At 31.9% G+C, this 134,515-nt stretch overlaps 11 protein-coding genes across 11 annotated transcripts; 5 read left to right on the top strand and 6 right to left on the bottom strand.

Annotated features, from left to right (window-relative positions):
• Window positions 1-1,629: 1,629 nt before the first annotated feature.
• On the bottom strand, window positions 1,630-8,763 carry LOTGIDRAFT_162527 (hypothetical protein; the record flags this gene model as incomplete). The annotated part of the gene is made up of 5 exons (XM_009058504.1): window positions 1,630-1,763; window positions 2,338-2,589; window positions 2,956-3,129; window positions 6,129-6,403; window positions 8,744-8,763. 5 exons carry the CDS (start codon window positions 8,761-8,763, stop codon window positions 1,630-1,632), a joined length of 855 nt encoding a protein of 284 aa, XP_009056752.1.
• A 20,882-nt stretch (window positions 8,764-29,645) lies between these two features.
• LOTGIDRAFT_178649 (hypothetical protein) lies at window positions 29,646-34,239 on the top strand (the record flags this gene model as incomplete). The annotated part of the gene is made up of 13 exons (XM_009058503.1): window positions 29,646-29,694; window positions 30,859-30,971; window positions 31,157-31,274; window positions 31,428-31,502; window positions 31,646-31,784; window positions 32,021-32,162; window positions 32,339-32,431; window positions 32,689-32,797; window positions 32,955-33,095; window positions 33,341-33,449; window positions 33,583-33,641; window positions 33,836-33,907; window positions 34,046-34,239. The coding sequence occupies 13 exons, from the start codon at window positions 29,646-29,648 to the stop codon at window positions 34,237-34,239; spliced, it is 1,413 nt and encodes a 470-aa protein (XP_009056751.1).
• A 1,832-nt stretch (window positions 34,240-36,071) lies between these two features.
• LOTGIDRAFT_120497 (hypothetical protein) lies at window positions 36,072-53,441 on the bottom strand (the record flags this gene model as incomplete). The annotated part of the gene is made up of 37 exons (XM_009058502.1): window positions 36,072-36,307; window positions 36,624-36,757; window positions 36,954-37,102; window positions 37,275-37,409; window positions 37,795-37,977; window positions 38,143-38,271; window positions 38,617-38,721; window positions 39,255-39,354; window positions 39,683-39,821; window positions 39,985-40,074; window positions 40,170-40,362; window positions 40,565-40,760; window positions 41,441-41,583; window positions 41,832-42,041; window positions 42,245-42,311; window positions 42,500-42,627; window positions 43,002-43,162; window positions 43,443-43,568; window positions 43,797-43,875; window positions 44,143-44,196; window positions 44,456-44,597; window positions 44,727-44,847; window positions 45,058-45,323; window positions 45,596-45,699; window positions 46,118-46,297; window positions 46,657-46,742; window positions 46,979-47,081; window positions 48,062-48,178; window positions 48,419-48,578; window positions 48,910-49,097; window positions 49,370-49,558; window positions 49,905-50,149; window positions 50,894-50,991; window positions 51,136-51,353; window positions 52,578-52,830; window positions 52,998-53,100; window positions 53,384-53,441. The coding sequence occupies 37 exons, from the start codon at window positions 53,439-53,441 to the stop codon at window positions 36,072-36,074; spliced, it is 5,388 nt and encodes a 1,795-aa protein (XP_009056750.1).
• A 385-nt stretch (window positions 53,442-53,826) lies between these two features.
• LOTGIDRAFT_233056 (hypothetical protein) lies at window positions 53,827-61,647 on the top strand. The gene is made up of 15 exons (XM_009058501.1): window positions 53,827-54,003; window positions 54,409-54,596; window positions 54,716-54,799; window positions 54,987-55,089; window positions 55,368-55,475; window positions 55,748-55,998; window positions 56,497-56,614; window positions 57,466-57,511; window positions 59,220-59,323; window positions 59,673-59,811; window positions 60,071-60,162; window positions 60,316-60,408; window positions 60,701-60,821; window positions 61,043-61,217; window positions 61,476-61,647. The coding sequence occupies exons 1-15, from the start codon at window positions 53,948-53,950 to the stop codon at window positions 61,547-61,549; spliced, it is 1,752 nt and encodes a 583-aa protein (XP_009056749.1). The 5' UTR covers window positions 53,827-53,947; the 3' UTR covers window positions 61,550-61,647.
• A 6,614-nt stretch (window positions 61,648-68,261) lies between these two features.
• LOTGIDRAFT_120716 (hypothetical protein) lies at window positions 68,262-69,013 on the top strand (the record flags this gene model as incomplete). Its single annotated transcript, XM_009058500.1, has 2 exons — window positions 68,262-68,469; window positions 68,802-69,013. 2 exons carry the CDS (start codon window positions 68,262-68,264, stop codon window positions 69,011-69,013), a joined length of 420 nt encoding a protein of 139 aa, XP_009056748.1.
• A 2,974-nt stretch (window positions 69,014-71,987) lies between these two features.
• Window positions 71,988-93,970, top strand: LOTGIDRAFT_233055 (hypothetical protein; the record flags this gene model as incomplete). Its single annotated transcript, XM_009058499.1, has 35 exons — window positions 71,988-72,473; window positions 74,052-74,307; window positions 74,495-74,674; window positions 75,025-75,186; window positions 75,420-75,599; window positions 75,718-75,897; window positions 76,167-76,364; window positions 76,529-76,777; window positions 76,978-77,214; window positions 77,522-77,713; window positions 78,063-78,187; window positions 78,464-78,536; window positions 78,661-78,759; window positions 78,928-79,152; window positions 79,328-79,489; window positions 79,574-79,735; window positions 80,021-80,182; window positions 80,411-80,569; window positions 80,788-80,901; window positions 81,131-81,244; window positions 81,709-81,910; window positions 82,178-82,335; window positions 82,590-82,788; window positions 82,994-83,166; window positions 83,540-83,779; window positions 84,762-84,929; window positions 85,095-85,268; window positions 85,487-90,919; window positions 91,072-91,266; window positions 91,640-91,819; window positions 92,002-92,181; window positions 92,532-92,627; window positions 92,888-92,983; window positions 93,099-93,192; window positions 93,451-93,970. 35 exons carry the CDS (start codon window positions 71,988-71,990, stop codon window positions 93,479-93,481), a joined length of 11,334 nt encoding a protein of 3,777 aa, XP_009056747.1. The 3' UTR covers window positions 93,482-93,970.
• Window positions 93,971-94,131: 161 nt separating this feature from the next.
• Window positions 94,132-96,265, bottom strand: LOTGIDRAFT_120484 (hypothetical protein; the record flags this gene model as incomplete). The annotated part of the gene is made up of 6 exons (XM_009058498.1): window positions 94,132-94,203; window positions 94,606-94,697; window positions 94,853-94,923; window positions 95,096-95,231; window positions 95,541-95,635; window positions 96,153-96,265. 6 exons carry the CDS (start codon window positions 96,263-96,265, stop codon window positions 94,132-94,134), a joined length of 579 nt encoding a protein of 192 aa, XP_009056746.1.
• A 388-nt stretch (window positions 96,266-96,653) lies between these two features.
• On the top strand, window positions 96,654-104,634 carry LOTGIDRAFT_233053 (hypothetical protein; the record flags this gene model as incomplete). Its single annotated transcript, XM_009058497.1, has 16 exons — window positions 96,654-96,744; window positions 98,468-98,609; window positions 98,965-99,058; window positions 99,582-99,726; window positions 99,861-99,948; window positions 100,128-100,197; window positions 100,412-100,460; window positions 100,788-100,893; window positions 101,205-101,310; window positions 101,594-101,711; window positions 101,882-101,946; window positions 102,218-102,260; window positions 102,427-102,519; window positions 102,808-102,878; window positions 103,530-103,595; window positions 103,962-104,634. The coding sequence occupies 16 exons, from the start codon at window positions 96,654-96,656 to the stop codon at window positions 104,175-104,177; spliced, it is 1,563 nt and encodes a 520-aa protein (XP_009056745.1). The 3' UTR covers window positions 104,178-104,634.
• A 131-nt stretch (window positions 104,635-104,765) lies between these two features.
• Window positions 104,766-112,775, bottom strand: LOTGIDRAFT_233052 (hypothetical protein). The gene is made up of 10 exons (XM_009058496.1): window positions 112,733-112,775; window positions 111,822-112,070; window positions 111,370-111,529; window positions 111,128-111,240; window positions 110,637-110,771; window positions 110,107-110,311; window positions 109,364-109,508; window positions 109,006-109,120; window positions 106,941-108,615; window positions 104,766-104,972 (listed from the first exon to the last, which is right to left on the bottom strand). The coding sequence occupies exons 2-9, from the start codon at window positions 111,996-111,998 to the stop codon at window positions 108,460-108,462; spliced, it is 1,206 nt and encodes a 401-aa protein (XP_009056744.1). The 5' UTR covers window positions 111,999-112,070; window positions 112,733-112,775; the 3' UTR covers window positions 104,766-104,972; window positions 106,941-108,459.
• Window positions 112,776-113,439: 664 nt separating this feature from the next.
• On the bottom strand, window positions 113,440-126,964 carry LOTGIDRAFT_216694 (hypothetical protein; the record flags this gene model as incomplete). The annotated part of the gene is made up of 24 exons (XM_009058495.1): window positions 113,440-114,783; window positions 115,059-115,139; window positions 115,318-115,382; window positions 115,547-115,654; window positions 115,795-115,890; window positions 116,111-116,364; window positions 116,518-116,630; window positions 116,865-116,934; window positions 117,193-117,398; window positions 117,668-117,743; window positions 118,006-118,148; window positions 118,329-118,488; window positions 118,717-118,814; window positions 119,007-119,087; window positions 119,289-119,428; window positions 119,816-119,921; window positions 120,147-120,243; window positions 120,425-120,621; window positions 120,854-121,001; window positions 121,227-121,304; window positions 121,479-121,643; window positions 122,053-122,188; window positions 123,647-123,725; window positions 126,743-126,964. 24 exons carry the CDS (start codon window positions 126,962-126,964, stop codon window positions 114,625-114,627), a joined length of 3,078 nt encoding a protein of 1,025 aa, XP_009056743.1. The 3' UTR covers window positions 113,440-114,624.
• A 1,577-nt stretch (window positions 126,965-128,541) lies between these two features.
• Window positions 128,542-129,592, bottom strand: LOTGIDRAFT_120571 (hypothetical protein; the record flags this gene model as incomplete). Its single annotated transcript, XM_009058494.1, has 3 exons — window positions 128,542-128,733; window positions 129,026-129,125; window positions 129,456-129,592. Coding segments are annotated over 3 exons (429 nt in total), but the record flags the coding sequence as incomplete, so codon positions are not given.
• Between the last annotated feature and the right edge of the window lie 4,923 nt (window positions 129,593-134,515).

Below are 134,515 nucleotides of genomic sequence, written 5' to 3'. Positions count from 1 at the left end.
GATAGAATTAAAAAGTCATCAAGAAATTTTAAACTTCTAGGACAATTTCAGGTTTCTGTGGCATATCACAACAATTGATAAATCAAATTGAATGGTTTCCATGACAATCTTTGAAGTTAAATGGAAATTCTCTAGTAACCAATATTAGTGAGTTCTTTTGTTGTAATATGCTATCTCTACATCAGACCTGGTATACTAGGAAATTCTTTCAGAGAGTCCACACAGCTAATCCTAATCTTACTTATTTGGAATAGATATATTCCGAATAGTTATCAATCAGTGCCAATTTAGATCTGCTAACAATAAGGGTTCCAAATTGTTAAAAGCTTTTTTTGCTTATACATTTTTCCAACAGAGCTCTAAACTGGCATATTAAACCGAATTAATATTCCTGAATTACCTTTCATAATAGGAGGTGAAGAATTTTAACATTTTTTAACACTTTTGAGGGTAGCCGTTCCAAAATGTATAAATATACTACTTATAGTGCATGTCAATAAGAAAACAGAAAGGATGGACTATTTTCTTGTTACACTTTATAACATCATCGATATCATGACAGCTATCTTGGTCCTGTTCAAGCCTTCTTCAAACCCTTGACATTATGTTTATATAAAAACAGTCACAAGAGTTTAGGACTCAAGATTGGAGGTGGACAGTCAATAGAGACCGTCTTGATGTTTGACATAACACAAGTAGCTGGTAAAATTTTAAGGCAACATAAGGAGTAGAAACCACAAGAACATGAAGTATTCTCATTGTCTGTGACACCTTTGGTATTCAAAATGGTTGAAATATAACACAAATATGATGGATTAATGAATCGAAATCGTATCGAAAAAGCGTTCTTCTGTCTTTGTGATCAGAGGATACCATTTATGACACCATTACTGCCAATTATCCTGTCAGCATACCTTTATAATGACACCTTCAGTATTCTAAATGATTGGCTAGATGGAAAAATAGCACAATTATATGATAAACAAGTGAATTGAGAGTGTTCTTTAAGACTTCATAATCAAATTGTACTAATAGGTATGACACTACTACTGTAAGGTTTCCTGTCAGAGAACCTTTATATTGATTATGACAAAATAAAATCTCTTATTCATAGGGATACCTTTCCTTAGTCTCAGAAACAGGAATTTTTTAGCAGAGCCAATCAGTAATAGAAAGTTCACCGTTGAAATTTAAGCCTTCAAATACATGTGTGTCCAGAATAATCTGTGTTTGGAAGTTAAAAAGATGAACCGTCTTTTCTTGATACTAATCCATATATAGAAAAAAAATCATGTATAGAAAAAGAAGTGAAATTTCAAGTATTGAAGAGATTATGCATTTTTCATGCAGTTCCAGATGCTCTGAAGACTGTTACAGATATTCGTGACCCAAGTCATCCCCTGAAAATGGCCAAACTTGGCATTTAAAGCTGAAGAAATTATCCTTTTCTAATAAGATACAAAATGTAACATCTATTGACCATGATTATGTTGTAAGGTAAGCTCCAGAGTAATTACAGTAGGGATGAAGACCATCATTTATTATAACAGTAATAAATATTGAGAGTAAATAACAGAGAAGAATCAGTATTGACATAAACTCTCTGTATTAATAACAGTTCAACTGTGTTTATATAATATTGGCCTCTGATAAATCAACAAGCAAACCAACTGATTTAGGTGAACAAGAACAGCTTTCTGTTTGTCTATTAGGTCCTGTGTGTAAGCGTGTCACAAAATAATCTGCAACTGAAAATAATATTTCTGAAAGAAAATTATACAATGCAACAAATTTGCTACAAATTTTTCCAAATTAGTCTACCATATATACAAAGGGTATATATGGTATTACAGGGTGCATATGGTATTACAGGGTGCATATGGTACAACAGGGTGTATATGGTATTACAGGGTGTATATGGTATAACAGGGTATATATGGTATTACAGGGGATATATGGTATTACAGGGAATATATGGTATTACGGGGTGTATATGGTATTACAGGGTGTATATGGTATTACAGGGTATATATGGTATTACAGGGTGTATATAGTATAACAGGGTATATATAGTATAACAGGGTGTATATGGTATTACAGGGTGTATATGGTATAACAGGGTGTATATGGTATTACATGGTATATATGGTATTACAAGGTGCATATGGTATTACAGGGTATATATGGTATAACAGGGTATATATGGTATTACAGGGTGTATATGGTATAACAGGGTATATATGGTATTACAGGGTATATATGGTATAACAGGGTGTATATGGTATAACAGGGTATATATGGTATAACAGGGTATATAGGGCATTACAGGGTACCTACCTTTATTTTCACACTTTGATCCTTCATAATTAGTACCAAAACAATCACATTTAGTAGTAGTATACATATTAATACACCGTCCACCATTTTGACAAGGATTACTGCCGGTACATAAATCACTACATCCTTGCGTTACCCCGGATATTTTTTGTATCGGTATTGCTATTAAAATCCCATCTTCACGTGAATATTTTAAATCTGCTAAACATCCAATAAAATAGAAAAATTCTTGTGACTCTGACTTATTTGTTGCTAGAATAAAGAAGAGAGAAAATTTTTATCATCTTTATGAAGATTATCTTGCTTTTGGTCAGATCATAAAAATAAGAAAGAATAAAACAATCATGTGACTGGTGTCAGCAGAGGGTAAGACTTTGAGTGTCAACTAAGCATCTCGTTCAGGGAGTCCACAAATTTTTTTTGCAAAATGATAATCCTAGCATGGAGCTAAGAAGCTCATAGAGCAGAACTGTTCATTAATTTTGATCATCATCATCAACTTTTTTAGAAACCATGTAAATGGTGTCTTAGATTTGGCATAAGTCATTCCAGATCAGTCATCCCACAGTCTCTTTTAACAGCAAAATGTAGATGGATAGATTTACAAGATTTACTCACCTCCAAATGAAATAATGGAAGGCAGCTGAGACCATTTTAATATTTCTTTGCCTGATCCCCAACCATATACTTCTAGAGATAAACTTTTAGTTTCATTATCTAGTTGAACAGACATCAACCCATCTGAGGAATCTAGATCCCAGGACAGGGAATGCCATTGGTCATCATTTAATCCTGAAATAATGTATTTTAACTTTAATGTGAACTCAACATGTTTTATTTGGAGAAGAAATATCTGAATTCATAGATATGAACCAAAAACCTGTTCATGGTAACCCATTAAGCCTTTACCACTGAGTCAATGTCAAATTTTATTGTTGTCAAACAATTTGAATGTCTGCACCCAGATAAGAATTGAACATAACACAGAAATGCTAACAGTAAATAGTTCATTCTAAATTTTCCACATGTAAGCTTACTTATTTAAAGATTTATCTTAAAGTCGCTAGCTGCTATTTTCCAGTGGCCAACCAAATATGGGACATACCAAGATCAGTCATTAGTAATATTTAAAATGAAAATTCAGTAGCTTTTTTGTGTAATATGTACAATGAAGGAGCATGTTTGCTACTCAAAATTAGTTAGTTATCCAAAAGACAGTTGTTAATATGTTGTATTTATATCAAGATATACAAATTCAAAATCAATTGTATTAACAAGGTCAAATCATAATTCTTGTATGACAAAGTCCACATAAAATCAGTGGGAGGGACAGGTAACATTAAACACCAAAAACTGTCTCTTATTCCATTAGACAACAATATAGAAGAAAGTGAAATCATACACCTTCCGTTCTATAGTGGTATTTTGACCACTCCTAATAGGGTTAATAAAGACACGACCTCCCTTGACATTCTCAAGATACTTTCCTCACCTTCGTTAAAACAACTCTCTTAGATGTGACAGGGATGATGAGAACAATGGAAAGGTGTCGACCTAAATCTCTCTTCAATTTGTCTGTTTACTCTACTGACTACTTTCACTTTTATCTGAATGTTGACATTAGAAACGGTACATCTTACACCCCCCTTACCAAATTAACACTAACAATATTTATTATGGCTTGTCTTTTCTTTCAAGGTGCGTTCACATACAGAATGTTGACTGTTTACCACAACTCAAGAATGCTTCAATGTTACAACGTTTCAAATGTTATTACAGAGTGATGGGCCACAATAGTTTGCTATTGGTAGATATATGAAAAATATCAGCGAAGCAGTATGGAATATCTGTCCAGATCTAGAAACTATAAATTGAAAGTTGAGTGCAATCAAACATATTACATACACCATGTAAATTATTTTTTGCATGTTTTCAAGGGCAAAGAGCAAAACTGTTTCATGACTGACTCACTGTTTGAAAGGCTGGCAAGTACAAGTTACATAACCTTCAGCCCTTACAGCAAGTAAAAATAACACTAATGGTAAACTGAATTCACCTTAACAACAAAGTCTCTGATTACACAGATGGTAAATGTATAGAGAGGAATAAAAGGCTGGATTCTTTCATGTTCTTGTGTAATTAAAAACCTCTTACAGGAATAAATATTGCATGCTTAATTTAGATTCAATCTAGCCAAACCACCAAATGTTACCTAGCGTTCTAGACTTCTAATTACAACCTGTTTTTATTGAATCAAACTTGTTTCAGGTACAAAATTGTAGGTTTTAACCATGACTTGAATAATTGAAGATAATATCATTCTATACTGTTCTGATGAGAATATACAAGATAAAGCGTTGTGCAATTAAGGAAGTTGACAATGAAGAGAGAAAGCTCAATATTGGTACTATTTTATGAGGTTTTGTACTCTGATTGCCCATTGCAATCCGTAAAGTTTTTGATTTCTTAAACATCAAACATGAAAACATCACGAGCAGGGGATTTGTTGCCAGCACTAGTAGAAACTAAAATGGTAGAAGTGATATTGATGGAAGAAGTATTTATTGTAGGTATTGAAGCGTTGCCCACAGTTATTGGTATCAATGTAATCTAAACCTAGTCTATTCAACCTCATCACATATAACTAATCAAATTAGTAACTAGAGAAACCTACACAATGAAATATTACTGAGATGTATTGAGCAGTAAGAAATTCAATTTCTGTTTATGATCAGCTTATTACCTTTCATTAGGAATAAAAACTATCATAAAATACAGATCAGATAGATGGTATGATTTAAATAAATCCTGACACTTTTCAATAATAAGGTGATAGATTTTTTCGGGTGAGTTAAAACACAGCAGTTGTGAATGATATGCAAAATCATAACTTAAACTCTAATATCAGTAGAACATTTGAAGACAATAACCCCACTGAATACATGACCTTACTCATCTCATAGATACTTATCATATTCCCAATCAATCATATGCTGATGGGACATTAATACAGCTCCACCAAGTATTGTTTAGTATAGACACAGCTTTAACAAACAACTGGTTAAAGTTTTATGCAAGCTTTTTACGATTGTGGCTGAGGACAACTGGATATATGATGAAATTTTGCATAAAATTTTAACCACGGTTTGTTGTTTGATAAAGCTGTATCTATATCAACCTTGCATCGCTATTTAACAACTACATCATTTAGAACGCTGTAGACAATTTGAAAATGATACTTTCTTTTTTCTTGTAACATGGCAACTTAACAAGAAAACTGTTAAGAATTTTCTAAGAATTTAAGATCACTGTGACCTGGTCCCCTGGAGATAATCAATAAAAACCTGCATAATCAGCAATATTCCATCCTTTTGATATAACAGACACATGGATTACATTAGGTCAGATTTAATCTAAGTTGTCTAGGGCTTCATGCTAACTGTATTCCCACTGCCTTCATCAAACTCACAGACAAATGTCAGATGTAAAGTGAGGACAATAAAATATATGAGTAGATTGTGAAGAACCACAGAACTAATTCATCAACAAACTCGTACAAAAATATGCCTCTGACCTTATTTGTAGATTTATTTAGATCATGCATTTGTATGCAACTCGCTCCAGGTAATATTTGAGTAAATCGTCCACAATTTCACTCTTATCAGCTTATGCAGCATGCTTAGACAGAACTATCCAAGGATTAAATCATAACAGGTTCCACAAGAAGCTGCCTTTCAAGAGTTTTTGGTAACCTTGTTTTGATAGACATAGAAAAATAAAATCTGACTCACCTTGACCTAGTGTTAATAATTGTGAATACTGATTAACTTGATGTCCAACACGTAAATATCCTTTTCGTATCTCAGCATATAATTCATAATGATATAACAATGGAAATTTATTTTTATCAAATGGTAATAAATAATGATGGAACAATAATCCGTTTGGCTGACGAGTTCGGAATTTTAACTCTATATGTTGACTTTGTCCACTGGTATACTGTGGTGAGAATCCGATATATGATATTCCTGGATTATTAAACGTCCAAGATTCTGAATGAACATAGCTGAAAGTTATGAACACTAATATTAAGTACACTCTATACACCGGGCTCACTAGGGTTAATAATTCCTTCATTTTGACTTCACATCATCATCTGAAATTATAAAGACAAAAATGGTTATTATACTGATTTGACATGGTTAAATAAAGCAGTATCAAATACTTAATCAATACTTTGCCAAATATAATAGAATGCAAAATCTGCTTTTTTTAATATTATTCCAGTATCACTAAAAACGAAGTGACATGACATTCCACATTTGCATAACTCTTAATGCTTCGAATACTACAAATGAAGATTACAATATCTAATATATATGTATACTCAATATTTACAAACGAAAGTAATATTTCCATGTTATAAATTCCTGCAACAGTATATCTATAGCCAGTATCAGTATAAATAGACACCGTACAAGAAAAAATCAATGTCAGGAACCTTAACAATATTGAAATGAAGAACAGTGTTTATTGTATCATTAAAGCTGACCTATATGTTTCTAGAGCATGAAATTCTATTTTAATTAAACTATTGACTGCTGACAATAAGTTCTAATAGATATGACACTATCAACTCAGCTAGAAGCGAAGCTATAAGTGCCACTTTTTCAGCATTTCTATCCCCTAATTATAAGTCCAATCAGGTGCAGAAAAGAAGAACGTAAAATTCCATTTTCAATTCATTGTTTCCATGAAAATGCATAAGTGTAAAAAATAGAATCAAATCTTTTTTAATGGTTCTTCCCATACACTTAATATAACATTTTAACTCCTGATCAATTTTGATTTAATCAAATCCTTCATAATACTAGTAAGTGATATATAATTCAATTGGAAACTGTCCATTAAACAAATTCACAGCCATTTGGAAGATCTGCCTAGTAATGTCATCATTAAAAACAGTTTGACAGTAAAAAAAAACTCAGATTTGTGTAGAGTTTTAACTGCTTTCTTTGGCATAAAAGGAATAATATTTTCCGATTCAAGAATTCCAATTGGAATTTCAAGTCTGGACAGAGTATTGTGGTGAAATAAACAGGCATTGATTAATGTATTCAGTCTGAGACTTCTAAATTATATACATTTTTTATCTATAAAATCAATGGTTAGAAAGACAAGGTATTCGAATAGTTCTGATGTTGTTAGGATTCTATAACAAATTACTCAACAGTTCTGATAACATTGACATTTTATCAATATAATTACACATAAATTTACACAATAATTTCAACATAAAATTCCTCATTAAACATCTGTTTCAGTGTGTAATTTTGTTAAACATACAGAACAACTACGAGGGTGGGCTTGAATGTTCATAGGCTGACTCTGGAGGAACTTTTCATACCACCATTGTAGATTTTTACAATAATAACTTGTTACTAATAAAGATTGTATCTTTCTGATATACATTAGCATACATGAATTTATTATCAAAACAGAAATCATTATTTTCTGTAGATAGAGTCAGAAAAACTGTTAAGAAAAAGAATAGAAACAAACAGGAAATCCCAGGTGGCTCACCAGTATATAATAAATTTACTGAATAAATTTTCCCTTATTTTCTACAATATGTAGTTTTCACAGTAAGAATTCCGTCTAGTTCAGTACAAAACACTTGCATAATTTCCAAGAAAATCCATTTTTTTCCGGAGACTTGGTAAACACAGTTGTTAATAGTGTGACAGAATAGTCTTAAAAATTCAATAATGGACAATTTCTAGTTGTCTCAGTAAAAACAGCATGCAAGCTAATCAAGCAATCTCTATTTTTAACATTTGACACGATGCTCGAAGGCAACCTGTTCTTATCCAAAGATTTCATGACTTAAAGAAAAAATGGTTTGTTTCATCAGAGCATTTACATTCCTGTCAAATATGCAGCTTAGCAGAGGCCACAAACACATTAAACTATCACTTTTGATCCCATTTCCCTTGTTAGTGATGTCAATGGGAAGGTCATAATTAAGAATTTGATCCTTTTAAATAGATGAAAATCAAAAAAGCCCTGTGAGAGACTCTGTCAAGACCAATTAGTACACAATTTTTCTGCTCAACTTCATAGAATTGTGAGTGACTCTTCATTATCTCAGTAAATCATGCAGTATACACCTTAAAAACCATTGATAACTAACACTTTATAAAAAGGCAACTGAGAATACTAAGGTTAAGCAATTTATGCCTTGAAAGTTCATCAATGCTCCAAGCAACCTGTCGCAATCACTCTTCTGACACGTTTCATTAATCTTTAATTCCTTTCCAATCTAACCACTTTCTGACAATCAGGTTTCACAACAGTATCAATCAATGCAGAAAAACTGAAGAAAGCTGGTAGCAATGCAACTTACCCTTGAAATCCAATGGTCATTTTGTACATCATCAACAATATAAGTAATGTCATGGTCAGCCTGTATATTAATGTCATTCCATTATCAATGTAAAGAGTAGACTGGAGGATGTCAGTAATGACTATACATGGAGAACTAGTGGACGTGGAATGGTTCTAGAGTGAATATTGCCTGATAATAGCAGACATACAGATCAATATTCTTAGTTCTTTTAAACTCTGGTTCTAACCTATCATACAATCATACTGTGTATAGTTGTAATTAATCTAGTTAAACTAAAACTTCACCATTTCTTTCTATGTACAAGTTTTCATGATATTTTCATGATTTGGATGAAGACATTTAGCATTAGGGGACTCTACAAGGGTTTACCTCCATACAAGTTTTAAACTTCAACAATTTCAGATCTTTGTACAAGAATCTTAATGTTCCCTGATAAGAACATTTAGCATTAGCTGACTCTATTCTAGGGTCTAACTCTACACTAGTTCTAAACTTAAACTTCAACAATTCTCTTTTAGATCTTTGTACAAGAATCTTAGTGTTCCATGATAAGAACATCATGCAATAGTTGACTTTACAAGGGTTTACCTCAATGCAAGTTATTTACACAGATTTTCCATAGATTGTAATCTCTATAATTTACCAAACCTCTTAATTTTCACATGGAAAAGTAAATTTCGAAGATAAGTCCTGTGTATTATCGTTATCATTATTTCTGTAGCTAGAATAATTCAGTGTATCTGATAAGTAAGTTTGAATTTAAAAGTTTATTATCTTCATGTATATTAGCCGTTATAGCAAAAAAGTTTTAGATTGTAAAAAAATTACTGACACTTTAAGGTTAAAATCAACAAGATTTCCTACTTGAAACTCCAAAGTTTAAAAGACACACTTATCTTGACTGTGTTAAATTGTAACTGGTGGTGCAACTTGTGTCACAAATGTTAAAACCTCGACTATCCTTTCATTAAAAATAATCCATGTCAGTTTCAGATAGTTTACTCTATTTATTTTACCAAAGTTTTTTTAGTTAAACAATTAACAGTTCAGGTTCGAAACATGCTTTTTCATGTGTATACATTCAACAGAATTAACTTCTGAAAAACATTAACTAGTTGTAACATGACCTTATCCTTTCTTATTTCATCTTCACAATGTCAAGCTTTATCTTATACCTTGACTTCATAAGCCACTTTTCTTGTATGACGGAAGTATGTTCATACACCAATCTAATTGGATTGTTTCATAGCGAAAAAAGCCAATCAGAACCCTGGGATGAAAGTTTGTAAATAATAAGCCCGATTTTTTTCAGTTTTATTCGCTAGCGAACATTCCAATCAAATCGCTGCATTCCATGATACATACAAGAGTGGCTAAGAAAATTAAGGCATTAGTTCGTAATAGCTTGTCATTGTAAAGATGTTCTCTTTTATGTTCTGTCAAACACATTAATTTAAACTATTACTAATTTACCTTGTATGAAATATCATGTATGGATATTCCAGTTTTCTTTTAGCACATTCAGCACAAAAAATAAAAAGAAAGACAGATATTCATGTTTCAAAACAGATTAAACATAACATGTAAAGCTATCAGACCAGTTTGTTATTAGATTAAAGTAGAATGTATATAATATCATTAGACATGTATATATTATATTATAGGGTTATAAAAAGTTCAATATCTATATACAACTATTATAATAATTCATTCAATCAAAAGAAACACTTTTTATATTATATACCTATACTGACAATTCAATACTTTAGACAAGAAAATAATAATATTATTTCTAGTTTAGCAGATCTAAATAAATGAAATTATTCAAGGACAGGAAATATTTTCATTTGGACAACATCAGGTGATAGAAATAAGGTTTTTTTTTTAAATAATTTTACATTTTTCTTTAGTATTTGGCAATAACTTTGAGTTTCATATTTTGGAATGTTTAGTATTTTACTGTTATTTCTACCTCCCAAACAATCATTAATACATACTTTAAGAACTTAAGGTTGTAACATATTGATTAAATTTAGGGTGACTTAGGGTAAAATCAAAGACAATTCATAGAACAGTGAAAAATGCATTGCCTACATATGCTAATGATAATATTTGTTAAACAAAGACTCCAGTAAGCTTTAATATTTCAGGTGTTGTAGAAGATAAAGGTGTTTTAATCTGTATTTAAAATAATCAATATTTTAACAGGCCAGTGTTAGAATGATAGAGTCAATAGAAAAATAATGGCTATTTCTAGCAACACATAAAACACACCTTGTCAATCTAACTATATAATTATAACATTATATTGTCAATATTATCCTCTAATCATCATTTCACAACTCAAAATATTCGATTCTTCTGCAAATCTGCAAACCTCTAATCTACACACTCATTGATTCTAACAGAATTTTAAAAAAACAATCACCATTAAACAAAAGAAGCAAAATTTTTCATTCCAAATGGTCAACCAAATCTAAAACTGTGTTCACTGAAAAAATTTTTTATAGTGCAACTAATTTTGACACTAAATGTTTCTAAATATTTAGACAGCTATAACACTTTAATGCAAATTTGGAGTGTACCTGGAACAGAGCTGTGATAGTAGACAGACAGATGGTGACTAAGATAGAAACAATAGACTAATATTAATACATCTTAATAAATACAATCTAATCAGTCTTCACTTCATTAATTTCTACAATAATAGTATTACTTTGATCTTTTTTAATACCCCTATTATCAATTTTTATTGCTACTGTGCTTAAATTGATCTGATCACACAGAATTCCGGTTTTCAAATAAGTGAAAAAAATTCTAATTTTGAAAGACGGATTTTTGTTTCTAAGGACACATAAAAAACAAAAATATCAATTGAATGATTTTGAAATTAAATCCAAATCCCTTAGTTGTCATGCCAATAAGTAATAAAATGTAACATTATATGATACTAAAGATATTATTACTGCACTACATGTTACAGGAATGAAATTTCCCATATTAAAATATCCATGTCTTACATAACAATATTAGCTACAAAAAATTATGACAACTACAAAATTGCAATGCTTTGGAAAATTTCAAATTTAGCGACAAAAATATGGTGACTGAAAAAATGCTTACGGACACATTCTTTTTATCTACATCTGTCAAAATCACAGTATAAAATAAATTATATATGGGGATAAAAATTCAATCAGACAATTTAAATTGGAAAGGTAAATGAAGTAATTAAATGTGAAGGAGCCAGACAGGTCGAAATAAAACACAAAATACCATCACATTTGACATTCAACTGAGCTGAGTTGTCAAGACCTTTAGGCTTAATACATAGATCATTATTTAACTTGTACATGTCATATTTGATCAGATTGCTAGTCTGGTCGTCCAGAACTGACCTAGACTGGTGTTTCCAGTATTACCACTTATTACACTTTTAAATAATCCAATCAAATATATCATACCTGGTTGCTCTAATTAAGGACTGTTTTGAATAATTATTATTTTTTTTTTCATTGAAAAATTGTAATATGCTTCTGAAAGTGACAGACTCACCATTTATAACTTTCAAATGCAGATAATTCTAGGCACATATAGATTTGAAGGCTCAAATTTGGACAGTGAGCTGCGAACACTATTACTGATTAGCTTAGCAATAAAAATGTCCTGTTTCTGAACTAAGGTGTGATCTGTCAAACAAATGGCAAACCTTTCCCTTTAAAAAAATATGTTAAACTGTTCTTTTATAATCTGCAGAGCAATATCATGTGTTATACTTTCATTATTGTCAAAATATTGTTTCACCATAATGGGCACTTCTCAGACAATGAAATCTCCACAGGAATATTACTCTTTCATATAAATTGTTATTTGTCTGGATATCAACATAAATTTCAGATTTTAATTCTCTACAGATCTAACTTGATCTTTCCACTTACCCTGGATACATGTAGACTCATTCACTTCTATTTTAGATTCAGAATCATATAAATGGTAAACAATAAGAAACCTGGAAATGAGAATCCTTCATAACAAAAATGATATCAGCATTAGATACCACTACCACCTAATTCTGGAAAGCTAAAACTACGTTCCCTTATCAGATATCAAACTGCATTTCACCTTATCCAAAATGGTAGTTACATGTTTTATGCATGTGTTCATATTCACAAAACAAAATGTAAATATGGCTTCCTCCAAGCGTGTTGATTGATTGTTGAAAATCATGTGACATACTAATATTTCTCATTACAAGATTTACCAGCTAAAGAGAAACAGGATAGAAATGTGTAAGAGTTAGGGAAGTGTAATATACTGATTTTTTTTTCAAAGCCTGTATAGAGAAGTCAGATCAAATCTATTTCTTCTAGATACTACATTAAAACAATAACATGATATACCATGTAGGATATCACATACAACATAACATTCTAAAATGACATATAATTTACATAAATTGTAATAATTAGTTTGAAGGTGTTAAATACCACTGCATATATTAACACATGTTACAGTTATCACAGTAGTAGGCAGATGTTCAATTCATAACACCAACTGAGGTACTGCATGATCATGAATATCATTAATTACATTCAATGTTTAGCATAACTCTCTAACAAGTTGTAAGAATTCTGAGTAAGAATTAATTTGAAAGTTAAAAAGATGATTTGTCTTTTATTGAGACCAAAATGTCATGTAATGCCCGAAACGAGAACTGAGTCACCTTTTTGAAATTTTGAATTTTTTTGATTTTTAACACATATAGGCTATATCCCCACAAAAGGCCTTAAGTACTTTTTTGCCCAATCTTGTCAACCTTTTCCACCTTATCATTGTCTGTAGGAAACAAGTTGGAAACCCTGAAGACTTCTGGAATAATAACTATCTAGTTAACACTATGTGTAATACAGCAACAGATGTTATGTGGTAAGAGATTATCAAAGATTTTGCAATATTCCCTAGTGACATTGACTAACAATAACTTACTATTAAACATTAATTAATCTGACGCCTATTATCATGTTATAAAATAAAATGTTGTTTTGACTTTAGAAAGTCATGTTAAGATTAGTTTTCAAGGATTAATGTAACAACATTAGTAGTAAATATTTCAGAAACAAAACTTGTGGGATTCCGCATTTCAGAAGAGTAAGCATAGCTATCATCAGAAATATTTAGATTCAAGGTCTAACACTGTTTTATTCTCAATATTAAGGTGGAATGAAGGGGAGTATTCTCAGTCAGATGGGCATTGGGTCAGAACCTGGGAAACCCACTGGTATAAGGGCCTAAGGATGCTCAGTCTGCTCCTGATAAAATATTTTTGCAGATGAAATATCAATGAATGTAAATAATTTAAATTATGGCTGCCAGTATATCAGCCCCTATGATATATCATATCAATAACACATTGGTATTAAAATAATTATCAAGTATCATTACCTTATATAAGTCTATAAATGTTCAAGAATGGCAGCTGTCTATTACCAATAGCTAGTTGTAGACCAGCCTTACTATCTATTAAAATATACTATTAACCAATTTAGTATACTATTAATTTTGATTTGGTGGAAATCTAATTTAGTAATAACTATAATTATTATATTATGTATGAAATTTGCTGGTCGAGATTTAACCCTTTGACCTATTTGTCAAATATTAATTGCAAATTTTAAAATCACAAACATTACTTTCATACAATTCACTATAAAAATTCCTATCAGAATTCAGACCCATCAGACAAACGATATGTAATGGTCAAAGATAAACCTGGATCTGCATATTACAAGCAAATTAGTCTGGAACCAATTACTCATATCATCATAATTTAATGGAAATCCAAGATAATAGTAAAATTTTGGGTCCATATATGATAGGATTTATGATTCCACTCATGTCTGAAATTGATAGTGTTGTCAGAAATTCAATCAGGACAGTGTTAGTGGTGACTCTTGTAATCAGAAGTAGCTATTATTAATAATTATATAACAATATTGGATATTAGGTGTATAATTCATAGCTGTCAGGCACAGTGCCAACTATAACAAATCTACCAGGAGACATATAGAGTTAATATCCTGTTGTCTATCAGACCAATATCAATATAACATGACATAACATTGTTCTAACATCAACACCAGGTCATTTGTGGTCAGCACTCATTGCATCAAGTATCAATATCAATTGTCCAGAAATGAAATAGTTGTTGACCACTGTGATTTGGTGTGTCACTTAAGGTGCTCTCACAATTTAGCGATAACCAGTTGCAGTTGCGTATGGTTACGAGTAATGAAAGTGGCCAAGAGTTCCGAATGCAACTCAATATTGTATGAGAGTTGCGTCCGAAACTTATGTCTGTTAATCTTATTTGCAACCATATGCTAGTGTTGATCGCTATGGTAAGGGTATGGTATGAGGGCACTTTTATTATTCTAATAAAATGGGATGGTTATTATTCTAAAATGTTTTCAACACCTTCTAATAATCTTTTCATCAGCCTTATCATGTAACAGGATATTGGATATAGAGTAAATATGACCAATTACACATCAAACTTAAAAAAAAAATTATTTCCTTTCGCTAATTTTTGCTAAAACATCCTGTCGACAAATGTAAAATCTGATCTACATCAATGGAATAGATTTAATTTATATGCACAGCAACAGTCCACTGTGAAATTTTCAAGCGAACTGCAACATTTTACAGTGTCATTATATCACATGATTCTGAAAGTTCAAACATCATATTCCACATGTTTTGAACTGTAAGCATTTATAGAGAAAGCCAACAAAATTAAAAACTTATTAAAATATGGATTCAATTGGATGGCAATTGGAAATATGTATGGAATATTGTTCCTTTCCATCTTCAACATTGATTCATATCTATCTAAAATAGACATATATTGACATACCATATTACTATACTCTTTTCGAAGTGCAATATATTTTTTACATCAAACCATCAATTATTTATCACAAATAGAAAAAAAAAGTTGAATAAAAAGGAAAATAACTTACCTTTCAACTATCTTTATATCAATATTGAAAACTTCTAAAATAACAGTGAATTAACATCAGATATAAAAATATTTCAAGTTGAATACATCACTAAACATGATACACCTACTACATTAATTGATGTTGTGAGAAAAATACCCTACCTAAATATACTATATAATACCATTTCAAATCACGGCCTATTATTTCATTTTAATTTAAAAATTCAGGACATGTGCGTTGAGTAACATCCAATTATTTTATTTCAAATTATTTTTCCTGGCCACCTGTTTAAATTATGATTGTAGTTACATTTGACACATTTTCTATGTTAGTTAACACAATAAACAGGACTGTATAATTTCACTGTTTATCAATGAAACTGTTAAATGCCAGCCAAATTGATTGAAATACATTACTTGCCTTCCCATCCTCTTAGGACAATTTTTGCAATAACTACAGGAATATCAAAGAATTTAAGCACAAAATTAACTACTCCCACTTTTTAAAAGCCATGTATATAAAGAAATAAAATTTAATATCTACAACTCTGAAATCATTAACTAGTTTTATGAGAAAATAATTCACATCATTAACTTAGTTAACCTAAAATTTAATTTTCAGTTCAGTGAACACACAGGAATAGATCTTAAAAAAAAATCTTTCAACATTCTTTTAAAATGTTACTTAAAAATTACCTCTAAAACCTTATTGACATTATGCCAGTTTTTTGAGATAAAGAAAAACAAAATCATAAAAGGTTTTGAATTTTCAAATTCAAGCACAATTTTTGATAAGCATGAGATTTTAAATAAAAAAGATTTTACAAGTACCTGTCAAAGTTTCAAGTATGCAATAAACCTGCACACACAATGTTACACTTATAATAAAATAATACACAAAGTTCAAAAGTATATTGATATTTCAAAAGTAAACAGTCACCTTCATGAAAGAATGTACAAATAAATAAATTGGTCATAGTATGAAATATTGAGGTTACCTACACACTAGTGGGGTTACCTTTGTGATGTTTTAATCCCTCTATTTCACACTATTATTCAAATCATTCACATCTCCACATAACTTGACTTCTTTTCTTCTCCTTATCTATCACTTGTATCACATCACTATAGAAAAACTTGTATAGAGATCAATTAGTTTAATGAGTGAAGAGAGAATTTCCACTTTCCATATCATACGCTTTGATTTTAAACTTGACATCTAAGCATTGGAGATGACAGACACAGTCTGATAACTCAAATAAAACTTTCAGACATCTGGGGATTCTTCCACATGTCAGCCTACTCTTTGTGAGAACGCCTCACTATGTCATCTTTTTCATCCTGAATGATCACTACAGTGTTTTCACTTATTTGAAAGTACAGATTGTTTGCTATGTACAGATCGTTTGCTATGTACAGATTGTTTGCTATGTACAGATTGTTTGCTATGTTCATAAAGTGAAAGCTGCACTTGAACATGAAAAGTTTGAAACCCTATGTCACATTATGTATACTGATGAGGTACAGTTTGGAACAGTATTGCAATCTAGCAAGCATTAATCTAGAGTCAGCCACCCATAAATGAACAATACCTGGGCTCACAATAAGTAATTTGACACTATATGACATTACATTTGAAATTGACTAACCAAACCACTAAAAAAACTAAATCTAATCATGCTGTGAAATACAATAAATTATATCAAATTTCATCAGACTACAGTAGCCTATTGAGGTGCCATGTTCCACAGTCCAGTTGAACAATCACTCGATGAACACTGAACACTTATGTCACAAAGTATTTCTGTAAAATTTCTTGTAAGCATAGTATTGAGCTGTCCAAAAGTTCATGCTGCATTATTTTGATTAACTGGAATTATCCTTAAGATTTAAAAATAGTGATGAAAATACTACACAAGTAATGCCATCAATTTTGACAAAGCTTAGGTAAGCCTGAGACAACAACTAAAATCTCAACAGTGTATATAAGCATACTGGTACCAAACTAAAATCTCAACAGTGCATATAAGCATACTGGTACCAAGTTTCAGCAAAATTTGATCAAAACTGTAGCCCCTACTTCAAGTCTGCTAGGGGGCTAATAATAACTTTTTAAAGGTACTTATTAGTATTGATAAAAAAAAACAGTGTTCCATTGAAAAACAGTCTGATAATCAGAAGATAAACTAACACCATATTTGAGCTAAATTGATCAACAAACAATTATGGTTGTGGTAATATGCAGTAATCAATAATCTATAAGATAGAAATTACCTCTCTTATTCTACATTATCTAATATTGACTCACTTTCTAATCAATCACAGCATATTATTGTTTCTGAGAGAGGTAGGCATATGCTTACTGACTAATGTATATATGCCTACTTTAAACCTACTTGTCACGTGTCAATGACACAGGTTCATTTGTGACTTTTTCCATTCTATTTCTGTTTCGCCATTGTAATAATGATGAATTTGCAGAAAATAGATCCTAAAAGCTCTGTTAGTACAAGACACCTTTAAAGGATATTTCAGTAAATCAGTTTTATCTGCAATGTTTCTCCAAATGTTTTTCTTAGCATCATGGACTCTGTTTTTTAATGCATGTTTAGAGGGATTGACCAATTAACTGAGTTAGCATATGATATACGATACAGCATCTTAAAATAAGGAACAGTCAGAAGCATTAATACAAATCGTCCTCTTTGAGCACAACCTACTAGATTACAGACCCTACCTGTACCATTCCGTGGATATTATTTAAGAGTAAGATAGTATTTGTTGAATAATCAAAATAATATAATCAATATCTAGGTTGTGTAGAAATATATCAACATACAGGTAGTAATTTATGTCATTACAGAATGTCAGTGCCATGGATACCTTGTCTAATGGGAATTAACTCATAATCATTACAACAACAATAATAGGTTAATGTGACTTTATATAGTTAGGCAAATTCAAATAACACGCTGAGAGTATGGGCCTTGAATATGTCACTTTTTACTTATGATGTACAGCTCTTATGATGATTTTGCTATGCACAAGGTTTAGGTGTATATTAAGAACTCTTCTTTGTTAAACGGTGTTATAATTCTTTGCACTTTGTCCTTGGAATCATATTGTAGTACTAATTTTCTATTGAATGAAGTAGGCATCATCACTATTGATAGAGGCTGTGCGCTCTCAAAAAGAGCTATTGATTTCCCTGTACCTGCTAGGCATGTCTACTGTCTAAAGGCCTAAATGACATTTCTGTGATCAAAACTACAGAAGAGGTGGAAAGAATCTTTCATAATGAAATTTAAAGGGATCATCAATGCATTTGGAATAAAACATAGAAATATCTACAACAGATGAACAACTCATAAATATCACTAGCTGTCAGTATGGTTTAGAATTTATAAACAAAAGAATAATTAATCAACAAAACAAACTGTAAAATATTTCTCTAATGACCAAAGTGATGGTCAAGGAAAATTAAATTTGGACATTAGAAATCTTTGATCAATGGACCATGGTGTTGAAGCATACAATGGCCATGAAGCAAGTCCAACTAGTACGATGTTGATGATATCTATTGAGATGATATTTACTATATTGTGATGAGAATGACCATTTGATCTGATGGTAATAATGACCAGCAATAAAACTAAAAATAACTGACCGGTGTCCAGTTGTTCAATAAATCAAATCAAATGATCATGTTAATTATTATATTACTATCAACAACTCAAACTTTTCTGCACATACTCGAAACTCAATAATAAATGAACCAGTCGAAGAGGGAAAATTGAAAAAGTTCTGGAAAGCAGTAAGCTCAATCGTCATAAAGAATATCTGATAATTGATATACATTTATATATAGTGCATAGATGGATCGATGGATATAGCAAACAACACACCAACACATGACAGGATCTTACAAATTTTCAAATAAATAGACATATATTTGAAATATGCATAGATATACACTCAGATTTGCAACAAGTTGTAGATCTCCTTTAGGTTAAGTCGAGTATATGATGGCAAATAACCTTTATTTTTCAGAGTGATGGTAGATGTCTTATAAATGATACTGAAGACTTACCATACCTTTTTAGCACTATGTACAAGTTTATAATAAGAGGAATCCTTACTTTATAATTGTCTCGCCTTTATTCCACAACAGAAATTTATTGACTAGATAATATCCCAGAAATTGTTACAATATCAACTCGTTTGATACAGAGAGAGATTGTGAGGGGAAAAGGATAAATAAATAAAGACAGTAGAATAAATATTTGTTATTGTATGGGGGTATAAAAACAACAATCCAGCCAGATAATACTGGTCACTCAGTGTCCAATAGTCTGGTCATTTTGAAAATCTTAAACAGGTGGTAGAATTTATTGATGTTACACAAATTTTGATATTGAAATATCAAGTATTGTTGCACTTGACTTTAATGAAATGAAATGGGAAGTTTTTTTTGCAATATATATCAGACTAGTACATATTACTTGTTTTGATGCAAACATGATTTACTTCAATAATATTTATCATACATTTCCTGCAACACAAGTTTTGTATCATGTTTCTGATGTACAGGGAATGTTTTCTATTAAAAGTATATTTAATATAATAAACATAAATCATAGGCTTTCTGTTTTCTGTCACTTTTAACATTCTATTTTCTCAACACATGTATTTATAATTAAACTGCACCTTCTGGACAATAAACTAACCATACTTATCTTAAAAATGTACTTAAAATAATTATAATATCTTATGACAAATCTCTGAACAGTTATTTTTGCCTGCTAGCAAGTTGTATGTTTTGAGTTAATAAAAACATTAAAATTCTTATAGTCTGTTCTTGATGTACATTATGATTATCTGTGGAAGAGAAACAACTTGCTATAATGCATGAAATTAAGCATAATTACTTGTCAAGTAGATTTTTTTCTTAAACTGATTAAAAAACCATTAATATTAAATAGGAAGAAAGGTTATGAAAAGTGTTATTCAGTATTTCTTCAAAACTGATTTGATAAGAGTTTTTTGTTTTAATAATGAATTTTCAGCTTTTAGTACTTGAAAGGAGTAAATTTATTCTGACCAAGTAAATAGACTATATTAAGGTGTTTATGATTGACAGTAACTATTTGTTTCAGTAAGTATATGATAAATATTGACCTAAGATTAGTCTGACCATTATTTACTAATCACAGTTAACCTGCTGACTATACTACCTGTAGTGTAAACAGATTCTTACTAAGACAACAATATCAATCATTTACCATTAGTTTATCTCATAAAATTTACCAGTTAATTTTGAAAGGCATTCCTTCTTTATGTGACCACATTTGCCTCCCTTTTTGATTTTCAAAGATAATTTTGTGATAATTATTGCTTTAGGAAGGTGGTGCCACATCTACATCTTGCGTTCTTTATAATATACACTGTACAGGTGACACAACGTCATATTTGTGTATAGTATGTGTCTTTTTAATTAATAACCGTACTACATCTAATTTTCATATAATCAATCTGTTGACCTAGGCCAGTGCTTTCATTGAGACTCGTCTCATACACCTAAATACCATATCTTTCATCATCTAATATATCATTGCTGTTAGAAGTTCTGATTGTCAGTTGTACTATCTGGTTATCCAATACATACCCCAAATAAACCTTCAACATTGACAACTTTATTTCTTGAATGACATTTAGTACGGGTAGTTTGATACAGATATTGATATTGATATTGATAAATTTAATAAATATCTTCAACCATGTCCGTAAAAGATTATGTTAGCACTTACATTGATTAAATGATGAAATTCAGTATCTATTTCACAAGTACAGATCATCAATGATGATAAGAAAACGAAAACTATTCAACCATGTCACTCAAAAATCTCTAACAGTTAAAAGAAAATGATGGCTAAAATCAACAAAATTTAAACTAAAGATGAAGTGAAGAAAAATGATACCTGGTTAATGGATAACTTCTTAAGAATGAAAATATAAAGATTGAATTTAATATTAGTTAAATACTTGAGATACAGACAGTTGTCTGGTTCACTTTCATCTTCATTACCAGTTATACTATACCTCAGGGTACTTTCTATCTATAACCAAAATACATCAACACTAATGAAAAACTATCAGAAATCCTTTTACAGGCAAATTCAATTAATCTTCAAGTAAAATACCGAAAGACTTTATGTACTAAAATGGCATAAGCAATATAACATAATGTCAGTAAAAAAAACGAGAAATAGGCCCCTGTATCATTATTTTGTGTCCAATAAACTTTAAATCTTTCAAACCCCCACCAGTGAACAATAGTATAATATAGAGAACAAATTCATTGTTTACTTTTTCTAGGGGGCCCATTCTGAATACTTATTTTCATATTAAAAACCTATTCTACAAAAAGCCTAGTTGTAACAATGCATGTTTAAAAATGGTGACACATTTATACTTGTTGGTGCATGAAATCTCCTAATAAAGGTGACAAGATAAAATCATCGAACAATATATTAAATGTCTGGAATACAATAGATTTTTTTCTGAAAATTCACCTGTTATACTTTTAAATGATTATCAAAGTATGCAGTGATGTGAATACACAAATACACCATAAGGTGAAGACCAGCAATTAGTTTGTATATTTTATTGTTAAAGTTAAATGTAGCAGAAAACTGAATTTTATATCAATAAGTTTTAATAAACCATTATAAGTATATGGGAGTCAATTATCAAAAGGAGTGGATAAATCTACCTTCACAATGAGGTTTAGAAACTCAAAGGATAAAATAAAAGTACTAACGCTGTTCACACCGCTAAATGAAACTCGAAATCCAAAATAACAGTCTGGCAATTCATTGGCTGCAGAAAATGAAGTATTCATATGAGGGCTACTATTAATTATAGATGAGGAAATATTTCATTATGAAAAGTAGTATCACACAAGAGTTTCTAAAATATATGAATAAGTATTAACATTTTTGAAATTCAAATACTTTCATACAGTAGCATATTACAATTGAGCCTTTTGTTAGAGAATGAAATTATCTGGACATTATGTTGCAGATTAGGTGTCACAATTTAAAGACCATGATATAATTATAATACTTGTGGAATAATTGTCCATTCCTGCCATTCCTGCCATAAATATCAAATCTGCCATGTCTGATTAGTTCAAATGATTTGTGCAGACACAAGGTTGTTGAATACAGAATAACAATTTATGTAATAAAAATGATTATGAGATTATCAGATGTACTCCAGCACTCATGTCAAAGTAAATTATTATATAACCAGGGGTTCTGCGACATTTATTTAGCCACTGATAACAGAAGGAAGGGTGGGTTGAAATGAACAAAATAAAAAAATAGCCATTAATTCTAAATCATTATGTCTGATTCATATTAAATTGAGGATACTTGAAAAACGTATAAATCATAAAAAATTATGATATAAGATTGCTCATTATATCAATTTTTTCTTCCGATTGCCTTCAAAAAATGTGAAACATATCATAATCAGACCACACATTTACGTCTATAGTATATCATGTATGTAGGCGTAGACAGAAGAGTATATGTCCGCAGTGTAATAAGGGTGTATAGAGACCATGAGAAGATCTAATAAGTGACCTTCAAATTTGATAAATATATTAAAATGACCTGCTAATAATTACTTTTCTAATATTATTCAGACATAGGAAATGTCAGGATCAGAATTTAAAGAGAGGATTTTTTTTCTAAGTCAATTTCTTGAATGATTGGGAGGAAGTTAAATGTCAATGTTTAGTGTGTAGATTACCTTCCTCAACTATATATTTTTACTTTAAATGTCACAAGTTGTCACTAAAACTCAATAACAATTCCTATAGTAACAATAGTTGTTCCTGAATCCTAAAACTTGTGTTTGGACATTTTAAACCAGTGGCAGGAAAAGAATCGAGTTGTAGATGTGCTCCTAAGAAAAAGCACAGATCTTCCTTACAAGAACCACTAAGAGTGGAGTATTAAGAGAAAATTACATTTAAGTTTCATTCCCTTAAGAACTAATCTTAGACATTTACAGAGGAAACAAATTTCAAATGAAGTGTCTGTAATCTCCATTTAAAACCCAATTATCAGGCTTGAACATTTATTTCGAACAAATCGAATAATTTCCTGAAAATGTTGCCCTGACGCATAAGATAAATATTTCAACCTTTTTCATTGAGACACAAAACAAAATTTTCTTTTCTGAAGTATACATTTTTCATTGAAAGTTCCATTGTTTGAAAATTTCATTTTTTAATTAAATTCCTTGACTGAAATGGATACATCTTTTAATCCAGGATTAGATTAAAAACATGGCCACTAGAACATATATATCAAATAAAGACTCATTTCTTAGTAATTACTTTAAGAACCATCAATATAATTTTTTTGCAGGGAAAGCTTTAAACTATTGTTTTGACAATCAAATTTCTAAACAAATATAAATACAATTCCAGACAAGGTTCCAATCTTGAAATATTTCTACAATATTTTGGCATCACCAAACCTGGCACTGACATCTGAATTCCAAAACAAAGATGATAAAGATTAGTCTGACATGATATGACTGTAAACTGGTTGCCATAAAAACAGTTTTCTTTCCTTTTATTTCAATTACTCTGTCTATTTTTCATTGTTATATTTTTATTTTCAATATTGTTTATTTTCTTGGTAAAGACATGTATCAACAAAAAGCTTTTTAATGTATTTATATTTCAGACTTTCTTGAAGTAAAAACATACACTGTGGTAATTGACTGTACATTATTTTTTATTCTAGATAATATGATTTATCAATTTCAACAAAAATATACCAAAAAGACTAATAAAACCTATAAAAGGCAAGATAATCTTGAAACTTCTAATACCTAATGCTTTAGGAGTAGAGATCACATTAAATGATACAATTTTATAGAATACTACTAGTACTCCTGAGTTTTATAGAACACAACGTTTCAACAATTTACATTGCCATCATCAAGTGAAATGAGGAAATATTTCCATATTTTCACTAGGGCATTGAAATTTCATAATCCTAACTGGATTTTCAAAGTATGACATAAATAACATACAAGCTTAAGCTTATATATGATATCAAAAATAATTTTAAAGCAAATAACACTTACCAGAAAATAAACAACACTGGTAAGTAATATCTGGGTTATAACATCAATTTATGTTATAAATAACTATAATCAAATTGTTTAAACCAATTGCAGTCAATTTGTATCCTGCTGTCATTCACTAGTAAAATAGTTCATTACTATGCACACTTCACCACAGACCATCAACACTAGTTGCATTCATCTGCACATCAATAAGAGAACGAAGCTCCCTAATTGGTTGGACACTGAGACTGAGTCATACTACCATTACAACTCGAACCAGGCCAACCGCCTTTAATATTTTACGTTATGTCACAAGGGTTAACTTTACGCATCAATTTTCTGACCTTTGAAGCGAAGATATGATGCGTTCTACGCTGTTTAAACGATCTACAAGTGGCATTATACTGTGCAAAATATTGATTTTTCTATACTGCTGTGTTGCATGCAGGAAATTGATTCTTTGAACACTATAGAATCTAACTACAGAAATATGGCTTATTCCATTAACTTAACACAATTTATTCATTTTATCTTTAATCTAAGATTGAATACAAACAAACCAAGATATATCCAAAGATGTAAATTATAAATTTGAAGACCCAGAATCAACTTCCAAACTGATAAAACAGTAAATATATTGCTCAATTATCTCAGCAATTCTAACTCAAATCTTTAGGTAATTGTGGACTTCAATTGCCTAATATGGAAATTACTGTCAGGGAATTACTCCATTACTAATTCATCTTCATCTTTTTTATGACTTTTTTTTTCATACAATCACTCAATCCTTTCTGGAATTCCAGATGAGTCACTCAATTTAATTTTTGAATAAAACAATCAAATAAAATTTATCAATGAAAACAATGTAATTAATTGATTGTAGCCTCAAGCCATTTTCTGGAGTATAGCAAGATATTACCAGTAATAACAATAGACAACTGCTTAAAGAGTGCCGTCCATTGTTATCATGTTGTCAATTGGAGATGTGCTGATATTATATCCTATTGTTTTGATTAAGTCATTGGGGAAACTACCTAATACAATCAGGTATAAAGCTAGCAATCATGTGTATCAAACACAGTCTATGATATCAACTTCTGCTCGAAGGGGAAGTTAGCATATCATCTACAAACCAACAAACCCAAGTTACATACAACACTTGTATGAAACCGAGTATTGCATTATGGAAATTATTCATCTCTGCCCAACCTAAACGTCTTACCAATTAAAACCATACCCTTAAAATTAGTCATATATTCTATAGCTTCATTGAGCAGCATTTGAGCTTGACATAATTGCACTCCTTATTCAATCAATACTGAACATAATGAATAAATTTTTGTTTCAAGTTACATATTCACTTCAGTGATTTTAAATGATATCACAATAGCTTATCTTAAAGTAAGGTAGCTTACTGAACTATTAGTAAGCAATTAAGAATCATATGAACATGAGATTTTAATCATTAAGATTTTGAGTAGGCTCAAAGAGTGAATTTCATATTTAAGTACATTAATAACACTATGTCATACAAACTGGTATTATATGTGTTGTATATTTCTTGAAAATTTTGCACTATTCTATGCCTTGAATTAAAATAACCAAATTACATATCGTTTAGTTAACAGTTTCATTGTGGTTGTTATAACATTGTTCTAAAGATAAGCTATGGAATCAAAGACAAAACCTTATAAACAATATATGTGTTGGACCTTCTGTATTCCAAAACAATGTTTGTAGCATCAAAAAAAACTAGGGCTTCAGATACAACAAAAAACCATTTTTTAAAAAATTAACCAAATAAATAAAATTCTTTACGTATTTAACTGTTGAACAGTACCACTGGCACTGCAGGGATTTCTAATGAAAATTGAGAAAGAAAAAGTGTCAATAAATTGAACATACCTTCACTAATATAATGAATTTTTTCTGTAAACCTCAATCCAATGATACAGTTTTCACAGAACTTTCACAGGATCACAATTAAATTCTTACAACTTATATCAAACACAGATCTAGAAATAGAAATAATCCTATTTGTCAGTGAGATAGGTCAAATTAATGAGATATATTTCACATGAATCAAATAATCAAGTATAATATTGGCTGTGACACTGTCAAGTGATTAGTATTGTCATTGTTGTCACTTACACTGACTATAACATTCTGACGGTACTCAACATGTCAATCTACTATATAGCTAGCTAGATCACTGTATATAGCTACTACCACTGTTTAATTCCACTGTATAGTTATAGTGGGTTTACCTTTATACACTAATCATACCTCATTCGTTCAGAAAGACTGTGAATATACTTGTCTTCAACAAATTTTCAGCAAAATTGGCAAAATGAACTTCTGCATTCATTAATGCACACAAAATAAACAAGAAATATTCATACAAATTATTTCCTATATCCAAGATTCAATTTTACTCGTAACTAATTGCAATGAACTTAATTTGTGTGTTCAACTGAAGTGCCAGTTTCAGTAGCCCTGAGCTCTTCAACTTTTAAAGAAATTGATCACAGCTGTTTTTTACTGTCATACCACAGATATATCCCCTTAAAGTTATATTAAAAAACAACTACCTTTCCACTTAGGCTAGGCCTACTACTTTTTACACATACCAATATGTAAATACCTACTATAGAGATAGCCTATTTAAACAGTATTGGACATAAATACTATGACACTAGCTCAATGGAATCATTCAACCAATTTTTAAGCACAATACTTATAATACTATAAAACTACAAATTGTTTGATTGACACTTTCATTTCATATTACATCTACTATCAAATAAAGTTGTTTGGATAGTAGTGGGATTCCTCTCAGGTTGTTTTTATTAGCAATATCCAGCTATCATTTACTCTCCACTACTCTAGTCTGCCTTCTTGTTTCATTAATTTAATTTCAATTGCTAGACGTTTGTCTTAGTGCGCAAATAACTCATACTTGGGACTGAAATTTCTCATCTTTAAAATTATATTTTTAAATGAAATCATATCCATTGGCATGGGCATTGATAATGATGGGCTCATTCTGCATTATCATTCAGCACTCAGCTAAATAGATAGATCTAACTGATAATATCTTTGATTAAAAAAGTATAGATCAGTCAGTGAACTTATTCTGAATAAGCTTACATCATAATAATTCATATCTGAGTTAAAATATTTCATTGATTACACTAAGGCAGTAATTAATTTAATAGTTATACTAGCTACACGACAAATTTCCAAAACTTCGGAACTTGTGATATGAAACAAACTAATGGCAGACTTAGTAGTAGCTAAAGCCAAAGCAAAGTCAAGGAGAAAAATGATGTTTACATTGTCAACTGTAGTGTCACAGTGAAGTCAGAGGCAGAAGCACAAATGCGTGATCTTTGAATTGGAAGAGGAATCTCTTGTCACTATATCTTACCCAACACGATCGTTTACTTTTTTGGAAAACTCGGGCAGATAACTCTTTCGGAATTGCTCAAAGGCATTAAAGGGGCATTACCCCAATAAATAATTCATTAATTTCATTAATTTCTTGCAATCATTCTATTAATAACACTAATATGTTGGACAAATCTTCATTATCTTGAATGAGTTGGCTAGTCTGCCAATCTAGGCTGACAATGGTTGTTCTGATCTGTCTGGTCTGTGACTGTGAGACCTATGAGAATCTTGGCATTGCTTCAACTATAATGCAAGGACTAAGGAGAATGCGGGAATTTGTAAGGCCCAGTTAGTCCTTACATTGTCTGTTTTCACTTTCCGTAAGTTGTTATTAAATGCACATAATCCTGGGTAAGTTTGGTGTAATTAGGCGTACTATGGAGATGATTTAAGGGATTTTGAGTTATCGCCCCTTACTTGAAATGTCATGCTGTTGTAGGCCTACAGCTTCCTTCACTAGGCTAGTTTTTAGCAGAATTTCATAACATATTAAAATAAATGTTCGTGTTGAATTTCGAAGTAGTCTAGTATAGGGGCTACGCTACGGCTATATGTATACTCCTGCTACTAACCCCATTTTTAAAGGGTATATATCTGATTTTTAAGTACGTGGGGCTCACATTAACGAAAACTTAAAGACCAAAATCTCAAGATTTGTGTACCTTTACCTTAGGCTATATGAAAGTTTTAAATAAAAATATTCTGCCTAAATTTGTAGAGCGCCCGGGCGTCCCTTTGTGGGTTCTTTAGGACTTTAGTCATGTGGGGGATTAGAGTAATTGGAACATTATTATGCCCCTAGCTATGAGGGAGCGGGGTGGGGCAGGGTTCACTTAATGTTTGGGCTCAATTGTAAAAAAGGCTTTTATGCCAAATTGTCAGTCAAATAAATAATTTTGGTTCATAAAACCTGATTTAAGGTATTATGTGAGATAACGGGGTTTAATATTATCGGAAAGTTATATTCACAGTCCCCCTCAGCTCAGTTTCAAAGTGAGAAACTGTCAATATCATTAGTTTATTCTTTTAGGAATTTTTTCATCGAATGAAAGTCATAAATTGTGCACTAAATTTTTTACTAATGATAAATACAATAGTTTTCATTAACAAAAACTATAGAGTTATTTTTGTGGTCAAAGGGGGAGAACTCTGTTTAAAATCCAAACACTTGTCAAATAATGACGTCATTGTTTTTAAAGGGGAAACAATCACCAGGGGACGCCACTGTAGTAATTTGGCATTAAAACAAGCGCATCTTAAATTCAATCGTGTTGCAAATTTTATACAAAGACAATGACTTCTTCGCAAGCATACAAAAAGAAATGCTGTTATTATTACGACGGTGAGTAGATATTCAGAAATATTTATTTTGGTTATTTCGAGTTATGGGATCCTGAGTTATTCTGATTTATTTTATGTCAGTGTCCAAAACTTTCTTTCTTTTGGAAGAAATGAAAATTGAAACCGTGTCAAGCAGAAAAAAGAAACATTTTGTTGGATAATAATGCGCCTTTGTGGCGCATTTTGGTGAATAAATGTGCTATGGACATCTGTGATCAAAATATTGTGCAATTTTAACTGACAAATGTGTTTTCTTATTGAATGATGTTCAGATGACTTATAAATGTTTACAAATTGAAAAGTACGGAAGCCCATCAAACTCGAATGCATTGTATTGTAGTTGAGTGCAGCGTCAGTATGTGAATTAAGTGTCCAATATTTACACTGTTATGGAAGAAGAGTTATTTTTTAAAGTAGCTACCAATTAGCAATCTTTTAGTGTTCAAATATTGAAATTTTGTGATTTATTGAAGTACGGTGAGCCAGTAAACTCGATTGCAATGTAGTTTTGGTCAGAATGTATGGAAGGCCAGGAAACTTGATTGCAATGCATTTCTTGCCATAAGGCATGGAAAGCAATAAACTTGTTTGCATTGTTCATGATCTTCATTTTAGTATATTATGAGCAACCAACATTTTTATTGTGAGGTTGTGTAAAATTGAAAGCTTCAGATTAATCTGTAGGCTTTTATGTTTATTTCATGAGATTAAATTCTTTTGTTCTTCCTGTTTGTATGGAATTCAGAAAATTGTGGAGTTGGTACTGCAATCCATTCTCTTATTCATAATTTCGTGTTAATTTTTCAAAAGATAGCTTTTTAGAAAATTATTTTAAAATTTTTAAAACCAAATTTGCCTATTCTTCTCCTTGTTGGACCAGCCTCCATATGAAGATGAATTAGCATATTAAAATGAAAGCTAAAAAGTGAAGTATACTTAACAAATATTTTGTTCGACATTAGTTGGAAATAAAGCTAAGCTGCTGATGATGTAATAGTTATGGAGACAAGGGTAATTCCCTTCACTGTCAAAAATTCTTACAATAAATTGACACTTAAACTGATACTGAGAAGCTTAATTGTAACAACAGATAGGATAAAAGACATAAATCAGTATTTCAAAGTACAAAAGAAGGTCGTTCATTACTAATGACTTTGTTTTTCAGGCGATATTGGGAACTATTATTATGGCCAGGGTCATCCCATGAAACCACACAGAATAAGGATGACCCATAACTTGGTTTTGAATTATGGTCTTTACAGAAAGATGGAAATTTATGTAAGTATTGAAAAAAAAATGTGTTTTTTGTTTTATTACTTAAAGATTTTGTTAATTGTGTTAATTTGGCCATTATTGTAAGAAATTAGATTATACATTTGACAATTACAATCAATAAGTTTAGAACTTTTTATAAAAGATTTTATTTTAAGCTTAATTGAACTTTTCTTCTTTTCCCTTTTCAGAGACCACATAAAGCTACAGCAGAAGAAATAACTAAATTTCATAGTGATGATTATATAAAATTTTTACGCTGTATTAGACCAGACAATATGTCAGAATATAACAAACAGATGCAGAGATGTAAGAATTTATAGAATATATTCTTTATATAGCATGCTTTATAAGGTAGAAGGGTTATTCCTCGAATTGTTTAACGATTCAAAAATTCTCTGCAGCCAGGTTGTAAATGTATACAATTTAAAAACTCCTGTGTATTTTTTTGTTTATTTTTAGTTAATGTTGGGGAGGATTGTCCTGTATTTGATGGAATGTATGAGTTCTGTCAGTTATCCACCGGAGGCTCAGTGGGTAAGTTGTTTTAACTGTCCTTCATCACAAAAACTGCTAAAAGTTATTTTCTATGCCATACCCAGTGCTTTCGAGAGTCGGTCCTGTGTTGGCTCCAACCCCTGTAATCTATTTTAATGAATAGTTTTTGTTTATTTTTGTAGCTGGAGCTGTGAAATTAAACAAACAAGCAGCTGATATTGCAATAAACTGGGCAGGAGGTTTACATCATGCTAAAAAATCTGAAGCATCTGGTTTCTGTTATGTTAATGATATAGTGCTAGCTATTTTAGAATTACTCAAGTATGTACTTTTGTTATTGGTTTTTTTCTAATGTATTTTTCAAACTGTTCTATTCAAACCCATATTAGGAATCATGATATGCATATAATACAATTCTCATTTGAACATAATAGTCCCAGGCATCCCAGTAAATGTGTCAGCTACCATATTCCTTCATTGTATATTTGCCATTAAATATAAATGAATAGTTTGAGTTGTGAACGCTATATAAACTTAATACATTATAATTATTGTAGATATCATCAGAGAGTATTATATATAGATATTGATATCCATCATGGTGATGGAGTGGAAGAAGCTTTTTATACTACAGATAGAGTCATGTCTGTGTCATTTCATAAATATGGTGAATACTTTCCTGGTACTGGAGATTTAAGGGTAAGTTTTCAAGAATTTTTGAAGAAACTCTCAAATCATCATTTATGAAGAATGGTTGTAGCATATGAATATGTTATTCTCAGGGTCACAAATAGATCCACCAACTAGTAGCAGAACATTAATCCTGTTATTGAAGCCTTGAAACCTTGAAAATATTCTAAGTAAAATAATTTCAGGATATCGGTGCAGGGAAAGGAAAATACTACGCAGTTAATTTCCCATTACGAGATGGTATTGATGATGAAAATTATGAAACTATTTTTAAACCGGTATGTGTTTTCATATTTAAGTACAAATTAGTTATACTTGCGTATGACAAGAATATCTTTTTTTCTTTAGGAACATATTAAACATTGATGTCAAATAAAACTTTCGCCATTATTTTGAGTTTTGCCCTGAGCTGCACTTGACTATTTATTCCACTTAGTCTAACTTTATTGTGTTTCTCTTTTGATGTAAGTTTATTTCTTGCCAACAACATAGTAAGAGGATTGAAATATAATATTTATAATTATTATTATTGTAGGTAATGACTAAAGTTATGGATATGTATCAACCTAGTGCTCTAGTATTACAGTGTGGTGCCGACTCTCTATCTGGTGATAGACTGGGCTGTTTCAATCTCACATTAAGTGGTAAGACTTTGATTTTTATTATATGACTTTTGTGCTCAGAATAAATTTGTACATTGTAGTCACGTATCGTCCCTTCAATAGAGAACTGATTTCTTCTCTTAAAATGTTCATTAACAGAACTGTATTTTCACCTGAAATGTTTTGTTGTTTACTCTAGGTCATGGTAAATGTGTAGAGTTTATGAAGAAATGGAATTTACCAATATTATTATTAGGTGGAGGAGGCTATACCATCAGAAATGTTGCTAGATGTTGGACATATGAAACATCAATAGCACTCAATGTAGAAATAGCCAATGGTAAGAGAATTGAATTCATCTTGTAGTAAAGGATGTAAGATTTTCATTGCAGGGATCTGTATTCATATATCAAATATAAACTTTAAAAAATCGTTTACTCTATGACATTGTGAATATAAGTATACAGGAGCTAAATGTTCTGTTCATTTATAAAAGAAAAGTGGTTGTTATCACTTGATGTGCGATTGTCTACATGTTATCAAGTTGTCTATTTTGCATCTGGTATTATTCTTTATTTTTTTCAGAATTACCATACAATGATTATTTTGAATATTATGGACCAGATTTTAAACTACATATCAGTCAATCGAACATGGCAAATCAAAATACCGTAGAATACATGGACAAAATAAAGTAAGTCATCTCTTAATCACAGGATTTAATGGTTTATGTTTATTATGTTAAAACTTGCTATAATCATTCAAACTTTTATGTGCTTGACAAAACCTATTTCATTTGTAAATCAATATTGTTTTTTTAATTTCAGAACTCGATTATTTGAAAATCTCAGAATGTTACCACATGCTCCTGGTGTCCAGATGCAACGTAAGTTAGTCTTGGCTATCTATTTTTTCATTACCAACAGTCAAATTGGTGGTTAGAAAATTTCTGGTATCACAGCCAGTGCCTGCAAGCGACATTAAACATTAAAGGGTTTCTTGTGACTCCTGAAAGTATGATTTTTGGAACATTTGGAACAAGTTTCTGATAAGATAAACCATGATCATTCTTGTTTTTAGCTATACCAGAAGATGCATTGAATGAAGAAAGTGATGATGAAGACAAAGACAATCCAGATGAAAGAATCTCCAGTAAGTAACTATTTTCTCCTTACTACCACTGCAAATAATTTCCTTGAGTCTTAAATTCCATTTCTACATTCCAAGCAATGTTCTGGAATTCTGTCAACCAAGAAATGTATTGTTACTTTGATAAATTTATTTTGACAGTTCGAGCTAGTGATAAGAGAATTGCCTGTGAAGAAGAATTCTCTGATAGTGAAGATGAAGGAGAAGGAGGTAGAAAAGATAGACAGAATTACAAACCTAAAGCCAAACGAGCTAGAACTGATGAAGAGAAGAAGGCAGATGCTGAAAAAGGTTTTTATTTGATTCTTGATTTATGTATCTTGCTGATCATTTAAAAACATTAGACAAAATGGTTCAGAAAGGGACTGTGTCTAAGAGACATAGAAACCACTTTCAAATCCTTTTAATAAAAATGCTTTTCAGCATTTGAAGACAGAAAGAATAGTCTGACAAGTGTATCAATTTTTTTTCAGCTGAGAAAGAAAAGGAAAAGGAAACCAAGAAAGAAACAGAAAAAGAAGATGGAGCAAAAAATATCACTGAGAAAGGGTGAGTATATTTCCAATATTTGTCACATTCTAAGATAATATTCATTTCTAACATCCTTGTATGATCAGTTCATTATATTACAATAAATGAATACCCTTCTGTCAACACATAAGTATGAAAAACTTTCAGCTCAAGTTAAATTTTGAATGCAATGACTTTTCTTCTTATCATTTATACTAAGTTTTGGCATGGTTTCTATTTTCAGTGATGCCAAGATAGAGACAACTACAGACAAGAAAGGTACTAATTGATTGAAATTTGTAATAAATGTAAATATTTGAATAAAGATATATTTTTGTAATGATTTATAAACTCAAATCCTCCAATTAAAGTAGTTTATATGCCAAGAGTATCTCAAAGGGGGTTGAGAACAATACTTTGATCAGAAGGCCAATTTGAGACAAGACATAAATTGCACCTGTCCAAGCATCAGGTTAGAGAAACATTTCAAGGAGTTGAAATCTTAGATTCAAGCCTCCATTGTCAAAGTCCTTTACAAGTTTTAATAATATTTTACAGAAGAGAAACCTGATGGTAAACCAGAAAGCACTCCAGAAAATAAAGACAAAGAAGCAGCTAACCCACCAGAAGCTCCTAAAGAATAATTTTATAGACCCATCGCCAGATTAGTGCTCAGAAATATTTCATCAATTTTCAAACATAAGACAATATTATGGAATAAATATTTCACCATTTTACATTTTTATTGACCTATGTAGTCTAAACAGTAATGAATGCAGAAATTTCATTGTTTATGCATTGTTTTTATTGGTCACATTCAAATAGAATTTTTAGTTATATGTAAATTCAAAAATAGTTTTTAAAGTTTGTAATGTAGATCTGGTCAGTGACTTTCAAATATTAAAATCATACATTTCAACTTCAAATAAAATTTTATATAAAAATAGTTGTGTTCTTCCTGCCCACACCTGATATTGGGCAATGTCTTTCCAGAAGTTGTGAGGATGAATAGAGGGATTAAAATAGTTATCTTAATGAGTCCAGTCTGTTTGAGTGACGTAATAAAAAGTGAAACAGATGGCTGAAATTTGCTCAATATTTCGCTGGGTATATACCTATTACTAGGATGCTTGCTTTTGTTACAGATGTATGCAATACATATTAAAATATCAACACTTTCAGTTTAATTTGTATTAGGTTTACAATAAAAAATATATAAATAGCCTTCAAACATAACAATTAATTTTAAAAATTGACAATAAAATGCTGATAATTTATGGATATCACAGTATGGAAATGGTTGAATCTAGCCAGAGAATTTATTCTAATGTTTTGGTACTGGTAGCATCTATATTATCAGATACAGTACTAGCTAGTATAGTCTTTAAATCCTGAAATATAGAAAAATATACAGATTACACAGGATGTTCTAACTAAATTATAATCATATGCAAAAGATATGTTTACTTGTAATTAAGCCAGTGTTTTCATGACCATCTAACATTAAGGATTTTATTAGATGCATACTGTTGACAAAACAGATCAAAATTGGAAGGACTTTTTGATAAAGCACACCAGTGGTGGAGCCAGGTCAACATCCACACGGGGGGCGAAATATCTGAAAAACTCTTTCGGGGCTGCACCACTGAAGCACACATTATAACACAATTAAATTAAGCTGTAATATGTACATAAAATAAGTACTTACCAAAGCTTTAAATGATTTACAAGCAGTGACTATATCTTGTATAAGAGGATGTTCTATTAATACTCTATATAATACTGGTTCTAAATCTTCACTACCTAGTTCAACATACACAGTGGCTAACTTCTCCTGAAAACATATTTGAACAGATGATTTCATATAGAAACCAATTTGTCTTGATCCTTGGACTTTTGATACACCCTAACCTTTATGATTATGATATCTGGGAGAAGTATGCTTCTGAGGTGCTTGCAGTCATGGTTGGAAACCAAGAGAATAAAACAACCTTTACCTTAGAAGTATTTTCTTCAGGATCTGTACCAACAGTATATCTATGACTATCACCTTGTGTACTTTCACCATGATGTAATACCTGTTAGAAATATAAAGTTGTATTAAATATGTTTGTTGAGCAGCTTTCAATGGACTTCTTTAATACAAAATAATATTAAATTTTAGACATGATTTGAAACTAAGTCAAACAATTCAGGATAGGATTGAAACTATGTAAGTTTACCTTGTACAATGCATCTAAAGGCACTTTAGCATCAATAGCATTTTCAGGTATAACTTCTCCTGTCATAGGAGGTTCAACATGTTTTTCATCTTTTTCTACATCTAATCCTTCAGGTAATAAACTGAAATTATAAAAAAAATTATATCGATGATGACACACGGCTAAAATTTAAATAGAGAGTTCTTGGTTATTTTACAGGTCATTAAAGGATAAGTACTTAAGGAAAAATCCTGAAGCCACAAATAAAAACAGAAAATTGTAATCTGATGATTTGAATTTGAAATTATTGATCGTGAACAATATACATCAAAACTTACCCTCCTTCATCAGCTGAATGATCTAGATTAGTACCAGCAGTTGTTGAAGCAGTAGGTTTAGCTAATCTTGGCATGTGACAACCAGAAGCAACACTTAAAGCTCTTAAAAATCCTTCATGTGAATTAGGTACAGCACTAAAATACATCAACTGAAATACATAAGGAAAACCATTTATTTCATTTACTCTTGCTTCAAGTGCATTTTTTGATAAAACACCATTTTGAGGTTGTTAAAGAGGAGGTGGACAAATTGTTACAATTTGTTAAAAAAAATATTTCTTAGATTTTTACATTTAGAATTAAAAGTAAATAAGAACTCACCAGACTAATATAATCTAGTTTACATGGTGAAGATGACAGATTACCAAAAATATCAAATAAAGCTCCTTTTAATCTTCTTAATCTATCAAAACCAGTTTCTTCTATACTATCATCAAATGGGAACCATAACTCAGTCTGAAGAAACAGATTATCATAAAGGTCAGACAGAATGTGAAAAGCTAAAAACCAGTGCATCATGGATAATGCTAAATAACTGTTTATACTTTACTGATCCTTAAAAGGATTTGAATTATCTCCCTTTAGTCTCCATCATTTAAAATCAAATGTTAAAAACTGAAGATAATGTGCATAAGATAAAAGACAATTCTAGATATAAGAACTGATCATTAAAAAAAATAAGGTCTGAATTATCTCCCTTTAGTCTCCAATAATTTGAAATTATCAAGTGGTGATTTCCGACAAGGCATAGAAATGATGCCACCGTAATGTTTACATCTAAGATTTCTTCTTACATATTCCCTCAGTCAAACCTCAATCTAGATTCTACCTATTGACTTACCCTATCAAATTGTTCTCTAGTAACAGCACCAGTCAGTTTCTGATCCATTTCTTCAAATCGAATTAAAGTTTCTAGTAATTCAGCTTGTGTTGGCGTGGGTATTGGTCTGGTTAAGGCTAATAAAAATCTTCTATAATCTACATACTCAGTATCATTAGCTAAGTTATTACCAATCTCTTGAATCTTAAAGAAGAGTGAAGAAATTAAGAACTGATAATATCAGTAAGTTATCACACCAATATTTACAACCGACCAGGTCCAGTGGTATTGCCACTTTTTTTTCAGAGGAGCAAGTATGTTCAGTACAGTAAAGTGAGGTAAAAAATAAGAATTATTATTGATGCCTACCTGTGTTGTAGTAATATTCATCCATTGATCAGGTAAAGTTTCCATACCAAAACTTACTGAAACCATATTCTCTAATGTTTCTACAAAACCTTTATTAGATAATACACCATTAGGAGCTATTTCCAGGAACTGAAAAATACAAATATACAGCTAAATTATCAAATATAAAAACCTAATAATTTTTCTGTGGAACATTATTTTTGATTTTGTATCTTGTATTGTACTATTAGATAAAAAAGTAATGTTCTAATAAAACCACTTTATCTCTTTTGTTTTCTTTATAATATCTAATTTCTATATTAATCATACTTTGTTTTATATTAATCATACTTTGTTCTGTATTAGATCATACTTTTATTAGATCATACTTTGTTCTGTATTATATCATACTTTGTTCATTTAAATTCAAGACACCTTTTATTTACAAAGCAAATCATATCAGATGGCGTTTGAATTACTACAAATTTACAGTACCTGTTTCAATAGGTTTAACAACTGATCCACAGTGAACAGCTCCGCCATATTTTCTTTTTCATGCACCTCGTAAACACTAGATGATGACTTTAATACTCTCAGATCCTAGAAATGAAGAAAATTTTATATATCGATTCTATTGCATGTGATTTCAAAACTTTCAGCATCAGTGGGTGCTCTTTCAGCCACATAATTATACATAATATAAAATTGTGCATTCTTTGTCTATTAGGGTTCAAATGTCTTTAAGCATACATATATCACATGCTAATACATTCAAATTCACACAAACATGCTTGGCTATTGTCTACATGACTACTCAGTGAAGCAAGTTTTGTAAGTGGAGATGCATTGTAAAATAAAAAATAGTGATCGTGATTTGATTGTGATACATCATCACTCACTGTTTTATCTTCCATCTCTCTCTCCATTTTAAATATTGTATAATCCTAAATTAGAATTCAATTTTAAATTAGGCTTCTATTGATGATATTGGTATATATTTGTCCAAAATTTCAATGGTACAGATCAGTTCATTCTTGTCTTTGCACTCAATTAATCCCAAAGCAAAATCCGAAAGCCTAAAAGAAAGCTTTCAGACACATATTCAGGTTTATGAAAAAGAAATCTGTACCAACCTCATTGAGCATAAAATCTTCCTGATCCAATAATAATTCCTTCTCAATCTTTTCCTTATTTTCAATACCAAATCTCATGGTCTCAGACAGTTGGTCAATGCTAAAATATAAAATTTATGGCTCATATACTTAATCCTGATGGGCCTACAAAAATGTATTGATGATGCAGAACATGTTCATCGCTGATAGAGCAGGGGAACATCAATTTGTATACAGAGTACATATCATTATATCAGAATGTACCCTGTCCCTGATGTCCACAGAATAAAAAAAAACATCACGGTAGGCTTGAATTATGATACATCCATTTGGATCCAGGTTCCTAATGGATAGTCTCCTTCACTGGAAGGGCTCTTCGCCCAAGTATCTCTGGAGACCTGAAGTCACAATAGAGTACCCTTATCAATCATTTTATCTTAATGACTTACCTTTCCATTTCTTTGAGGAATCTAGCACCAAGCCAGTCATTCATATCTTTATAAACATTCTCTGCTTTCACCTTTAAATCTTGTAGAACTAATAGTGTTATACACTTGATCAATTCAACTCTTACTTTAGCAGCATTTTCTACAATAAATTCACAATGAAGTTAAAATATGTGACAGGACAAAACTGAGGGATATTTAATACAATTGGCGTTTTTCATAATAATTCTGCTACATATATGCTTACATAATCAAATTTTCTGTCGACACCTTTCAATGAAAAAATAAACAAATTGAAATCCTACCTTCCTCAGCAATGGCGAAATAATATTCTTGTCTCATCTTCTCCTTGGTTTCTTTCTTCCTTTGATCTTCTTCACTCAGCTCTTCAGTTACTAAAAATAAACATAGAGGATATAACACAGTTCTCTCCCAACCATTGTCAACGATCTGAGTCATTCTTTGAAAAAGTCTTCAACTTGTTTCTTACCAGGAGGGGGTGTAGCAGCTGGCTCAGAATCTTTCTTTCCTTTCTTAGAAGGTGAAGGACTTCTACTTTTTCCCTTTTTATTTGGTTTCTTGGTTGCAGCTGCTTTTGCTCTTTCTCGTTCTTTCTCCCTCTCAATCTCAGCTTGTCTTTCTGCTTCTTCTTCAGCCTCTTTAGCGGCTAATTCAGTAGACATCTATAAGAATACATAAAAAGATGTAACAGTACTGATTCCATTATCTTATTACTCATAAATATGACCAATATCATATAGGTATTCAAGACTGAAATTTTGAAATTTAAAATACTTAATTGATAACTCTGTTGCAAATTCTATCAATACATTTTACAAAATACATTAGATGATACCATAAGCGGAACAAAAGAAAACAACTCACCATCTGAGACATAAAGCTGACAGCTGTTGAAGCAGAATCGACTATCAACTTTTCATCAAAATCAACAGGTGGTGCTGGACTTTCACTGCCAGGTACATCATCCTTCTTACCAGCTTTCTTTTCTGGTTTACCTTTACCAGCTCCTGTCTTGGCATCAGGATCAGGGGACACTGGACGTCTTGGTATCAACGGGATCCTGAAAACAACAAATATTCATTGTAAACCTGTCCATTGCTACATCAAAAAGAAAGTACAAGTTCGACAGTTTTATTATAGGCATAAAGTTTAGTTCTCATGTAAAAAAGTTTTATAGAGTTTATACATTTACAAAACAGATCTGGATAAAATTGGACATTTAATGTCTACTTCATTGAATTGTCACTTTCTGGACTTTATTCAGGCATTGGAAGGCCTACCTTTTTCTTGGTCCATCATTATCAAAATTAGGAGGTTGATATTCAGCAACCTTTTCTTTTTCTTTACTCTTATCTCTTTTCTTGGCTGATGGTGTTCGAGATTTAGATCTGGATTCTTTGGGTGATTTGGTACCATCTTTAGGAGATTTTGAACGACTTTCTCTTGGTGATTTAGCTCTTGGTGATTTGGATCTATCTGATTTGGGGGCACCTGTTTGTTGTTCATCAGTAACTGGTGGAGTAGAAGCTGTCTCACTGACTTTATCAGGTGATTCAGGTCTGTCTAATGGCAGCTAGAAATAATTAATTATCATGTTTTAATAAATAAGGAAACAAAAAACTGTTAAAAGATGAATGCTCTTGGAACCTGATGCACATGCTGAATTTTTTTTTCTTAACTGAAATACACTTTTCTCCAAAAGAGTTCTTGAAAACTAGTGATCAAGCAGAATTTTCTCACTCCTGGATCATTTTGAAATGTCTTACCTCAACTAAAGGTATTCTTGCGTAATTCTGATTTAATTCATCTGGAATTTGACCATCCATACCACGATAATAATCTTTTAATAGTCTGACTGTATCCTGGAACCTGTCCACTTCAGTCTGAAACATAATAAAGATCAAATTGAGAAGAAGAAAATGGTGTCTACTGGATTCAATACCGCCAGGAATCTGCATTTGCCTGGTTGCAGCAGAAATGTAGTGAAGGGTTATAATTTCAGTCAAATAAGAATGTAAAGTGATCATGAACAAGTCAGCAGTTCCAGCCATAAATAATTTGAAAAAAACATATTTTCAAGAATGGATTCCCCAAACCTTATCTTTGTAAAATATAGATGAAATGATGTTACCTGCATGAGAGTAATATATTGATTACTGAGAACACCTAATCTATCATCTAACCATCCATCATTAATAATAGCTTCACGTTCCCTTTCAGCCTGTTCCTTTCTCTCATCACAAATACTCCATAACCTCTCACGTAAATCATCAACTCTTTGATGTAATTCAGCTTTAGTTTCTTCATCTTCTCTCATATCATCAGATACCTCATTATAATCCTACAATGTTTGGGTTACATTCATCAGAAGAGTTCCAAATTCTTATTTGATGGGCATTAAGAATTTAAGAGTTCGTATAAGCCTAGGAAAACTTACAGAATGCAAAGGATATTTACGTTATTTCATTTCAATCCTGTTCATAAAGAGCACAACAGAATACAATGGGGAGGGACAATTCATGGCTCTGACCAAAAAGATTTTACCTTTTGCCATTGTGTTACAAATTCTTGTTTGTGATCGGGTCTTCTCAAATATTCTAGATAATCTTTTCTGTAAAATAAATGGATATTGTATTATAAAGTATTGTAGAGAGTATCAAATACAAATAAGTGTCTCTAAATTAATAAGTACTATATTTGACTGCTAAAAGGCTCACTAAATTTCAAAATAGGATGTATATTATCCATATTATAAAAAATCCTTAAATTACTGAGTATGTTATAAAAAGTCGATCTTACCTCATTTGATAGAAATATCTATAGATATTCTCCCGTTCATCTCTAATATTATGGAAAACATTTTTACTATTATTCACATATGATTTCTCCACTGTTTCCCAATGTTCAGCCAATATCTTAGCAAGGTCCTGAAATCAAAATTCCTTTATTACAAAAACATGGACCATGGATACATATCATGGGTTGCATTATGTTGATATCATTAATTAATACCTTTAAGCTTGAAAGAAAGAAATACTGGAAGTTCCATACAACAGTATTTAAAGGGTCCAATCTACCAGTGAAAAAAACTCATCTGCAACCCTGATTTGGTGTTGCAAACTAAATACATAACAAGCAAGCTGACACAAATAGCAAACAGGCCCTACTTTCTCAAAAGATTTACAATAAAAAATTGCCATTAAGTGTAAGTTTACAGTAAGAAATACAACACTTATTACAAAATTTGATTGCATCAGTTTGTTTGAGACAGTATCCAGAAACTTCTACAATCAAAACTTACCAATTCAATGCTCTGATCAACGAATTCCCATTCTTCTGAACCAGGTAATGGTGGTGGTGGTCCTGTTGGTATTTCTGGTTCAGGTTCAGGTTCTGGTTCAGGTGTTTTCCCTTTCTTTCCTGATCTACTTCTTTTACCTGATGGTGATTTAGGTGAAGATGCTGGAAAAATAAAAGATTGTATAAAAAATTATGAAATGTATAGAAATATGAAATGTAGCAAATTTAGCTACTGTCTACATTTTCATAAGAAATAAACCTTGCTGCTGCTTTAAATGAAATAATAATCAGGCTATATTCTCTAAACAATCTTAGCACTAGGATCCCTTGAAAGAGTGTTGGAAGTTAAGATGTCCATGCTAGCACTAAGATAGTTTCGAGAAGACTCAGCTAGAATATTATTCTATTTAAAAATAAAAACACAGGTAATACTTACTTCTACTTCCTTTCTTAGAAACTGCTGTATCTGATTTTTTAGATTTGGAACTAGCACTACGTTTTGGTGAGGCACTTTTCTCACGTTTATCTTTAGATGAAGTTCTGGAGGGTGATTTCTTACCACCAGATCCTACAAATATCAATAGCTTCATTCAATATTTCAAGTAAACAACTCTTATATTTTCAATTGATCTAAACCATGTTATACTAGCATGTTTCTTTAAAACAGTTAAAATCTTTAAAAAGCAAAGTCTCAGTCCAACTTTTTGAACATTATATATAGTGTATAACTGAAGGTAAAACTAAATTTCTTATCATATGATTGATGTGAGGAATTTCTTTGACAAACCTGATCTACTGCCTCTTGATCCTGGACGTGATTTGGGTTTCTCTGGTTCTGGTTCTTTTGGTGTTTCAGGAACTGGCTCAGGAGGAGGCTGCAATAGAAATAAATTTATGTAATACTAGAAGTTTTATAGTTTCAATTAATGATCCAGAGGTATGTGAATCTTATGACTGGAAGTAATTCAAAAACATCTATCACTTCAGGGAAATGGGAAAAACTTCACAAATCAGTATGCACGTCTATCATTTGGTGTAGAATTGACTGCATTCTTAGTACTGTCATAGCATAAGATTAAATGGGATATGTAGTAAAATATAAAGAATTATCTGAGTATTGTTTTTAACAAGTTTATACTAACAGGTTCAGGAATTTCTTCTGGTTTTTCCTCTGGTAGTTCTTCAGGTTTGATTTCCTCATCACCACCTTGTAACTACAAACATACACACTATTATAGTTTCACAGAAACTGATAATTTATTAACAATCACAAACAGAATTTCATCCTACTTTTCTACTTCTTTGGCAAAGACATGTAACAACATGATGTGTGCACTATGCAACGAGGGCATTTTGCAAAGAAATAAAGAAATGAAATGTTGAAAATTCAATTTCAATTTTGTACAAGTTTTAAAAAATTTTTTAGAGTATTTCATCATTTAGAATAAATCATACCTTTTTCAAAGTATCTTCAAGGACTTTTTCCACCTCCAACCTTACAGTTCTTTCTTCAGCTTCAGCATTTACTACCTTCAGTGTACCAAATCTTGTAAACCATTTTTCTAATTTAGGCCAGGAATCAACAAATCCTGTTATTCTGTAAAACGAAGTAAGAAGATCTTAGAAAATGTCGTACGAATATTAACAACTTGTCTATTGTATGATTCTAATCATTTACATCTGTAAAGAAGTGTATCTGATATACACAGGAGATAAATGGCCTTACCTATGTTGTATTTGTTCCATATCATGAGCCATATCCTGTACTGGAATAACTTGTTCTTGTTTACCAACACCTGTAGCACTACCTTCAGGTGGAGGATTTAATTCTTGGTGGAACTGTTCCCCTGTCTGTATAGAACCTAGAATTATCAGTGATTGGTTGTCAAACACGTAACTTTGTTACTCAATGTACAATATTAAGGACACTGATTGGTTAATGAAGTCATAATATTGGCCAATTGTGAGAGTTGTCAACTTTCTAACAACAGCCCCAGATTGATCTTTCTTGCCATATTATTACTATTAAATATTAGGCTCAGGTATAATTGACTTACAAGTTCTGCCAGCAGCCCTCTTTATACAAACTTCATCATCAATATCTAGTACAATAACAACATTAATACCACTAGCTGGTTCTGGGGCAGGGGGAGAAGGACGGGGGTCAGGTACCAGGGATGATCTCTTCTGCTTTCCTGAACTCTTTTCAGGTTCTTTCTTAGTTTTCTCTTCAAATCCACTCAATGCTTTCTCCAATAGTTTAGCCTGATTATAGTTTTGTGGGAATCCATCAATAATCCAGCCTGTATTTTCTGGAACTCTCCTAGAGAAAAAATCAAGCCCCAAATTAAAAGAGTTGAAAAAACTTAACAGCTGTTGTGTTTCTAGGACATGATGGTCACAAAACAAACATCAAAAATACAAAATTATACAATATTGAATAGTCACCAAACAATTTCCCTTGCAAATCATCCCAGAATACTAGTAGTGCCAGGACTTATGACCATACAAGTCATTTGATGTTTTAATTATTCAAATTTATCTCAATATAAATGGTCAGATCTTATGTCAATATAAATTTGGCAGTAGTCTAACCTGATAGCTTCCACTAAGATATCTACTATCAACTGTTCATCAACTGGTTTTCCTTTCTTCAAAAATCGGAAAACTTTACTTCCTAATTTAGCTCTTGCTGTAGGCTACAAAGACAATTATTAAACCATCATTACAATTTTTCAAATCAAAACAAAATAGTATCCATATTCAATAAGATTCAGAAAGATTATCCCTGACTATAATCTTTTGACAATTATCATTCTCGATGATTAATGCTGATGTAATGCAATAGATTATAGATAGAAGCCAGTCTCACCTGTGGTTTATCATTATTGACACTACAACTAGATTTTTTAAGAACACTGGCTGAACTATCCAAACGTGATGCTGCATTTGATGGAGGTTGTGCTGCTACATGATCATCTTTCACTGGAAAATAATATGAAAAAGTTAAAAAATTTATGTGCCCGGCAGGAGTGTTTTGATTATTTAGTGTATTGAGAAAAATCAACCATTTTAAAAATTTGTAAAGAAAATTGTGATATTTATGAGTGTGATAACAACTAAGAAATTACCATCAACATTTTCACTAGATAAAGGAGTTGGTTGAGGAGGTGTAGATTCATTACCAACAATTGCAGGGGTGGCTTCATTAGAGGTGGCTTCATCAGGGGTTGCTACAAAAATACAGGGATACTTTACTAAGGGAAGGGAAGAAAAGAAACAAGGGTTAACCAAACACTATTGGAGCAAAGGGTATAATATGTTTAGTCACTAGATAATACATTTAAGGCAAGCATCAGTTTGGGCTAAAAAAATTAAAAGGGGCAAAAGGTAGACTATATTTGAGGGATTTGCCAGGTTAAAAAATAATTTCACTACATACCTTCTACAGTTCTTGGTGTTTCTTCTGCTACAACATCTTCTTTATGTTCTTCTTCTTCCTACAAAGATAACATCATTTTGTACTTTCTTTTTTTACTTTCAACACATTTTTTTGGAAAACTATTTCATAGGTGTTTGGACATAGCTTGATATAAAGTAGTGATAGGTCCCACTGTGAATAAATTGTAACAAAGGTGTCATAAAACCAAACTTACTGTAATTTCTATTATTTCACCAGCTTTATGAGCCTCAACAGCCTGATCAACCAAAACATCAACACATAGAACTTGTAACCTGTGTTCTGCAATAAAATCAAGAAAACAAATAAATATTTGATATAAAAATAGGCCAGCAAACATGTTATATAACAAAATATACAGAAAAGAGGCTATTACGTTCATTCTTTTGTTTATAATATTCACCCAGTAGACTGATATATACTAGGTATAGCAACTAAGTGATGCAAGAGACATATTTGATTGTTTTTATACATAACTAAACGATAAAATGTCAAGAAATTAAAGATCAAAAATGTACCTTCTGACAGTTTGTTGATACAAGATGTTTTACCACTGAAAACTTTACCCAGAATACAAGCTTTAATAGGAAATGGTGGAAACTCAGGTGGTGGTGGAGGTGGCTGAAATTGATTGAAAAAAACTGTAATCATGGCATTATGAACTTTAATTTCAAATCTGAAGATGATCTGACATGTGGAATCAAATGAGGTATTCAAATTCTAGTTCTCCAAAGGGAGACTAAAGGGAGACAATTATTGACATTGTTATTGAAGACTAAAGGGAGACAATTATTGACATTGTTATTGAAGACTAAAGGGAGACAATTATTGACATTGTTATTGAAGACTAAAGAGAGATAATTATTGTCAATGATCTTGAAGACTAAAGGGAGATAATTATTGTCATAGTTGATGAAGACTTAAGGAAGATAATTATTGTCAATGATCTTGAAGACTAAAGGGAGATAATTATTGTCATAGTTCTTGAAGACTAAAGGGAGATAATTATTGTCAATGATCTTGAAGACTAAAGGGAGATAATTATTGTCATAGTTCTTGAAGACTAAAGGAAGATAATTATTGTCATAGTTCATGAAGACTAAAGGAAGATAATTATTGTCAATGATCTTGAAGACTAAAAGATAATTATTGTCAATGATCTTGAAGACTAAAGGGAGATAATTATTGTCATAGTTCTTGAAGACTAAAGGGAGATAATTATTGTCAATGATCTTGAAGACTAAAGGAAGATAATTATTGTCATAGTTCTTGAAGACTAAAGGAAGATAATTATTGTCATAGTTCTTGAAGACTAAAGGAAGATAATTATTGACAATGATCTTGAAGACTAAAGGGAGATAATTATTGTCATAGTTGATGAAGACATAAGGGAGATAATTATTCTCATAGTTCTTGAAGACTAAAGGGAGATAATTATTGTCATAGTTGATGAAGACATAAGGGAGATAATTATTCTCATAGTTCTTGAAGACTAAAGGGAGACAATTATTGAGATTGATCTTGAAGAAAAAAAGGAGACAATTATTGTCATAGTTCTTGAAGACTAAAGGGAGACAATTTGTTAAAACTGAGATACTTACTGATGGAGGGTGAACTATATTGAACAATCTCTGAACAATATGACCCACTATAGGATTATCTCTAGGTGGAGCTGCTGCTTCTATTACGTCTGGTGCCTGCCATTCTCCTACCATATTCTATAATACAGTAAATTATCATGTGGTGGTTAAATGGAATGAAATAAAAGATGTTCACTTCCTGTTTTAAGTGTTTAACTTCAGATTTTACACAGAAAGAAGACGATCAAGAAATTAAACATGAAATATCAGTAAATATTATGACTTGCTTATAAAGGTATAGTTTCGAATTGTATAGTAAATATGGGCCATTCAGATTATTTAGATAGAACTTCGGTATAATATCATATTTTAACTCACCTTATATTCCATGAAATCTCCTTCATCTAATAAAAGTTGTTTTTCTGCTTCTAGAATTTGTTCTGGTGTAGGCTCGGTACTCTCTACAGGTTTATCAAACAATGGCTGACCAGCTATAAATAATGCTGTCCATTCTCTCATTAATTTACCAGGTAATAAACTGAAATTAAATTTGTAAATTCAGGTGATAAAAAATATAAATACTATATAACACCATTCTTGATTCATTGGTAATAAAGTTACTTTACCATTGCAAGCAAATGAAGAAAGAATCATCGGTTCAATATTAGACTTAAGTTATTTATCATTTTTAATGGAAAAATTAATCTTCTATCACAATCATCATTATGATCACATCTCTAACTCTTTGTTTCTATTTCTTATTTCATGACCTTAGCCAGTTCATTTTTAAGTTGAAAGTTAAAAGTCCTTTCTTTAGAAGAACACATCATACAATTAATTTAACATTGCAAAGTAATTAGTATACATACTTATTGGTTAATTCTCGATATTCAGCTACTTTACATGAGAAATCAACGATTTGATCCACCACATCAGAACACATATCATAATGTTTTTGATATTTAGAAGTAGCTCGTTCTGCTGCTATTTGATCATGTAATTCTTTATCTTTCTTTATCTGTTCTTCATATTCTTCTTTAGCTAATCTGGCCATTTCCTAATGAAAAATTGTACAACATATGAACATATTTAAAATTTAATTTACATCAGCATGCCTGATGAAAATTTAACAAAAAAGTGACAAAACATTCCCATCTTGTTTGATCAAAATCCAACCATTGAAAAATGTCTAACCCTTTGGAGTGTAAATGAAATATAGAATCATATACCCTAAACTCCCAGTAATATGACTAAAATCTTATAGCATTAACCTTATGTGACTTGGCAGCAGACGCTCATGTTGAAAAGGGTTAAAGTAACTAAACTTACTGCTTCTTTATTCAAAGCATCTTCAAAATCTTTCCTTCTTCTTTCTTCATATTGTTTTTCTCTGTAGATTCTATTACGTGTTATAACTTCCTTCTCATGTCTAGTTTGTAATAACTGTACAGCTATTCTACGTTCTTGTTGAGATTGTCTCATTAATCTATTGACTAGTATCTCTTCTCTTCTAGCAGCCTAGAATATACACAAAAACCATTTATAAATAAATGAGTGAAATGAATGGAGTTTTATGTCCTACTTTCCTGCACCTGATAATGATGACGGCAATACCATACAATGAGCGAAATTTTAGCCTACTCTTTTTCAAATTTCAAAGGCCAAGGGATCGTTTACATGCACTGATTGTTGCACACAGGGTCTTTGTTTATTGTCCTATAACTATAAAGCAAAATTTCTAGCATTTCTTACTGTCACCTCTATTCTTTTCTACCAGAAACCATGAATCAAGGGAAACATAACGCAAAAATCTACACGGTTTGAGATGAGTTTATAATCAAAATAAACCAATCATTATATTTACCTCCTGATTTTCATGAGCTGTCATTTGATCAACTAAAACTTTTCTCCGTCTTTTTTCTCGTTCCTCCCTGGCCGAGGCATCTTCCTGCAGACGTGTTCGTATTTTTGAAATATACTCATCATTTGATGTTGGAATAATTAAATTGATAGTATCTTGTACTGCTTTATCATCCTCATTAGTTGTCAAATATTGCAGATCTATTGATTCACTAAAATATGAAATAAAAAATAATACTCTGATTAATCCTTGAAAACTAATTAAGATAATAGCCAGATTTTCAAAATAAAAATAAATCTAATTGGATAAAAACAGATAACTGGACCACTGATATCATCTTTAAATGTTTTTAGGCCTTCGTAGTAAAATCTTGGTAAAGTAAGGCATATCTTTTGGTATTAAATGAAACAAGGTCAATACAGAACTAAATATTATATCGTACCTTAAATCATCATCTTGTTTTGATGGAGGTAAAATTACCTTCATTTTCTCTTCAAAATCAGCAATAGAATCCATTGTTTGCTATAGTACAATATAGATATTGTTAATCAAATGAAGTGAAATGAATGGAGTTTTACATCCTACTTTTCTGCACCTTTCGGGCTGATGAAGATGCAATGCATTAGCCTGCTCTTATCAATTTCCAACTGTCGAGTGATCTTTAAAGTGCATAGTCTGTAGCACACGGGGCCCCGGATTATTGTCCCATCCTTCAGGTTAATGAGCGATCATTTAACTCACTGTACCACTGGGGCTCCCATTGTTGTTCAATAATGAAATGAATTGTGTCAGGACTTTATGCAACACCCAGCAAATTTTTTAAAAATTATTTAAAATGAATCTATTATCATTGGTTTTGAAAGAATGCACTGAAATAATTCCTATATTCCAATCGTAGTCGATGCCAGACAGCATATTTAATTTGAGATTACAAGAAATACTGAAGGAGTCATATTCACTCATTTCACACAAAATTAAAAATAATCCAAAACGTACCTTTGCCTCTTTATTTTTCAAATTCTCTCTACGGATCTCAGCAGCTCGAATTGTTTTAGATGCTGGTGGTTTAGGTATATGAACAGAAGCAGCTCTGAAAAATAAACAGAATTGGTGACGAAGGTCACATGCAAGTCATCATTTAGATTTTGATACATCTATTTTGATCCGAATTCAAACCTGCAGCAATGAAATTGGTCCAAATATCTCTAAAAAGAACCTTATAATTTTAACTTACTGTATTTTAGCCACCATTTCACTTTGTTTAGATTTTAAAATTCTCGATCTTTCTAACAAGGCTTGGCGTTGATTTTGTTGTTCAACTCTAATTCTCTCCTCTTCTATAAATCTCTTCTCAAACTCTATTTTCTCCATTGTAATCTGTTTCTCGTGGAATCTTGACACCAGAGCTTCAAGGTTCAAATCTGTTTGTCTAGGAGTCTTCTGTTTCAATTTCTGTAAAAACAAATCCAATTTTCTTTTAACCTAAACATTTCGTTTCGATTTACACACAAATATTATCCTGCCAAAATGAATCAAAACAGCCCCTGTAATCCTAAAACTAAACTAAAGCTTTCTTTTATCTCAACATTGAACAATAAGACAACACTAACACACTAATTGTGGAATAAACAAAAGTCTTTCTAGAACATTTGAAAATCAGAAAATTGGTAATTAGATAAGCTAACAAGTAAATTGGCCAGGTAAAAATCAATTGATCCTAGATAATAAATGACTATTCCATGACAACTTAATCACTTCAGAAAATCAATAAATTGAACCATCTATCTAATGAAACTTCAATAGTTGATTCTCACGCAACTACGCATGAATTATAGACTAATTGACTTTTTAAGAATCAATAAAAAAATTGATCAAGGGTTTAAAATCAGTTTTAAAATGATTTTATTCAAGAAAATTTTACTACCTTCTCATTAAACTTTTACCAATCTCAACCTTAAGATAACATCATTATGACATCACAGTACTGAAGGGCAGTGTCAGCAGAAATCAGCCTAATCAAAGTCATTATGACATCACAATACATGAGGGTAATTGTGTTGTGGTCTACCTCCTGAAGAGAACTCTTGGGACACAAACAATAGACAGACTTCAATTATTTATCCTTTTTTTTTTAAATTTTGCACCACAATATCCATGTGATTTTTACTAAGAACCTTTTAACAAACTCCTTGCCAATCTTTTACTTTTACAATACGATGAAGTCATCAAAATACAAAGCAGATAATGTGTCCACAATAATATATTGCCTTGACTATAATATGGATAAAGAACTCTGTAGACTTAATGTTTAGGCACATCAACAATCAATACTCAAGTACTAATTTAATAAGTAAACTATCTCTCCATACCTACTACCAAACTTTTACTTCATTCCTCAAGGCAAACCCATTATGACATCACAATACAAAATGGTATAATTGTGACCCAAACAATATCTTGCCTTGACAATCATAGAAAGGGAAGGAACTCTACATGTATTTCATTATCCTAACAGGATTATCCTATTCTTAAAATCAAAGCCATTATGACATCACAATACACATTGAGAGAAATAGAGAAGGTTTATAGTTTTATTAAAACAATCTAGTAAAACTATCAACAAGTCACTAGTTTTATAAACTTTATATATGAAACAAATCGCTCTCCATAAATTACCTCTCTATACATCAGAGTTTCATAAGCATTAAGCTTAGCAGGAGCAGCAGGTCTCATTGTTTCCATGGCAACACCTGTAAGATTTGCTTTTTTCTTGTTATTTAGGGCTATGTATAGTTGATACATTAATCTTGTAGCCACCCCATGTCTTTCTGTCATAATATCTCGAGCAATGTTTGTATCAAATGGAATAGCCAGCAGATGTAAGCTTGGCTCCACCCTCGTAAAATTATTGAGTTTGGCATCTGATTGCCTGAAAGAAAAAAAATTCAATCTAACATCAGAATTATAGAATAACACATTTAGTGATCATTTAACAAGCTTTACAGATCTTCTACACTTTGTATCTAAATTCCATTCCTGCGAGGATTGTATCTTTAATTCATGAATATTTATGAAGTTAATGAGATGACAACTTACGTATTCTGTGAAAATTGATCAAAGTCATCTTGTAACTGATATCTATTTAATACTTCACCAATTAAAAAACCTGACGAGAAGTCTCGTGCAAAGGACTGTTGATCTGTAAAGGAAAACATAGTGATATAGAAGGCCAGAGTGGACAAAGTATATTTAAGCTGAAGCGAAAGACATGGAATAGTCATTGATTATGTATGTTGGCCTAGGCTAGTTACTACTTACAACACTTGACCATTGCTACATAGCCTTATAAACTGTGTAACATATTCCATGACAAACAAAGATGGTTAATTTTAAGTTAAAATTGATAAAAAAAAAAGTTATGAGCAAAGACAAAATATTAGTAGGTTAGTCTAGTAGTAAGTACAATTATCTGATTCACTCACCAACATGTTTGGAAATTGACAGCTCACTATTGAGCCAATTACAAAGTATATCAGTCATTTTGTCAATTTGTCCACGTCTTCATTAAGTGTCTCGGTTATGTTCTGATCCTTAGCATGATTAATTTGGTCGATTTTCTGTCAGATTAGGCTTAATGGAAATAAAACAGGTGTTTCTTGTTAGAGTTGCCAGGGAAAACAAATATTATGCCGAAAGTGGGTCTAAATGGATATTAATTTACGACAATTATATCAGCTATCCTTCTATAGAAATAAAGAAAATAAAAATAGTAAGTGAAAAACATTCAAAGTATTGATTATAATGCGTCATCAAATGATATTTTCTTAAATATAACTTTGTTATTTGCGAAGCAATCTATTTACGACATTATGTAACAGTTCTTATTTTTACCGGAAGTTGCATTAAAATACAAACCGAAAGTAAAGAAAACTGAATGCAATATATATTTTTATTTTTGGATCAGTTGTACCGTTTGTTTCATTTCAATCCTTGATTTTCTACTGGACTGGTTCTAATTGTATTTTCAAAGAGTAGTCCGAGAAAGAATGTTTCTAAAGCCATTTAGGGTAAAGAGACAAAATACTTTAAAAGGATCAGACAAGTAAGTTGCACAACCAAATAAAAAAAACTCCATAGACTTCCTATATAGTATAATCTATAGGCCTACTGGCAGGCATTTCATTCTCATAGTTTCAGTCAACCTGCATTACTTTAAAATAGACAGTGTTGGATCAGTGGTCAACTGCCTTATGAGAACAAATCATTTGTCAGATTAAAGGATTGTTTGCAACATTTTGATCCTCTATCTATAAAACAAGGAGTGTAGTGGAAAGAACTAATGGTGAACTGAAATAAGTTACCAAGACTCTTGTACTCTTGATTTTCATATAAATGAGATTGTATCTTTTTACAAGGAAAGTGGCCAATTTGACTGAAACAGTTTAACTTCAGCAAAGAAGTTAGCTAGACTCGTGTACTTTTGATTTGAGTTTGTATTTGTTTTCAGAAAGAAAATTAAAAATGACATAGGAAAGTTATATCGTATAGAGGAAAATGTACTATCAGAATTATTCCCAGCTAAAGGTGACATGTCAGTGGCTAAAGTAGAACTTCACAGTGGAGAAATAGCTAATATCTATTCTTGTCAGAAGAACCCTATTTTCTTCGAAATTAACAAAAAATGGTTTCCATCAGGTAATATTTTTTTATATAGCAATTATCATGTTAAATCTTGTGGTGCTTTTTTGCAAAAAAATTCTGCTTACATGTAAAATTAGATGTTGTAATCTTACACAAATAATTTATTTTTACAGTTTATGCATTGTGGAAAGCTCCTGAAATGTTACCAGTATTTACAACATGGCCTCCAGTGTTTACTAAGCTAGCAGTCGGTGCAGGTGAGGAAACCAATCATCTTTTACTTTTTCGGTACCACTAAAATCTCACCATAATTTCACCAAAATTTTAGTTATAACCTTTCACATGATCATTGTATTTACTTCTATCTTGTATTTTATTTTAAATCAGTTTAAATTAAAATCTATTCTTTGATAAGCGACAGAACTCAGGGATTATTTTCTTCAGATCTGATGTTGCCAGGTGTTGTTGTATCAGGACAAGTTCATATGGGAACATTCCGTGGTATTAAGAAAGGTGATATTGCCAGTATAAAGCTTGTTGGAAATAGGTATGACTTATCAGTTATTACGGGAGAGGTGAAGTCTCAATCAGGTACATAAAGGTTCAACGTCATTTCTTGGTTAAGTCAAGATCTCATACTTAAGGTATGAGAGGTCACAACAAGTCTGTGTCCAGTACACTTCATTTCATTTGTTTATTTCTGAAAGGCTTCTTTTACTTCTAGCTATATAAAGTATTTCAATTTATCTATGCAACCTCCAATGTAGCAATTTAACAAGAGAAAGATTCAGTAAAGTTCAACTAAAATTTTTATCAATATTTTAGATCACCAATGGCTGTAGGAGAAACATTATTATCAGGAGAAGATATGTATTTATCTGCTATGAAAGGAAAAGGAGTTAAACCATTACATATGATGGGAGATCTATTATGGTGAGATATTATGCTAAAAACATTATTTTTATACAATAAAACTAGTGGTTATTTCCCTTTAATGTTTTAAGTACCGAAGAGTTGACAAATTAGGTCACAATGCATCCAAATCTAATAAGTTGCACCTGCCATATTAGCCATGGCATTTGGCACATTATAGTAGCCTATTTCTAAAGAAATACAATCTTTATTTTTGGTCATACTGTAATCATTCTAATTTTCAAATTACAAAAAAATATTATTGAAATAGTTAAAAACCTTATTTCTTTCAGGGAAATGGGTGACCAGTCTGTACCTCCATTTCTAAAAGATGATCTGGATATAGATGTCGAAGATTCTGATGAAGAAGGAGAGACCAGTAAAGTGAAAAAGTCAACTGAGATTAACAGTCAATCTGCAGGTCTCTCCATGGAGACACTATCAATAGATAATGATAATAATGAAACTGAAGGAGCTACTGCCAATATATCTCAATCAGAAGAAGAATCAGAAGAAAGTTCTGAAGAAGAAGAAGATCCCAAAGGTAATTTTGTGATAATACCTGATATTGATATCTTCAATAATTAAAATTTTTCAATTTTAAAATAGTGCTCAATTCAATTGTAAAGCGATATAGAAATATTAAAACAGAACTTGAATCATGCTGTTACTCAAAGTTTCATGCGATTTTCAGATATTGATATCTACATTATTATATTAGATCCCAATCGTATATTAATCCATTGATTTTGTAAATATCTTGCAGCATTTTAATCAAACTGTAGCATGATTAATTATAGGACTATTGATATAATGCAATTTCCATTATGCACAAATCTATTGATTTTTGTTGACACTGTTGATTCAATTAAATATTTTTATTTCTATCATTAGCAGCCTTTATCCTGGTTAATGAACATTGAGTAGAATTCGAATGGCTGACAATTTTTTTAAATATAGAATGTAAATTAGCCAGCATAACAATTAAGATTTCTGATTATCAAAAATTCCTAACATTTTGTGTTATATTTGTATTTTATAGAGGCAATGGACGAATTGCTGAATTACTGTTGTTTATGTGCTTTAAAGGGAAAAATGAAGAAATCAGATCTTCCTCTATCAACTGGTATCTTCTTTAAAAATTTCTTACAGCCTTATTGGTAAGTATTGTAAAACTGGATGATATTTTAAGTTATTTTAGGTTTTAAAAGTTCAGATATTTTATACTTATATTTACTTCTCTTTCAACTATCAATTTCCTGAACTAAATATCTAAGGCTCTAATCTTCTGAGGCTCTTGATTTTATCATGTCAGACTCTTGATTTTTCATCTCAGGTTCTTGATTTATCATCTCAGGGTCTTGATTTACCTATTCAGCATCTTAATTTATCTTTTCAAACTCCTTATTTACCATCTTTGGCTCTTGCTTTATCATCTCATCCTCTTGCTTTATCATGTCAGACTCTTGATTTTTCATCTCAGGCTCTTGATTTATCATCTCAGGCTCTTGATTTATCATCTCAGGATCTTGAATTATCATCTGAGACTCTTACTTGATCATCTCAAGAAATCAAATTTATTGTCATGCCCTAATATGTGATGTAAATTAATCCATGTTTATTATTTTTGTCCATATTTCTGTTTGTCTATAAATTGATTTTCTCCCTAAACTTTCTATTGAGCAATGAGATAATCAATATTATTAAAAGTGATGAAAGTTCATATGCACTCTAATCAATAGAGTAACAATTATTGTAATGATCCAAACCATACACACATTATTTCAACTTGTTATATAACATACATATTAAACATGGATAATCAATTCAAATAGTCTACAGGCATGTTTCAATAAAGACACAGTTTAAATAGGAACACTTTGATCTGAATTGATCAAGTAGATGACCTAAAGATGAAATTGATTTTACAATATTTGATACTTATGAGATCCTTGTTATTTAAGACAATGATTATCAAAAATCAAAATAATTTTGTTTATATATATTTTAGCCCGGAAGATAAATATATTGATATTAAAAAGTCTAGTTATAAAAAGGTCAGTATAATGAAAGTAAATTCAATTCAGCTTCAGGGCTATTCATATATAACTTGCTCTCCTGATATTTAAACTATTCAATTATTTCATTAATATACAAATAAAGCATTGTTGGTTCTATATTTTAATTCGTTTGTCAAGCAGTTTTGACAAAGGTTACCAACGGGATACAGGTAACCAACGGGATACAGGTAACCAATGATATACAGGTAATCAACGGAATATTGGATATGTATGTGCCTTTAAAGTCTGTTAATGTGTAGAGCAAATAACTAGACAACACAATTGCATTTAGTAAACATTATTGCCTGTTGGCTTACTGGTAGCAAGAACAATTATTGCATTTCTATATGAAGGTTAGACATACAGTTTTTTTTCATATTATCTTGTAGTGTGAATTCAATGGAAATCAATATAAAGGGGCCCTCACACCTAAGCTATCATCAGTTATGAATTGCTGCAAATAAGAATATCAGTCATAATGATATTTGAGTTGCGTGAGGTATTCATGGCCACTTTCATTATTGACAACCATACACAACTAGTAATCGCTATGGTGGGAGGGCACCTTAAATTCTGAACTGAATTTACACTACTTGATAATTTGATTTCTAAATATTATTCAATAACTGTAGCATATCAAAAAATATCATATACATGAAAACAATATTAGACTTAATAAGATATAACATAATCTTATAATAGATAGAATAGACATATCGATATGAGAAAAAGATATGTTTGCTTAAAGGAAAGAAACCTGTTATTTCCCTTAGGGGCTTTACGGATGTTTACTTGGTGGCGACAGGCCAACGGGTCTTGAAGAAACAATTGGATTACTGAAAGTTTTAACTAACTAAGTTAATTTTTAGAATGCAGAATCTATTCAAAATGTTTACATAAACATTTTAAATTCACTATGTTTTTGGTTGGAGTTGAAAACAAATAGATGTATCGAGCAAAATAAATCCAAATTGTAAAGAAAAATATATTTACTACTTTTTCTGAAGGTTTCACCTAAAATTTGGGCTTTTAATGCCCAATACTAAAAACAGGCTTCACAACTAGCACACTTCATGGTTTTAATAGATTCTTTAAAACAAATTCAGATTTATCAAATAGATACTTGGAAGTTAATAGAATATTTAAAAAATCTTTTCAATATAATTCGCAACATTTTCTTATACTGAAAATTTTACATACTGCCCCTTTAATATAGAATTGATTAGACATGTTATGATACATGAGTATCGATTCTATCAATATGATTTTATTGTCAGTTTTTATAATGTTCAGGTCTGCTGATTTGACAATTATAAACAGTCACAGCAGGCTGAATTCTCAAAGTACATTCAATTGTCATAATATATCATATCAGTAAGATATCATGATAAACTAATTAAATACCACTTCTACTATACTATCTTGCTAAAATCAAAATTCTAATGTGAAAACTTAACATGCTTATTTCCATGCATCTTCACAAAGTCAAGCTATTCCGCACTTTGTACTGATACCTTGACTGCAATGGCCACTATTCTTGTCTTGACATTGTGAAGTCGATTTCCATGATGATAATAGCTAATGTATGAGATGTGAGAGGGTCATACAAAATCCTGTAAGAAATTGTTTTCTATTATTTTGACTATGAGGATCCCCAGAGAGGAAATGACTAAAATAATCTTACTTACCTTTATTACCATTTCAGCTCTCCAAATTTCTACAGACAATAGAAGCTAAAGGTATACTTAAAGTCAAAACATTATCTAAAGGAATGGATAGTATTGTAGAATTTGATAAAACACATGAAGAGTAAGTAATATTACTTACTTAGAAAGTTACTTATTGTTAATTACTATCAAAACCATCTACATTCAGTTGGACACTTTTAAACTTCTTGTGGTCAAGTCTAGCAAATACAACCAAATCCTTATTCTGGTTTTATATGCCCTCTCCAAAAACAATATTTATTCTTGTCAAGCTCCATTTCTTTCATTTTATATTAAAATATTGACAGTTCGCTGTTTTTAAGTTAGAATAAGTGTTGATACAAAATATGCATCATAAACATACATATTTGGTTGTTCTTATAACTAAAATGCACCACTATTATTCATGGTATGAATGAATGAAACTTTAAATTTATAAATATTTGATACAGATTGAAAGATCTTGAAGTACCAGAAATAGTAATACCTACCAGTACTAGTTCTAATGAAGATGAATTTCAATCACCTACTATAGCAGATGTTTTCTGTATTCCTGCTAATCTTTTATATTTTTTTAAACCTAGAAAATATGGGTATGATAATGTTTATTTGTTTACCTAGTCCAAAATCTTTTTTTTTACTTAATGGTAATGGTAGCTTTAAGGAATTTTATGACTAATTCACAGTGGTATTCCATGAAAAACAGAATCAATTTACTCCTTAAAGATGGTCTCTCCTCCAGAGGATGGTCCACTGTGGTCAGCTTTAGCTATATATATTTTGCTCTTGTCTCATAGATCAGATAGATCTACCTGTGTAGTTTATTTTTCTATCTATCAATTCTATTTTCAGTAAGGGACAGGGTATAACAGCAGATGAAGTGAGACAAGGATTAACTGATTATGTTAAGACAAATGACCTACAACTTTCTGAAGACAAATCGTGAGTCTAATTTTTTGGTGAAAGATAATGAAAAACACCATCAGAGCAATTGGATTTTTAACAATATTAAAATAATTTTAAGAATTCCCGTAAAAAAAATAATATATAATGTTATTAAGTACTAAAGACATTTATTTTTTTACTCTTCTCTAGGTTAATAAAATTAGATCCAATATTAGCTGAGATAGTGTTAAGGAAAACAGAATGTGATGTTGTTACTATGAAATGGGATTTAGCTAAGGCTAGGTATGTGGAAAGAAGTATTAATTTAAAAACAGCATTTGCTACTCAACAAAGCTGTAGTGCATTCTAAATGACTTAAAGGAGAGTATGGGTGGATTGAAGATATGTAATTGGAAAAAACTTTGTTGCTTCAAAAGAGAAGCATTTGCCTTCATTTGCTGCTGTGTCACAAGTTGTTTCACAGTCTTTGTATTTGTACATCAAAGATAAAACCTCACATGACCATATTTGAAAAACTCAATTCCTTAAAGTTTTATCTTAAGTGTTTGTTCAAAAAATCCAATAATATTTGTAGATTATTTGAGAAGATGCAGCCTGGATTTCAGATAACTTTTCCTGGTAAACCTCCAATAATTAAGAAAGGAAAAATAGACCCCATTAAAATTGATGTGGTTCAGAGGATGGGCAATAAAAAAGTAAGTATATACTTGGTCTAGGTATAAGGGAAGCAAAGCCAAGATGACATAGAAAAAGTGTTCAAGGCTATTCCAACCCATATTAGATTTATTCTTAAACACAATTATCACAATTTTTGAATTTTTCCTTGGTAATTTTTGCTATAACCAACTCTAGCACATCATATCAAATAATAAAAGATTCTGTATTGCAACCATCACATAGTACATTGATTTTTCAGGTAACATTGATAGATAATGTAGAAACATTTGGAATAGATCCAGATAAATTTGCTCACCTAATACAAGTGAAGAGAGCTTGTAGTACTACAGTCAGTCCATCTATACAGAAAAATAAAGGTTTACAGATATTAGCTCAAGGAAACCAGGTGGATTTTATAAGACAATTGTTAATAGGTAAATTATCATTGTTAGTTTAAAAACAACATTCTTAGTTTTTCAAGAGGTTTGGTCATAATGAAAGCTTGTCTTATTCCATTTGTCTTAAGGACAAAAACTTTTGACTTCCTTTTCTGGACCCCCAAAATTTTATCACAAAAAAATTTAGGGGATCTAAGACTTCAATGTAGCAATAGAATTTCAGTGGTTTAGTCCAATGAATGTTTTTCAGTCTTCATTATGTATGGCATTAAATCCATCTATTATTTGTTTCAGAAAAATATAAATTACCACTTAGATTTGTGGAAGGCTTAGAAAAGGGAAGTAATAAGAAGAAAAAGAAAAGATAATGGTGAATTCGCCTCTGGGATGAAGTCAAACTGATAGGTCTGATGGTGATGAGTTGGTGCTGATGAAATAAGTTTTTGAATAAATTCATTTTTAAATGAAATGTCTTTTTTGTATTCTCTCAAACAGTTCATTATTTAATCTAATGTCTTTCACCTATATCCATATACATAGCAGATAACCCTTTTAAGTAAAATACTGACAGAATTGAGGCATCTCTTATAAATTTCTAATTATTATTTGTAGGAAGTAATTGTTGGTTTAAGACATAAGGAGTTATCATAATACTTGAGTTGACTGTTAAATATATTTTCATTATGTTTACAAATCTCTTGTTAAGTTGCTAATTGTTTAATCAATTACTGTTGATTATATTCTTATAACCATCTTATCTTTGTTGCATTTGAAGGAGGCAAAAATTTCTTGACCCAGAACGTTATTAAAACTTACACCCAGTAGATTGTTCTTCCTTCTTGCAGGTGTTCAGATTCTGTAAAATGAACATCCTAAAATGTCATTGTCAGTGTGTATTGGCGTGCAGTTACTGATTTTTTAATGGCTCCTTAAAGCTATTGATCTCATAAATGTAAACAAGACAATTTCCTTATTTATTAGGTAAATCAGTCTTATTTAGTAGGTAAATCGTCAAAACCAAACTTACAGACGCAAGCTTAATCATAGACTACCATTAAATTATTTTATTCATTCAACATAATGAGTTATTATGGGAGTTCATTATTAATACTCAGGGACAGTTTAGGTCACTGGTTGCCGGCTGATTTGACCAAGTTTGTTGGCACGAGTTGCACCCCTTTGACGGAAAAATCTCTCCGTTAAAATGTATTGGAGAATGTTGGTTAACTCAGGCCACTGGCACATGTGTTCCAGAGAAATGTCCTATTGAAAAACGCTTCGACATAGAGATCTATTAACCGACTAACTCAACTAGGTGACTATAATAAATAAATCTGCCAATCAGATTCTACTCATTTTTGTTAGATTGCAATTTGATAGTTTTATTTTTCTCGAAAAATGATTATGTATGTTACTATTTGAGTTACTATATAATACAGTTATTAATTAAATCATAAAAAGTCAATAGTATCTGAGTTTGGCCTATATGTCGCTCTATCAGGAACTTGTCATAAGAATTTAAATACCAAGAAACATTAAACTCCACTTCAATTAATCACGTCTATTCATTAATTGATTTCCGTCAAGTCTAAATGTACAACCTCCAATATAAAAATTCAATAATATACACAACGAGTTTACAATTCAATAAAACTGGACAGAAAATTGATAAATGATAACCTGGCCACAAGGACACGATCCACGTCAAGATATCAGTGTTTAGCTACATTTACTTCTTGTCGCCTAAATTCTGATTCTGATTATTTTCAATGTCATATTCAATTACTATCCTGGGTTGCTATTTCTCTTAGAAACAGTATTTCATAACGATAGCTCCAGACTACAACAAAAATTTTAGAAAATTGTCTGTATAAAACATTTTACAAGCATGTTTGATAAATCAAGGGCAATAATTCAAAATACATTTCCCGAAAAATCGAATTTGAGATTTTGTGATGAACGGTTTTTAAACTCATCCAAAAATTCATGTTCATTTACTCTCATCAATATACAATCAAACCAAATTCGTTAAAATGCGATCAAAACTGTTCTTTGGACGGACGGACAGGCGGACACACAATATACATTAACAATATAAGTTTGGGCGTAAACACTTAACTAGAAACTCGATAATCAATTGAAAAAAAAAATATCCATTCATTGATATCTCATAACCAATCGCTTAACAGCTCACAACTACCAACCTATCTTATTGGTTCTAAGATATTAAAAAGTTCCTTACATTTTCCATCAATTTCTCTCTCTCTTTAAAAGATAACTTTCAGAAATTATAGTGCAATGATTGTAGTATTCTGCAGGAAAACGAAATTTGTCTTCAGAAAAAATTATAAACTTATAAATCCAAAACTTAAATGGGAATAAATTCTAGGATTTCAGTGTTTCTCCAAAATAAATGATGAGAGGAAAGCAGGAATATATTTGGATTATTTTGTTATTAGGTCTTCCATTGAATATTGTTTGTAAAAGCAACGGTAAGTGGTTGAACATGTTTTAGGGGCCCGAATGTATGCACTTTAAAAATTAAAATATATAACGAAACATATTTCTTGACTCTACTTTGGCACTTCTGTAATATTGAATTTAATTTGTATATTGTTAAATAGACATGTAAAATGTCTTCTGGTGACATAGATCAGTTCTAAGTAGAGTATCTTCTATATCACCCAATACCAAATAAAATTGATGCATAAATTATCGTAGAAATAATTTTTTATTTTAATATCTTGCAAATTTGTTTTGGCATAATATTTAAATGAGTATATCTTTTTCCGAAATATTTTGTATCCTATCTGCGAATTCTTCTCTTAATTTTAATTTATTTTTCCACCACTGAAATTCGTTCAAGACTCAATCACAATGTAAAACTGTTAACGACCGCAGAGACTTCTACATAGTTATCAAGGAGGGTAGAAGGGACTCACGGCAACACTAGTTCTCAATCTAAAAAGAGTTTAAGGAAGGGGCAATTACGGGACAGTCTCATTTGGGAAGGGGGGCGGGGGGGGGGGGGGTTACTTTTACCGCTAGACATATCAAATTTCCAACCACTTACGTTTCTTTTTCAATTATCTATACTATGATTTAATAGATAATATTGTCACTATTCTGATTTTGTCAAACCAATCACGACATATTCTTTTGTTTCTACCCCAAAAAACTGTTATTCATATATTGTTTGTAGAATATGTTGCGTGTCTGTACGAAATGAGATACCATTCAATTGCTTTTGAGAGAGTTTTCAGTTATTGAGCTGTTATATTATTGAGTTGTATATCATTGAGTTGTATATTATTGAGTTCTATATTATTCAATGCTTTAATCGACACAAAAACTCAGAAAGAAAATTCTTAATTAATAATCAAATAATACCTGAACCACAAAAAGAAATATTTGTTACGATTCATATGTTACTTTCAAAACAAACCTGAATTTTAATTAAAAATGTTAGTGTGTCAATAACTATATTGCTGTTCCATAAACAATATCAATAAATACTAAGGAAGGGACTTTCCGGTATGGCTTACAATCCATCAAGAAATTACATTAAAAATTATTCATCTAATGCATTTTCTCTTAAAACTATTGACAGAAATACTGCTATGATAAAGAAACTTATTAACCTCTTTCATAACAATTCTTGAAAAGGTCACATTCCACGCCATGAGAGTCAACTTCCCTACCCTCGGGCACTACAAATGCACACATGCATACTCATGCTGCTAATGCTAGCAATAACCAATTACTCGGTGTATAATTTCCTAAACAAACGTTCGCTATGCATGTTGACAGATCAATTAAAATCATAGGCTAAAAAAACGCCCTTTGAATCCCTTTCAAGCTACTCATTGATACAAAAAAAATTATCTATACAGTGTTCCGATTATTTTCATTCCAGATAAGCAAACATGTCCAGGCAAAGATTATGCACAGTTATCGGATACATGCTATTACTTCTACTATGACCCAAAGAGCTGGTGGGAAGCCCAGACATTCTGTGAAAGAAACGGTGGAACACTTCTCATATTTCAAGAGAGAAAAGAAATTAAATTGATAAAAAAAGAAATAAAGAAGATTGCGAAGAAATTGTAAGCATTTAACCCGAATACTCCAATATCAAAGGCTTATAAAAGTCATTTAGATGGGTAGGAACCCCATTTGAGTTATCTGTGTTACTTTTCAGAACTAAAGTCTGGCGTCCTGTTCTGCTGTAATTGAGAAATACCTTATGATAAGTTGTCTTTTTTTTTAAAGTAACTTTTGACATGAACTAATTTTCTACCTTTATCCAATAACTATCCTCATAGATTAAAGTGGTTTTTGTTGTACGTCTGAGGCTTACAGTGAAGAAGGTCCACAGAATCAGCCCAGAGGTTCGACTAAAATGAGTAACTCTTGCAAACATTTATGGAATAATATTTTTCATTCACATTGATAAGGCAAGTTTTCAATTTTAGGGACGATACGTCTAGATTTTGGTTAGGTTTAAAACATAATGCAGATGACAACGAATTCTATTGGGCTGATGGAACAGATTTGCAACGAAAGAATTGGGAAAATAAACTTAGTAATAAAGTAACTACACCAGGCAATTGTGTGGTCATTCAGGCGAAACAAAATTCTGGTGCCGGTGCAAGGAAATGGGAAACCAAACCATGCACAGAAAAATTACCATATGTTTGTGAGATAGACTTATGTGAGTACCGAAACTACCTTTATTATTAATCAAGAAAGAGCATTCCCCTTATTGCATACTGCAATAGTCTTCATAAGCCCAATTAGTTGCAGAAAAGTAAGAAGTAAAACTCCATTGGATTTCATTTTATTTATCGACTGTTACATGACAAACAGAACACAGTAAGTACAGTTGGACCTGAAGATGATTATATAGGATATGGTTTATAACGCAATAAGACGGATAAAAACCTGAAACCTAATTCCATTTAATTTTGTGATAGTGCAATCAAATTGATCTCATTAACGTAAATCAATTCCCCGGAAATTGGTGAACTTGGAATTAGATGACCATGTCCAATTGTCCATGATAAGCTTACTTTAATTATTCAGCTACCTCTCGCTGGACGATGTGGGGCAGATGGAATGATTGTTCGGTGACCTGTGGTAAAGGTATCAGAAAGAGACTTAGAAAATGTCTCCAACCGACGTCAGCATCAAAGCCATGTGTGGGTTCAACTTCTAATACAGGGTCGTGTAATGATGGTGTATGTCCTGGTAAGGGTTTATTTCTGTAAAAGGACAAGTTTATTTCGATCATTGCTTTTTTCTATACTTGCAATTGCAAAAGGCTTCATGCCCATTTATGTAGTCGTATTTCGGTTCTACCTCAATATTAAATAATAAATGTTACTCACCCAAACTCGATTGGCCCTTCACTTCGCAAATGGACTCTGAAACGTCTGCATTGGCCGTTTTGTAAACAGGCAGTGCTGTTGAACTGGGGATTTTAGCATACACCAGAACACATAATACAGAAAATAAGATGTCCGCCTGCAAAAAAATAAAAGTACATCCAATCAGTGCTTTGAGGGATTTAGCAGGACGTAGGAAGAAAATGATTATCTAGAGAAAAATAAAAATAACATATAACAGTGAAATTTTCTCCTAAAACATCTATTATAAGAGTGAGTGAAAGAGGGGGGGGGGGGGGCAAAATCTTTTAGTTACAGCCGTCTTAAAAAGTATACCAGTGGGGTTGGGGTATCCGGAGAGGAGGATGTATGGGGGTATCAAGATGCGGCGCAGGAGGGGCATTTGCCCTCCTAGAAAAAACTCTATGACGTCTGCTTTAACAAATTTTACCCCCCCTACCCCCTTTCCTCTCCCCAGTGCCTTTTATGACGCGGTGTTTATCGGGTTAAGTGACAATATCAAAAATAAAAGGTAATAAAAAAACGGCCGAAAGTTTGGTTTAATTTTAATTAGATTGGCTTCCACAGTGCTGTAGTCGCTTCTATATACACGATATTAATAGGATAGGCATGTTTCAACAATGACAATGGAAGTTTTATATTGAACAAACAACGACGAATATTTCACGTAATGCCAAATCAATAGTCAGTAATCCGTATAACAGGTCTACGGTAATCAATGATGTATATTTTAGGAAAGGCAGTATACTGTCTATCATATATGGCCAGGACTCTATGGTAAATAACACTGTCAACCCGCTGTACACACCCAAATCAGTGTAAAACCCATTAAATTTATTGTATATAACTCAGCCAATCTACAGAATATAACTCAATGTCAATGTTTATAACTCAGTTAATCTACACTACAAAACTCAATCATCCTACAATCCACACAATATAAATCCTACAGTATAAAAACCATTCCAGGATCCAATCCACCGTAATTTAACTCATATTTAGTCAATCTACAGATACTCAGTCATAAAAGTATAAAACTGTACCAATCTACAGCAGATATCTCAGTCCATCTACAATACATAACTCATTATAAAACTCTGACAATCTATAGTATAACACACGGTCAATCTGAAATGTATAAAACTCAAATACCTCAATCCATCTACAATACATCAGCCAGTCACAGTACATATGAACCCATTCAATTACTGAGATGAGCTGAATCGCAGTCGGTGCGATATTATCAATACGATAGAAAATAGGATCCTTTTACTACTATTTTATTGTATCTGCTATCTCGCAACAGACACAATACCTCGTCTATTTCTAGGTTTTATGATAATGGAAGTTGATTAAGGTGTTTTGAATGAAAGTCTATGCGATGATACAGAGTATTTTAAGGTCAATTTGCCCCATGATTAGAAACTTTCACTATAATTGTAATGCATTTTAGCTTTTGTGGCAACGCTAAATAAAGTAACATTAAATTCTATCGATAATTAAAACAAGTATAACATGCCATAGATAATAGTCAAACAAAATTAATTAAAGTCAATCCTAGCTTCTAATGAAATCACAAAACCACAAAACATCCTTAACTATAAGAGACAAAATCGTACCAAAACATTTCAATACCAGTCTTAGAAGCTAAAAATATAAAATTTGACTAGAGATGGTATTATCAAGCAGGTTCATATATAAGATTGCTTTGATTTCACTTTCAGTTACCCGATGGAGCAAATGGTCTAGTTGGGGTGACTGTAGTGTAACTTGTGGTGGTGGTAAACAGGCCAGATCTAGAACGTGTTCTGACTCCAGTTGCTCTGGAAGTTCAAAAGAAACTAAAGACTGTAGTCAATCTCTTTGTCCAGGTCAGTGTGGTTAGGCTATTTTAGAAATGTCATCAACTACTTTGATGCACCGGAAGTACACCGGGTTGAAAATGCCAATCGCATCTAAAATTTAAAGCAATGTCATAACACCAAAGATGGGTTGTTCAGACTGATATCGCTCGCACGAGAAGGCCGGTAATGTTATTCTTGGCAAGTGACCCTTGGTTAAAAGTTTTATTGATTAACAATGCAAAATCTCTACGATAAGAATAGAAATCCACGAGACAAAAACTACCAAGGCAAACAAGCAGTTCCTTTATAATTTTAATAATTCTAATAGTCCAAAACACTAAACTAAACTGCTTTTATTGCCTTTATAGTATGGGACCAATGGTCTAATTGGGAAGCGTGTAGTGTAACTTGTGGAACTGGACAGAAACGAAGAACAAGAAAATGTCTCAATTCAAAAGATAGTAGAGATTGTAAAGGAAATGATAAACAAACTGAAATATGTTCTCTTACGGATTGTCCAGGTATGATTCTTTCAAAATCAAATGAAAACCGAAACGTTACAGAAGAAGCTGCTACTTGACCGAGTAATCTTTGTTTCATTTATTCACTTACAGAATGGGCTAAATGGTCTGATTGGACAGGTTGTAGTGTAACTTGCGGAACTGGGCGGAAACAAAGAACAAGAAAATGTCTCAATTCAAAAAATAGTAAAGATTGTAAAGGAAATGATAAACAAACTGAAAATTGTTCTACTACATCTTGTCCAGGTATCTTAATATTTATTTACATGAAATACAATATAATTTGTGCGAATTCAAAAACATTTTCATTAAAACCTCACTTATAGTTTCTATCTAATGATAATATTCTAAATAAATGTGCGCATACGTAACAATACATTCCATTACAGGATGGAGTAAGTGGTCTGATTGGACAGGTTGTAGTGTAACTTGTGGTACCGGACAGAAACAAAGAACAAGAAAATGTCTCAATTCAAAAGATAGTAAAGATTGTAAAGGAAATGATAAACAAACTGAAATATGTTCTCTTACGGATTGTCCAGGTATGATTCTTTCAAAATCAAATGAAAACCGAAACGTTACAGAAGAAGCTGCTACTTGACCGAGTAATCTTTGTTTCATTTATTCACTTACAGAATGGGCTAAATGGTCTGATTGGACAGGTTGTAGTGTAACTTGTGGTAAAGGCACATCGACTCGATCAAGAACGTGTATAAATTCAAATTTCAAAAATGACTGCAAAGGAAAATCTCAAGAAAAGCAATCCTGTGTTGAACCAGAATGTCCAGGTACTGATGTTATAAATATAAACATATTGAACTAAATAAAATATCACGGAGATTTATTTATTAATCTTTGTTTTTGATCTGATTCGACGGTGATTTTTTCAATAATTCTGGCTGGCCGAAATAATAAAAAGGACGCATTAAATGATGTTCACTGTAAATTTCGCAAGAAATTAAACATTGTTACATATAGTAATGAAATGAACTTACCTTCGTCAGAATATATACTTCATTTTTCAGAAACCAACAAATCAAAGAGAAAGAAGAAGAAAATGAGAAATCGGGTGATCAGTGCAAGGAAAACTAAAAACAAAGGAATTGTTGGACATGAGATTTTTAGGACTGTCACTGATCGAGTTGTGAAATGTGCTTTATACTGTTTAAGATACGAAACTTGTCGGTCAATTAATTATGAGTTTCGAAAAAAATCGAAGAGTAGAACGGAGAAAGACAATCGAATTTGTATTCTTAATAAAGTGTCGTTATCGGACCAACCGTCGGCATTAGAAGCTATGCCTGGTTTTAGACTTTATGACATGGGACTTTTCTTTGATTCGGGTTGAGGAAATGGGACTTAGTCAAATACAAATCATCTTTATATTTGAATTATTTCAAAACAAAAATTGTTTTATACCTAGTTTACACGACACATATTAATTGTTGATATTTTTCTTTTTCATGATAATCTGAACAATAAAAAATCCAGTTTCAAAAGAATGTTCTCAAAAGACATTGGTGGACAGAGTTTTAGATTAATGATCGTAGTGACACAATTATCATATATTCGGTGTTATTTGACTGCAGAAATAAAAATCTCAAAGCCAAAAAGTTACTTTGAATTTGGCTGAAATTGGTTTTATACAATTCCGTGTAAATTGAATGGAACAGTGCTCTACTGTATGATGCAACACGAATTATCTTGTAATATAACATTGCCAAAATTATTTTATTCTTTTACAAAATAAATTTGTTATTGAATATTGTTTTTTTTAAACTTTTTTGATTAAGATTTTAAGGGAATTTGACTCATTTTGCCAAAATTCAACCTCACACCATCTTTAGAGAGTGAAGTATGTAACTGGTAACATTACATGTATGTTTGTAATAAACAAGTAGGGACTAAAGAGGTCTCCCTGATGTTTACCAATATGTTACCCATAAACTATACTGATTAAAATCAACATGGACCTAGTCAACTAACGAATGACACGTGTGAATATTTTTCCCTTTTCCGGCAGTTGTGAAAAATAAAAATATTTTCGTAATGATATATTTTATACTTTCTATGAACACTGTACATAAAAGTTATTATTATACTTTTCTTAAGTAGATTTTTACATTTTTACGTTTTTTAACTTCTTTAATTTCTGAAGGTTAATAAAAACTTAAGTAAGACTTCAGGTAAACTAGGGTCTACAGCGAAGGTCTGGTACACATCTGGTAGAGTGTGCCACAAACATATTTATTTTTCGATGCAAAAGATAGGTTTGTATTTTGGAGAAGGATATGAAACCTGATCTGTATGTTTATACATGTATTTAGTCGTCATTCGTTAAGATATGGTTTTAACAGATTGGTCACAGAACTATCTCGACCTATTTTGTATTTCTCATATTCATATCAAAATAACATCGACAGAACTTGAAAACAAAATTACTACGAAACCAGGAATAGGTTTACAATTTTTCACAGAATTGATTTGATCATATTGGAATGTAACAATGCGAATTACGCTTGGATTAATAATTGCAGAAATCTTATACTTTGGACCAATTTACGTGAGAGATGAAAGTTTAAATAGCAATTAATGTGCATCTTATAGTAAACAGTTTCTATCATTAGCAAATTGTATAGTAAATTAAGACCACATTTCGTGTGAAGTCTGAAGAAGTTATTATTATATAAGAATTCGTGAAGAATTTAGTTAAAGAAGAAGTAAAATTGTAAACAGATGGTTTGTGTTAAAGAGTTTTATCTGATGACAGGCAAGAAACATTAGTTTGCATACATTTGATAAGGATAACATAAATATTATAGTATAACATAACATTAGAAATTTAGGATAAAAAGTATTTATTGGTGGCATTAACATCACAGTAAAGCTGGGAACTAATTTTTGCTGTGGTATTTGTGTGAAACTCGGTTCCTTCTAGAGTCTTGGAGATCTAGTCTGTCGACTAGAGGAGCGACTCAATGGAGTATTCTTGTGAAACTTTTCTGTGATATTTTCCAGTGATACAAAGTGAAAATGGTTTGTTGTGGTAAAGCTGTTTATTTATTAAGACTGTTTATTTTATTAAGTGTACTTTGTTGTTCTGTGGGGTATATGAGGGACTATTACAACTCTCTATTCAGACCCATGAGCTTGAATAAAGCAAAAGTAGAAACTTTAGGAAATATCTTAAAGCGACATGTACAAGCATTACGTGATACTGAAAATAGGAAAGTGGATTTGGTGTTTCTAGTAGATAGCTCTGCTAGCGTTGGAGCCACTAATTTCTTTGATGAGCTGAAATTTGTCAGGAAATTATTGGCTGATTTTACCGTGGATGTAAATGCAACAAGAGTTTCTGTAATAACGTTTTCGTCCCGCGGGAAAGTTATCCGTCATGTGGACCATCTTACTAAACCTAAAGCAAGTAATCAGAAATGTGGTTTATTGGCTGATGAAATGCCTAAAATCAGATATATTGGTGGTGGAACTTATACTTTAGGTGCTTTTATTGAAGCAAAGGTAAGAAGAACTTAATTAAGTTTTATTAGCCTATAAACCCGTATGTGATCGAACGATGGGTTTTCGGTTTTACGTTCTTTCTATTCTATATAAAATTTAGTTTTTTGGAAGAGGCAAAATAAATCATACAACTGGCATATGTCATTATAATTACAAAATACAACGTGTCAATCTTTAAAGTTATCCTAAGAAATGTGCAAGGGTACATCCTGGTTTAACTAGTGAATATACGAAATTGTAGAGATTTAAAAATAGGTCAGAAACATTCAAAACATGTGATTTTATTGACATGTATAGAGTAAACATAAACAAATCACTATATAAATAAACATTGTAATTATTTCCTGAAGGTACTGACTTATCGACCTATTATATACCAAAACACATGTTTTAAACATGGTAAGAATTATTTACCAGTCATAATTCATAATTCCAATACTCGTTCGCCAATATATGAGAAATAACGGGTTATGCTTCGTTGCTGTCTTGTGAAATAAATCCTTAATTGATAAATTTTAACGCATTATAACTTAATGTTAAAATTAAACTTATGTAAAATTTCTTACATAACTTTTGTAGAACCTTTTTTCAATCAAATAATATCCAGCCGTTAAGTTTTCGATTAAATTATTATTCGTAGTAAAAAGGTCAACGCACAGGATTCTGATAAGCGTTAATAAGATTTGTGAACCAAGTCTTTTAGTTTCATGGATAATATTTCTATGCATTATCTTTATAAATGAACTATTTGCCTTTTTATAAAAGAAAACATAATCTCACATTTTTATAAATTTTTCATAAATCTTGGTTCAAAAATGCAAAAAAGATACGCTTTCTAAACAAACAGAAAGTTTAATTACATAGGAAATTATTACATTACAATTTATATAGCTGTTACAATACTTGTTACAATCCAATATATGTAAGTGTTACAATAATAAATATACAACTGTAACAATACAAAATATATCACTGTTACAATACAAAATATATCACTGTTACAATACAAAAGGTATACATGTTACGATCCAAGGCTATACACCTGATACAATACAAGACATATAACTGTTACAATACATGCTATTACTGTTACAATACAGGACGGGATATATAACTGTTACAAGACGGGATATATAACTGTTACAATACAAGATATATGTCATTTACAAAACAAGGTATACAATTGTTACAATACATGGCATATAACTGTTACAATGCATGCTATATTACTGTTACAATAAAGGACATATAATTATAACAAGACGGGATATATAACTGTTACAATACATGCTATATTACTGTTACAGGATATATAATTATTACAATACAAGGTATATAACTGTTACAGTGCCTGGTATGTACATGTTACAATACAGGACATATACCCGTTTCCATATAAGATATTTAACTATTACAATACAGACTATATATAACTGTTACAATTCAGGATATATATATATTTGTTATAATACAGGAGATATGTAACTGTCACTATACTTCATTGCTTTTGTTATATCTTATATGATTGAGTTGAGGCAAGCATAGATGTAATTAAAAATACAATTTTATTCATTTCAGAACGTTTTGAGGGCGGCTAGAAGTGATTCGGCTAAAGCTATATTTCTAATCACGGATGGTTTCTCAAACGGTGGAGATCCAAGACCAGAAGCCACTGAATTAAAGAAATTGGGATTGAAGATTTTCACCTTTGGTATAAAGAATGGAAATGTTCGTGAGCTCTATGACATGTCTTCTGATCCTAAAAATGAAACCTGCTACATTTTAGATAGTTTTGAAGAGTTCGAAGCTTTGGCCAGAAGAGCTCTACACGAAGGTGAGGACCTACATATGTTGGTCTATTGCAAACACAGTGTAAATACTACTTAAAAAAGAACAAGCAGTGACTATGCACGAAGACCATAACCTCTTCCATTGAGTTCTTTGTTGTGTTCCGTAATGTGATTTCAACTGCATTTTTAAAATAGACAGACAAAAAATTGTTTAAAACTTTGCCTTTTCAGATTTGCATTCGGGATCATATGTGACACAGAGTAAATCCAGTTGTTCTAGTTTATGTAAAGAGGGAAGAGAGTGTTGTCATCTGAAAGCTGATTGTATGTGTGGAACTCATACAGGAAAATATGAATGCTTATGTCAACCTGGTTATTATGGTCATGGTTTAGGAAAAACAGGATGTGCTCGTAGGTTTTCCCTTTCTTTTATATTTATGTTCTTCAATATAATATTTTCCTACCGAGAATCACAATATAACTAGGACTACAGAATGTTTAAGATAACATTGGTTGTGAAGATACACTATACTGTCGAGCATTACGACTGTATACGTAACAATTATAATACACGACAATAAACCGACTTAAATGTTGTATTTAATTCATGCCTTGCTGTACAAAATCAAACACGTAAGATTAGGTTGTAGAATTTCACATTTACCGGATGTTAAAGAAGCATCCTTTCCAGATTATCTGGACATAGAAAGAAAATAAATGGAAAGATAAAAAATTTAAATCGTCTTTAAATTCCCTTTCAGCATGTCCTTCGAAGACGTACAAGAACTTTACTGGAGCAGGAGATATTAAGTCGTGTTCACCTTGTCCTGATGATAACCATGTCAGTGGAATAGGGGCTACTGATATTTCAGAATGTACTTGTAGGAAAGGTTATCATAATACTACTGATACAGAATGTGCTGGTAAGACAATCACATATGCACTGTTTTTCTTCAGACGGTCCAGTAAGACGTGCATCTAGCATAACTCTCATCATCCAATAGTGCGCATGTTTATTTACTCAGCGTATCTGATGACAACTACAAATGCCTCTGTTGGTATTTAAATCTTTGATTAAAGTTTTTCCAACGCCCCTTAAATACCCTTTGAATTTCTGTTTAGTTGGTGTGTACAAGTTAATCTTTATCATTTTCAGCCTACAGATGTCCCATGTTAGAAGCACCAATCAATGGATATTTTGTAAACAGCAAATGTAACAACGTGTTCAATGCTGCTTGTGGATTAAAATGTCGTCCAGGATATGAATTGAGAGGCAGTAGTTTAAGAATTTGCCAAGAAGATAGTACCTGGTCTGGAACAACAACCGGATGCATAAGTAACTTTTCAAAATTATTTTTGCTTGTTTGAAAATTGATTATTTTATACTGTTGAGTCTTACACAGGGGTATGATCCTATGCTTCAAATTCAGACATGGATTGTGTACTCGTTTCAGTGAAAACCTGCCCACCTTTATCCACACCAAAACATGGTCATATGATTTGTAGTCGAGATGACTTCACCTATTCTACTGAATGTCGATTTACTTGTGATAATGGATTCAAACTGGTTGGTTCCAGGAAGAGGTCCTGTTTAGCAATTGCTCTTTGGACTGGTATCAACACCAGGTGTAGAGGTAAATTCTTTTGTTTGACCTTCTGAAGCAGCTGTAGATGTTAAACTTTAATTGGATTTAGTTCTTCTATGACACTTTGCATCCCTCTCATGGAGCTAATCTTGTTAATTGTCATATTTATAATCCAAGATGGTTTGTGAGAATGCCATAGGCTAATGTTTTTTACACTTTTACTGATATGAGATATTGTTAGATCTATGTCTATGCGTATTCTCTCGACCTCTTATAAAATGGGGATTGGAGTGTGTAAAATTTGCTCTTTTTCACAGAAATAACATGTCAACCTCTAGCACCTTTGAGAGATGGATTAATAACACCAGCAGGCTGTACTGCAGGAGAAGTATTATTTGGTACAACTTGTCTGATGACCTGTTTATCAGCCTACACCCTTTATGGACCAAGTACCAAACAATGTACCCCAGGTGGTAATTGGGCACCTCCTAGTAATGTTCCCAATCAGTGCGTAGGTAGGTGTATATTAAATCTTACATTTATGATAGGGAAGAATGGATCTCGGAAAGACGGCTTTGTTTTGAACTTTTTGATTTGGTTTATTACTTCACCGTGATAAGGTCCCTTGAAAATCAATATGGTCATTGCTTTAGAGCATTTTCGTTGTGATGTTTTTCAGACGAGAATCCCCCATTCATACAATGTCCAAAGAAGCTAGTGGTTGACGCAGATCCTGATGAACCAGAAACTCTAGTGTCGTGGCAGCTACCTCTAGCAGTAGATAACTCTGGTCTATTACCACGAACAACAGCAGTACCAGCACTAGAATCACCTGCAAAACTTCCCATAGGATATACAACTATAACATATATAGCTGAAGATTGGAATAAAAATAAAGCCAAATGTAAAATCTATATCCATGTTGTAGGTATGATTGTTTCGAAATATTCATTTATGTTAACCTTTTAAACAAGCTTCCTGTGAAGTTGTTATATGTTTCCTGAAATTGAAATGCTAAACCGGCAATAATATTTCGTACCCCGTTATTCGACATTAATTATACTACATCGTTGTTTTATGTTAATATCATAGCTTACACAATGTCAGTTCAAGCATATCATATTTCAGATAAGACACCTCCAAGAGTTGATAAATGTTTCTCACCAAAGGCAGTTGTATCACCTGACAAGTATGGAAATGTGACATGGGAAGAGCCAATATTCAGTGATAATTCTGGTGAACCTCTTCAAGTCGTTAAGACTCACACTCCCGGCTGGTTTTCCATGGGTAAAACTAATGTGACCTATACAGCTATAGATAAGAGTGGGAACAACAATACTTGTGTTCTGGAAATAAATGTCATTCGTAAGTGACAAAATTTATTTTGAATAAGACCGGAGTACTTAATAGAGTGAACGGCAGCTAGTTATATGCTTTGGCACGATTAGCATGTAAAGGAATTCTCATCTCCATTCTATAATAAACTCCTACCATTTTGCATCAGCAACACCATCTTATGTCGTTGTTGGTTCTCTGATTAACTTTGTATTAATGATACGTTTGGACTCACTGTATCCGTTTCACTGGTGGGACTGGAAAATCCAGGCCGTTATTGCTTTGTACTGTACTGATAATAAAGGAAGGCCTACTGACTAGTTATTTATTCCTTCAGCTCATCCATGTGAATTCCCGGAACCACCTGTCAATGGGAATAGAACCTGTTTTGAGAATGATGCAGGGGTAATATGTAAGATATTCTGTATGGAAGGGTATGCCTTTGCTATACCACCTGCTCCAGAATACTTCTGTGCTTATGATGATATGTGGAAACCTGAGGATCAGATGCCTTTCCCCGACTGTTCAGGTTTGTACACATTTGTTTTGCTTGAACTCAATCTAAAGCGATGTATTGCCACTGTTCTCCATAATTTGATAAAAGGAATCAATCTTGGAAGACGTTAATTGATAAATGGTACCTAACCAAAGTTAACTATCAATTTTGTTTTTGCTCCCGAAGATCAACTCCTTAGAGCATGCTGCTTTGTATAATGTGAATTCAAACGAGAATGTGAGTCCTAACCGTTAATCAGGAATACAAATCTGATCAAGTAGCTGACAAAAGCGTCAAAAACAGACAGTAGTAAGATTGCATTTTCAGGGGAAAGACACATTTAGGTCTTTGTCAGAGAAAACTGAATGGTTATCTCTTTCAGTTAAACATACATCCAACGATCTAGTTCAAGAGGCTAAATTTAAATTCACCAGCAAACTCTCCTGTAGAGATCAGAAACTCCTGAATACTATTAAAGGCCGATTTGAAAGAAAAGTTACAAATAGAGTAGGTTGAATCAAATATCTTTTCTGTAGTGTCTCAAATTTTAATTCAAGATAAAACTTCATTATAAACCTGAACTTGTCATAGAAAATTCTACCGCAATCAGTAAAGCCTTCTGCCGAAGTAAACATGAAGAACCATGCCACTAACTGATAAAATATCATCTCAGACTGCAAACACCTGTTTCAGACATAATATATTCATCAGGATTTTATTGGAAAAAAGAGTCCATTTTCGTGCCATTTATGCTATTTTATGCTTGTCCATTTTAATTTGTAGATCAATGAGATCTGTGTTGGTGATATAGCATGTGGTATACATGGTCTTGAAACAACGTGTGAAGAGGATGAAGGTAAGCCTCCACGAAGTCAGTCACAGATTTATTATTCCATTGTTAGTTGTCGTTTCCTTTTATGTTCATACTTTTATAATTTATATAATATATCTCATTACACCTTCATATCTTTATTTTTCAGATTTTAACAAAGTTAAATTCAGCTTTGGAAGGAGAAAGAGAAGTGTGGTCAACCCTCTTCCAAGGAAAACTTTTCTCACTTTTGACTTCTCAATTGAGGGTAACTAGTTTTACTTTAATTATTTCTTTATCAAGAAATCCTTGCATGGCTTTAAGATTTAAAATGTTCTTCTATCTCATGCTTAGATTAGAACCAGTGTTATTATGATCACTTGATACCCAAACACACAGGGAATCATCATGAACTAAACCAATCCTTATCCTTTAGGTTCAATCAAATCATCTGGAAAACCAGATGATGATAAGACATCACAGAAGAAGCTAGAAAAGACATTGAAAAAGGTGGTAAGAACATTGCAAAATGATGCCAAGGATGGTGAATTTGATATCTTAACATCTGGTAAAAAGATTTTCTTCAATGGAATGGAGTTGGATAGTGAGGACCCAAAGTTTCAGTGTCCAGATGGACAAATTCTTATAGGATCCGATTGTGGTAAGTCTAAAATGACGACAATAAACCCGTGAATTGATTATCATTCTAAAATATGCTTAGCCCCAAACTTTCTGATTCTGTGACTATCTGACATGTCATAGTTATTATAGAAGAGGTAGAAAAGAAACATAATATTTAAATATAGAAGTATATCAACTTAAACATATCATTTCAGTTAACTGTCCAGTTGGCACATTTTTCAATGTTGTAAAGAGAGTTTGTGAAAGTTGTTTTAGAGGAAACTATCAAGAAAAGGAAGGAAGTATTACGTGTTTTGTTTGTCCCAATAAAACATCAACTTCCCAAAATAATTCTAAAAGCCAAGGAGAATGTCTTGGTAAGTAATTTCTATATACAATATTTGCATTGTATTACTTTATTTGAAACAAAGCCTTCTATCAAAACCAATTGCCCATTTCAGCTCAATGTCTACCAGGAAGTTTCTCTGAATCAGGATTAGAGAGATGTGAAACATGTGATATAGGATGGTACCAACCACAGTATGCTCAAACTAACTGTACACTATGTCCACCTGGTCTCACCACACCCAGAAGGGGAAGTCGAACTCGTAAAGATTGCAAAGGTATGTACACTAACAATGATTATGTTCTTGATAACATGATGCGTTGGGGGTGTTGTGGATAATCTGTTGTATATGTTCAATATAATAGTCAAGCTTATAAATATCAAAACTCAGCATTTTGCTGTCGACCTCGACAAAATAATGTAACACCTACTTTTGAGAATTAATATTTAGAAATAGTGTTCTAATAATTAGTCTGAAAGTTAAAGAGTAATGAACTAACTATGAAGGAGATGAAAGTTAAAGGCCCCAATTCCAATACGTCTGCTTATACTTGTGTTGTAGAGATCTGTCCACGAGGTTATGTATCAAAGAATGGTTTAGAACCATGTTTTGCCTGTCCAAGAGGAACCTTCCAACCAGACATTCAGAAGTCGGGATGTTTTGAGTGTCCTAACAATGCCACAACTTATGATATAGCCAGTGTTGCATTGACTGACTGTGAAGGTAAGGGTATCTGAAGTCAAAACGATATCTTCTTTTCATATGAATAGACATGGACATCATATATGATACAGATTGGTTTATTTATATTGGATCATCACCATGAGTCATCATCAGCAATATCAAATAAAATCACATTATCAATGGAATTGCACCTGTTCGACTACAGGTTCAAGGGACAAAGCATATCAATGCTAGTGTGCTATTTCAGAGTACTTCTTACTTCTTTAGGTAACTGGAATATCCAAAATGATGGGGCGATATCAGTTATACAGAACCAGCAACATCAATTAGCTATTAATAAATGTTTTGAGAACCCCTGTTTTAATGGAGGAACATGTATACCAAAACGTGTAGCTTTTACTTGCAACTGTCCACCTGGTTTTGGTGGTAAGTATTAATGGCTAGTACAAAATTCTCCCTAGGTTATTATGATAGAATGTTCCCACTTTCTGTAACGTCTTTCTATCTTTGGGATACAGAAAATTACTAAGTTGTGTAGAATTTTCTGAAATATTCAAAATAATAAAATCCATGTTGTACGGTTTTACAGCTAATGATGGTTATGGCGTAATAGAATTTATATACAATCTTTGTTTGTTGTTTAGGTTTATTTTGTAAAACGGTGGTAGATGAATGCCAGTCTAAACCATGTTTAAATAATGGTAGCTGTGTAACGTTGACGGGTGATTATAGATGTGACTGTATAACCGGTTTCACAGGTGCGTCTATTGTTATTTATTGATAGATTTATTGATTTATCTAATTTCCTTAACCCTACAGTTTGAGCTGCTGCTGCTCAATATGCCCTTTAAGCACTTCAGTTTTGAAACTACTCCAGTGTATGTCTCAATCAACAGCTCCATAGTCGGAAAACTTGTTATCGACCATCTGTCACAAATTATACTTATTGCTTGTAGGAGTTATCACAATCCTATTATTTTCTTCCAGGTAAAAAATGTGAAAAGGATATTGATGACTGTTTATCATCGCCATGTCTACATAAAGGTACCTGTATTGATGGACCTAATAGTTATGTATGTAACTGTCCAGTGGGATATACAGGTAAATATTATTCATATACAATGATCTGCGCTATTTCAAATATGCAAAAGGTCTTGGCATGACTACGCTAGTCAAGGTCAAGCGGTGATGAGTTCGACTGTCGTCAGTAAACTTTCAGTACTTGATTTTCTTTCCCCTTGGGTAGAAATTCTCGAATTTGATCCGGTGTTGCTTCTCAACAGTTTCCAAATACCAGATCCTTACAAATGATAGCTTTAAACCAGTGACCAAGTTTTAGTTATTCTGTGAATAGAACTGAACTAAAAAAAAACCCCAAATATTTGCATATAGGAAATATGCTGCGACATACATCGTACAGTTTCGTGTGTGACTTTTGACTTGTAGATATGTAGTATCAACCTTTAAATAAGTTCCGTTGCTGATGCTCGTATTTCACCAAATCATCCGTCACTTTAATGTCAATTATGTCAGATAATAACGATGTTTAAATTTCTCCAAGTTAGGTGTAAGTTGTGAGAATGATGTCAATGATTGTACAGACAGACCATGTAGAAATGGGGGTACCTGTACTGATAAGCCTGATGGATTTGAATGTCAGTGTCCACAAGGATTTAATGGTGTTACATGTGAAATTGAAGAAGATGAATGTCTATCACATCCTTGTAGAAATAATGGGACGTGTGTGGATTCTCCCGGAGATTACAGGTACTGAAGCATGGAAAAATTATAATAAATAAAGGTAGAAAATTTTATCAAGAAAATTTCGTCACAGGAAGTATATGTTTTTCAGAATATACAAATGTTGAATCCTACTTCATACTTCCGAGGGCATACAAATTCGTAGATTTTATTAATCATGCTGATGGACCAGTCACGTTCTCATCTAAAAAAAAATACGAGCGTTCCATATACTCCTAGAGATCAATATAGTTGAGAGCTCACAAGATCATACAACTATTTTAAATTTTTTAGCTGCATATGTGTACCAGGCTACACTGGTAAAAGATGTGGTAGGGGCATCGATGATTGTAAATCAAATCCTTGTTTGAATGGCGGGAAATGTGAAGATTTAATAAATGCTTACCAGTGTCATTGCACAGCAGAATTTAGGGGTGCACAGTGTCAAACATGTAAGTAATATTTGATTGAAAAGGCGATAAACGTAAAAGCAGCGTCAAGAATGTCTACCAAATACACAGAAGCTTTCACATTAATGCATTATTTGAACAAGTCACAAGGGGAAAATCATCCGACGAGAACGGCCACACTAACAGTGAATAGTACCCTTGAAAATTATTCTTACTTGTCCAATGATTTCCCAGATAATATAGTCATGAGTACAAAACATAATAACCAATCCGACTGTTTCTTTCAACCTCTTCAGCCCTGGATGTAAACTATCAGCTAGATTTTGCAGCACCTGGAATTGTTGATAATGCTCAGTTCAGGTTTCCAGATCCTCCTCTTAATTCACTCACAGTAACGTTTTGGATGAAAAGTGATGATACATTAAATTTTGGTACACCTTATTCTTACGCAGTACCCGGCTCCGATAATGCCTTCACTTTAACAGATTATAATGGGTGAGGTCCTTTTTTTATTCTATGTATTACCTGTGAACGTCGATACTAGGATCATACGAAAAAAGGAAAAGGTTTAGCCTCGAACATCTTCTTAATGTAGTAGCTTGGCCTTATGAAGATGAGTCCCAATTGACTAGAGATCAAAGGTAAAGGTTCCAAGGGAATCATTACACAGTGTTATGGATTCTGGTATTCTTTACTCCAGGTTTGTGGTACTGGTAAATCAAGAGAAAAGAGTTACAGATCTAGAAGCTAATGATGGTTTATGGCATCATATTGTAGTCACCTGGTCAAGTAACCGAGGTGCCTGGAAGATCTATAAAGATGGCCTGATAATTGATAGTGGTTGGGATTTATCTACTGGTAGGCCTGTACCAGGTAAGATAATTCACCCCACTTAAAGATAATTCTCTGCATTTTTCTCTACTGAATACTCATTATAGGTCCACGGTCTCTAAGGTGTTACTCATCTCGCTAACACAATCATAGTATGCATTTGCCACTTTGTCACGTTCGATCCTGGTATAGCTTGATACAGTACCTCTTGTTAGTGGCGGGAAAGTGATTAGTTTTCCAACCCCGGACAGTTGGATATCGAAAAAACGACACTACTTTCTTAGCCGTCTCATCGGTTGCCAATAGTCCGGAGACCCCGATATCCGCACGCTTTATATGCCTTCCTTTTTACATCTGTTGGTCGGCTAAGATTTGACTTGACAAATGTCTTTATATTTGTCGTTTCCTACTCCAGGTGGTGGTATGTTTATCATTGGTCAGGAGCAAGATGTTGTTGGTGGAGAATTCAGTACGAGTGAATCGTTTGTGGGAAGTCTGACTCATCTTAACGTATGGGATGATGAACTACCATTGTATACCATAGAGGACATGAGAATAACCTGCAATAAATATCTAGGAAATGTTCTAGCTTGGCCTGATGTGTACAAAGGACTTCGTGGTACACTAAGTGATAGTCCATCAACTTTCTGTCAAGGTACAAGTGAATGGACAATGCTATGTGCATCTTGTAAACCTTAAGACAATATTTAGCATTATATGTATCTATGCATGTTTTGCACCTGTTATGTAAATATTTATACAATGAATATGGCTCATTTATTACAAATAGTTATAAAGTAACTTATTATCATCTATTAGATGTACATCACTTGCAGTAGAATGTAAATGCTTATCCTTTCCCACACGCACTCCACATTCCAAACGCATCCTCTCTTATCATATAAAAAAATTGCAAATTGGCACTGTACGTTAATGGTTATCATATCAATGATTGGTAGAGTCTCGCGTAGAATTTGCTAAATATTACATAGAATGCATACTAGCTTGAATGAATATGGGGGAGTATGCCCAAGCTTGTTAAATTTTAAATTATCGTGTATCTTTTGTCACAAATTTATCAAATCTTTGTTCGCATAGCAAAATCATTCTTGGTTTGATTCTTAGAGATAGTTATTATTATTATGTGAATTTCCTTTGTTTTGCAGGAAAAAAATCCGATTTAAAAAATGCAATAGGCAACACACTTTCGTTTCATAATACTTTACAGATACATGTAGTTTAAAAAATAAAAAGTGGATAGGCGCATACTCTCACCTTAACGTAGAATCACAATTCAAATCCAATCAGAAGCGGTTTATAATTACAATAAAAGAAAGAATTACCATTTCAAAAATGTGATTAATGAAGATAGGAAATTGACCAAATGAATCTCCATCTACAGTAATCATAAAATTTGTGGGTTGAACGTCATCTTTTTACGTTTTACCCATAGAAATAGAGCTTTTACTGGATCCATTAGAGCACGGTATTGTGAACCAAGGATGCAAACGTAAATAGGACAACTTTGGCAAACTTAATATCTTGGCGAACCCAAAATTTTGTCAAGTTTCGAGACATTGCGTATACTTCCGATATGTAAACACAATAGGAACTAAGAACTACTATTGTATTAACAGATTGTCCTCTACCAGCAAAACCTGATTTTGGGAGCGTGGCGTACACTGATGTTTCTGCAGGATCTTCAGCAACCTTTTCATGTCTACGAGGATTTAATGTAGCAGGTATGAATGACCAGCTGTGTCTAGCTACAGGACATTGGGAAGAGGAGCCACCAATATGTGCCAGTAAGTTTTTCACATCATATAATTCACAAAAGACAAAAATCCTGGTCAATTGCTATAAACTGTATGGGGAATTGTTTAAGTATTTTCGGTATATGCTTATACCTTTGATCAGTATGTGTGTGCTGGAGAAGAAACACATATCACAATTTATATTTTCCTTTGCAGAGGTAGAATGTGGTTTTCCTGGTAACATCCAAAATGGGTATACTGAAGGGAGAAGATATAGCTTTGATAATAGAGTGAGATATCATTGCCATAAAGGGTATCAATTAGTTGGAAGTAAGACTAGATATTGCAACGAATATGGTGAATGGGAAGGTGACAAACCACAATGTGTTGGTGAGTTATCCTCTTCTTCAAAATTAACAAATGATATAGAATATTGTAAAATTTTGTAAGAAAATGTTCCAACATGAATTGCATATTTCTAGAGCATACTGTGGTACACCTTACTTTCCAAATATTTCTATAGTTATAGCTCACAACAAAAACTCTCGACAACTGTTTCATTTTCCCAAAGCCATTGTGTACTGATCAAATATTTTGTATCATTTCAGAGATAACCTGTGACCTGCCATTGCTCTCGGTAAATACTTTGGTTAAAAATCCTCAAGGTAAATACCGACCAAGAAATAGAGTTGAGTTCACCTGTACACCTGGTAATGTTTTGTTCACCACTCACGACGCAGTAATATGTCAAACTGACGGCACATGGGATAAGAGTGTTCCAACGTGTGACATGCTAACCTGTTCTTCAGCACCAGATTTAGACAACGGTTACCCAATCAACAAGAAATCTGAATATTCAGTGGGTCAACAGGTCAGTTACGAGTGTAATTTTGGGTTTACATTCTCTACAACACATTCAAACAACAAAGGTAAAGTGACGTGTTTACCATCCGGTTCCTGGGAAACTGATTTACCAGTGTGTGAAAAGGTTACATGTCCAGCAGTTCCAATGGTTGCTAATGCTAATGTCAGTGGTAGTGATATTTTAGCCTTCTCAGTGGTGGAATACAGATGCCACGTGGGATATAGTATGGTTGGTGATGATACTATTGAATGTTATGAAAATGGAGAATGGACGCCGGGTCCACCAGAGTGTAGACCTGTTAATTGTGGAGAACCTCTATCATTTGCGCATGGGTCAATACAAGGATTTTCTTACCAGTTGAATGATGTGCTTTCTTATAAATGTGATCCTGGATATAGACTAAATGGTGAATCCAGGCGAACATGCCTAGAAACGGGATTCTGGTCTGGAGAAGAGCGCGTTTGCAACCCTGTTTCTTGCGATCAACCCAACCCAATAACTAACGGCAAAATTGAGTATGATGGTATAGATTTTCAAAGCACACTAAATTATACTTGTGATGAAGGATATGAATTAGTTGGTACAAGACAAAGATCGTGTCTAGAAACAAGACAGTGGTCTCAAGCAGAACCAGATTGTTTGCCAGTTAGCTGTGGACCACCTCCAGATCTTATATACGGGAATTTCAAAGGAATGCCACCGTATGTATACGGTGTAATGGTATCATATTACTGCAATGATGGATATGAAATTCTTGGAAATACCAACTTAACTTGTGAAAGCACCGGCTGGTGGAATAATGTCGTTCCTTTATGCATCCAAATTTCTTGCCCACCACCCCAGCCACCAACAAACGGGTTTGTCAATGCTTTAGGTCTGGCTTACACAAGCAAAGCAGAATATGAATGTTCAGATGGACATATTTTAGAAGGTGTCAACTCAAGAACATGTCAAATAGACAAAACGTGGACTGATACAGTACCTATATGTAAGCCCTCCGAGTGTGAACCGCCAGTGGAAATACAAAACGGAAGAGTTGAGTACAAGGATTTAAGCATTGGAGCTATTGCTACATATACATGTGAATTAGCTCATAGGTTAGTAGGTGATAAAATTAGAAGATGTTTAGATAGCCTTACTTGGAGTGGACAGGCCGTTATGTGCAAACCAGTGCAATGCCCAGATTCTTTCAATGTGCCTAATGGTAGAGTTGAGATATCAGGAACATCTTTTGGGTCTCTTGCATCGTATATCTGTGATGTAGGATACAACTTAAATGGTGATCAAGACCGAGTCTGTGATGAATTGGGTGTATGGTCGGGTTCAAGCTCTTCTTGCCTAATAGTTGATTGTGATAAAACTGCTACGGTTATATCAAACGGTAAAATGATCGGAAATAAATTTACATATGGCTCGGTCATCCGCTACGAATGTGATGATGGCTACACAATGTTAGGATCATCTACGAGAACATGTGAAAGCAATGGAGAGTGGGATCAGCCATTGCCAGTATGTCAGGTGGTACAATGTCCAAGCTATATACTTGCGAATGGTTACGTGGACGGATTTAAGAGGGATTACGGATCAACTGTTACCTATTCATGTAGACAGAATTTTAGATTAGAAGGACCAAGTTCGCGTACTTGTCTTTCTGGTGGTGTTTGGGGAGGGGCTGATCCAATCTGCGTAAAGATCGTGTGCCCACAAATAACTAACATAGCATTTGGATCTTATGTCACTATTGATAGCAGAAATGCTCGATATCATTGTGATGATGGCTTCAATCTTGTTGGTCAACAAGAACGATTTTGTGAAGAGAACGGCACATGGTCTGGAACGGAACCGTATTGTGATATTATTCAATGCCCCGACCTCTCAAGCTATACAATACCCCATGGTTCTTTGGTTCAAAACAGTATAGAATTTGGCTCTCTCGTAGACTTTCTTTGTGATGACGGATATCAGTTGATTGGTAGTACAGGTTCGCAATGTCTAGCAAGCGGGGCGTGGTCTCATGAGTTTCCACGATGTACCCTGATTTCATGTGGGGAACCAGGTGCCGCCTTGAATGCCAAGATAATTGGATCCGATTACACATTTGGAGCAGTTTTAAATTATACATGTTTAGACGGATTTAAGATGGTAGGAGACGCTCAACGACGATGTGGTCTTCTTGGGCAGTGGGAGCCAGGCAGTCCAAGGTGTGAGACAACCATTTGTCCCGATTTAAATGATATCGACTATGGAATAGTGACCATCCTCGGAAACACTTTCGGAGGATCCGCAGTGTACAAATGTGTAGCAGGATATGAAATATTTGGCTTGGATAACAGAATGTGCTTAGCATCAGGAGAATGGGAAGATCAAGACCCCATTTGTGCTCCTATCCACTGTCATCATCCACATGCTTTGAAGAACGGTCAGATTACTGGCACTGATTATCATTTTGAAAAGGAGATAGTGTATAAGTGTAATGAGGGTTATAACCTTCGAGGTAATTCTGTCAGACTATGTCAAGCTAATCGAAGATGGAGTGGGAAGAAGCCAACCTGTGATATAATACGATGTGAAGATCCCGCAAGGTTTCAACACGGTAGAATAGAGGGTGGCGTTTACACTTTAAACAATACAATTACTTACATATGCCACGAAGGATATTTACTGGTCGGAGAGTCAACTAGATTATGTACCATCAACTCAGTTTGGAATACATCTGCACCACGATGTGAACGAATATCATGTGGCCAGTTCCCAGTTATTGCTAATGCGGTTATTCGTGGCACAGAAACTCTCTTTAACACTTCAAATGTCATTGAGTGTAACAAAGGTTATACCCAATTCGGAGATCCCACAATAACCTGCCTTTCAAATGCAAGTTGGTCCGTCTCCAATTTCAGATGCAATATCGTCCAATGTCCACCAATATATACTATACAACAAGGGGCGGTTTTAGGATCAAGCTTTGATTACGACATCGAGATTTATTTTACTTGCAATATTGGTTATGATCTAGAAGGAGAAGAGGCTTTGAAATGTCTTTCTAGTGGAAATTGGGACTATGCAATTCCTTACTGCATAATAGTTCCTTGTCCTGATATTACGGTGCCTGCTCATGGGAAGGTTAACGCTACTTCCGGTGCATATGGTGATGATATAGAATATACATGTAAAAGAGGGTATGAGCTGATAGGTGGTAATATTAGAAGATGTTTAGACTACGGGGATTGGGATATCTTAGCCCCTTATTGCCAAATAATATCGTGTCCACCTCTTCCAAAGACCATAACTAACGGAAGACTTCTTTCTCAGTCAGATAACTATACATTTAATTCATCTGTGGAATTCGAATGTAACAATGGATATGAAATGATAGGGAATAGTGTCTTAACATGCAGAGAATCTGGAATGTGGGACAGCACAAGTCCGTACTGCATCAAAATAAACTGTCCTCCTCCTGGTGGCCTTCTCAATGGACAGATCTTAGGTACAGAAGATCTTATAGAATATGTGTGTAATGCTGGTTACAACCTTATCGGATCTAGAGAGCGCAGATGCACAAATACTGGTCAATGGGATGCCGATGCCCCTTTTTGTGCGGCTGTAAGTTGCCCTCCACCAGAAAAGATATCCAATGGAGTTATTCTTGGTGATAATTTTACTTTCGGTTTTCAAATTCAATACCTTTGTCATCTTGGTTACAATATCATTGGTACTGAACAAAGAACATGTCTAGCTCTTGGTAGTTGGGACAATCAAGAACCAGCATGCGAAGTTGTGTCTTGCGGTTCTCCACGGGAGCTACCCAACGGCAAGATTATTGGAAGAAATTTCACATACGGACAAATAATTCAGTATGTTTGTGACGATGGGTACATCTTAAACGGTGAACAAAGCAGACGATGTACAGATACGGGGTCCTGGACTTCCGGCAAAACCGTCTGCGAACGGGTAACATGTCCTCTGCCACATATTCAAAATGGATTTATTTTGAACTCTCAAACGTCTTTCTATGGTGGGACTGCAATTTCTATTGAATGTGTGTTAAATTATAGGCTAAGTGGATCACCTTATATAGAGTGTCTTAACAATGGTACGATCTATCCTAACTCTCTTCCTATCTGTAATTTGATAACATGTCCAGAAATAACTAGTCTGGAAAACGGGCGTGTTATTGGTTCTGATTTTACTGTCGGTCGGCAAATAGAATTCGTATGTGACCCTTCTCACCAACTTGATGGCGAATATACACTGGATTGTTTAGCAGATGGAACTTGGAACTTTGACATTCCAGTATGTCAAGAAAACTTTTGTCCAACGCCGTCTCAAATACCTAATGGGAAATATTTTGCGTCACATAATTTCAAAGAATATCGTATTTACGACAGGCTAACAATTCAATGCAATGATGGATATGAAGTTATTGGGGAAACTCAGATAATGTGTCAATCAGATGCAACCTGGTCTCACCAATTCCCTTCGTGTGTTCCTGTGGATTGCGGGCGACCGCAAGATGTTTTAAATGGCCAACTAGTTGGCATCAGCTTTAAATACTTGGATCAAATATCATATACGTGTAATCCAGGATATAAGATAAAAGGAGGGGGTCAGCTTGAATGTGGAGACGATGGATCATGGGTTGGTGCCTATCCCACATGTGTTCCTATATGTGGACAACCTCCAGACATACCAAATGCTTCAGTACAAGTGTCTTCAAGAGGATCAAGGAAAACCGCCCGGTATACTTGTGCAAATGGTTACTACATAATAGGTGATCCTAATGCAATTTGTGATCAAACAGGTCAGTGGACAATGGACAACAGTCTATCATGTGACTTAATTACCTGTCCTAATCCAACACAAATCAATCACGGGCTGTACCTTCTAAATCAAAGAGTTGTTGGTTCGGTAGTAACTTATTCTTGTGACCTTGGGTACAATCTAGTTGGATTATCTACCATGGATTGTCGTGAAACTGGAGAATGGCATGGTGTGATACCTAGATGTGATCCAGTTTATTGTGGTCCGCCGCAAACAACTACGCGTTATTCTGGGGATGATTTTACTTTTGGTAGAGAAGTTCATTACGAATGTGATGAGGGACATACACTACAAGGTTACCGTAATCTAATTTGTCAAGCAAATGGTGAATGGAGTGGATTAGCCCCAACATGTCAACGTAAGTCAAATTCACTTTAATACCAAACACAGCAAACATCAGTATACAATCCATAATAACATTCGACAATGAACGTCGCAAATGACATTTAGACAAAAACAGACGACAATAAATCTCATTCCCTTCACTTATTGTTTTTTTTTATCATACAGGTAAATCGTGTGGTCCCTTAACCATTCCTCTGCACTCAAGAGTGATTAGCGGCGACCCTCTCAGAAATATACTGTACAACGACACAGTTGTGTATGAATGTCATGCTGGATATGTTATGGAAGGTATTGCAGAACTAAAATGTTTGGCGAATGGAAGGTGGAATGGAAATCAGCCAATATGTCAACTACCTCTAAGTGAGTTAATATTTGAAATCTTCTTTACAATTTCGGACACATCTTCTCTTCTTAAACGCTTTACATTGACAGTGCAGTGTGTTGAAACTCGTGTACGTCGCCTGAAAATTGTTTTAAAAATCCACCTTTGAAAAAAAAAGAGAATAATATAAACTAAGCACTAACGGTCCAAATCGCAATACAAAAGCAGAAATCCAAAACAACATATTGACAAAACATTGGTAAAACCTTTTCACATGAGGTGACATATCAATCGTAATTGAGTAAGTATTTCATTATGAAAAGTAATATCAGGTGTCTAGAAGAGTAAGCACTCCCTGCTGTTTAATATAAAATCACCAACATAATAGTTCCATCATCATTTATTTTTTAGATATTGTTACCGTTTGTGATGATAGGGTGAATGTAAAGAACTCGGCACCGTTTATTACATCTTACATTCCTGGAGAAAGGGCTACTGTCAATTGTAAGATTGGTTACCATCCAAGAGGTAATATGGACACCACCTGTAAACAAGATAACACATGGACTGTTCCTTCAGGACGATGTCGACGTAAGAACCATTTATATTTATACTTATACCTTAAAGCTTTTTGACATTTAAAGCGTCCAATAATCTGGAATATCCCAAAATTTAAAACATTAAAAAGATATCTTTCGAATCACAGATTTGTAACTTGTTAAAGGCTATTATTTACTGATTTTTCTACATCTTTCCTTTTCATACATCAACAGGTGTATTTTGTGGTCGTCCAAGAGTAAGAGATATTGTGAATATAGTGATTCAAGGTTTTACTTATTTCTACAATGATAGAATACAATATATGTGCCGTCCAGGATTACGTCCCATTAAGTTTCCGCCTATATTAACTTGTAAGGCTGATGGTAGATGGGACGGTGAAGCTGCATGTGCAGGTGAGGGAAGCTAATGAACTCATTTCATGCATTTGACTTCAAAAGGTTTATTTCATTTGACCTTCTATAGTTCCTTTCAATTTGACAGCAGTTTTCGTATGTATCAGAAACTTGACTTCTATCTGCCAATATCCAAATTATAAATCAAACTGACGTTAATCCAATGAGAAAGCCCGTCTTAACTCGTTGACAATGAAATCTCGCAATCTTATCTATTCTCAAATGTAGTAATGATTTCTCAACATAAACCAATACAAAACTGACAGGTGTTTCATTAATATCACAGAAGTTCATGGTATATAAACTGACAAAGCTCTTGACCCACTAAATACTTTCTTTTTGCACTTCAGCTGAATGTAAATTACCATGTCAAAATGGTGGTATGTGTATTGGTATGAACAGATGTAAATGTAGACCAGGTTTTGGTGGCATCCAATGCGAAAAGCGTAAGCTAAAATTCAATTTATTTTAAATTTTCAAAATCCTTAGGAATTTCTGCCATTTAACATATGTCCAAACAATATTACATGTAAATAAACTGAATATATTGTTCTTCTTTGATGTATCGATGCATATACATCTCAAATGGATCATAATTTTTGTTTTACCTGAACTAAGTATGCTTGAATTCAAAGTACAATACCCCAAATTTTGTTGTGATATAATTGTAGGTAATTTTGATTGGTTGAACTGTTATATATTTCAGCTATTTGTATATTACCATGTTTAAATGGTGGTGTATGTAGTTCACCCTACCGATGTAGCTGTCCAAAGGGTTATAGAGGGTCAAGGTGTGAATCAGGTAAATTCATTTCAAATTATTGATGCTCTTATAGAATTTCTAAACTCAAATGTGAGAAAATATTGTGGATGTCGCTTGAGTTTTGAGACTAAGAATCTGTTTCTTTGTTTTTCAGCAATTTGTCAGACACCCTGTGAAAATGGAGGAAAGTGTATGAGACCTGGCAAATGCAAGTGTTATAATGGATTTATACCACCATATTGTAAGACGTAAGTAATCTATAACTAAGAAAGTCATTATAAGATGTCATTTACTGCATACAGTTTCTCAATAGCCATAACCATGGGTTACTATATGAATAATAAGAACTAATACATACAATCTACCCTACTTTACGTCAATATGTATATATGTATATCTTTGACATATTGGAACTTGGAATGAGTTACTTCTTTATTCATGATCACATAGAGAATTACATTCTTGAAATAAATTAAAGTCAGATTCTATGTTTTCTTATATTTCAGAAAAGTAATAGACATTTCCAGGAGACGATGAGAGATCTTAATTCTTTCTAAACCAATTTTCAAAATGATTTATAATATGAGCTTATTAATATACAGCAGCTACATTCATTTAATACTATAGAGTGGTTATATAGGGATTATAATCTATGCCTATTATGATAATGTTCAGATACTTTTTTACTTTCAAGGAAAAGCTTTCAACCGACATGTATATTATGTGTTATAAATCACATCAATTTTTTTTTAACAAAACCTCCATAAACAATTGGTTTATGGAGATGGCTTATGAATTTGACTGTCTGGTCCCTTATTAAAATAAATGTCTACTGTGATATTTATATTGTCATGTAATCAAGCAGATAATTGTTAGGGGTTTTTCAGCTTTTAGTCATGCTGTTAATTTGTTTAATTGTACAATCCAAAAGTTAGTATTGAAACATGTTAGAAAACACATTTAAACCAAACTGTTAAACTGTAAACAAATTATTATTGTAAAAATAAAACTATATTCAAGAAACTTTTTTCAAGAAGTTTTTATTTTCATCAAAGAAAATACGAATCATCAACAATCAACCATATCTTTAAGTGAACCAAACCTCAGTGTCATCTAGTATGGTCACTTCCCAGCTGCTGACCTCAGATCTTTACAGAATCATTTAACCAATCCAATTTTAGTCTGTATCAACCATTTTGATTATTCAACTGTGCCTGCAATTTCTCAGCTTCACTGATCTGTTCTGGAGTGCAATAATCCTGCAAAAGACAGAAACAGATATAGTTCTATTCTTGTTAAATTTCATAACCAAAGTATCAGAATATCTTTGTATTCCCTAGTATCCAGTCCCAGTTCCGTAAGCAGATAACAAAGCACCAACCTTGGCCTGACAAGGAGAAATATAGCACTGTCAAAACAATGTGTAAGAAGTTCATAAGATGACAAGTGCTACAGGGGATTACCCTCTAGAATATCAACCCACAATTACAAGATGTTTCGGAAAGAACTTTTTTTCTTCAAAACAAAACTACCTCACAGTCTAAAGGCCATATCTTACAAAATTTTATGACTTATCATTTAATTCTAGTTGCTTTTGTGAGAGAGGTTAGAGGTTACAATAATGCCATTTACATTAAAACATGTTTAGAAATAATTCATACCTCTACAAACACACTTGCCAGATTTGAGAGCCTTTTATCTTTGGACTGAGAAAATCGTAACATACACTCAACAATAGGTGTCTTGGTTATATCTGAAAATAAACAAAACTGTTGAATTCTATTGTAAAATCTCCAACTTAATTTCCAAACAAATATAATTCGAGGAAAAAGAAAAAGACAAGTGAGTTATACCAGTATTAAGAATGGTTCACTACTGCATTTATATAAAACAATGAATATCACTTACCTTTCTTTGATTGAGGAGTCACCAAATACATTAAAGTTGTGATGGAATTCAGCACAGTTTCTATATCATTACTACAAGAACCAGTTTACATTACACTATAATTTTTCATTTAAGAAATGCCATTAAAAGATCAGAAAGATCTACTTTATTACAATGTGTAACCTTTTAAAAGGATTGACACTGAAAGCTTAAGATGGAGTTCCAGACATTATACAGGTTAATGATACAAAAATATACTGTTACCTTGAAAGACATTTAACAGCAAGGTTAATAACATTGTTTTCCAGAAAATGAGTTTTATTTTGTTTATCTAAACAACAGTTACAGATACCACCAATAGCAAACCGTTTTAACTGTACATCATCTTCTTCTATTGCATCTAAACAAAATATAAAACAACATAAAGCCCAAACCTGAGTCCTGAAAACCAAAACTGTACTAAGCTTGTTACAAAAGTTGTGATAAGAACAGTGAAGAAATCTGAGAGTCAATAGTTACATTTTATAGAAGAGCTGAAATAAAAATTGAATAAATTCATTTGAGACATTTATAATACTTCCATTTGTAACCTGTAAGTGAGTCAGTGACAGTAAAAATATTTCATCACAGACAGATCATGTTCTTGCTAATTCAATCCAAAGTCAATGGGATACCACAGTAATTGGAATAGTTTAAGTTAGTAACTTACCCAATAACAGGTCTAATATATTCAGTTGTCTAAAATAATCATAGTTAATTGGATCATAGGCAAAATTAGCAAGATTAGCCAATACTTCTCTTTTACTGTCTATAAATAGATAAAATATAAGGAAATTTATACAATTTGAACTGAAGAAGCAATATATGGATACCGGTATTTGTTTAGTACGGTATATCAACCAAAGCAAAGTTTTTGATAAATAAGCATTTACCAAATGAAAATGATAAATTAAAAGAGTACTCTTCCACCAACCAGAATAACTTTTACTTTTACACGCGAGTATAAGCAGTCTCATAACTCTTTCGTCATAGTGCTCTACCTTGGTTGTTGCTACGCTGTGATATGTTGAATAGAAGGTAACCTTTGTGTAAATCTTCTTAGATTACAATGGAGACCGACAAAATAATAACTAAACAAAATTGCAATCTAATTTTAATCAAATTAGAATTTCATAAGCTAAGAAGCCTTTACACATACAAAATAATGGTCGATTTTGAATGCACAATGATGTCCTAGTTGTCAAATGGACGTAATGACTAAATTGGTCAAATCGTTTTCAACTAAACAGTTAAATTTTAAATTTTCAGAAACAAATGGGACATTCCTATATCACTTGTATCTTGAAATTCGGTGACAAGAGACTGCAAGTAGCTAAAGCGGCCAATTCCGTGAGGCCCTGTTCTTTTTTGAAGCTGTGCAGTTGATGTAAACATCCTAATCGCCTGAGAATATAGTATGGGCGATAACTCCATTTAATGACTAGGGCAAACAATCGGAACTTGTTCTCATTCCTTTTAAGGGACTCGAATTGATACATATTTTAGTGAGGTTTCTTTTAGTAAAAAAATGATCCAAACGAAGAAATCTTATCTCGCGATATATCATTGCCATTTTATCAAAACATTCTAGTTGAAAATTCTAAAAAATGCTGATCATACCCTTCAAAATGTACGAGAGTACAGATGCTCTATTTGCCCTAATTTCCTCAAATGAAGCACGTGGTTTAATGTTTACGACAAAAAGGTCATGACCCCAAAAGGCTGTTAGCCAATGAAAGTTTACAAAAATTGTGACGTCACCGATCATTACCATTTCCAGAAGATGGCGGAGAAGAGTAACCAACCTCAAGTTAAAATAGGCCACTATTTATTGGGGGAAACGTTGGGTTCAGGAACATTTGGAAAAGTAAAAAGTAAGTAATCAATTATTTTCTACAAGTGACTTCGCAAGAAAACATCGCCCTGTTAGTAGATAAAGGGAGATGACATGATCAAAAAAGCAGTCGAATGCACTCGTAAAGGGAATTTTCAATGCCGACTTTGCTGAGCTTGGAAAACATCTCGATTTAGTAATATCAAGGTCATTTGTGTTTATCATTTACTCGAGCTAAAACATGTCGTAAACAAGTTGATCTTATTTCAGTTTAGGGACTGTAAGCTGTCAATAAGGCACGTCCATGATGCGACATAAAACAATTTGACAAATATTTGACATTGTAAACCAGGATGTGGCTGTCAAAACCAGTTTTGACCAGGCTTGCCAAAAGTCAATCAGCAATATTATAAATTTGATTGCTATTACTAGTCACTACACTCCCTAAATTTCTTAATTATTTATTAATTAGCCTATGTCTGGTTTTAGAATGTCATCCCAAATATTTTAAGCTGAAATCTGTCATCAGGTCCAAGGGAAATCATACAAACGAAATACATTTTAATATGATACAGTGCCATCCTATCTCTGCCAAAGGCATTTTATTTATCGAAACTAAATGGGACATTTCAGCGGATTCTCATCATTATCAAGATACAGTTTGATTGATTTAATATATATTAAGGAGACAAAATGTCTGTAGAAAATCTTCATGAACCTGCACTTAATGAGAATTATTTTGAATATTTCAAAGTGTTCTTTTCACAGTTTTGCAAGTTTGATTCAACCCCCAAATGGTCAATGTGATTAGTGTGACATCTTAACTATCTGATACTAACAGTTGCAGTTGCTTTTAAAGCAGTTGCATCACATTTAAAGAGTATTTTAAGCATATCATGCCATGCCTATAAATAAAGATAAACGTCTAAAAGTATACTTTTTAAAACTTGATAGAAATATAGGCTTGCTATGTCTCTGAAAAAATAAGACAAAATCTATTAAAACATTTAAACTTTGGAACTAAAGCTTGGTGATATTAATATTTAACAGAGCTCATCCAGAACTTATCACTTATTTTTTGTATATATTTATATTTTAATAGTTTTAAACTAGAATTGACTGATGTGAAATATTAGACAGGTTGTTCTAAAATGAAATTAACTCACTGAGAAAAGTGATTTTATCTGTTACTTGGTTCTAATAGTTTCATAGATTGTCCTTGAATGCTACCAGCTGTCTGAAAATAACATTCTCTATTCTGGCTTTAGGCTTTCAATTTTCTTGTCATTCCAAAATATCCAATTATGATAATAGCTATGAGCCATTTATCAATTCAAGTATTTTTGTTCAGTATTTTTTATGCATTCATTATTCAATGTTATGTTTTCTATGATAAAGTATAAATATCAATATAGTCAAGATAAATTGTTAGGAACAAATGAATATATTCCTCTCTTTATTCTCATTTTGATTGACTTTGTAATCTCAAATAGATCCTACAAAACTCAATAGAAAACAATTCCACAAGTATATCGTGTTGTGTAGTGACCATATGTTTTAATGATCTAACATTATGATGATATTTTAATGATCTTGATTATGATATGATGATATGTTTTTATTGTAAGGAAAAGTGTCTCGATTTCAAAACAAGGTAAAGTGTACTGAAAGAAGATGCTACCGGGTACTTTATAGAAAATCAACAGAAGTGAATCAGAAGAAGTTTGTTCTAAGCTGATTGTCGTTCAATATTTTTATTTCAGTTGCCAAACATCAGTTAACTGGACATAGAGTTGCTGTTAAAATATTAAATAGACAAAAAATTAAAAGTCTAGATGTGGTTGGTAAAATTAGACGTGAAATTCAAAACCTCAAACTATTTAGACACCCACATATAATCAAATTGTAAGTGTATTTTAGAAGTATTTTTTAATACTAGTATTGCTTATATTTACCACCAATTCAGTTTTACGTCTTATTCTTCGGTACCTGATTGTGGAATTATGAAGAAGGGCAAAGTCAGGCAGTGTGCAACTAGTGAAATATTAACAGTACATAAGCTTACTTTTTTTTCTTTTTTCAAACTGCCACCAATCTTGATATATGAACAAGAAATATGTAATGTCTTGGCTTTTAGGTCATTGACAAATTTTGATCTTATATAAATGAAAATCTTACTAGCATCTTGTTATGGCCTATAAAATAAAGTTACCAATTTTCTAGCAGAAAATTGTGTTAAATTTTAATACTTCTATTGTAGATATCAAGTTATAAGTACCAGAACAGATATATTTATGGTTATGGAATATGTTGCTGGAGGGGAATTATTTGATTACATTGTAAAACATGGAAGGGTAAGTCTAAGCCAAGCATAGTTAATGAACACAGTTTTTACATGGTGATTATTTAGTATAATTATTAAAACTATTTAATTTGTGGAATGCAATTAATTATCTGTTTGAATATGAAAGTGCTAGAAAATAATCATCATATGATACTATACTCTTCACTCTTTAAGTTAATATATTGCATGAAGTGTATGACGTTTAAGATTTGTGACTTTCGTTTGAACAGTTGTTTCCCAAGCAACTCAGATATGTATGACAAAGCTAATATACTCAGAAAAAATATATTGAAGGTGTTGTTTACCTTTGATTACACTCGCATTAAGCGGCACAATTTTTACGAATATGATTCCATAGTCAACTTTAAGTGGGAAATAATTGACCTACTAAATAGATTATGAATTATAAAAGACAAGTGAATGCATTAAAACTAGTAAAACAAACTGATTGCCGATAACAAAAACCCTATCATATTGTCGATGCATAGTTATTTGAAAATAGTAGATATTATGATTTAATTTTGCAATTATAGTTGAAGGAAGCAGAAGCTAGAAGATTTTTTCAGCAAATTATATCTGGTATCAATTATTGTCATCGTCATATGGTCGTTCATCGGGATTTAAAACCTGAAAATTTATTATTAGATTCTCAGGGAAATGTTAAAATAGCAGATTTTGGTAAGTAACATATTTATACTAAGTGAATCTGCACTTTTGTTTTGGATATATTTGTGGCTACTTGAGGTAGAACTTCTTATATCATGTTCTTGCTTCATTTCATATTCATAGAAAGCCAAAAATAACTCTTTCAGGTTTATCTAATATGATGCATGATGGTGAATTTTTACGGACAAGTTGTGGCTCACCAAATTATGCTGCTCCTGAAGTTATCTCTGGAAAGTAAGTTGATATATATTTGGTATCACAGTCTATTTTATTCTGAAATCCTAGTAAAATTCTTTTCCCAGGTGTATTTCAGTTCATCTTATTTTTTTTTTTATTCTAAGATATCTTTAAACTTGATATGTGTGAAAAGAGTAAACAAAGATTGTATTACTGATTAATGATTATTTATTAAGGTTATATGCTGGACCAGAAGTAGATATTTGGAGTTGTGGTGTGATATTATATGCTCTTCTTTGTGGCACGGTAAGTATTTACTTGTGTTATCTAAATGAGTAAGTTGTATGCTTGTATTTAAAAGAAAATAGTAAAGATTCCCAACTATTAGATTCGTTTTGGTGATAATCTTTACTTTTAAAACCAGCTGTCATGAAGTGTTTTTATATGAGATGTGTTTTCTAAATAAAATCGGTATAGGCATCTTATCGAATCATTTTCAACAAATTTATGTTTATTTCAGCTTCCATTTGATGATGAACATGTTCCTACTTTATTTAGAAAAATTAAATGTAAGTATAAATCATAAGATATAGAGAGATTGTTAAATTACTGAAAATAGATTCTGCTTTCCCCTTTGCTACTGCAATAATTCTTAAGCAACATTTAGAGGCAATTTGCATTAAATAGTGAACACAATTTTTGTTTTATTAAGCCTTGATGACATGCAGCATATTTGCTCTTCTTGAATTTAGTGAGATTTCTAATTCCATTCATGTTTTTTAATTTGGTATGATTATAAGAAAAATCATGATTTACATTTTGATTGTATGGTAAAATATACTTTGATATAAATGCCACATCTAAAATTTAATGATATTGCCATGACTATATTTCAGCGGGTATATTTGCTATACCTGATTACTTATCAAAAGAAGTTGTTAGTTTTTTATGTCATATGTTACAAGTTGATCCTTTAAAACGTGCCACTATAAGTTCTATTTTGTAAGTACCAAATTGATATTTTTTTATGTATACATTTCATAATGCAAAAAGTAAGATAATATGTATGATGTTTTTAAATGATACATATTAAGCACAAAATTTGCTAGCTCAGTATCTTAATGATATAAAATAATTTTTGTAATTATGCTCAATATTTGTGTTGCTATCTAATATCTTCTCTATGCCCATAAAATGATAGAAACAACTCTGATGCCATGCATTATATTTCTTAATTACATGCTTAGATTATTACATGGTTTACATATTGTATTGTGTACACGTTATAGACTTTATTTCGTTATATTTTGTAGAGAACATGATTGGTTTAAGAAAGATTTACCAGCCTATTTATTTCCTTCACAAAATGATCAGGATGCTTCTATAGTTGATGTGGAGGTGGTACGAGATGTTTGTGATGTAAGTCTCTCGCTTTCATTTTTACATCTAATTTTTCTTGGCATAGGTAGTTTGACTGACTATAGTTTAACTAATAGATATGTGTAGATTTTCTCAAATTGAATATTGATGGCTTAAAATGAGCTTTTAACATCTCGCAAAGGTATCTAGACCATTTTAGATTAACATCTAATTTTTCTTGGCATAGACTCAAAATTTGTCAAGTTTTAAGAAGGAGCTTGGACAGAAATGTTTGAAAGCGAATCGTACTGAATTAATTCTGATTATTTTGATTTTATTACAGAAATTGAATGTTAGTGAAGATGATGTACATCGTGCTATATTATCAGGAGATCCTCACGATCAGATTAACATAGCTTATAATTTAATTATCGATAATCAACGTATGGCTGCAGATGAAAGTAAGTTTGGACATAGAATTCTATACATGGTCACGTTATCATAAAGAAAAATCTAATCCAAGAAATGCGAATAACTAATGAGCAATCAGTAACTGATGCTTTGTGTAAAAATTGATTAATTTTTTGCTCTTGTTCATAATGAAATTTAACCAAATATATCATCATTTCAGGTAGTAAAACAGAATTTAGTGATTTTTATTTGGCATCTAGTCCCCCTCCTGAATCTTTTTTACCGGTAAGATAATTTTCATTGGCTCACTGGTTCAAATATTGATACAAAATATGGTGCAACACTTCTGATAAAACAATATAATCTTCAACATGCTTGAAATACAAAATAGACCAAATTTTAAAAAGACAACAAACAGGCTGTTTTTTTTATTTGTGTTTTAGGGAGTGAAAAGACACTCAGACAAAATATATATTACTATGAGCAATTGCCATTGTCTTTCTCATCTTTTTTCCTATATATCAGTCTTTAAGTGTATTTTTATTCTATATTGTAGGCACCCAGTCCTGGTCGACCTCCACATCCAGAAAGAATGTCAGGTATGTAATAATATATTACTTCTCCCAAATTAACAACATTAAGCATACAAGGTATATTTATCTCTCTAAGATTGAAAAGTTAAGGACCATCCAGATAATATGGCTTTATGAATAGAACTTGATCATTTTACGTAATTAAATGATTTAATGATTTGATTTGTTGTAGAAATGAAAGATGTCACCCATACATTAGACAGTATACAACCAGGTGCTGCCGGAAAACCTCAAGCTGCCATCAAAAAAGCCAAATGGCATTTAGGTATGTATATTAATTAATGCTTTATCTCTTTCTAATGAAAAAAATGATAAAAGAAACTGATTGTTTAGCTTAAAGTTTACCTACTCAGAATACAGAATGATGCCCAAATTAAGGTCTCTTTTTCAGCAGCAATGGTTCTGTTGCATAATTAAGTAGAGAAAAGTAAATTGAAAATCTTTTCTTTATGCTTGTATTTTAGTTAGCTTTAAACATGAAACAACTGAGATATATCATTTATATGCCTTATTTTGCTACATTTTGCTGTATGTCAAGTTATTGTTTTTAAAGGAATCCGATCTCAGAGTAAACCTCAAGATATCATGCATGAAGTGTACAGAGCTATGAAATCATTAAATTTTGTAAGTTTCTTTTCAATTTTTAAAAAGATGAAATGTTTACTCTCTAAAATGCATTTATCATAGTATGGTGGGCCACCATTGGTGGCTCAAGTTTGATTCTGACAATATTTGCAATAGTATATAATATTCTGTTTTCAATGTTATGGTCACTGTCCTAGATTTCGGACACTGGCTCAAATAAGTAGGACATTCATTTATAATGCATTCAAAGCACAACATGTAAATCTTTAGATATCATCATTAATATGGTGTAATAGTTTGTTCCTTTCTTATTGATTTTAATAAATCTTTGTTTAAGTTTACAATTTATGTTCCGTGAATGACGTTAATGAATATTGATGAGGAGTCATTAATTGACATATATTCATTATGTTATGTCTATTATTAGTCCTATTAAATCACTCTTTTGTACTAGCTGAGATAGAAAATAACTGTCTGTTTGCTATAGATGTTATTGTCTAGCCTTGATATCCTGTTATAATTACTATATGTCATTATACAATTTCCTCACAATTAATAATGACTCACTAGCATTATATAGACTAAATGTACTATATCATCTGACATCTTATATAGACATGTATGATGACATTAGTTATTATAAACACTGATTTGACCTAGATAGATATTAACCTACTGTTTATTATACAGGAATGGAAAATAATCAATACATATCATGTACGAGCCAGAAAACTGAATGAAATCAACAATAGATTTGTAAGTTATGTTATATCTATGTTCTGTTGTACTTATAATTTTTTTTTGTTGTACAACATTCTCAGATTGGCTTTAATTATGGGGAAAGTCCTGTGTGCCTCAGATTGTGAAATGCAATGTCAAAAATCCATTGACAGATGGAAATTGAAAAAGAGTTTGCTAATGCTGCTGTCCTGGAAAAATTTGCATCATTGCACTTTGCATAGCATTGCCTGTCCACGTTAGCCCAAACAGGTACAGAAAAGTAGTATGTAAAAACTCAAAGGATCTGCAAGGGAAAATGGTGTAATTAATATTCTTTTGTTAATGTATAAAGATGTGGATTTTACGATCAAGTTTCCTATAAATAATTATATATTATTTCAGACTAAAATGAGTTTACAGTTATATCAGGTGGATCAGAAAAGTTATTTATTAGATTTTAAAAGTTTAACTAATGATTTATCTGATAATGATGTTAACAATGGTATGGTCACATCCCAATCAGAAGAAAAAATGGAAATAGATGGTGAAGGACATTGCCATCAAACTTTAGAATTTTTTGAAATGTGTGCTGATTTGATAACAGCTCTTGCACATTAAAATCTAATGTGTCTTAGGAATACTTTGTTTGCTTTTGATAAACTAATTTCTACTATTTTAATTATGATTAATTAAAACATAAATACTTCAAGATTTTGCGTAATACAATGAAAGAATATTTTGATGCCTATTTTATACATTGAAAGCAGGGTTTACATAGAGTTAAAGGAGATCATGATGGCAAAAAAGCTTGCTTGCTAATATGAGATGTTTAGGGTTTGATTGATGACAAGTGAATTTTGCAACTTATTAACCCCTGCTCTACAGACTGTGTGGGCTTTACTGCAAGTTTCATTTAATGATTTGTTACCTGAAATGATTTTGTGAAAGACATAATTTGAATGATATTAAGCATAAATTAATTAATACCCAACCTGATTAAAATAGCTTATAGTTTTAGTTTGAAAGCAAACAGTCGTTGAGGACTATTTTAGATCATGTTAAAATGATATCATGTAGAAGTGTGTATAAATCAACTATATTCCATAATATATTATGGTCAACACTTGGTCAATGGTCTTTTCATTTATTTCATAAGTGCACAAATAGATGTGCTTTTTGGCAGTTAAGGAATGCTATCATAACTAGGAATTTAATATGAATATCACCAATATTTTGGCTAACTTTCAAACCTAATTTGACTTCTTAGTCAAAGAAAGATATTTGTATACATACAGGGGTAATTAAAAACCTAATCAAAAATTGTTTAATCGTTTTAGAGAGTACAAGAGTAATTGAAATTGTACAGACTATTTATGTTTATAAATACATAAAACAACTTGAAATTGTGGATTACTTGTGTGTTTGGTTTAACATGTCTCTGAATGTACATAAATATATTTGTCCGAATATATATACATTTATACAAGTAATGTTTGTCCGAAAAATATGAAATAATGATAACAGACTAAACCAAGTTCAACTGTAATTATAATGTATAAATGTAATCATATTTATTTAATGTTCAAATATCATGACTATATATATAAATATTGTTCTGTTGATTGTGTAGGACTACCGAAATGGTTGGAATAATCATGAGAAATGTATTATGTTAGTTGCTTTTTTCTTTGAAGAGAAGTGAATTTAAGTTGCACTATAAAATTAAGGATCATTAAACTGAGAAATTCTGTTTCATCTATTTCTATTCGTTGTTCCAAAGCTGTTTCATGAGATTTCTGCAATAATAGTCGATGGATATTTTAACGGATTACAATTAATTTCGAACGGAGCTAAAAATGATCTTGTTTTTTCTATCAATTTGAGCAGATCATGCATATGGCAACAATTTCTGGATTTTTGGTCATTTCTTTTAATGATATTTAGAGTTGGTAAAATGAGAAATTTGGTTCATATGATTGTAGAAAAAAGCCCTGTTTTAAAAGTTATTTGTAAGAAGTGAAAGCATGTAAAGGTTTGAAATTGTAATGAATAACATTAACAAACTAATGTGAGTGGTTTCTATTGTTTTTGTCTAATGAAGTATATTAATGAACGGTGATTATTGATTTTACGATTTAGATATTCTATTTTTTCTTAAAAAATTTTCTTTGCATTTATATACAATTTGCCTTGCTTGCTTCTGTAGTAGTTGTTTAGTAGTTTTTGTTAGAATAGTTCTTGAGTCTCCCGAAGAGATTCTCAGCATACCAAAATATTCACTTCCCCCCAGGACTGGAAAATCCCCAAAGGAATTGATAGAAATTTTAAATCAGACAGTGGGTTTGGGCTGTTTGACAGCTAATTTGGAAATCTGGAACTTCTTTGAAGCTGATTGAACTTCTTGATTACTGTTCTGGATATCTGGAACTTCTTGATTACTGTTCTGGATATCTTGAACTTCTTGATTACTGTTCTGGATATCTGGAACTTCTTGATTACTGTTCTGGATATCTGGAACTTCTTGATTACTGTTCTGGATATCTTGAACTTCTTGATTACTGTTTTGGATATCCTGAACTTCTTGATTACTGTTTTGGATATCTGGAACTTCTTGATTACTGTTCTGGATATCTTGAACTTCTTGATTACTGTTTTGGATATCCTGAACTTCTTGATTACTGTTTTGGATATCTGGAACTTCTTGATTACTGTTCTGGATATCTTGAACTTCTTGATTACTGTTTTGGATATCCTGAACTTCTTGATTACTGTTTTGGAAATCTGAAGCTCACCCAAATAGAGCCTATAATGTATTACTGCTAATGTTTTGATGACAAAAAACTTCGATTTGATTATGTTGCTGTTGTATCATATCTATCAATGATAATAATATATTGGTTAATTTGAGCAACAATCTGTATTCTTCTCTTATTTCCTCTCTATCCCTCAAGCATAAATCTAAATTCTGTGATGTAATGAAATGGCATATTAGATACTAACATGCTAGATGTTTTCAACTGGTTTTAACACAAATTCATTAGATACCACTAAGACTTCATTGTTTGCATTTCTGATGGGTTCATGCAATCATTGTTGTTTTCTGAATGAATGAATAATAGATATGATTATATCCACTAAAAAATTAATGCATTTATATAACCATATTGATATTTCATTTGTAGAAACTATTACAAAATACAAGTTTGATTACTGAAATTCATCATCTATAAATTGGATCCAATTGTCCGTTATTTATGTATCCCTAGAGATGGTATATAAAGAATTTGTGTAATATCAGTTATGTTTATAGTGTATTATACTCTATACAATCAAGATAAATATATATATTATGAAATGTAAATAATAAAAATTGTGGATTAAAGAAAAAAAAAAGTGCTAAATGAAACTGTAAATTATGTAATTCTTATTAAATTCTGATACTGAAAGTGTCAGGAACTAAAGAATGTGTTACTTTGACATCAGTAAGAATTAACAGCAAATTGAATTCCTTTAAGACTCTTGCATTTAAATTGAAGGGGCAATTTGCTGTGATTCATGTCATACCTGTCAGTGATGCAGGCCTGGGGAGCTGACATGCAAGAAGCCTTCAAGTAGTTTGTATGGGAAAATAACCCAAGGCCCTATGTGCTCATTAAATATCCCTCGACAGTTGCTCAATGAGGTAGGCAATAGTTGTTGACATGCTAAGATTACAGTTCACAATAAATTATTTCCCATTGAATATGAACAAGTGAAGATAGACTGTGTCGTGTTATACTGTTCATAATCAGTTAAAACTTTTCCCACTTGCAAGGGTCAAATTATTAGATAAACTACAAATATTTGAATAGACTTATTTACAATTATACACAAATATTTACAAATTAAAATATGATCGTTGACAAATGATTCGATATTTATAGAAATATATATATTATATTTACATTCAATTAGTAGAGTTTATAAAAACAAACTATTATTTTAATTCAATGATTTGGCGGATAACCTGTGACAATGAAATCCCTTTGGTCTTTGTAGGTGATTCTGCACAGAAGTTAAGGTACTCTCACACTATAGCAATTACCAGTTGTGAATAATGAAAGTGGTCATGAGTCCCGAACGCAATGCACAGCCGAGTTGCACGATAGTTGTGTACAAAACTCATAAACACAAATCTTATTCGCAATCATATGCAACTGGTGATCGCTATGGGTCCCTTTTATAGCATCTATTATTATTGATTATTATTTATTATCTATCATCTCACAGATCATCTTCGCAAGTTTGTTATAGCTTGACATTGTGAAGATGCTTACAGGTTAGGGATGATTCAACCACAAAAAAAAAAAAATTCTTACCAGATAACTCTACAAAATCATAATTTATGGATTTGATATCAAAACCTCCTGATAACAAATGCAATTTTACTCTCATGCTGCATACAATAAGAATGTAATACGTTTTAAATAATACAATAAAATCTACAAAACACCTCAGACGTCTGGTTAAAATGACACTGTACAAAATATATATCTTGTTGTTTGACCTGATAGAGTAATGTATATTTACAATTCATTTCTACAAATTTGTAGATTAATGGATTTTGATCGAAACAAAGCAAATTTATTTTCTGCACATTCACAACTGACATAATTTTATGATCAACTTATATATGTATTGTATATCGTAGTGTACTATCTTTACTTTTCTTGAGCAATGTCAAGGGCATTGGAGTCTTTTAAAGTAGTTATTGAAGTAATTTGAATACATAGAATTGAATATTAAAGTTAAGAAAAATATCATGATTTCTTTTGATATTATATAAATTTGGAATAAATTTTACCCTTTTTTTTCACAAAATAATTTGAACACGTTAATATGTGGAATACTAAAAATTTGATCACAGTAACTGACTGGCAGCGCTTTGACTCAAATAAATAATGGCACCAACAAAGTTGACACCGGCAGCAATAATGAAGACAGGAAACCAACGACCATGTGATTGAATAACCAGTTCGGCAGTCAGTGGTCCACAGGTTATACCAGGTATTGTGGCCTGAAAAACAAATTGAAAATATAACACATAATATTAATATTTCATGAATACCATGGATGTGTTTTGGAAGATACCAATTTAAGTCAATTTCAGCTAAGACATATGTTAAAAAAAAACACCACATTATAACAATTTACAATTTTTTGGTATCATACTTCTGGTAGAAGCAAAGTGCGTAAAATTAAGACATTTGGAGGACAGCAGCATTAGTCAAATATTTCTCAATTCCCTACTGTTGACGAGTCTTCAATGACACAAAGCATGTAAAACTTAAGGCTTCAGTTTATTGTCCAAGTTGATTTGTTAAACATAATTCCATGTAATATGAAACAAATAATTTAAAACCAAAGAGTATTTAACAATTAGAGTGAAACTAAAGATATGACTTACAAGAGTATTTGATATAGCAAATGTGATTCCAGCATGATTTGGAGCAATTTCAGCATGATTACTTAAATGTCCTGATGAATTACATGCACTTAAGCCTAATGCTATGGAAACAAAACTGAAAGAAAAATCATACCATTAAAATAAATAATTAATCTTTTATGTACAAAAATAAAAACCTATTTACTGCAACAGATTTGGTTCATGTAGTGTGTAATGAGAAATAATTCACAATAATTAAAAAGAGTCACACAAATGTTTAAAATCAACACAATTTTTGATTAACTGATCAACCATTACTATAATCTATAATACAAGACTTTTCAGAGGAAAAAGCAAGAGAACTATTAAATCTACTTACATAACAGCTAACGGTAAATTATTGACAGCACTAAAAAACAACATAAATAAGCCAGGACCTAATAAACCAATACTAGTCATTAGTCTTCTCACTGATAACACTGTCCATTTATGACCAATTAACGCATCAGCAAAATGACCAGCAACTGAAATATATATCAGATGTTCTTTTCAACCTTCTAAACCCTGAACAAAATTTTAATCAAGTACTAGAATTCAACACAATGATTAGGTCCCTAAATAGACTAAATTGGTCTTGTAATGCTACAGAGCAAAACCTGAGAAGCAAAATGACCCAGCCAAAACTGTTCTCACCGAAACAAAGATATGTACCTATGTTACTTATTTTTATTTTATTGACCCAAGTTTCTTCCTAATCAGACTGACAACATACACAACAATATGTTATATGTTAATTGTTACAATAGATTTGTCTGATGTGGTGTACGATGCCAGATTATCAATACAGTAGAAATTAGTAGAAGCAAATTGTGTCCTATACCTCGTGTGTTCACTTGTTCTGTTTTTTACTGTATCGATAATCCTGCATCATACACCACACCAGACACCTTACATTGTCTAAGTTTAAAAAAAGTAATTTACGCCATACACATGTATGATCCTATCATGGCGTCTTTTCCACAACTGAGGTCCTGAGTTATCATTTTCAAGAGTATCAACTTGTATAAATTTTCATCAAAACTTCCACAATATACAAAATTTATAAAAATAAATGTTTCTTACCCACTCCTATTAAAGAATTCATCACATAAGGCACTGCAGTAAACATAATATGACTCTTATTGGCCCCTAAATTTCTGGTCATATATGTTGGTAACCACTGCATTATAATATAATTTGACCAGTTCATACAGAAATGAGCAATATAAATTGACCATAGAGGCCAGTGACAGATAAATTCTGACCATCTGACATTTGTATTGTTCACCTGAAATGAAATTTTGAAATAAAATAAATGGCACCATAGAAAAGAGTTTCTTGTCTCTTTAGAAGTACAGCCATATTTTAATTCCGTCTTGAGACTTGTCTATCCACAGCAAGACATACTAGTTATAATACACAATCTTACATAATCTTTACTGGGACTCAGTATCTCACATTCCTTGATGGCAGAACTGACTTAACAATGTTTATGTGAACCTAAAAACATGTTCAACAGCCCTTTAGACTTGTTTGAGAATTAAATAGAGGATATAGGTTTCTTTTTTCAAGTATTTTACCCCAAGCCATATGAAATTGGAAAGATAAATTACTTTTGGAGGGTCAACAAATTCTTCATCATAGGCTCCTCTGTTCTCAGTATATAACATTGTCCAAATTAAAACCCAAATAAAACCTAAAGAACCAAATGAATAAAACATCCACTGCCATGGTAAATGTGGACAAACCTAGAATTAACACAAAACACAGAATGGATTAAAAAATAAAAGTGTACATTTTTCGTTCTTATCGTTCAAGCAATCAACACCTAAGTGTCAAGGAAAATCTTTGATCTGGCAACAAATCTCTTTGTTGTAAAGCTGTTAGCGATATTGTTGGGATAATTTTTGTTCATTCATTGAACCATATATAATCCAAATCTAAATAACCAATATGCACAGGAGTTAATATCAATAGTGAATAGTTCAATAAATTTGTGAATAATTAACCATCAAGGGCCGTTCCAGCTTAACTCAACAAAACTGCACTGTGCACCCCCTTAATTATTTCCAAAAATATATTAAAAATATATCTTAAGACTTACAAGAGCTGCCACTGTCTGTCCTATTGAACCACAAGCTACTAAGTAACCAAATGCTCTGGATCTTTCTTCACCAGGTATAGCATGAGAAAATATGTGAAATATTGTAGGTAAACCTGAAAGATGAAAAATCAAAGCCGTTTTCCAATTTCTATATATTCGCATTAAACGTTTTCATGAAAAGTAATGGACCAGAACAAATCAGCAGAGCTCCTAAATAGACAACATATAATTTTATTACTCACCTAAACCTTCGCCTAATCCTAAAAATATCCTAGACAAAGTCAAGGCCCATATTGAATGTGAGAAGAAAGGAACTAAAAATGTTGACATGGACCAGAGTAAAACTGCAATAGTTAAAATCAATTTTCCTCCATACTTTTTGGCACCACTTCCACCTACAACCTGAAAGAAATAAAAATATGAAGGTTATTCAGTTATGTTCAAGTTCACTATATTTGAGGAAGCCTAATATTATAGGTATGGATGGAATATAAAATTTTTGTAATAGTTTAAATTTGATATTTGATTGTTAACTCATACGTTGGAAATCAATGCATACAATCACTTTTTTGGAAACTAATGAAACCTTTAAATCAAAACTGATTTAAGTACCAGTATTTTACTATATAGTGTCTGATGATCTGAAAGCAATTTCTAACTTTTGTACTTAAAGCTCAATAAAAACTGAAATTACCTGACTGCTCATGTAGCCAATGGCAAATGAACTAAGAACCCATCCTTGGCCATGCAGACCCCACTTAAACTCATCTGTCATAGGAACAATAGCAATCGGCATAATAACTCGATCTGCCGAGTTGATAAAGTTTGCAATAGAACATAATGCAATTGTCTTTGAAGTTTTTGTCAACATGACAGAAACTGGGTAACCACTGTTACTTTCGACAGATCACAGAACACATAATAATTCCCTTCACATTTTCATCTGAAAAATAAGACAAGGCTGAATTACATAACAAGAATATTTGACTTTAACAGTTGGCCTACAGCAACAAATGTATAAAATTATCCAAGAAAAAAAATTATAGGCTTAACATTGTTCTATATATATCAATATGTATATTAATGATAACTGTAGCCTACCCAGGCCAGCTGTGTTAGTGCTTAGGGTGGTTAACTATTCAATAGAAGGCACTGGTACAGGTCTAAAGCAGTGTTCACCAAGAATCAAGATCTATATCTTATTTTGCGAATGAAAGTATGTTTTACTGCCAACTAGCCTACACTACTAGGCCTACATTTTCAAAAACAAATGTGGCTAGATTTTCAATCTATCAATGTATCTTGCCCTGCATATTTGAAAACTGGAAACCAACATTAATTTCTGTTTCTTTTTATCATCGTTATGGTCAATTCAATGGTTTGGACAATGACATTTATAAAACAAATTATATCTTTTCAATTTCTTATTATTATGTCGTTATGAATAACAACACAGTTGTTAAGTTTATTGAAACAGAAATCATATCAATCAAACAGATGTATCCAAAATCAATACAGTATCGATTTAAGAGGAAGGGTTTTCTTGTTCTGAAACAAAAGAACTGAGGGGTTTGGATCTTGTTAAGGACTAAATCGAATACATACTGGACATTCGACGTGGCACAGAAGAATAATTTCGGCCATGTTTACTACAACTAAGGCCGCATAAGTCATAAATAAATCCTAACATCAACCTCCAATTTTAAAGCAAAGCAATGAACTGTGGATAATTGTCCCAAAAAGAATAATCAATAAATTATTAAGATCTAAAAGAGTTATCAGATATTTATTCTCTTCTGTTATCAATTACATCATATAAATGTTTTTTAAAAATGTTTTTTCTGCAGTGATATAAGCGGCTTTGTGAGATAAATCGACCACGCGACATTTCGCCCGGTGAAGAAATCGCAAACCAACTCATCAGTTGTCTATTGGAAAGAATGTGGTCGTTTTCATAGAAATAAACTTTCTCCATGCATTGTATGAACTATGACATTATATCAATATTTCTGTTGTATAAAAAAGCATGGAAGGTTCTTTGCTGTGCCATAACAATCGGCCAAATGGCATGCAACTGCAAATGCTATTTTGAATATTTTTGATTTGACAGGAAAAATTCAATTCTGGTGCGACTGTAACGTTGTTTAAATTTGTCCAGAATACGAGTCTGAAACTATACTTGTCAATATGAACATCATTAAATTTGTAAAAATCGCTTCTTTTGCTTACTTTTAGACAAGTTTGACATGACAAATGAACAAGATCTATTAGAAAATAGTTCGGTCTCTGAATTCATATAACAAGTCAATTTTGTTGATCATTTATTCAATTTAAGTAATGATTCATTTATGATATATATAAGTTACAAAATGTTTCTATTATTTCCAATGAAAAGATGTAAAAGTAAGAGAGGTATAAATTCTAAGTATTAAACAATAAGACATTGTGATGATAAACTTTACAAATCTTTATAAAACAATTTAATTTCAATAAACATTAAATGTACAGTATACTCTTGTCTCACAGAGATTCTGTTTATAACTCTAAATTCTTGCTTCTAAAGAAGGAATGAAATAAATTTAAAATAATTAATATTCAACGAATACATTTCATTTTCCATTACATTCCTCATGTATAGTAACATTAAATAGGCTTTTCAAATTCCATAATATATATTTCTCCCAAAGATAAATTGCATTAAAGGCAAAAAGTCAGCTAATATCAAGAGGTTGAAAATTTAGACCACAAAAACTCCTAAAGAAAATGAGTCGAAATCCATCCAATTATTCGAATTATACACAATCCTTCACCAGAATTAAACTGTACATATCATAGATATATTAAAATACTGTACAAAACCAACACCAATGAATAATAAAAACAACTTTCATATTTCTTATAATAAACAGAAAAATATAATAATAACAATTATAATTCATAATCATATAATGTAACAATAAATTGTATCATCAAGTAAATGTAAAAGTATACTTTGAGCTTAAGTTTTGAGCTTTGTCTAAATGCATGGATCACTTTGACTGATGAGTTCCCAACCACTTACAAAAGGAACAAATCAAAGCAATTCTTTTACCTATAAAATGTATTTATATAAAATATAAGAGTATTATTGTTGATTATTAGCTACTGCCCTATACAAGCAAAAACAACATAAATTTGTTATAACTAACAATCAAACCATTAAGTATTTCTGGTTATTACTTTGGTTATCCATATAACATAATGAAAACTATTAAAAATTATATATAAGACCAGCTTAGGCAAAAAAAAAAAAAAAAAGCAAAACAAACAATACAATAAAAAACAAAATAATTATACAATTAATACTGATAGGAATTAATCAATAAATAGCACTAAACGATGTTTGAAGAGAAAATTTGTTGAGCATATCATAATATAAATTGATAGTGTATTTTTCTCTGTGGTTAAACTGTACAAATAGATCAAAGTTTTATTCATTCATCTTATTAATTAAGATTTTATTTTCTTGCTCTCTTGGGTTCATAGTCTGATTTTTCTACAAAAGGTGATATGTAGAAAGTCATTGGTGGGCACGTGCATACTACATTCTGGTCACCATATTTATCATCTATTCTACCAACAGACGGCCATAATTTATGTCCTGGTTTAACAAACTCCTGAAGTAACAAAACAAAATACAGAAATTAGTATGTACATTGAATACAGCCTTATTGCATTATGTCTGATGTCAGAATTCTCCACAGATTAATGGCCCTGAATACATCCTTTTATGACAAGGATGAGATTACATCCCAGTCATGTTTGTGAAACAAATGTCAAAACTACAAAAAGATAATTCAGCTCATCTTCTTCAGATATTATGAAAATGCTGTTTGATTTCAAAGTCATGGAAACAGTGGCAAAAAGTTTTATTCAACACAATTCAACTTACCAATGGGAAGGCTGCTTCTTCTCTAGAGTACGGTCTGTTCCATTCTGATGACATCACAACTTCTTGTGTATGAGGAGACATCTAGAATATTTGATTAATATTAATTAATCATAGATATTAATTAATGTTTAAAATGTACTATCAGAGAGAGCATTAAATAACAGGTAAACAACTGATCAAATCATATAAATGTGTTAATCAACACTTACATTTCATTAGGTAAAGGAATGAACTTTAACATTTACACAGAAGATTTTACCTTTAAAGGATTAACTTTACGATCCATTTTCCCTTCTTCAATATCACTGATTTCCTTTCTAATAGCTGCAATTGTAAAAGAGATAATTAGCCAATTTATCATGGCTCCTTGTACTTCATTTTCATAGGATATTAAGTTGACAAATAGTTAAATGTTCTGACAGGAGTGAAAATGACCTGCTCATTAGTAGCACCTTTCACAGTACTCATAATAATTGAGTAATAATTACCTATTAGAGCATCACATAATCTATCTAATTCTTGTTTATCTTCAGATTCTGTTGGTTCAATCATCAATGTTCCAGTCACAGGCCAGGACATAGTTGGTGAGTGGAACCCTGAAAATATATTAGGACACAGTTTTATAAACAAGCCTGGTTTAAAAGCTCTATTCTATATAGTTATGCATTTCAAACTAAATCCAGATAGTATATGCAGCCATTTATCACACTATAATCTGATAATATAAAAAACCTACCATAATCTTGTAATCTTTTAGAGATATCAACAACTTCTATATCAGCTGTCTTTTTAAATTCTCTACAATCTATGATAAACTCATGAGCAATGTAACCTAAAAGTAAAAAGATAGTTCACACGTGAGTAGATATAGAATTTTTCACTCTTTCAATAAATAGGGTATTTTTATGTTGTTTATTCACACTTTTAGCTTGATAAAGACTCGAGGCCATCGTTGAAACCTCACATTGTTAAGTAAAACAGTAATTGTATAAAGTGTGTAGTGTATAGAAGTACTGAAAAAGATGGAGAATAAATATTTGTTGCACACATACCTTCTTCATTAGTATACAAGGTCTTGAAATATCCTTTCAACCTTTGGCTCATATAGTTAGCATTTAAAATAGCAATTTCTGTTGCATGTCTTAATCCATCACTTCCCATCATCTTAATATAGGACCAGGATATTGGTAATATAGAACTCGAACCAAATGGTGCAGCAGATACAACACCAAATGATTGTGAATCTGAACCAGGTAATGGTGAAATAATAGGATGTGTTGGCAGATGGGGAGCTAAATGTTCTTTCCTGAAAGAAAATGTATTGAGAATAAGAGCAAAAAATGTTACAACTACATCTGGACTTTGATTTGGCTTATAAAAATTGGAATGTTTTTGCACACAATCTGTAACATTTAGCAACAGAAAACATTTAGTGCCAAACAAACTAGTATTTACTTACACTCCAATAGGACCCATTCCTGGCCCTCCTCCACCATGTGGTATACAGAATGTTTTATGTAGATTAAGATGAGAAACATCAGAACCATAATCACCAGGTCTACATATACCAACCTGAAATATTTCATTTTTATGTTGAAAAAATTTTTTATATACATGTACTTGTAAAGATATCACTTTGTCTTCAAAATATTATTCAAATCATGTTCAATAACTGATATAACAGAAAACCTTTAAAGATGGCTGGATGCCTTATTTCATGTTCTAATCATGTTTGTTTGATAAATTATTCATCTTAAAATAAAGAACATGTTCTTATCAAACATGTTAATTCAAAGATATTGTTACCTGAGCATTCATATTGGCACCATCCACATATACTTGACCTCCAGCATCATGTGTAATATCACAAATTTCACTGAAATAAGAATAGTTATCATACAACTGTTCTAGCTCTTTCCATTTTAGTTCAGAAGAAATAAAGTACTTTGACCAGTGGGGTGAAATAAATTTGAAAAAGCAAATCAAAGCAAGGAAAAATCCTTACCGTTATATCAAAACTACAATCCACAATGACATAATTTCTAAGCTATGACTGACAATTTTCCAACCAAGACTTGGGAGATTTGTTGTTTTTCCAGAAGGTGTACATAATAAAAGAAGTACATAAACTTACCGAACTCCAGATTCAAACACACCATGTGTTGATGGATAAGTTATCATTAAACAAGCTAATTCATCTTTATGTTTTTCAATCATATCAGTAAAGTGTGTCATATCAATTGATCCATACTTATCAACTTTTATAGGTTGAATCTTCATACCAGCCATCTGAGCACTAGCAGGATTGGTACCATGGGCTGAGACAGGAATCAAACAAACCTGACAAGCGACAGACATGTATATATCAAAGCATTTTGAAATATTCACCATACAGTTGTCCAATTGTTATCAGACCTGAACATGATGATCTGTATGGGTTTTGTTTAGATTTGAGAAAATTATTTGAAATACATTTACCACCTACATTCCTCAAAATAAAGTAGACTATTCATATCAACAAAATAAGATAAATTGCATAAAATTATGAACTTTTGACTTATAATCAGGGTTATGGCAGTTGATCAAAATATGTGAAGTATAATATTTACATCTCTGTGAGTTTCTCCTTTACTAGCTAGATATGCCATTATAGCTCTTAACCCAGCATATTCTCCTTGAGCTCCACTGAAAAATAATAGTTTTACAATAAACAAGAAATGAAGAATGAGCAATTTCACATTTTATTTTTCTGGTGCCTTATCACTCTATGCTGAGGCATAAAACAGAAAAGCATATATTTGGAAAGGGAAAGGGAAAGGGAAAGGGAAAGAACCATTTTAAGATAATTTTTTTTTTGGGTGGTATGAGAGTGCTAAATTGGATTGGAGAATGTAAATGGTGAAAACTAAAACCCTCATCTTATTATAGATTATAAACACTATCTTACCTATTAGGTTGTAATGAAATTCTATCATAACCAGTTATTTCACATAAATCTTTCTCTAATTCCTCAAACATTTTCATATAACCAGCAACTTGGTTGGAGGGAACAAATGGATGAATATTGCCAAATTCACTCCAAGTACAGGGCTGGAAAAACCATTTGAAAATAAATAACAACATACAATGTTATTTAGAGAATCATACATGTATATACAAACCAAGATATATCTAGACTTACTTACTAGCTGTCAAGTAATTGTGAGCAACTCAATAGAAAATTTAGCCAACGTTGATCGGGGTAAGTATCAACAAAGGCCAAAGGTTAACATATATGAGAAGACACTTAAAATATTTGCTCACCATCATTTCTGTGGTACTATTTAGCTTCATGGTACAAGAACCAAGTGGTATCATTGAATGTACCAAAGATAAGTCTTTATTTTCTAATTCTTTCATATAACGTACAATATTAGTTTCTGACTGATACCTGAAAAAATTAATTCTAAATTCATTTCTATATTCAACTGGTAAAATAGAACATTAAAGATGTATATAAAAAAGGGAGTTTTAAATTCAATTTTGAAACACCAAAGGGAATTATTGGGAGTCATTTCAAGCTATCCTGGATACCAGTGGCAGTAAGTATATATTAGTTAAGCATAGTTTTAAGATCAATTTTGCACTTCAAAAAGGTCACTTTATACGATAAATTTACCTTCTAAACACTGAATGTTTCATGAATTCTGTTTTTCTGGCAAATTCTGTATTTTTCATGGTGACATCTTTGGAATCGATAATAGCCTGAGAGAGCTCCTCCTGGAATATGTTATAGATTGTTAAATTTTTAAGTCAAAGTTTAGAAAAATTAAACACTTAATGATAAATATAAAATTCTTATTTCTATCAACTTTTACAAAGATGAGTTTTTGTGTGCAACTACAAAATAGAAATAGTTTCACTATCTCAATGTTACTTTAACTATTGAGAATACTAAGTCCTACTTACAGCATTATTAGGTGATCCTACAACCTCTAATAAATCTTTTATATCATTTTCTTCCACTGTCTCATCCAAGGCAATACCAATCTGTATCAAAAATTATACAAGTATTACAAGTATGCACCCAATCAAAAATTACATGTATTTCACGTTTTTTTTTTTTTATGGAAAAATACTGACCCCTGATTCCTGTAAGGTGTTCCCCTTTTATCCAAATACATTAAGATGTTGAAAAGATTTAATATTTTCCCATGTATCACACAAGGGAAATAAATATGTAAAACTTACATGACCATCAGAGTATACACGTAAATTAATCTTCTTTGAATTTGCCCTCTCAATTATTTCTTGTTGCCCGTTTTTAGGTTCAAATTTCATAGTGTCAAAAAAGCGTTTATGTGTCAAGGTGTGCCCTCCTCTCTGTAAACCTATAAAAATACGATGGACGTATAAGTGCATTTTTCTATAAATCCATAATATAGAGGAATAAAGAACTGTGAAATCATCAAAATACGTGGGAATTTAATTTTTCGTTTCTTTCATGGTTTCGGCCAATTCAAAAGTTCACGAAATTTAAAACACAAAAGTATTGTAAATGAAATGTTAATGAAGAGGAGTGAACAAACAATGGTGTGAAAAGTTACGTTTGACTTGCCAAAATACTTTGAGAAAATAGGAATACCTTTGAGGACAAATCCATGAATTTGGTTCCCATGATTGTACTTAACTTAAATAAGATAATTAGGACTGCAGTAAAATAATCCAACAGGATGCAATGATAGATTACATTGGATTTGTTGTAAGAAATATCCTACCTTCAGCTACCACCCTAGCAGCATTATGAATTCTATTAGCTATCTGTTTTAACCCATGGGCACCATGATAACAACCATACATAGCTGACATATTAGCTAATAAAGCCTGAAAAAAATTACAATAATATTATACTATTCAACTTGGTTTTTCTCTGTACGTACAATATCATGATTGAATACCAAAAATCAGTATGGAATTAGACTCTTTCAACTAGAGTTATCTAGAGCGTGCTTGAAAATACAAATTTTGAATATAACTTGCAAGACTTTTGATAATGATTTAATTGTGACCATCAGTGAGTTTTCAAGAACTTGATTCAATCATTCTCACCTGTGCTGTACAGATATTACTGGTGGCTTTATCACGACGTATATGTTGTTCTCTAGTCTGTAAAGCTAATCTTAAAGCTTGTTTACCACTTGAATCTCTGGAGTATTAATCATATTTTTAGTGGTATATACAAATAAAGGGGCATGAGTAAGGTAAATTTACCATCTTGGGAAGCAAGGAAGCTTAGGTGCTAAGTTAAGCCTCTATGTAGACATTTTAAGCTCTGGCTTAATCAGAACATCTGTAAATAAAGTACGATTAAGTCATTAAAGATCTACCTTGTAACACCCACTACTCGACCAGGCATCATACGAGTATATTTTTCTTTACATGCGAAGAAGGCAGCATGTGGTCCACCATAACCAAGTGGAATACCAAATCTCTGTGTTGTACCAAGAGCAATATCAAACCCTAGTTCCCCAGGTGGCTTCAAGATAGCTAAAGCCAGGGGGTCTGTTGCTGCTATCACTAGTGTCTAAAGTAAGAAAAAAAAACCTTTACTAATCCATAAAACGAATTCTGAAACCCAAAACGTTTGGCAATGTTGGTGACTGCTAATGAACTATTCATGAGGAATATATCAGTGAAGTTAGATTTATCAAAATGTGATAAATTATTGAAAATGTAATGGAAACTGGTTACAAATAAAATACCAAAAGAAATCAGAAGATCTGATCAAGTTTTCACCAACTTCGCTGTCAACTTACCCCACAAGCTTGTGCATCTTCTATCAGACCAGAGTAGTTCTCAATGCTGCCTTCTGTATTAGGATATTGAACTAAAACCCCACAAACATCATGTGTTGAAAAATCCATTTCTCTCCAATTACCAGTTATAACTTCTATCCCTAGTGCACTATAATAGAATATACAGTCTAATCAACAACTAATAAGATTCATTACTGTATTACTGTAATTACAGAAAAACTACACATGTATGCTCACTTATTAGAATGATTCAAACTTGCATTTTACAGAAAACTGCATGAAATTTTCTATTCAACTTCTTTTGGCAATGGCAGTTAACACAGTTATCACACATTGAGAACAAGAATCAGGAGTGAATTATTCTGTTACTTACTCTCCTCTAGTTTTAACGACAGCTATATTCTGTGGATGACAATTAACATCAACATAGAACCTTCTTCTTTTATTAGCTCTATAGCAATAAGAACAAGCATTTAGAGCAGCGAAAGGTATAATTGACTTCAAAGAATGAGAAAGAGTAGCGCACTTAAAATCATGAAGGTATCCCAATATCTTCCCAAATTCTAATCCATAAGAAAGTAATGAATATTTTGAACAAAATAACAACACTCAGTATATGACTTACTTGTAACATAGTCCCATAGCCTCTGCTGCAGCAGTAGCCTCATCTAACAATGATGCATTGGAAATGGCTAATGCCGTTAAATCGCAAATCATCGTTTGAAAATTAAGCAAACTTTCTAATCTCCCTTGAGCTAATTCAGCTTGGTAGGGTGTGTACTGGGTTGTCCTGTAATAATACATGCATACGCTAATTAAAAAAAAAATAAAAGGACATGAATTGATTTCTAAAGCATATAAAGATTATATTAGACAGCAATTTTTTCGTTAGGCTGCCATGATATTTGTGCTGTTTGAGCAATTGTCATTCTCAGGATTTAATCATTATTGAAGAAAACAGAGTATTTCTTATTTGGTCAGTTAAAAGTTGACAACAAGTAGTTTCTCCTTTTAATTATGCAACCATAGACCAATTCTAAATGCTTGCCTTGAAAAGTTTACTTTATATGATACGTAGCATTTTAAACTATTTACCAATTTAATTAAATCTTGTAAATATCAAATGACTACAAGCTAAGTAATTTAAAGCCTTGTATATTATATACACAATTATAGGGTATCTAGACTAATTAACATACCATCCAGGATTTTCGAAGATATTTCTCATGATTGTATGTGGTACGTAAGTATTGTAATAACCAATACCAATATAACTTCTCCATATCTCGTTTTTAGATGCTATACCTCTAAGATGTTCTATCAGTTGATGTTCACCTAAATAATAACCAATGTTCATTAATTTCAATTCACAATTGGATTTAACCTATATTTTTCAGCAGTACTGATATACTACTTTTGAATTTATTACATACTACTTGAATATAGTTAACAGTACGTGTTTCGAAAACGTTTATAATATAATAAATTCAGAAGCACTATATCCATATATCTCAGTGTTTTAAGTAATTATGTACCTAATTCACATGATGTATACACTGTTGCACTTTTTTCTTTCGACTTACTAAATGATTTTTAAATAGGTTAAAGGATTGTTTACTGTAACTATTAGATGTATGTTTTGATAACAATTTTTTTTAAGGTAATCTTGCGTTACATGGAAATTCAATGCAATCAGTTCAGTTCAGATAACTTTAAACAGAATTGAATAATATGAATCATATGAGTCATTCAGGTGATGGATTTTTAATTTCTGCTGTACTGAATTTGAATAGTAGTAAATACGCATTTATAATTACTTTGACTCGGATATTGTATAAGTTTAAAAAGAAATTGTACTTTAAAGTGTGATGGCTACTCTCAGGCTTATGATGTCAAAATGGATATTTTCAGTAATTTCACTAAAATTCAAAATAAAGCATTCATTTTTTTTTTGGTTCAGTCCCATTGATCATTTCACATCTGAAATATACATTCTTCACTCTCAAAATTCAGGTGTGAAAATAACTCAAAATCAGACCAAGAATTTCCCATCTGTAAATCCATATTTCAAACAACTTTAAACCACAGTTCATATTTTCATTAACCCAGAGACAATCTAAGGCTCTCAGTAGTACTATTTTGGACTTGATATTCCAGTTCACATAAAGATAGTTTGCTAGGCATAAGGCATACATTAACATATTGTTACCAGTAGCTGTAGGAAATGATACAAGTATCTTTAAATTACCATTTTTTTCATATTCATTTGTAATTCAACAGCTTTGGTATAAATCTATATATAGTTATATATATACATGTATTCATATCGTAGCAATAAATTAAAATCACACTGCTCTGATGAATTTTAAAAAGTCATGGGCAATTACCGGTACTAAAAAAAGTATTGAACATAATATATGTAATAAATATTAAGTTACAATATGATATGATAATAACTTAAGCTTCTTGCGTGTCAAGGATAGTACCCCAAAAACTATTCTGAAATTTCATCAATATGCATATGATAAACATACCATATCAATTTTATAATCCACATGCAAGCATATATAACTGATAACAGAATATTATTCTGAAAAACCATGGTCAGAGAGTAGAAATCACTTGACCTACTTGATTGCCCTGCTTAATTTTGTTAAGATGCCATGCTAGGAAGACTCATTTTATATATACAGCATTAAAATTTCTGAGGAAAACCCCCTCAAAAGCATGAAGATGTATAAGTAAATGTCAGATAATGATATGTGTTAAATATGTAATATATATGTTACTCACCTAATGGCTGGTCTATATCTAACTTCCTATTTAATAATATATCTTGGGGAACAGTTTTTGTGACTAGCTCATCGATACTCTAAAAATTCAAATCAATTACTGTTTTCATTCTTTAAAATTAATAAGGCTTCTCTAAATAAGGCAATACTCTAAAAAGAACCGAACAACATTAAATCAAAACCAATGTTGTGCAAATATATTTTTATAGTTTATATTCAATATTAATATCTAACACTTTAGAGGATCCACAAGGACATCTCAGAAATCCACATAAAAACGCATAGTATCATCCAAATCAAAATTTAAGCTGTTAGAGGACTGAGAGGCTTTTTTTTTTGTAAACAAGTCATTCATATAATTTTGAAAGCCTTCATAGAAATCTAGAGATTGCATAGAGAGCTGATCATTCTACTTGTCCCTCCAATTTTCATCAAATTAGAATGAAAAATGTAGAAATCTATGAGCTTCTCGAGCTTGAGGGGACAGATGTACATTTTCTTGTAAGCATGTGAAAATAAATTTCTTTTACAGATAATTTATTCTTATTATTATACAGTACAATGACTACATTATGAATGTCATTTGTCAAGCGTCATTAATCAGGTGGCAAAAGTAGACCAAAGTTGCAAAGGAGCTAATTTGAACAGACATTAGTTATACTGGCGGATATGATATCTGTTACATAAGTTCAAGGACAGAAAAAAATCTATGCAAGGGTTACTTTTTAAAGGAATACTACATCTTAAAATGCAAGATTCATGAGCAGCGTGGCATTATTTGAGTTTAAAGTGATACTACGTCTTAGAATGAACATAAAATTACCAAATTTTAAACTTGGCCAATAAGAGCATATATATTCATCAGTAGATTTACCTGGTGTTATGAATAACATAACAGGATCCTTATATAATCCATTAAATCCAAAAAACTTAGAAATTATCCATAAATATGCAATTAACTATCAAAAAACTTAAGTCGGAACACTTTGTACCATAGAAAATTAACCGCTAACAAATTATTTTTTTTAAATATTAGTAGATAATTATTGATATTACACAAATTTTTAGTTCAAGGCCACCAAAATCTTTTAACATCTTAACCTCTTAGTGGCTACAAAACTGTTTTCAATATCAAAATAATTCATATAAGCTATCTATTTTATTAAAACCAAATATGAAAACCTATTTGAGAAGAAATATATTTATAAATATATTTATTGAAGAAATGTAAGTATGATTCTTTATGTAATGAATTTTGTTGAAATTATTAATCCTTTTATCATTATTTAAAGTGGGAGTGTTCCAGCTGGATAATATGGACAATCTAAATATGGTTTATCTCACTAAGCCTAATATGGCATATCAGTCACCCCATATTTCTCTACGCCTAATATGGCATATCTTTCTACCCCTAATATGGCATATCTTTCTACCCCTAATATGGCATATCTTTCTTCCTTTAAAGGGATTACAAAGAGGTTTTTGCACCTTTTCAATGTTTAGTCAGACTGTGTGGCTCATGCAATTCCACTAAAAGTAAGCGTTTAGTGACGTCACTATCTATAGCTGCTATAGACATATAAGAATCTTTGAGATAGCGACCTTATAAACGTATAGTATAAGTGGAATTACAAGAATTACAGATGTCTGATTGAAAATTGGAATGGTGCGAATCTATATATATACAATATACATTTTTAGAAAACCTCTTAACAATCCCTTTAACACACCTAAATCTTTACACTCTTACAATTGAACATGAGATATCTTAGCTATAATCTAATCTAGTATGTACTTACTAATGCATAAACGTTATTAGTTATTTTATAACACAGCTAGTAGAATGACATGTATTATTGCAAGTAGCATATGACATGTATCATTGCAAGTAACATGACATGTACCATAGCCACTAGCATGACATTATCATAGCCACTAGCATGAAATGTATCAAAGCCACTAGCATGACATGTATCATAGCCACTAGTATGACATAGCCACTATAGCATGACATGTATCATAGTCACTTGCATGACATGTAACATAGCCACTAGTATGACATGTATCATAGCCACTATAGCATGACATGTATCATAGCCACTATGAGTCACTTGCATGACATGTATCATAGTCACTTGCATGACATCTATCATAGCCACTAGCATGACATGTATCATAGCCACTAGCATGACATACCTCACTACCCTTTATACTGTGGCCATTTCCCTTAAAAGTTAAATAAGACACTTATGATAAAGATATCAATTTGCATTCAGGTTTGCACTGAATTGAATAGAAAGAATCAATTCAAGAGAAACTTTATATCTTTTCACAATCTTATACAGGGTATTATAAATATAGGGGCTAAAATAGACCATCATAAAGAGATGTAAAATCACATAACATCATTGAAAAAGGAACAAATGAATGTGTAACAACTTGTGAAGGTCTTATTTCATTTAATACGTACACTACAGTTCACATATGGTACTCAAATAATAATCAGAGTAGTTAATATTCAATAAATATTTAATTATCTAGATGAATTAAAAAGATAAATCATAATATATATAACATATTTCAGATCATTCAGTCCAAGATATCTTTATAAAGAATCAGAGTAAAAGACTCTTTGATAGAAGACAAGTATAAACATAATGGTAGAAATGCAATATGAAGAAACTGGTAAGAACTGGTTTAGCCAAATGAGAATAGCTTGACACACTTTTAGAATTTCTGATACAAAATTAGGGCAAAATAAATAGCCTACTTTTAGTGAATGGTTATGTACTTTAAAGTCCTAGCAGTATTTCAAAGTATTAAATATAGCAATTATATACATATTATTTCACTGCATTTAATGTGCACCTACAAACACTATGCACTTACACTGTCAACCCAAAAACTAATCACTAGAAAACATGGATTAGAATATTAATTAATATTAAGATATATTTATATTTGGAATTCATTATATCATTATTATACAGTTGACCATAACATTGCTCTGGCTAACTGATATTATAAACAGGCAAACTATCATAAACAATACATTATATGAATATTTAAAATTAATTAAACTAATTTAAATACTTACTTGGAGGCCCATAAATTTCAGCATGTCCCTTTTCTCCCTTTCATTTGGACCAATATGTCTCTCTGGGAATACATCTTGGCTGGGTAAGATTTTCTCCAAGGCAGTGGATGATGCAAGATATTTTTTGGAAATTGATAATTGCCTTCGATTAATAGGCCTAATCCCAATGCCATATGCAGACACTGACGATAGCTTGGAAAGTCCCAAGTGACATCTATTCATTTTGAAAGTATTTTTAGTAGCACATAAGGACTAACGGTCTAATAGTACAGACGTAGTATTAACCAAAGCCAAAATGGCCTGACTAAAACAATGCAGGATGTTTTGATAAACACATTAACCAATCAAAAACGTGGGAGGAGCTTCATCCGGTAAAGGTAATCCAAGGATGGTCTTGCTGGCCATATTCGGAATTATATGAATATGTATGAGGGAGCACCGAATGGAAATACATAAATAAGTTCAAATTAGAACATTTAGTAGGGACCTAATGACAAAAAATGACGACTTCAAGAACTTTTCAAAAAATGGGTCATTTTTATTCATTGTTACTGTTATCAACTGCCCATTGAAATTGAGAATTCATCGAAGTAATCAACCATTAAATAGAAGAGTATAATAATGATTCCTTTAGAACCCCACAGCTGACAGACGACCCACGTGCATTTGTTTACATTTATTCATTCATATAATCGACTACTTTATCTTTCAAAACTCTTCATGTTATCTTTCAATCCCACTCCTAACAATATAACAAGCATTAACATGAATTATAAGATATGGACGCAAAGTATTATGAAATAAAAAAAGAACTTACATTGTTGTTATATCTTAATCTGTAATCTTTGTTCTTATTTAGTAGACAGATTATGTAAATGTGTAAGTATTTTACTAGTGTTTACCCGAATATTGAATTTAAGATATCGATTAATAACCGTGCAATTCATTACTAAGAAATATTGTAACAATTTCCGTCCGTTTGGTTGTGATTTTGTTAAATCTATTTGACAAAACCAAAGTTTAATGATTCACTGTTTTGCACTTTAACAGTGGGGTTATGGGGTTAACCGTGTTGCTCATTGGTTTTAATAAGTAATTGTATAATATCTACCCTTAAAGAATAGATGCTAATTTGATGTATTAATGTACTATTGAACAATATTAATAAACCTTCCATAATAGCCAAAATTATGTGAAAAACCAGTGTCATAACTAACGATGTAACCTTGTTTATGCAATCTCATCCTAATCTGTAACATAACAGTGAGACCCTGCACCTCTCTCCCTACTGTGTCATTGAGATCTGCATTAATTCAATTTCCAACTATATTAGCTTGGTATTTTCTCAAATCTATGATGTAAAAGGTAATGTGAATTTTAAGGTAGACTTGTAGACAATACTAAGGTTTACTGGTTTTAATGTTATGGATATCTCCATTATGAAAGTAGGTTGGAAAATGCAGAGAAAAGCAATAAATTTTATTTATCATAATCAATAGTATTGAGTTTAAAGTGAGGACGTAACTGCTCTTGATCAACAACATGAGAAAGATACTCTGCATAGAAAATATATTACATTATAAACTTAAATAAAATACTGATATCTTCTTTCAGTCAATGAGTATGTACCATAATAACCTTTAAATACCCCAAAAATAATCGCCGCTCACACAATTTGGTATGATTGACTTTTGCCTTATTTTGATATAGCACTTATACAAAAACAATAATTCAAGCTTTCCAATTTAAACTGGAACATAAGGAAATTAGATCAAGGCCTACAATATTTCACGTCCAATTTAGGAATTCATCACACTGAGTATCATAGCATAAAGCATATGTTCACTGCTTTTACCAGCTTCATGTGGATCAATTACAACAGTTCTTCGAGAGGAATGTCTCATCTGATTTTCAATTTCACAGAAACCTCGATCACCAGACAGAATGGCAAATGGAATTTGTTTTGGTAGTCGATCATCCATTTTACCAATCTGAAGAACAGAGAGTCAAAATGAAATGAGTCAAATTGAAATGAAATTTATATTATGTTTTACAGTTTACATTGAGAGTCTAATTATCATTAGCATTATTGAGAAAACCAATAAGCTTTATAAAAACCAGAATTATGACTTTTCTCGAAGCATCCATCAATACAATAAGATGTACACTGAGGTAAATTTTATACGCCCACATCTATATCTGTTTTAAATATACACCTAAAACGTGCTGCATGTGACTGCTATTTTACTGATGAAAAATATATCAAACAAAAAGACAACTCACAGTGAAACAAATAGCAAAATCAGCAGCATCTTTAGTTTTACCACATTGACTGTGAAGATAAAAACATCCATCTTTCTTTAACTTGAGAAATGGTAGGGCTCTAAAATTATAAAAACCATTTACAAATCAAATCTATCTAACATAAAATAACTGCTACTCTGTAACACCTTATATGGGTCTCAATTGCGCACATTCAAGACAATCTCAATAAAGAAGAGTGGCATGTAACAGAAAACCATGTCTAATTTGCATTCTCTTTTCAGATTTGTCGATGCCTAGAGTGAAACTAGGATCTGTGGTGTGCGATAACTAGCATGTACTTTCCCGAAATCTGATTTTGACATAGTCTTATTAACTCAAGGAAGTATGTTGAATGAGGAAAAGGTTTGGACACAATGGTATTTCATATACACAGCCAATTTACACCTACTTTGGTTCTTTCCATGATGTATTTCCACCATAAAATGTCCATACAAATGTTTTATCAGGCAAGCACTGTGGTAAACGTTTAAAGAATCCTGTCCAATTATCAAGATCCAAAAATATCAGCAAATGCATTTTACTCAAATTCTCTGTTGAGATATCACCATCTGTACTTTCAAAAGAACCTCTTGGAATATTGCGTAGGTGACTTTCTGGTCCTTTTGTATTTCTTAATGGCTTTTTCTGCTGTGGCTTTGGTAAATGTTTTTTTGAACTGTCTTGTGAATCAGTTCCTGAAGGTTTTTGTGGAGATTTAGATCTAGACCTAGACCTAGAACGATCTATAGATTGCTTAAAAACAGGAGTATGAGATCCTTTAGAAGTACTAGGTTTAGAATCTGAAAGTTGTTCACTCTCTAAAAGTAAACGTTTTTCTTTTTCTAATTTTTTCTTACGTCTATATCGTGCCTTTTTAGAAAGCTTCTTTTCTTCCTGTTCATGAACATTAATGAACACATTTTTATCATTTGCACCCGCTATAGCTTTGGATTCAGTAGCAGACGCTGTATCATTTGAGTAAGTTGGTTTACTCAAACTAAATGTAGATGATTCAGTCAATTGTTTTGAAATTTGTATAACTTTTTTGGATGGAGACAATGATGACCTTGTTACTGTTCGTGAAGTTGTTTCAATCTTGTCAGGCTTTGAATTCCATACCCAGTTGGACACAGATGGCTTACATTCTGAAGAAGAAAAAATAAATTTAATTTATTAGAAATATAGCTTGATTTGATTGCAGTCAAGTTGTGATAGGCTCTTTCCATGTCAATTCAACCAATTGGTTTAAGCAGACAAGGGTACTCAAATTTAGGTCAATCAGTTTAGGGATTTTAGAGATGCAACCCATCAAATTTTTAGACTTATTGGGTGATTAACATGGTATGACCTCACACTAAAATATTCAACAATTCAAAATATAACAATTGTTTATCTAGCATTTGACATGTTTTAGACTAGAACAAATCAAAGTCTATGATAATGTACAGAACATTTTCAAAACAAAATCCCAATATGTACAATGTAGAGTAAACAAATATTTGAATCATGGAGGACAGTGTTCCGAGTCAAGTTATGAATAATATAGATAGAACTTTAAAAGACTTAAAAATAAGAAAGAATATAATGTTGAATTAAATGGTTTATAAGATTTCATAATAATTAACTTGTATCCTTTTAATTAGCTCTTGAAAATGTCAGAAAACTTGACTTTACAGTAAAAGAAAAGATATTTTAGGGACTAATATTATTAAAACATGTTAAATCAAAGACTTCAGTTTCTTTGTCAATAAAAAAAAAGATTTGGATTTTCTATTTATCAAAAGTTTTATGAAAAACAAAATGATAGCACATGATTCAGTATATTATTTACCTTCTAAATCTTCAATACCGACACTACATTCTCTTTTTCTCTTCCTAGTACTAGATATAGCTCCTAATGATTTCTGTATATTATGACATGAATCTAACAGACTTGAACAAGATAGAAAGGAATCAAGACTAGAGGAATCACTATGTTCACCTAAATCCATTGCAAAAGAACGGCCATTTTTGTGAGAATGCTCTGTTAAATAAGAGGGATCTGATTGTTTAGATTTGTGTGCAGAAAGTCCCTCCTGGTTTGTTTGTTTATAATTAGTGGTTATTTCCAAAGACTCTGTTTTGATCTTTACAAATCTATCAGTAATGCTAGTTTTGGAATCAGAAAGAAAGAACAGAGAGCAGTCACAGTGAACTGGTAACTGAACAGAAGATTCATCAGGTTCATCTCCTGCATTGTTATTACTATTACAGAGGTCAACAAAATAATATTCATTTCCACATCTTTCAAAGAAGTGTGCCTGTCTACTAAACCTTTGTATAGAATGCAATGTAGAATAAATGTGACTTTCAAATAAGCAGGGGAATCTTTGCTTTATGCGATTCCTTGAGAAGGAGAGAAAAAAGTCAGAAAGAAAATTGAGGTCTGGTAGCAAAGGCAAAAATTCATTAGTTATCAGAAAAAGGATATAAGCAGGATAGAAGGATATGTGATCTGAAAGATGAAAGAAAAAAGAAAGAAATAGAAGATAGTAACAAGAGATAGGAGCAAAGATTTAAATGTCAAATAGAATTAGTAAGATAGAAAGGTTGTCCATTGAGATTTTAGACAGAAGAGAAAACAAATTAGCGTACCTTCAGATCCGGTAAACACAATATCTGAATCATCAGAATAACCAATAGACATATAATCTAAATCATTAGAATGAACAGAATCACATTCTGAACTGTCACCAATCGACATATCATCTTCATCATTAAAACAAACTGGTTCACAATCTGAATTAACACCGATAGACATATCATCTTCATTATTAGACTGAACTGCCACTGGTTCATTGCTTTTCTTGGTGGACACATCAACATAGTCTCCCATTCTAGGCTTTTCTACTATAATAACAGATTCAGTTCTAAGCTTTGAGAATTTTTGACCACTAGCAGGTGGTGTATCTAATATAATCAATGGTGCATCTGATCCATACAGAAATTGTTCAGTTCCAGCACTTTCTATATCAGGGGTATCAAGTAATATAACGGAAGCTTCTGATTCATAAACTGGTTCAACACCTCCCACTGCACCTAGAGATGAGTTCCCTATCACTGAAGAAACTGAATTGGTGGAAGATTCTCCTAATCTCTGATAATTATCTACATTCTGGACTGATCCACCAAAGTTACCATTGATATTTTCCTGTATTCCACATCGATGAACAAATTCTCTAAATGTTGCACAATCAATGTCTTTGAGGAAACCTATTTCAGTTGATGTACAGGCATGAAAACCTTTCTCTATATCACCATTCCAAATAATCTTGCCACAATTATCACAACTTTTATCAGACAAAAACTCTCCAAATACTTCATCCTGAAATAAAATTAAAAGATCATAACCTATAGTTAGGGCATCAGAAAGTAACACAATCCCTTCATCATAAGAATAAGCGCTTGTGAAAAGAGTTTAAGTTTGAACTGATGTACCTTAATACTTGTTCATAAAGACTAAAGGGTCATAACTCATAACAGAATAGGGCTTCAAGTCAGATCCACGGCATATTGCTCATGTTATGAAGACAATATCATTGACAAGTTCAAACACACATGGAATATAGAACCCTACATTATTACAGTAAGAGCAAAATTTGAAATGTGCCAAAACAAAAATCCTGAAGACTAATGGGGCAAAACTCAGTTATTGCTGCTATTAATGACAAATTCATACCCAAAGAGCGCATCAAATAATATCAAATGAATATTGTTAATGATGAAGAGAAAACTTACAGTAACAGAGGTAGAGTAAGTACGATATTCTTGATGACCAGTAGACAAAGTGTGTTGATGTTTAGTTAATACATCATTGACTTCTTTCTTACATGTCATACATTTCACACTAAAATCTTTAGATAGACATTTAGTATAGAAATGTTTAGCCAGATAGTCAGATATCAAAATAGACTTTGTTGTAGTTGATTCCTCACTAGTATCTGAAAAAATAAAAGAAATGAAACTTGTGTTTAAAGAAATACTACCTCTTAGAATGAACATAAAATCTTCATTTCATTCACACCACTTGCTGCTGTTAATGTGGCCAATCTTCATTAGCTTTCATAAACTTGCTAATTAAGGTTTTCAAATAAACTTACCTTGAGAGAAAGAGTAGGTAACTTTATAATGGTTGTTCTGAAACATATGAGTATGACACTGTACAATATTATGGAATATCATACAACATTGTGGACACATATAACCATAAACAGCAACAGGGGACAGAACTGGTAGATGATCTTTAAATATCATATGTTCCTGACAATCTATCTTTTTCTACAAAAAATAACAACAAATTAAAAAAACATTTACAGTTACATATACCTAGGTCTTATTTTGACACTCTCAGTAACACTATCATTTACACAAATTGTCAATATTTACAAATTAATCAAAAATTTAGATCACATTATTTGTATCATACAAAGTAAAATAATTTAGAAGAAATAAGAACACGGAATATTGATTCAGAACACAAGTTGTTCTTAATAAGAATATCTTAACAAAAAATTTACTAACCTTAAATTGAGCTGTACATTTTGGACAAGTATGAAGTAGGGGGAAATTAAGCAACTTGCCATTTGGTAAATGTTTATAAGGATTACAAGGTGAATGTTTAAAACAAGCATTATGTCTTTCAAATTCTATTATAGAGTCAAACACAATCCCACAATTAACAATCTCACAAACTACTGATGATTCCAAATGATCTGAGTTTTTATTCGAAGACTGCTCAATGGCCTGAGATCTGTGATGTGCTGGTGAATTGACTAATCTTCTTCTTTTAACAGTTTCATTAGACAATGGTAACAGATCAGTTGTTCTCTTGTTCCTTAACATTCTCGAAGCTTCCTTGCTTACATTTCCTAAAATTAGATTTTACTCTTAGTCTTCTTTAGGTTTTTGTATGTTATTCATCTACATTTATGTCTTTAAGTTATCTTTCACGGAGTACAATAACAATAATTACAGAATTGGATGTCATTAGTCAGACAGGGCAAACTCCCTTGTTAAATAATACCATCCTGTAACATCCCTTACAGATACCTAATTATTATTAATCAGTTAGATGCCTTATCTTTGAATTCATTTCTTATTTAAGGCAACAGTAATTATGCGATCTATTCAGGTAATTGTAATTCTGAATAAACTATAAAGGTACTTACCATTTCTCTTAGCCCATTCCGTGACAACTGAACCTGCTCTGGTATAGTCTTGTTTAGATATAACATTCTCTTTTAAATATTGAATATGTACTTTATTACATTCTTCTTTAGCTTTAATAACTTCCAACTGAAAAAAGCAGATCAAACTTTACTTTCTTAACATTACTGTTACAAAAAGGATGCTGTAGTATGGGCTAGGATCTCATTTATGTTGAATTGAAGATACTAAAATAGGAAGTTAAAATTATTTTCTGCTGTTAAT

The sequence above is a fragment of the Lottia gigantea genome (genome assembly GCF_000327385.1).
Source record: "Lottia gigantea unplaced genomic scaffold LOTGIsca_34, whole genome shotgun sequence".
Lineage (NCBI taxonomy): Eukaryota > Metazoa > Mollusca > Gastropoda > Lottiidae > Lottia > Lottia gigantea.
The sequence above is the reverse complement of the archived record's forward strand: the minus strand, read 5'-3'. Positions and strand labels throughout refer to the sequence as shown.

Coding starts and splice junctions, on each gene's coding strand:
- LOTGIDRAFT_233052 (XM_009058496.1), bottom strand. CDS start 111,998: ATGTTGACAAAAACTTCAAAGACAATTGCATTATGTTCTATTGCAAAC. Junction 111,241..111,369: donor AGGATTAGGCGAAGGTTTAG/GTGAGTAATAAA, acceptor TTCATCTTTCAG/GTTTACCTACAATATTTCAC. Junction 110,772..111,127: donor GACAGACAGTGGCAGCTCTT/GTAAGTCTTAAG, acceptor TGTTAATTCTAG/GTTTGTCCACATTTACCATG.
- LOTGIDRAFT_233056 (XM_009058501.1), top strand. CDS start 53,948: ATGTTTCTAAAGCCATTTAGGGTAAAGAGACAAAATACTTTAAAAGGA. Junction 56,615..57,465: donor AATTTCTTACAGCCTTATTG/GTAAGTATTGTA, acceptor TATATATTTTAG/CCCGGAAGATAAATATATTG. Junction 60,163..60,315: donor CAACTTTCTGAAGACAAATC/GTGAGTCTAATT, acceptor ACTCTTCTCTAG/GTTAATAAAATTAGATCCAA.